The 141,578-nt window shown below is 45.2% G+C and overlaps 4 protein-coding genes and 2 long non-coding RNA genes across 9 annotated transcripts; 1 reads left to right on the top strand and 5 right to left on the bottom strand.

The window, feature by feature from the left end:
• Positions 1-8,823: 8,823 nt before the first annotated feature.
• SUCLG1 (succinate-CoA ligase GDP/ADP-forming subunit alpha) lies at positions 8,824-25,319 on the bottom strand. 2 transcript variants are annotated; one of them, XM_066548771.1, is made up of 10 exons: positions 25,214-25,284; positions 19,395-19,463; positions 16,555-16,658; positions 15,580-15,696; positions 14,876-15,088; positions 14,730-14,787; positions 12,321-12,404; positions 11,555-11,706; positions 10,835-11,023; positions 8,824-9,881 (listed from the first exon to the last, which is right to left on the bottom strand). In XM_066548771.1, exons 1-10 carry the CDS (start codon positions 25,263-25,265, stop codon positions 9,855-9,857), a joined length of 1,065 nt encoding a protein of 354 aa, XP_066404868.1. In that variant the 5' UTR covers positions 25,266-25,284; the 3' UTR covers positions 8,824-9,854. The 2 variants fall into 2 exon arrangements, with proteins under 2 accessions (XP_066404868.1, XP_066404869.1); XM_066548772.1 differs by lacking the exon at positions 19,395-19,463 and having other exon boundaries at positions 25,214-25,319.
• An 18,490-nt stretch (positions 25,320-43,809) lies between these two features.
• RPIA (ribose 5-phosphate isomerase A) lies at positions 43,810-63,893 on the bottom strand. 2 transcript variants are annotated; one of them, XM_066549248.1, is made up of 9 exons: positions 63,653-63,893; positions 58,102-58,162; positions 56,049-56,104; positions 52,169-52,228; positions 51,260-51,324; positions 50,868-50,936; positions 50,218-50,359; positions 49,634-49,733; positions 43,810-45,006 (listed from the first exon to the last, which is right to left on the bottom strand). In XM_066549248.1, exons 1-9 carry the CDS (start codon positions 63,833-63,835, stop codon positions 44,909-44,911), a joined length of 834 nt encoding a protein of 277 aa, XP_066405345.1. In that variant the 5' UTR covers positions 63,836-63,893; the 3' UTR covers positions 43,810-44,908. The 2 variants fall into 2 exon arrangements, with proteins under 2 accessions (XP_066405345.1, XP_066405346.1); XM_066549249.1 differs by lacking the exon at positions 50,868-50,936.
• Positions 63,894-64,732: 839 nt separating this feature from the next.
• On the bottom strand, positions 64,733-66,456 carry LOC136556193 (uncharacterized). The gene is made up of 4 exons (XR_010783584.1): positions 66,390-66,456; positions 65,557-65,614; positions 64,912-65,003; positions 64,733-64,834 (listed from the first exon to the last, which is right to left on the bottom strand). It is a non-coding gene; the product is annotated as an uncharacterized lncRNA (long non-coding RNA).
• A 2,054-nt stretch (positions 66,457-68,510) lies between these two features.
• Positions 68,511-70,092, bottom strand: LOC136556192 (uncharacterized). Its single transcript, XR_010783583.1, has 3 exons — positions 70,012-70,092; positions 69,643-69,798; positions 68,511-69,026 (listed from the first exon to the last, which is right to left on the bottom strand). It is a non-coding gene; the product is annotated as an uncharacterized lncRNA (long non-coding RNA).
• Positions 70,093-70,735: 643 nt separating this feature from the next.
• EIF2AK3 (eukaryotic translation initiation factor 2 alpha kinase 3) lies at positions 70,736-113,851 on the top strand. 2 transcript variants are annotated; one of them, XM_066548768.1, is made up of 17 exons: positions 70,736-70,998; positions 77,682-77,811; positions 92,702-92,896; positions 94,539-94,669; positions 96,672-96,906; positions 97,157-97,319; positions 98,193-98,330; positions 98,872-98,994; positions 99,543-99,763; positions 100,130-100,242; positions 101,315-101,437; positions 102,634-102,783; positions 103,819-104,587; positions 108,531-108,698; positions 109,222-109,323; positions 111,528-111,590; positions 112,644-113,851. In XM_066548768.1, the coding sequence occupies exons 1-17, from the start codon at positions 70,736-70,738 to the stop codon at positions 112,818-112,820; spliced, it is 3,264 nt and encodes a 1,087-aa protein (XP_066404865.1). In that variant the 3' UTR covers positions 112,821-113,851. The 2 variants fall into 2 exon arrangements, with proteins under 2 accessions (XP_066404865.1, XP_066404866.1); XM_066548769.1 differs by lacking the exon at positions 70,736-70,998 and adding an exon at positions 89,108-89,209 and having other exon boundaries at positions 77,776-77,811.
• On the bottom strand, positions 108,890-129,873 carry LOC136555767 (histamine H2 receptor-like). The gene is made up of 7 exons (XM_066548770.1): positions 129,849-129,873; positions 123,206-123,479; positions 119,038-119,214; positions 115,607-117,365; positions 113,030-113,160; positions 110,263-110,336; positions 108,890-109,979 (listed from the first exon to the last, which is right to left on the bottom strand). Exons 2-4 carry the CDS (start codon positions 123,460-123,462, stop codon positions 116,693-116,695), a joined length of 1,107 nt encoding a protein of 368 aa, XP_066404867.1. The 5' UTR covers positions 123,463-123,479; positions 129,849-129,873; the 3' UTR covers positions 108,890-109,979; positions 110,263-110,336; positions 113,030-113,160; positions 115,607-116,692.
• Positions 129,874-141,578: the final 11,705 nt, after the last annotated feature.

Below are 141,578 nucleotides of genomic sequence, written 5' to 3'. Positions count from 1 at the left end.
TTGTCTCCTTGCTCATGCCTTGGCAAAGGTGTCTTGGTTTGAAAAGACAGGTGTCTGCTAAGGAAGGCAGAAGCCTCCCTTGGAATGGAGAATGCAAACCCCCTCCCTCTGAATTACTATAATTTTCAAATTAAGGGGCTCTCAGGAAAAGCTATGGGAGTAGGACTAACAGTTCTTTATCAGGAAAATTAAAAGTACAAATGCAATAGCAAAAAAAAAAAAAAAAAAAAAAACCCAAAACAAAACAAACAAAGCACTGCCAGAGTCAGAGCAGGCCCTGTCCCCCTGTGTGTCAGGGCGGTGGCACAGCCCCATCCCATGGGGGCTCAGCCCTCCTGCAGTGCCAGCTGTGGCTCTGCTGGAGCAGGGATCCTGCACAAGGGGGGAGTTTTCCTCTGCAGCTCCAGGGCTGCTGGAGATGGGCCTGGGCTCCCTCTGGCAATGCAGGGCAGCAGAAGCTGCTCCTCTGGCAATGCACTGGGCAAAGGCTGCTGTGCTGTCCCAAACCTCAGATTGGATCCAGGTAGGAATGCTTGGCTCCTCCCCTGGGCAGAGCCAATGGGATGATGGAATTGGATCAGCCCTGCAGGGACACTCACTGGCCATGGACAGAAGAGAATTAATAATGAACGGCCCATGAACAGCAGAGATCTCCTGGAGGGAGGATTGGCTGTGGGAGAGATAAAGAAAACTGCCCAATGAACAGCAGAGAACTGCCCCAGCTCTGACAGATGGGAACAGAGTACACACCCCAACTACATTTTGTAACCTAAGACAAAAGGAAACCCTTCAAAAGGCCTCTATGGCTGCTCTGTCTCTACTCCAGAGGATGCAGACCTCTCCTCATTTCCATTTCTGAGCTCCCAGCTTGCAGGCAGGTCAGGTATTTCTGCTTTTCTCCACAGCCTTGGGGCACAAGCTCCCAGAGTGTCCCTCCCAATGGAGGCACAGCCCCTGCCGTGGGCTGGCAGCCTCACAGGGACACTTCCAGCCCCTGCAGCTCGGCACTGAGGGAGCAGAACAAAGTTACAAGGCATGCAACAAGAACTTCAGAGTTGGCAGCAGGGCTTTTGGTCTAAACTTTAAGATGAGTTCCTCTAATCCAAACCATCTTCAGGCTTCTGCATGCCTGGCAGAATGAGACCCTTATAGTCAAGGGGAATGAAACAAACCCCAGCTCATTACAACTATCCTCTGAAAAAAAGAAACATGGTTTGAAACTGTAAATCCCAGCACTCTAACAACATAAAAATAATCTATCCAGCAGAAGATGTTCTCCCCATCCTGCAAGCATTATTCACACATTAAATCAGAACTGACAACACAATCTTTTCAGCTGAGCTGTTCTCATCCTTCTTTTCTTATCATGATCAAATAATTCCCCTTTTTAACAACTTCCAAATGTTCCTAGGGATGCGTTATTGAAGACTCTGAGAGGTTGTGTTTGGGGTTTTTTCAAAGCACTGAATAGACAGGATGTTAATGAATTGGAGAAGTATTAAAAATTTGTTTTGCAAAAAGAAATGTCTTTAACTCTATAAAGTGCTGCAAAAAGTATTGATTGTATTTCCATCACAACAAGGCAGGCAGGCAGGGGCTGATTTATGACAGCAACCCACCCTAACTATCTGACCAGATTTAATACAGTTGCCATCCCATGACACAATGATGTATACTTTGGTGGCCATATAGAAAATAATTTGCAAGGAGCAACAGCTCATTCTTTAGGCATCAGCCATAAAGCTGTCACGGGAGGGTCCCCAGCCCTGTCTGTGGGACAATGATGTAGTGAGGATGATTGCAAAGCCTCATGGGCTGGGGGGAGAATGGAGGATCTCAAATTTATGGGTAGGAGCATTTTCAAGAGACTCTGTTTCTTACCGGGTTTATTTAACCATAAACAAAGGTAACAATGTCTCTATAAGAATATGCAGTGTTGGCCAAAGTCTCACTTTTAACTGTCTGACAAAAAATTCAAATGGGCCCTTACTGTATAAGCTCACAATGTGGTGTTTGGTCTGGAGGGAGCTGGCAACAGCTTTCCATCTGGGAAACCAGACAAGGTTAAGGAGAGAAGAGGAGAGTGGTGTTCCTCAAGGAAGAACACCAATGCCCACGGGCTGCTGGGACACCAAACACTGTGCAGGAGATGCCCTGAGATACCTCCATAGCTTTGCAGGTCCAAACACCACCCTCACTCTTGGCTGGCAGGGTTAGAAAGAAGCTCCAAATAGATTGGAAATTAGGAAAAATTTCTTCGCAGAAAAGGGTGGTCAGGTATCAGAACAGGCTGCCCAGGACAGTGGTGGAATCAGCATCCCTGGAAGTGTTCAAAAGCCAGGTAGATGTGGTGCCTAGGGACATGGCTTAGTGGACACCTGGCAGTGCTGGGTTAACAGTTGGAGTTGATGATGTTGGAGGCCTTTTCCAACCTTAATGATTCTGTGATTCCCACTGGAGGAGAAGCCTGTTTTCTCATTAAGTGTTTCACACATGATAATTTCTACCATTTGTCATAAGCAGAGCTAATAAATACCTTGAGAAGTAATTTCTTTTCTGCACTTCAATGCTGGTTAAATGGTTGAGCAGTAAATACAAGCAAGCCCTTTGCCCTCCACCATTCCCCTGCTGCCTGCTCTCTTCTGCCCCTGTCGCTCTCCAACATCCCCATTTTTGGGGTTTGAGGTATTTTCTTTCATTTTTGCCATAGCTGTATCACCCCCATTTAGGGTGCACTGGCTTCCCCACCAAATCTCAAAATCTGATCCTCAGGATCACTGATACCCCCAGAGGTGCTCCAAGCAAACTTCAAGGTGGAAAGCAAAGGGGACAGGAGGACTGCAGGTGCTTCTGTGACTAGCACCACAGCAGGTTTTCCTAGGGAAAAAAAAATCCATGTTTTAAGCTTCTAAGGATGCCTTATTTGCCAGCAGCAAATAAAAAAAAAAAATGAACAAACAACAATAGCCCCTAAAGTTAACCACTGAAGACAGCCCCTGCTGGAAACAAGCTGAGCATATTTTCTTTAGTTGACTAATTCTTGTTTATCCTTTGAAGGCTGATGCCATAAAACTGACAATCCAATTACAATTTCCAGGCTGAAAGGATGGCTTCTAATTATATTGTTTTCCATCATTGTACGAAAGAGTGGATTAATGCTGTATGATTTCGTTCCCTGTACAAAATCAGATCTTGGCATTCTCAAGTGTTTTATAAAAGACACATTAAATAAATTATTAACTGTGTTTTTATAACAGAAATGGGCTGTACCATAAATAGGACAAATTGAAAAATAAGGATCTGCTGCTGTTTCAATGCACAAGGAATGAGGATGACATGTTGCATACTGAGTAAAATGGCACCAATTTAAAAGTGGAAAGAAAGCTCAGGTGACTTTTTGAGGTGTGGGAGTGGCAGCTTGACTTCCAACATGACTTTGGGAAAGTCCCTGGGCCAAGGGGAGGGAGACTGCAGCTCCAGGCAGAGCCAGCCAAGCTGCCCTGCAGGCAGGTGAGGGTGCCCACGTTTGTGCTCTGACCAGGAGAGGTCAGTGATCAAACATGCCTGAAATGTCACCATTTCAGAGGTTCCGCTGTCTCTGCCTTGTTTCTTACATGTTCCCCAAGCTCTGGATTCTACCACATGTCTAAACTTTGGGATGTGGATATGGATCTTGCCCCAGATTCCATGTTTCAGGACAGGGCTGAGCCACAGTCTAGGCTGGCATCTGTGAGTTTGGGTTGGATTTACATCCAAGTCATCTATACTCTGGGGAAGAAAAAAAATTTAGTGTCTGTCTTGAACAAACATAACGGTTGCCAACAGAAAGATAAATAAAATACACTCAGTTAAATGAGTGAAATGATTGGAGGCTCAATCTCCTGCCTATGGCTTCTCCTCCTTGTAGCCAGGGCTCCAGTCAGTAATCAGACTTGCAGTCTGAAAGCAGAACAAGGGAGGAGAGGGTGGCCTTGGGCAAGGCACCATCGCTCAGGGTACAGATCCTTCAGAGACACTTGTACAGGCACCCAGCTGCCTCCACACACACAGCAGCTGTCCCCAGGCACAGCTCCTGGCCCACAAGAGCCCCGGCAGCCTCTTCCATGCAAGGGCTGCCACTTCAGACCTCAAATCAGGGAATCACAGAATGGTTTGGGTGTGGTATTTTCTGGGTCCCCCATCATTGGGAGGAATGATGAATCTGACTCCATGTTCTTAGAGGGCTAATTTATTATTTTATGATCTATGTTATATTAAAGAATGCTATATTAAAACTAGGCTAAAGAAGAGAGAACGGATACAGACAGAAGGTTAAAAGATACTAATGAAAACTCATGACTCCTTCTAGAGTCCTGACACAGCCTGACTGTGATTGGTCATTAAGTTAAAGCAATTCACATGAAACCAATCAAACAACCACCTGTTGCATAAACAATCTCCAATCACATTCCAAAGCAGCAAAACACAGGAGAAGCAATCAGATAATATTGTTTTCCTTTTTCTCTGAGGCTTCTCAGCTTTCTAGGAGAAAAATCCTGGGCAAGGGGATTTTTCCAGAAAATGTGATGGTGACAGTTTGGACTGGAAGGGACCTAGAAGATCATCCTGTCCCACCCCCCCCTGCCTTGGGAAGGGACACTTCCCACAAGACTGGGTTGGTTCCAACTAAACCCAGTTGGCTCTGAGGACACAGCTGACCCATAGCCCTGGAGGACACAGCAGCACAGAGGATGCTTCTCTCCCAAGGAGCAAACAAAGTGGAGAAAAAAAAGTAAAGTCAGAGTTGCTAAGCCCTTGAAGAAACGGTCTGAGCCCTTTCTTGCCCGTTTTAAAAGGAAGGCAGGTATTTCTCTAAGGCAGGTCCCATTTGACTGCCAAAGCCACACAATTCAGACAACATAAAGCAAGAAAAGAAGACATTTCAACATCATGAGTGTAGTGAGAACACCATGAGAAAACCAGGCAGGTTCTTTAACACCTCCCTACAACTCGTACAAACAGATATGATCATAAATCAATCAAACACAGAAAAAGAATAAAGTGGCAGTGGTTTGCTTCCATCTTTTATTTCTCCAGCACACTTTGAGCTGAGTTCAGAGCAGGAGCCAAACCCACGTTTTGGAGTCAAAACCTGCCACCTAGAGAGCACAACAGCAAATGGAAAGGAGCAGGCTGGGAGGCTGGTGGGGTTTTTTAAAGCAACTATCTCATAATGTTACAGGTGTGCTAGAAGCTATAAATTTGCTATGCTGCCTTTTACAGCAACAAAACAGGTTTTAAGAGACCCTCAATGATGTATCTGCACAGCACAGACATCGTTACAGGATACTGCTCCTGCTCCCAGCACCAACACTGCTCTGTGGTTGCTCATTACAGCGCAGAAACACAGGTTTACTCCCAGTCCTAGAAATTTATGTGGCTTTATAAACAGAGAGGCATCTCTTGCCTTTTCTTTTGAGATCATGTCACTGCTGCAGAAATAAAGGCAGATTTAATGAGAGTTTTTGGATGTTCTGAGTGGCAGAGAATTGTCTGGGTCTGAGTCCTGTGAGTGAGCAATGGATGGTCAGCAGGTCCAACAAATGTCAGGAGGGACCTGGAGCTACCAAAAAAAAAAAAAAACCCACAAAAACCCCATTAAAAAAAAAAAAAAACAAACGGAAAACAAACAAACAAAACCCCAAAAAACCCAAACAAGCCCATGCAAAAAAAAAAAAAAAAAAAAAAAAAAAAAAAAAAAAAAACCAAACCAACCACACCATACACACACACACACATCAAACAAACAAACAAACCACAACCGTGGTGCTGCTGTCATCTTATTGCAAAAGTTCCATACCTGCTCAGTGATTTCTCATGGGCATCTCCTCACAACACTAACTCCTTTTTCTTCACAGCACAACCAACAAACTCTAACTCTCCTCACCCAGCTAACCCACTCTTTTATAGCACTCATCCTTATTGGACACAGCTGTGGCCTGTTAAGGGCAGGCCTGTTCCTAATCTTTGGTGATTAGTGCAGCTGCAAATCCTCAGGTGTGAGATTTCCTTCTGCACTATCTTGATTTTCTTACATTCTATCCCTCCACATGGTGCAACTCTGAGCAGTCTCCCTGAGTTTTTTAACTTGAGCAAAACTCTCAGATTCCACTTCTAGGAAAATATCTTGTTTGAACCTCAAGTTCAAGTAGGACAAGCTGACAAATATCCTTAGAAAACTGAGTTGCAGCATTTCTGAGTCAAGAAATTTTCCAAAATTGCTGGCATTGATTTCAGGTCAATTCAATACTAAACCAGATTCACAAAGAGAGCTCTGTGAGGTGTTACTTCAGATGAAGTAACCTCTCCCTAACAATGGAACCTAACAGGCTTTAATTCCTGTATCATAGAATCACCTCCATCACACATTCAGTCACAGGGCTCTGAGGCTCATCATAGACCCCAGGCAGGAAAGGAGGAAGTGGCAGATAATTTCAGGATTGTGCATTATTTATTTACCCTACATTATGAAATACCTTACCCCCACCACTCACCTCAGTCAGCCTCTGTGAAGGGTCCTCAGAGCCTTGGGCTGCACAGAGCAAAGGTTGGATGCAAATCAAACAGCAATTCCCAAATATGCTCTTGCCCGTAGCCTTAATTTAACTGCACCACCCTCTGCTGGGGTATAATCTCTGATAGAGAAATACAGTTTTAACCCCTTATTCAATAACTCAGGAAAAATAATTACTTAGCAATATGGCCAATAGCATAAACCTAATTTAATTGCTACTTGGAGTGCTGCAAGTTGATGGCCAAGACTTTTGGGGGTTTTTTTTGCTGTTAAAATTTCTGTGGAAAACATCCAACCTGTACTCTTCCCTCTTCACCAGCTATTTCTAGTCATCCCAAAGCTAGAGGCTGTCCCAGCACTCCCAGCCTTGCACAGATGCTCCAGGAGGAGCAGCCCACTGTGTACAACACCCAGAACCTGCTACTGCCAGGTATCCACAGCAGCAGCACAGCTCCTTCTGCCACCCTCCAGAATCACCTGCAGGCTCCTCCTGCCCATGGTATCAGACAGACCTTCCCAGGAAAAGCTGTCATCTAATCCTGACCAGCACCAGGCAGTGGGAAAAGGAAGGCAGAGGTAAACTGAGCAAATAGTTATGCTGGAGCACAAGATTTAATTCCACACTTTCAGCAATATTAAGACTTTGGACACCACAAGTTGGGCATTGCCTTGAAACCACCAGCACAGAAGGCAGTCTGAAGTTCTTATTGAAATGTATTTCTCATGGCTCAGATCCTGGCATTTTCTGGCCCAGTTTGCATTGACACCTGGCTGCTACCAGGCACTAGAAAGTGTTAGGGATCATCCAGAACCAAGTATTGTCCAGTAAGAGGAAAAAGCCCAAGGGGCTCTACATCCTTCTCTCTTTGTTGAAGAAAATCAGCATGGCAATAAATTTCCCTGACCAAAATGAACTTACAGAATTCATCTCTCAAAAGTCAAAGTGATTTATGGATTGACACCACTGTCAAGTGTAGATCAAGAAACACAAAAATGACTATTGCACAAAATATGGAAACACCAACATTGGCAGCATTTCTCTTGCACATAAAAACTCCCTGGGTTATACCAGGTTATAGTTATATAGGTTATTCTAACTACTAGGTTATAAAGTAACAACTGCTTTAAGGCTCAACACTAATTTAAGTTTTGCCTTTAAAAAAAGAATAAATAAACAATTTTCCAGATCAGATTACTCAAAATATTTATCCACAAGAACATATGGTACTAAACAGATGTGAACTTTTTCCAAAGAGATGCTGTCATTAATTAGCTGATATTTGTCAAGTGCACATTTTTAGGCAGCAAGAAAAAACTGTGCAAAGCAAACCTTTCTATCAAAGGTCAGGGTCCTTCTCCATTCTGAGGTGACATCAGAGCCAGGTTAGCACAAACTGCTGCCCAGGCTGGAGCAGATCCAGCAGCTGCTGAGGGACAGCCCTGGACACTGCTGCAAACCTCAGAACCAGGGCTGAATTGCTAAACCCAGCCTCAGACCTCAAGACAGAAGGAAACACTTCCTCAGGATACAGCAATCACTGGATTTATATCTCTCTTCTGAAATAGCTGGTGCCTCTAAAGGAGCTTCCAAAGAGCAATCCCTAGCAGGAAACTCCCTCCACCTCAGCTGTCCTGGAAGAGCATCTGTTACAGGGATGGAATTCAGGCAGTTCATCACAGAGCACTGCCCATCCCAAAGGGCAGCAGCACAGCACTGCCATGAGCTACTCAGATTATCAGGCTCATAAGAAGACTGCCTGCAGTTCCCTGACAGTCAGTGCTGAGGAACTGCACTCTTGCACAGACTGAGACAATTTAGCAGTGCTGTGTCTCTAAAGGGCACCCGTCAGTCATTTTGCTCCAGATTAAAACAAGCAACACCAGAAAACTGAGCAGATCTAGTAAAAAAAACCCTTCTCTGCTGTCATAGGCTCTATCTAATGATGTACTGCTCAATGCTGCTTTCAGCTGTCCAGTGACAGGGTGTCAGGCTCATTTCAGTAAATCCTGCCAAGGTGAACAATGCAGCACCTGCTCTCTGTGTCCCAAGGCTGGAGCACCTGGCTGGTGCTAGACCATACATCAAGTGCATGAATACACCTTTAGTGTGCACAGATGAGACCTGTCCCTTATGCACCTCACCAGGGCTTAGCTCTAGGAGCTGCAAATGTCAGAACTGACACACCTGCTTGCTTCAGGAAGAGAAATTCCACAGGGATTTATTTGAGTAGGGAAAACCAAGAACAGTTTTAAATAAGTAACAACACGGGTTTTCGTAACAGCACCTTTATAGGAGACAAGGTTAGCTTTAAACAAGTGCCAGGTTACATGAACTTTCAGTCCCCTACATAAAGCAATCTGGGGTTTAATCCATCCTGATGAAACTTGCAACACTGATAGACACAATACTTGGGCTACATCCACAGTAAAAAAAAGAGGGGTATCCATTACAGTGCTGGAAGTGGTTAACAAGAAAGTTACCTTATTATGTTCTTTTCTAGAGAATAATAATTGTTCTCCACTATGTCCCATTGTTACTTAGATTTCAGAATACAAGCAGTGCAATGCTAGTTAAGATAAAGTGGAAATTAGGGTAAAGTCAGCTAAAGACCAAATCATCTTCATAGTTACAGACAATTTTGAGTACATATTTTGCATGTGAAATTATATTAATTTTTATCAGTAACAATTCCATTTTATACACAACAAACAGAATTCCTTGGCAGTAGAGGACTGCACTGTGCAGGGCTAATCAGCCTTGAAGAGAAAGTCTGGACCTCAGGCATATCCAGCTATGTGGATCAACACCAATCCCTCCAGATCCAGCAGCTTTGGTTTAATGGACGGAAACTTTGGCCTATTGTTCAAAGGTACGGTACTGGCCAGCAACCAACGAGCAGGACTGGACTTCTTAAAAATAAACCAAGATGTGGTATGTGCATAAAGTCAGTGCCTTGATCCTTAAAAGCAGCTCTACAAGCAGCTTCACCTTAAAAAGAGGCAGTGCTTAAGTTACAAAAGATTTTGTTTATGATGACCGAAGAAACGGCTCTGCTTCAGGAATTCAAAGGATGGATCAGATTTAGTAGTAGATTTATTAATTTGCTGTGATTTACAACAGGGTGACAATGTCTGAAACAAGGAGACACCAAAACAGGTTTAGCCAGGAGGTTTATGGCTTCCCAGTCAAATTCATTGACCAATGTCAAGACATTGGGGCAACTGAAGATTAGCAGACATAAGATAAGCGGAGGCCAGGTGCTGCACTGGTGTTTTGGAGAAAGTATTCCAAAGTGTCTTCTTACAGCAATTTCCTTTTCTCAAACTCCTGCAAAGAGCACACAGATGTCACCAGCAGGGAAAACAGAAAATGCTTCTATTATTCTTTTCTATTTCAAATTACTTTGTATGTATCTTAGGAAACGTGATGTTAAGAATTAAAAATTTGTATTAAAAATTAAAATATAAAAAGCATAAAGTGTGCAAGTTAGGGGGAAAGGAAACTGAGCATTCTCCCACCTCACATTAACAAGCCAGCTCTGGAAAGCCAGACTGTAGTCACTGCCAGACTGAAATGCTGTCAAGGAACCATTTGCTCCCAGAAACAGCATAACAGGCTTGAAAAACACCAATTCTGCATCAGAACTGTAGTAGAATCCTTAAAGGACTCAAGCCAGGGAAGCAGCAAAATCAAGATTTTCATTTCAGTAAAGAAAAAGCACAACAAAAGAAGGGAAGAATCCCACAGCAGCCTGTGGAGATGCTGTACTATACAGTCACCACAGGAAACAAAAAATACCTAACAGAGCTGAATTATGCATCTCCTAGCTGTGAAGCAATCCCCTTTTTTGGATATGAATTAAGTAAAACACAAATAATCCCATTCCACACCTCAGTTTATCAGCAGCATATATTCAACCATAACTCTGAATTATATGCCAAGGTTCTCCTTCCTCAAATACCCTATTTAGAAATAATGTTGTCATATTTTACATTAATTCAGGCTCTTGCATCCAGAAAACAATTTCAACAAGTAGCTACGCTTGAAACAGAATGTAATCTCTTCTCTATTTTGCTAATTTACTTTTCTATAAAACAATATTAAATAAAACTGTGTGCACATATCTTTTATGCAGTAATTTTAACTTGTCCAGCCAAGAGAGTTCTTATGTTTAAGCAAGTTCACAGCAGCAGAGTATTTGAGTAAGAGATGGACTCCCAGCTCATATTCCCTCAGAAGTGGCTCCTTGCTCTAGATGAGCCAATGCCAGAGGAACCAACCTTGTAGATGGTGCTGCCCAGCTGGGCAGGGGACATGCTGACCACAACCCCTGCACTCTGGAGGGCTGCAATCTTCTCCTTGGCTCCCCCCTTTCCCCCAGCAATGATGGCTCCAGCGTGGCCCATCCGCCGGCCAGGAGGAGCTGTCAGGCCAGCTATGAAGGACACCACTGGCTTGGCATTGGGGCCCTGGAAGAGATAAATGTGTTATGTGGAAGAGGGTGAGAGGAAAAGCAGTTCCAGGTGGCAAACTGCTCATTTTGTTAATCTTTATTTTGTATATTTTTTATTTAAATTGTTCATTTTTTGTTTAAATATCAACTCGCCAGGCAAAGTTATTAAACAGCTCACACTGGACAAAGAAGTGTGGAGTACCTCCTCTCCTGATAATCATCATAAACCAGAAGCAAACAAACTTTAAATCTTTCTACAGACCATGTATACTACAAAAAAAAAAAATCACTACAAATATTGTCACAGGAATAAAATTCCAAAGTTGACAATGCTCTCCCCTTCACAGAACCACAGAACATGGCTGGAAAGACCTCTAAGATTGAATCCAACCTCAACAACACTCTTAATTTCAACTCTTTTTCTTTAAAAAACCCATGACTGTGTTTTTTGTAAATAGAGATGTGACTGAAATGAGTTTTCCTTGGTGTGGCAAAAGAACCTGGCTAACTATGAAAGTGTCTGGAAGCATGGTGTTTTAAGACTTACAGAATTATTTTCTTTTAAAAATGCTGCTGCATCTTCTTCAGCATTTCCTCCAATCTCCCCAATCAATATGATCCCCTCAGTGTGAGGATCCTTCAGGAAGACATCAAGGCAGTCAATAAAATTAGTTCCATTGAAGGGATCACCTCCAATACCTACAAAAAATATTAAAACCACAAGAGAAGAGTAACTCAGGATAAAGATATTGCACTTACAATTGAAGTTTAGAAGTAAATTTCAGCATGAGGAGTATTCCCACAGGCTCATAACAACAGGCAGCTCTGAAGGCTGTACCCAAGTCAGAGCATGTCAAATTCCTGCTCCAAATACCTCCCCCACAATTCACACAAAGCTTTGATATCTGAGTGTTCATCTTTCAAACCATAAACAAAATGTTATGAACACAGCAGGACCAGATGCCAGCTCCAGAATTTTGGTGTACAAAAACTACATTTACTTAACATACCCAACTAAATGCCTAAGAATGCCCTAATCCTTTAGAACTAAACTTCTTGGGACAGTCTGTTTCCAAATTGACATTGTATTTGCTGTCAGTTCTCTGTTCAAAGCTGGTTTTAAGGCTTTTATTAACCTGATGTAGAAATTAGAGAAGAGCTGTACTCTTCACAGCACACAGGGATCTCACTTCTCAACACAACTGCCATTCAGCAAATTCTACACTTGCAAAATAGGAATTCTTTTGGATGCACACTTGTGAAGGAAAAGCAGATTAGTCTGGGTCCAAGAGGCTGATTCTGAGGGAACCTACCAACACAAAAAGACTGCCCCAACCCAACTTGTGTTGTCTGATGAACAGCTTCGTACGTCAGGGTTCCAGATCTTGACACAATACCTTGAGGAAAGAAAAGAAGATAAACTTACCACTAACACAGCACATAACTAGAGGCAGCTGTTGTTATAGTAATGACAATCACTTCAGTAAACAACATGAGATTCCAGGTTTTCCAGCTGTCCTTGCCAAAACACTCTGTAAGATTATTTCTGTACTCTTTCTTGGTTTTTCCTCTTTTGACACTTAACTGAGAATGGACTAAAGCTGCCCAGAAAATAAATAATATTTTTGTCATGATAAAGCCTTACCAGGAGAGGAAACTGAAAAGCAAATAAAAGAAAATACTTCTTATTTTGTATGTCAGTAGCTGATGCACTGGACTTGAAACAGAGCTGCAGCTGAACAGTTAACAAAATAGTTCTGTATTAATCACATCCCCAGTATGGCCAGGCACACAAATATCTTCCAGAACAGGAAAATGCTGCACAAATGCAAGTTATCACTATTAAGGTATTTGTTGCTTCTCTACAGAACACACCTGGCATTTACATGACAATATCACAAGAGACCCAGTTTTAAATTCAGGGTGGAAGGTAGCACAGAGCTTTGAGCAGGGGCAAAATATTTGCATGGCTTTTTGTTCATTTTTCAAGTCGAGACTTCTGTTAGTACTACAAAAGGAAAGGTTTTCAGGAAAAACAGACACCATCTTCCATCTCTTTCAAGCCATATAACAAGGAATATAATGCATAGATTGCATGAACAGAGGAGGAAATACTCCACTAGATGAAGAACCTTAGTTTTATCAACTATTTACACTGTTGGCCAGCTCAGATGTGTTCTAGCACAGGGTTTTTTCCTTGCTATGTTTGAAAAGGCCTCCCTGTTTACCACTAAGATCAGATTGCCTCAGAGAAGCTACAGATGAAAGTCCAAAGACTGTGGCTATTTTTATACCTTGCATCACAGTATATTCACTTAATTATTGGATGCCTCACAGTAATAGAAAGCTGGAGAACACATCACCATAGGTCACACGTTAGATGAAACTGGGAGGGTGGCAAATCCACATTTTTATTCCTTGATTCTTGGATCGCCATTGAAAACATTTCCAGCAATGGCAGAGCTACTGGATTCAAGATGTTGAATATTCTTTTGCACTCGATGTGCCTTGCATTTAGATTCTAATAACTTGTGCTGCAACACATTTCTTGTATATATTTAGAAAATCAGAACAGAACTTTGATTCAGAAGGGAGTTTAGAGCAACACTGGCTGATGTTCCCTTTTACACTCATAGAGCAATGTCTCAGTGGTTTTTATAAAGGGCATAATTGCAGCCATTTGGTTTTTCAATTCCAGGTTTATGGGTATTGTGAAAGCTGGAGGTGGAACATGAGTGCTAACACATCCTCCAGCATTCCTTAGGTGCAGTCTAGTCTCAAGCCAGAAGTGGTTACATAGCAGAGGGAGCTCCTCATGCCAAAAAAATGCACTGAGTCCCTGTAGTTCAACAGCATTGAACAGGCTTTCCCACAATTAACACATTTTCCATCACAAACAAAGGTAATGCTGCAAAGGGTACTACTGTGCACAAGTGAAACTGGTTACCTTGCTGACAGGCAACAGCAGCACGTGCAATATTTCTGAAGCTCTACCGACATACAAATGGACACTTCAGAAGAAATTTCTCTACAGCTCCTGAACTGCATTATTTGAAAATAAAAAAATCAAGTTGTTATATCTATAGTTTACAACAAGGAGCTGACAGAAGTCAGGACAAGAGACTTGCATGTGTGTAACTCACACACACAGGGTGTGTAACTCATCACACACAGGGGCTGTGACCAACATTGCTTATGAACAAGTCACTGCCCTCCTGCCCTTTACCACACTGCCTGAATATTGGGTATATTTGTCACTTCCACTTGTGATGGTTTCATAGTTGTCTAAATTATGTTATAAACTTGTCTGTAGTCTCTTCTCTTTTGTGTAGTACTGAGATCACTAGAAGAGTAGGATCCCAGTCCCAACCAGCCAAGCTGTTGGAAGGAATAATGTTGGAGAGCTTAGTGCTCTCAAATCCCAAGAAAAATGGAAGTTTCCTCAAGGCTTTCCTTTGAAGATACCAAGTCAATCCCATTACCTACAGGAATTTCCAATTGCTTTGTCTTCACCATCAGCACCCAGTGTCTACTATGGAAGAATTCCAGATTTGGGCCTTCAGGATTGATAATGCTAAAATTCATGTACAAACTGAGGACAGACAAGCTGTCCCACAGTATTCTCAACTCTCTCCAGGGCAGGATGTGCCTTGCCTCACAAGGAAAAACACTAGAGCACCAAACTTGTGTTTTAGATGACGCATAAATATTCAAAAACTCACCAATTCTTCCTTTCTTGTGAATGTGACCAGGCATGATACCAATTTTACATTCTCCAGGCTAAGGAAAGAGTGGGAGAAGTCAGATGGACCATTCAAAGCAGCACTAGGAACAGTTCAGCCTTGGAGCAAAGGCAGAGCTCACTTACATTGATGACCCCGGGGCAGTTGGGGCCCACCAGGCGGGTCTTGTTCTGCCGCAGCAGCCGGTGTTTGACGCGCACCATGTCCTGCTGGGGGATGCCCTCGGTGATGCACACCACCAGGGGCATCTCTGCATCGATGGCCTCGTTGATGGCAGCAGCAGCAAACGGGGGAGGGACGTAGATGACAGTGGCTGAAGCACCCGTTTGTTCTTTGGCCTGCAAGGGGCACGAGAAAAAACACATCGTGCGTTTAGCGGGGCTGAAGAGAAATTGACAACAAGGCATTTAAAATATATCCACTCTCAGGCATGAATTAAGGATGTGTCTGAATTAATTAAAATCTCAGCAAGTGTTAAATTCCCTGAAGATGGGGCACAACCAGGGAACTGAGAACTGACCACTGTCTGGGAAGGATCTGCCCCGTGATCACCATCATGAATACTCTTACATAACAGTTGATAAAAATTCACCATGCACAGCAGAATCAATCAGAAACTAACTGCATTCATAAAGCAAGTGTAGCCAGGCTCTGTGAACTTCACAGTGAAAGCCAAACTGGTGCCTGAGCATCCTGAATGCTCCCTCTTTTACAAGGCTTCTGTTTCACTCTGTGCCCAGTGACATCCACGGCTCAAATATTGTGAGCAATGAAATAAGGAGCCCTTCAGCTTTAAACTCTGTGCCCTCCAGTCACTGCTGCAAATTACCTCCTTCACAGAATTAAACACAGGCAGACCTAGATGAGTTTTTCCCCCTTTCCCTGGAGAAATTCCTCCAACTAGATTGGTGCCATAGTCCAATGCCTGCTGGCTGTGAAAGGTGCCCTATGAGAGACAAAAAAAGTAAAGTTAGAAGGCATGTAATAGCAAATAAACTTAACCAAAAAGTTTGATGTTATCTATAATTCTGAAGGGCAATTTATGTCACTGAAATTTGCAATAAGAAGGGAAGTTTTCACTACACACACACACACACACATATATATATATATATAAAATCAGATATTTTGGAGAGTGCATCCACATGTTTTAAATGCATTTGGAATATGCTAATATGCTCTCTTTGTTTTTCAATCATAGCACTGTAGTTTCACGCTCAAGGGTATTCTGTTGTGTGCTGCTAACACACCTGCAGACACAGTTTCTTTCTCACATTAAGTCTGGCAGATGACAAACACTACAGTGAAATAGAAATTAGCATGCTCATCCACGACTAGCTCATAGTTTTACAAAAGCAGACTTCTCTGCCTGCAAATGTGTAAAAGAGTGAATCTGAGAAAATTATTAAATATCCTGAAATAAGAAGAGAAATTTAGTTTATAGGCACTGATATTGAAATGGATTTGTGAAAGAAGCACTTTGAAAATGGGCAGGTTTTTGCAGTTTTTTTGCAAATAGCCTTTTACAAGGAAACCCCTTCAGCTGTATACAATATAAAAAACAAAAATGAAATACACTATAATAGAGGTGACTCATAATCAACTTTCAAGTTTGTGCACAAGTATTTGGGCCAAAGAATGTCAACTACAGGGCTGAAGGGACCTTCCTGATGGTGAAGGAATTCCAGCTTCCTATCAACACAGAACAAAGGCAATATATAATCCATTTCATATACAACTATATTTTCTGAGCAATTAACTTTCTGACTGAAAGGCTGATAGAAAAAATAACTTCTAGCCATACCTGTTTGCCTGTAAAACCCTGACAGATAACCTTTGTGTTCTTGTTAACATACAGGTTTTTCCTGGATGCTGTGTAGGAGCAGTGTCGGACTCCATTCTGTTGAACTGGAGAGAAAAGAGAAGAGAGCACAAACCATTAATCCACTCCTTTGGTAGAGACTGAGTCAAAAAAGGTCCTACCAAGTAAGTGCATATCAATCAATGCTTGTATCAAAAAATCATGAGCAGCTCATGTTTTCAAAAGCAGCTCTGAAGCCTCATTCAGTGCTTGTCAGGCTAAGACATTAAACACCTGTAGCTCACCCTATTATGCCAATTACTCCATTTACTAGAAATTAGGAGAGGTTTCTCATATTGAGTACTCAATATCAGGATTCCTCCTGAGAGACAGAAATAATTTCTTAAGTACTGCTTTCATTTTCAAACAAACACGTTTTTATCTTCTCAGACACTCTGCAAAGTGACAAAGCAGAGCTAAAATCCTGAGGCTGTTACAGCCCTGGTACTATGTGACACCTCCTGTGAACAGAGCACAGTCCAGAGCAGACAATGAGAGACACTGAGGAGCTCGAGGGTCCCTCAGCCCAGGAAAAACCTGATGCTATGTAAGACAGCAAGGGATCTTTTCCCAACAGAGTCCTAGCTATGGCATCACATTTGGGCTCAAGAGGAAACACAGCTCTCCAGATACTCCACTAGAGTGATTTTCAATTTAGTTCTCACTGCTCTGGTGCTGAGAGAAGAAAACAAGACAACACAATTGTAGAAAAAGAGCAAGGCGTGTGCTGGCAACAAAAATCCAAGGGGAATGACTGCATCTGTGCTGAAGAGAAAGGAATGATGACAGCAAATGCACAGAATGTTACCACAGAAGAAAGCTTGAGATGAGAAAAGGCTTCTGGTATAAATAGGATGCACACCTACATTTATTGCCATATGCTTTTGCACACACCACAGCTTTGAGAGGATCAGAACCAATTTATTCCCTGAAAGTGTTTGACATAGAAACCTTAATTTATACATGGAGTGACCCTGGGAAGGCACAATCCTAACACAGGATCTTCAATGTATAAATCAATATGTTACTATTTACTCCTTTAGCTCTTTTAAAACTTTAGCAAGGAAGTAAATAGTGCAGTTGAAATCAAAAAAACAGATCCTGAATCATGGTCCCCAAAATATTCCATATACATACTCATCTGAACAAGGGAATACTTTTCCCTTTTTCTTTTTTTAGGAAGGGAGTAAAAGCTTTTAAGGAGAAAAAAGAAAAAAAAAAGTATCTTTATGATAATGCACAGAATTTGGTAAGATGCATTATTAAATTATTATAAATACAGAATTTATACAGGCTAGTAAATCTGCAGAAACTTTTTAAGATCCACATACACACACATTTCCATCAGAGCTTCAGGGCTCTCTCCTGCCAACTAAAGTTTAGTGCTACACTGCTTTTATGCTTCAGCTGTATTCAAAGGAGTGAACAGAAAAACCAAACCATGCCAGAAGCAGCCTACACACATCAGTGCTACTGCTAAACCTAAAGTCCTTACTCTGTTCTTAGAAAGTGCTGGCAAACCCAGGGTTTAACTCCAGCCACCTTCTGATGTTCTCTAAGGAGCTGCAGCAAATCCTCAACTTCACACAGACACAAAGTCAAACTCCATACAGAAAGGAACAGACTAGGATGCAGCAAACTTGTGAGGAAAGTGGCAAAAGTGCACTTGAGCTCAGTGACCTGCAGGGTTCCAACCTAAATCACCACAAATACTGCTGCAGAACTCGTTCTGCCAGGAAATACAAAGCAGTAACAGACAAAATCCATGTGAAATCCTTAGGAAAAGCCATAAAAAACCCAATTGTTTCCTAGGCTGCATCCAAAACAGCATGGGCAGGGTTAGGGAGGGGGTTCTGCCCCTCTGCCCCACTCAGGTGAGACCCTACCTGCAGGGCTGTGTCCAGCTCTGGGACCCAGCACAGGAAGGACCTGGAGCTGCTGGAGTCAATCCAGAGGAGGGCAGGAAGCTGATGAGAGGGATGGAGCTATGAGGATGCTATGAGGAAAGACTAAGAGAATTGGGATTGCTCAGCCTAGAAAAGAGAAGCCTTTGGGGTGACTCAATTCCCTTCAGTACCTGAAGGGACCTTAGAGGAAAGATGGAACAAGACTACTGACAAGGGCATGTAATGACAGGACAAGGGGAAATGGCTTCAAAATGAAAGAGAGAACATTTAAACTGGATATTAGGAAAAACCCCTGTACTGTGAGGCTGGTGAGACCCTGGCACAGGTTGTCCAGAGCAGTGGCTGCCCCATCCCTGGAGTGGTTCAGGCCAGGCTGGATGGGGCTTGGAGCAACCTGATCTAGTGGAAGGTGTCCCTGCCCATGGCAGGGGGGTGGAACAAGATGATCTTCAAGGTCACCTTCCAACCCAAAGTATTTTGTGATTCTGTGATTTTATGAGAATATGTCTAAGGTTGAGATTTAATGAACAAGGCTACCAGGCTGGCTGTGGGAGGGGAGAGAGAAGCCACTGCTCCAGAAGACAGCACAGGATGATCTTTGTCCTAGGCTGAGGACTTGGTCTTAGGCAGGGCTGCAAGGCCCTGCACCTGAATCAACTCAAAGGCACATCTGGTGAAGAGCAGCCTGCCTCCAGCAAAGGAGAGGCAAAACAAAACCAGGAACAGCTGGAATGCTGGTCAGGAGAGCAGGGAATTATCTGCCTGAGCCCAGGCACTCGGGCAATCCCTCACTGTCACAAGATGTGCCTGGTGACACCCAACCCTGAGCACAGCAGAGGATGATTCCCCTTGAGAAGGAGCTGTTACAGTCCTTACCACCAGCAAGGCCTTGGGGAGAACACTCCAGGCTTCCAGGAGAATGGCAATGACTGTTTGAAAATGGGCCTGCAAGGGGAAAGAACAAACAGGCAACATAAACTGATCCAGACCTAAGTTTTACAGAGTCTGTGCCCAACCACTGACAAATCCACCTGCCAAGAGAGGGATGCTTGCTGGCCACCTGTCTGTAACTGAGCAATTTCAGTACCTTGGAAAAAATAAAAATCACAGAATGGCTCAGGGATTACAGTGGGTCAGCTGGTCCAACCTCCCTGCTCAAGCAGGGTCATCCTACAGCACGTTGCACAGGATTGTGTCCAGATGGTTCCTGAATATCTCCAGTGAGGGAGACTCCACAGTCTCTTTGTTGCTGACAAACTGACAAATTTATTTCTCTACACCTTACAGCAATTGCACACTCCCAGTTCAACTGTTCATTCCAGATCTATTTTCAGATATTTATAACATTGCACAAAAATGTTTTTGAAAGCTTAAGTTTGCCAATCCTCCATTTTCAGAAGACAGCATTAATATATTTTTCAAGGATAAAAAGCTTTTGAGCATTTTCTAAACTATCAAAAAAAACCCCCAAAACTTTAGGCACTGATATCTAAACAGCAGCTTAAAGTTTAAGCTTTGTATGGATTTACCCTTGAAAACCATGTGCTTCTTACATTACTGTATGGCCTTCCTTCAGAGAAAACACAGCTGGTTCAAAAATCCTGGCTATAGATTTGAGCCCTTTGCTGTCTCCAGAGGCAGGCAGCTTAGCATGGGCAAATAAATGTCTGGAGAGCAATATATTTTTGAAGTGATTTATGGACAAAAACCCTCAAAATCACCTTGCAATCTCTGGGCTGGATGGGTCTGAGTTTCTGGGGTTTTTCAAATGGCTACAGCTCTGTACTTGTGCTCCTGCCCTGCCTGCAGCAGGCAAGGTTTGCCCCAGTTATCAGCAGAGGGGAGCAGCAGGGCCATGGGGCAGGATGAGCTTCTGCTCCACGTGGCACAAACAGCAAGCCCTGGGTGCAAGCAGCTGGCAACTTCAATAGTTAAGACAGATACAAGATGAGAAGGAAACAGGTGGAAAGTGGAAATGGCATGCCCAAGTTCACAGCAGGTATGAGTCAGAAATAGAAGCCAAGTCTCAACTTCCACCCAGGACCTGCTTCATAACTTCCAAATCAGTCCAGACAATTGATTTCCCTAACAAAAGCAAAAATCTGGGTGCTTAGGTGTAAATGCATGCTGCTTCATGAAGACTGGAGGAAAAAAAAAATTTAAAAATGTTCTTCAGCTGTGAACCAGCAAGGCCAAACCCATTGGTGATGCTATTTTAATGCTCACATCTAAATTACAGGCCAAGTTACAAAGGTGAAGGCTCCAGATGAAGTCCTAGAGCATAAGGACAAGTCTTATCAAATCCAACTCAACTCTTCCCAAAAGCACAGGGAAAATGTTACATTTCATCAAGTCAGAGTTCTAAGATAACATTACCATGTCCAACAGAGGCCTGTAACAGACCTTTAGCAAAGTATATTAAAAATAAAATAAGAGAGTGGACAATCTTTCCCAGGCACAGTGTTCATTTCTGCCCCACCCCTGTTCAGTTTGTGGTTTAAAAATAGAGCTATATACAAATAACAAGATTATTTATTTTGGCTTTTCAGTACTTTAACTTCTACTTAGCTAAAAAGTGAGATGTACTGTGGCAAGAGCCTACTTTGGCCCATTGTACAGAAAACCAGTTATGAAAAGAGCTCAAGTACCCAACCCCTGCTGTCTCAGGGGAGATTTGAAAAGCAGTATCTAAATTTAGCAGTGGGGCATTAGCCTGTATATGGAACACCAGCTGTTTTAGAGTCAAGAAACCTTATTAGAAATTAAGGGACAGAGTCCCTCCAACACCACACACTGCTGCTGGCTCCTCTGGTATTTCCAGGCAACGAGGCCCCAGCCAAGAGCAGAACTCACTGCAGTACAAATAACTGAAAAATCCACCTCATTTACCTCTTAGGAAAAACATCTCACAATCCCAAGGCTCAAGCAGGACTTAAAGCTCACTTGTGCATTACAATTAACAAGGCTTTCTAGAAAAATACCCTCTTATTTATCATGGAGTCCAAACAGGAATTTACATGTTAAAAAGAAAACTGATCCATTTACAAGGTATGCTAAAGCACACAGGGTATTTGAATACCATTTACACTGAGCTTTCAGGCCCTCCTTGAGCAGCAACACCTCTCAGGCACAAATGTCATTTAAAACAATGCAACTCAAGCTACATTTCATGCAATCACAGAATGGTTTGGGTTGGAAGGGACCTTTAGAGGCCATCCAGTCCAAGCCCTTCTCTATTTGGGTTGTGCAAAGCAGGTGACAGCACAGATATTAAAGGCTGAATCTCTTCTTCATCCAAACTATACAAAGCTCAAAACTTACTATTATCAGGACTTCATGTAAGATTTCCTATGGACATAAATCCAATCAAAGTGTCTCCTTCTTACCCATATATTCTTACCCCAAACAAAAAAAAAAAAAAAGGAAATTTGGAAGCTGAGGTAGCATCTGAGGCTGCTCATAAAACAAGCCCAGTATAAGAGGAAGGTGAAACAGCAGATTCCTCTCCACAATGACCTGAGCTGACACATTGCCAGAAGACTGAAATTCTTCCTCTACTGCTCCTTGAAATACCCACAGAACTTGGAGATGAAGGAAGATATTCCCTTTCTTTTCTATTACCTATTTAAGGAAAGAAGGGTAAGTGTAATTCTTCCTCTACTGCTCCTTGAAATAGTCACAGAACTTGGAGATGATGGAAGATACTCCTTTTCTTTTCTATAACCTATGTAAGGAAAGAAGAAAGCCTTAGAAATCACATTGGAGCTCCAATATAAGTGAGGAAAATGGAGGCCAGTGCAGGGGAAGCTCAGGGAAGAAAAGAAAAGAAAAGGGAGAAAAGAGAAAGAAAAAAAGAGGGAGAAAAGCACTTTATTTTCCATTGTATGAGGTATGAGGAGTGCTGCTTAAAAGGCTGCATCTTTCTTCCACACACACATCCCAGCCCCCCCTCTTTATCTCTCATCAGTGATGGGCCTTCAGCTTGCTCCTCAGAGCTCCTTTCAATGCTTTCTACAAGTTTAATTTACATTTTTATGACCATCTCTCCTTTCTCTGCCAACAAATGCAAGGCCTGAGGAAGACACAACAGGAACAGCTCTGGGGAGCTCCTGGCAGTGCAGAGGAGCATAACCCCATCCCCAGAGCTCACCCCCGAAGTTATCAGTTACATAAGCAGAGGATGCTCCTTGATGACAAAGAAGCCTTCATGCTATTGAGGGATTGTTCAAAATATCCTTTGTTTAAGAGGATTGTGCACTCCAGGATTCCTGTTTATCAGTGCCCAGGTTCTCTTCTCTCACCCTCCCCCTGCCAAATTCCTGTTAAAACCCAGGTCTGTGACCATCAAATAGGAGTGAGGAATTAAGTAAATTAATCAGGCTGCAAAGGGCAGATGCAATGCCTACATTACACCCACCACATTAAAACAAATCTACAACCAGTGGGAAATGGCATCCAGAAAAATTTCAGTTCTTTCAACACATCTCTCTTTCCTAATCAGTCTCTCCTCAACACAAATCCAGTACCTCCTGCAAGCCAAGCTGCTTTTCCCCAGGTACCCTCCACCAAGAATGTGAGCAGGTAAAGCTTTGTGAGCTGGTAAAGCTTTGTGAGCTTTCCTCCCTCCACACTGTTGATATAAAAACAATTAAGGAATTCTTCAGTTTGGGTTGTTATTTCTGCAGCAATCCTTTGCCAAGGTTACTCACATAATTACTGTAATCTTTTAATCTAAGAGCTCTCCAAAGCCTTCTAACACATCCAGGACATGGAACCCCTAATCCTGACTCTCCAGTCAGTTCAGATGCCTACAAAAACTCCTTAAGGGTATGGACAAGCACAGGTCTCTCCTGATTCTGTCCATACACCAGCCCTGAGCTGACCTTTGAACAGCACTCACCATTTATTGACAGATTTCATACTCCATTTCCACAGCTTCCTGATCTCAACCTTAGGGATACACACCCTGCATGTTTCCTTCAGCAATGCATCAACAAAAACAAAGTTTGCATCTCTTTTGCAACAGAACACACTGGACACTCATGATTTCAAATCACTCAGAGAAGTAGATGTTAACTGTTAGGTGAAAATGTATGTGCAAAGCCCAAATTTAAGTTTTCAGGAATCTTTAAAGGGTAAAGAGTATCAAACAAAAGATTTGCAATGAAGGACTATTTCATCTTGCAGGAGTTTCTGTAAAAGACTTCAGGAAAAGCTGCAAAAAGACACTTCTTGAGCCACTTGGTCTTTTCTTTCACTTTTTCCTTTCTACCCCTCAAAATGACTCTTTTAATAACCATTCCCTGAATCTCTTACTGCTATTAGTAAAGGGAACAATGTGGGGTTTTAACACATAAAACTGCACTCAAGAGTAGCTTTGCTGGGAATATAAATAATACTAAATTGGAAGGTGCTACATTCCCATCTGTTCCCCTCCATCAGAACCAATTCTTATTGGGCCCAGGGGAGCCAATTCAAAAAGCTGAAGTGGCAGAAATTAACAGCATAAATAGTTTTCTATTATCCTGCTTGTGGAGAACAAGAGGCAGGAATGGATACCCACCTGGACAGTAGGTGTGCCACAGGAACTACTCAGACCAGCCTGGGGTTGTAAGATCACATTACCTGACCTGCAAGTCACCATCCCAGCGAGACAAAACACTTTGTGTGCAGTCAAATGAAGTAGGTTTGAGTTTGTTCATTCATTTTCAGCTACAAGAACCACATTAATGCACAAATTTCTCTGTTTACATTCCTAGTGCCTGGGCATACCCACACTGATCTCACAGAGTGGTTTGGGTTGGAAAAGACCTTAAAGCTCATCTCGGTCCACCCCCTTGCCATAGGCAGGGACTCCTTCCACAAGACCAGGCTGCTCCAAGTCCCAACAACCTGGCCTTGAACATGTCCAGGGATGGGGCAGCCACAGCTTCTCTGGGAAACCTGTTCCAGTTTCCTCCCTGCAAAGAATTTCTTCCTAATATCCAATCTAAACTTACTCTCACTTTGAAGCCACTATCCTTTTTCTATCGCTATAAGTCTCCTTTTCAAGAGGATGCAGCCAAAAAAAAAGCACACTGGAAAGGAAAAAAAAAAAAAGGGAGAAAAGCACTTTATTTTCCACTGTGATGTTCAGAACAACGCATATTAAATGTTTCGAAGTACCAGTCTCAGACTGCTCGAATTCTTCAAAAAGGGAAATCTACAACCTTTTTCTTGGCAACAGAAAGAACTTTACCAGGCTGTGCTAAAACCACAGGGTAATTCACGGCTCTCCAGAGGCCTCCAGCCCCAGCTCTAGGAGCTCCCTCCGGCCCTTGCCCTTTGGAGCCTTTCCGGGGCTACAAGGCCGAGAAAACCTCCCACACGTGTGCCCCCACACGTGCGGCCGCCCACCCTGCACGGCAAACTTCCCATCACATTTACAAACAGCACCCTCGCAGCCAGGCGTGCCCCTGCCCCGAGCGGGGCGATCCTGCCCCGCTCCCAGCGCCCAGCGATGCAGGAGCAGCGCCGGGAGCAGCGCCGGTTCCCCCGGGCACAGCCCAGGTCCCGCCCCGCTGCCCGCGGGCCGAGTGCGCCCGGCCGCGCTCCGCCGTGACCTTGCCCGGCCTCTGCCCTGCCCAGCCCGGCCGGGCCCCGGCCCTGCCCGCGGCCCCCGCGGCGGGGCCGGGAGGGTTCGTCCCGGTACTCACGGCGGAGGAAGCGGCCGAGCAGGCGAGCGGCGGCGGGGCTGCAGCGAGACATCGTCCCCTCCGCAATGACGGCGGCGGCGGACCCGAGCTCGGCCCGCCCCGGCGGCGGAAGCGGCTCCGCGGGGCCTTCTGGGTGTTGTAGGCACGGGAGCCATGAGGGTGGGGAAGGGCTCCGGGATCAGCGACTCCAAGCCGCCACCCGGCACCACTACGGACGCGTCAATCTGTCCTAAAACACCGCCAGGGACGGTGACTGCGGGGAGCTTTGGACTCCCTCAAAGGCAGGGAGGCCCTGCAGAGAGACCTCAGCAAATGTGAGCGCTGGGCAATCACCAACCATGTGAGGTTCAACAGGGGAAGTGCCGGATTCTGCACCTGGGATGGAGCAGCCCTGGGTGTACGGACAGCCTGGGGAATGAGGGGCTGGAGAGCAGTGCCAGGGAAAGGCACCTGGGGCTCCTGGGCAGTGGGAAGTTGAAGGTGAGCCAGCAGTGCCCTGGCAGCCAGGAGGGACATCCCTGTGCCGGGGACATCGGGCCCAGCATGGCCAGCCGGGCAAGGGAGGGATTGTCCCGCTCTGCTCGGGGCTGGGGCGGCCTCACCTCGAGTGCTGGGGGCAGCTTTGGGTGCCACAAGATAACAAAAACATGAAACTGTCAGAGAGGGCCCAAAGGAGGGCACGAGGATGGTGAAGGGCCGTGAGGGGAAGCCGTGTGAGGAGAGGCTGAGGGCGCTTGGTCTGTTCAGCCTGGAGGGGACAGAGAGGAGACCTCAGTGCAGTTACAAATTCCTCGTGAGGGGAACAGGAGGGACAGACACTGATCTCTGCTCTCTGGTGACAGGGACAGGAGCCAGGGAATGGCCTGAAGCTGTGTCAGGGGAGGTTTGTGTGGGATATCAGGAAAAGGTTCTGCCCCCAGAGGGTGGCTGGGCACTGAGCAGGCTCCCCAGGGCAGTGGTCACAGCACCAGCCTGGCAGAGCTCAGGGGGTGTCTGGACAATGCTCTGGGGCACAGGGGGTGACTCCTGGGGATGGGGCTGTGCAGGGCCAGCAGCTGGACTGGATGATCCTTGGGAGTCCCCTCTAACTCAGCTTGTTCTGTGATTCCGTGACTCCATCGCCTCACAGGATCACAGGATGGGTCAGGTTGGGAGGAGCCACTGTGTGTTACCTGATTCAAGCCATGCCATCAACTGCCTCGAGAAACATTACTGTAACCAGTACAAATAATTGTGTATTTCTGGGCATAGATGGGGTGGGGAGGGCTATGGGAGTGGTTGAGAAAAGAGACAAAGTATTGCTTCAGAGCAAAAATAAACAAGCAAGTCATACTCTGATTTCTTTCTGATTTATTAATTAATTGTGTCCCTAAAACTGAGGTTGGAAGGAGGCTGTAATGAATGAAGCATCCAATGTTAAGCTTCTCATGAAGTATCTATCCCCTTAGGAGGACACACACACTGATTTTATAAGGAACCCCCTCACTACTAAAAGATTTATACCTGGATCCGTTTCCAAATCAATTTTTCCTTGAGGCTTTCACTAAGAGTCTTGTGGAGATTATAGAATTTGAGTTAGCTGCCGATGTCATTCCGTATACAGGAACATTTCACTTTTTTAGTGTTTTTAATAGGATCATATAAAATGAGGTAGGGGTTGTTGGTTTGATGGCTTGTTTTTTTAAACCTCAGTAGCAGAAACATCTCTTCAGCCCTTTGCATTCAAAACCTTACTGTGTATAGAGTCTTGATTCTGTAATTAACATTAATGCAAGGCATCATCACTCTAACTCTTAAAGTTTCAGGGTATAGAAACAAGCTGTACAATATCTAATTAGCCTGACATACATGGAATTGAGGAAAAGTAAACTTATTTTCAATTTTTTTAATGCAGTGGTTTGGTTCCTGTCAGAGAACACTCTGTCCCAACAACATTAATTTTGCTGATTTATTCAACTGCCTAGAAAGCACCCATTCAGCCCAGGGAGAAACAATACAGCAATTATCAACACTCAGGTAGCAGTGACAGGGGCTGCCTCACAAAGCTCAGGTCTGACCCAGTTCTAGTGGCCCAAGGACTGCTCACTGTCCTGGGACTGCAGCCCTTCATGCCACAAACATTGTGGTGAGCTTCCCACCAGGCAGAAATCCTTTGGGATAATCTTGTTGCCCAAAAAGCTGTGAATTCCCCATCCCTGGAAGTGTTTGAGACTGGACTTGATGGGGTTCTGAGCAGCCTGGCCTAGTGGGAGGTGTCCCCACTTATGGCAGGGGGTTGGACCTAGGGTGGTTTTTAATGTCCCTTCCAACCCAAACCATTCTGTAACTGTGTGGCAGGAGTCACACACTTGATCCATCAATAAACTCAGACTAAAAAACTAAAAGCTCCAGATTAAAAAACTTCAGGTTGTGTTCAGCCTGGCATCTGTACAAACTGCACAGTTGGTACAGCCACAAAATGGACTTTGTGGGCAGGTATTTAACAGCATCAAAAACACCCCTGATTTCCCATTCAGAATCTGAAGCAGGTTTGTCTCCTGCTGTTCCTGGCCAGAGCTAAAAGACATCCCATTGACCAATGCAGGTTCCAATAAGGGAGGGTTTAGCAGGAAGGCCATCCTTGGAGGGGAAACCTGTATTTAGGGAATTGCTAAACCAGGGACAAGTTCTTGAGCTGGTTTAGCCCTTACTCACCTCAGTGATGACTCTGGACCTACCTTTCTGGCATCAGCTGATGTCTGATTGCTGTCTGATGTCTGATCTGATGTCTGATCTTACCCTCAATAAAACAGCCCAGCAGCCTGAAATCCTCATGAGTCTTGTTAGTTGTAGTGGCATCATCACCTCCTATCACTGGAGCCTAGGGATGTGCAAATAAATTGATCATTCCCCACCATCTCCCTGGAATCAAGGCAGGAACCCAAATGTGAAACTAAACTTGGCCTCACGTTCCAGCAGCTAAGGGAAGATGCCCCTTCTAAAAACAGACAAGTTTATGGGTTTCTATAATTTAATTTATAGGCTGTAAGTAAAAACAATCCCAGCATCTCAGCCCTGGGAAAGTGACTGGGAGGAGCTGGACCACTGCTCTCCTTTCCTTTGAAAAGAGCACAGAGAAATTCAGAGCTGAGGATTCCCTCTGGAGGGATTAGCCACACTTGTGCTTTAACCTGCTTTATTTTTAACCTGCAGCCTATGGTTTTCAGTAACAGAGCTATGGCTGAGAGCATCTGCTGAGGAATTAGTTAGAAATTAACTTTGCTGGGACTTCTGTAACTCCAGAGAGCAGAGATAAAGACCAGTGAAGAGTTACAGCAGGGAGGGTGAAGGTGGAGCAAGAAAAGGATCATCCAGCTTGCTCTTTTTCTGTGCAGTCCCCATTATGCTTTCAGCAAACAAATTCTATATTTTGCTTCTGAAAAATCCTGCAAACTTTTGTGCTACTATTGGTATAGTTACTTTGGGGGGCTCAGTATTATTAATGCCAAATGAAAATAAAGAAGCACACAAATACTACCCTTGTCCCCTAAGCTGTGGCTTGCTATTTCTAAAAAGGCTGACATTTCTACAGTGCTTCACAAACAGGAGATCAGATTTCAGCTTGGCACCAACTGTGGTCACAACATCAACATTGGAAACACTGGGAAGTCCCAAGGATGGACACCTGCAGCCTGCCAGCCCCAAAATGATCCTTTCAGGTCCATCATGGCTTGGATTTCTCCTGGAAGGAAGATGCTGCCAAAGACCTGTGGTGATCTTCATCTAAATAGTGGGTTTTTTTATCTTCATCTAAATAGTGGGGTTTTTTATCTTCATCTAAATAGTGTTTTTTTTTTCCTTTGCTCTGTGATTTGAACCAAGTCTGGCTCTGTCACATATCAGGGGTTTATCAGAGCTTACTCATTTTATTCAGTAAATTTTGCCAGAAATGCTTTAGCAGCTCCAGGTCTTAGAGAAAAGCTTGACATTTGATGGGTTTTTGTAGCAGTTCACTGGGCTGCAGCCATTCACCTTCCACTGCCTTTGTCCCTGCTGGAGACAGGGCAGCCAAGCACAGTGATCTGGTTTATTGAAAACAGGGGTGTCAGACCTGGGGCTGCCCCACAGAGCTGGGAAAGGTCACATCCTGCAGAGCTGCACTTCCAGATCATCAGGTTGCACTGCTGGTAACAAGGAGTGAAGCAGACCAGAAGATGGGAGGGGTTCACAAAGGGAAAACAGCAGACTGGGACAAATTCTGTTCTCAGAGACCCTGCATGGGGTTTTCCTGGTGTTGGAGCAGGATACAGGATCCTGCAAAGCCTCTGCCATACTGGAAGAAGCAGGAGCAAAATGGGCTGCAAGTTCCTTGAAATGCATATGCCAGAAAAGCCTCTGGCCATGGCTTGTCCCCCTGCTGTCAGGAATTGAGTTTGGCTGTTAATTATTTCATAGAATCATGGAATGGCTTGAGTTGTAAGGGACCTTGAAGACCATTTCATTCCAATCCTCATTCTTTGCCCTGAAAAAGACTCCATCAAAAACCAATTAATCCCTGTGTGATTCTTCTTCTTCCGCGTGATCCCTTCTTCCCTGGAGGCCCCATTGGTTTTTAAGGTTTCAGGATTGTAGGGTGCATCTCAGCAGGAGTTGAGCTGAAAGCTGATAAAACCCTGACATCTAAGGGCCAGAAGTGCAGCAGTGGAAATCAGAACATTCCTTTTGACCTCAGCATCCCTGAAATGCTGTGGTTCAAGTGTCTGTACATAATTAGTCATGGAGCATTGATTTTTTTTTTTACTCCTGTGGGGTTTAAGAAACAATTCTGAACATCAGCGTCAGAAAATAAAAGAGGGGTGAGGACTGGGAGCACCCAAAAGCCACAGCCAAGAGGAAGGTCTCAACCTGACTAAATGTAGCACAGCCTACAACAGATCAGGTCTGGTCTGGTCTGGTCTGGTCTGGTCTGGTCTGGTCTGGTCTGGTGTGCCCAGAAGTCACAAACACATGGAACAATGTGTTCACCTTCACCAGGGAGAGCAGTAAATCCAGCTCCTTCCCTTTTGCCCTGTTCCCCCATCATTGTCATCAGCTATTTCCTTGGGAGATTGGTTGGGCCACTGCAGGACGACTGGGCTGGGCAGGGCAGGGTTCTGGGGTCCTGCAGCAGGAACTGGTGGCTTTTCTTATCCCCAGGTGACAAACTTGTCCCTCCAGCAGTCTCCTGGGGCTATTCCCTTAGTTCCAGTGATGTTCACCCACCTCTCCTGGAGACACATGCACAAAAGCACAGAGAGAAGCTCAGCTGCAGCTCCCATTTAATTCTGCATCACAGAGCCACAGAATGCTTTGGGTTGGAAGGAACATTTAAAGGCCCTCTAGGCCAATTCCCTGTCATGAGCAGGGATATCTTGCACTAGACCAAGTTTCTCAGAGCTCTGCCCAATCTGAATATATGTTAGCACCTTAAGAAATACTGAGCTGACAAATTACATTTTTACTCCCTTTTTGGATGCCATCAGCTCATTTTCAGTGGTCAGACAGGCCATGTGCAGTCTGGAAATCCCAGAGCTGGCCACAGCAGCTTCACAAACACATCTTTGGAATTTTTTTGCACTAAAATTGCTTTTCTTTTCAGGCACTGTGGGATTGATGAAAAGTAGAAGTTCTCTAAAGTCCACCATTTCTCTGGAGGCTTAACAGCCCAGAATAAAATATGAATATAGGTTTATTCCATGGCAGGATTTATCTTGAACCTAAAGAAAAAAATATATTTGCTCTAATTTCTTGTTACACTGAAGCCAGCTTTGTCCTTGCAAAAGTAACTGACAACATTAAAAGAACCCAGATGTTTTCTAAAGGGAAGACTTTTATTTCAGGTTTTTAATTTTGCAGAAATTGCAGAAATTTTGCTGACACAGCAATGTCAGTGTGCAAAGTTCTGCAGGACCAAGTTAATGTTCCACTGAAATCCTTTGATCAGGACTAGTTCTTGAATGTCTACAAAACGTATACAAATGTCTAAACTAAATCCACAGGGGCTAATCCTCATTTCACATCCTTGCAGTTAAAGTTGGAGCAGCAGTGGTGAAGGCACTGCTGTGGCAGCACTTGAGACCTTTGTGAGATCCCTCTGGCTATATCCTTTAAAGCACAAAATCAGTTTTCACTCAGTATATATATATTTCATTTTAAATATTATTTAATATATATTTTTCATTGGCCAGAGAAGCTGAGGCTGCCCCATCCATAGAATTATTCAAGGACGAGGCCCTGACCAGCCTGGTTTAGTGGAAGGTGTCCCTGCCCTTGGCAGGGGTTAGAACAAGGTGATCTTTAAGGTCCCTTCCAACCCAAACCACTCCACGATGCCCGGATTTTTCCGTGCATTGTAACAGCCACAAACACCACTAGATGTCATAGCTGCTTCACTGTTTGACTGCTCCCTCCTGAGCAGCCTCGGCTGAAGAACAACTTTCGCAGGTTTAACTGAGGAGCAAAATACAAAGACAACTAAGCAAAACCAAGGTTTTGTCCTCAGAAAGTGCAGGGTGATATAGGACACACTTTTCTTGAGGAAAAAAAAAAATCACGTGTTTCTCAAATCCTCTGATTTGGGGCACAAAAAGGCTTTGCAGTTTGTTCAGTATGAAGGAAATTCGTGTGCAGGACCACCCTGACCCTTTGAAATTACAGCAGAAAGCTGTGAAGAAGCTGATGTGGGACACAAACAACTGTGCTGGAGACAGGAAAGCAAAGTGACCACAGGATATTATTTTTGCCTTTATTCTGATAATTTCAGTGCTGGCAGTGACTTTCCTGCTCCTTCCCTGGGTACAGCATATGGCATTTGTGTTGTCACTGTGGCTGATGATGCTTGATGGTCCTGGAACACACAAGCAACCACCCACCTCCTCCTACTGAAATAGTGAAGAAATAGCAAAAACATCAACTGAACTTAATCAGGCCAAACTCAAGGTGTTTTCTGTTGCAGGAGCTAATTTTAGATGCCAAACTGCCACAGAAGCTGGCTCTATCTCTGCCCTATTTTAGCAGCTCATGGCAGAAAGGCAAATGATTGGAAGGTGAAGGAGCAAGCACGGTTGCTTCAGCCCATGTGAAGGTCAGGGAAGAATATTCCTTCTCTGTTCCCAAGGCAATCTGATTTCTGTCTCTGCTGGTGTCATCCATAGGAACCTGTTCATCCTCAGGTCTTGGCACTGAGGTTGCCACAGAACTAAAATACACTGTTTTCAGGGGGGAGGTTCAGACTCATTATCTCCCACAGGCTTTTAGAGAATTTTTCTCCCTCCCCTAAACACACTGTAGTCAGTGCACCAGCCTGTGCCATCATTGTGTGCATGAAAATAATAGCAAAGCTGAAGATAATTAATTCATTTATTCACTCTCTCATGACCAGTAATTGCTCCTGTGGATTTCTTTTTCACTCCAGTGACAACAATTATTGCAAACAAAACCAAAACTGAATTCCTGTGAAATTGCTGTTAAAGCATCCCCTGAGGGTGAAAAAACAAAACAAACAAAAAAACCAAAAAAAAAAAAAAAAAACCAAAAAAAAAACCAAAAAAAAAACCAACAAAAACACCAAACTTAAAACCAATAAAAAAGTAAAAGAAAAAGAAAGCAAAAGTGATTGTCAGAACAACAGCACCTTACTTATAAGAAGCAGTATCTTGGTGGGAGTGTTCTCACTGTGCTGAATTGTGAAAAAACTTTGTGAGGGGAAGAGAAAGGACAGACACTGATCTCTGCTCTGTGGTGACAGTGACAGGAGCCAGGGAATGGCCTGAAGCTGTGTCAGGGGAGGTTTGTGTGGGATATCAGGAAAAGGTTCTGCCCCCAGAGGGTGGCTGGGCACTGAGCAGGCTCCCCAGGGCAGTGGTCACAGCACCAGCCTGGCAGAGCTCAGGGGGTGTCTGGACAATGCTCTGGGGCACAGGGGGTGACTCCTGGGGATGGGGCTGTGCAGGGCCAGCAGCTGGACTGGATGATCCTTGGGAGTCCCTTCCAGCTCAGCTTGTTCTGTGATTCTGTGAAGAACCTAGTTTAACTTCAATCCTAAAATGGACATGAAATGGCAAAGTCCAGGAACTTCAGCTAAATTAGTTCATATCCCAACTGTCCTTCTCTAAAAGCTGAGTGCATTTAATGGAAAAACAGATTTAAAATCCCACAGAAAATCAATGGCACTTTTACCCTGAGTGAGCTTTGAGTCAGACCTGCAGTGGGTTTCAGAGGAACCCACTGGATGTGCTCCCATCTCTCTGGGAGATGTCCCATCACAGGGCTTTGGAAGCACAGGCAGGAGCCTGCTTTTTCTCAGCTCACTGGGGTTTCTGCTTGGCTACACCACTTCAGTGGGTGCCACAGGGGAGTGTTAGCTGTCTGCTCTCACACTCCACTGAAACACCCAGGCACATTCACCCTCAAACTGAAATATTTGCAGTGTTTAAATTCACCGGGACTATTGACAGGTTTAGAATGAGACAAACCCAGGTCCTGTAGGAGACCACAGTGAAGCACCACTCAACACACCTGTGTGTGACAAAATATGATTTTTATTAGATTTACCTGTGAGAAATATTTGAAAGGTGAGGTTTTAAATGGCTGATTCTGGCTGTGCTTCCTCCACATTGGGGTGGACCACAGAGCAGGGGTGGACCATGGGTTAGGACCCACATCTCTCCACTGTAACAGGAACCTAGAGTGGCACAAAGGTGTCTGAACTGCCTCAGGCCTGGGCAGAGGGTTCCCAGCCTCTCTACATTCACCTAATTTGTATGACTTGCCCATCACAAGATTAATTATCACAGTGGCTTTAGTCAAATTCCTCTTCCTCACTTTAAAGCAATGCTTTGTCCATCTTATTCAGATGTAGCCTAAAACCAACTGAGGCCAGTGAGTCTGTTCAAGCTGACAGGCTTTGCTAAATGAACTTCTCTGCTGGACTCAGTGGTGCTTTCTTTTGAGATGACACCAAACCACAGCTCTCCCAAGCCTGGTGCCAACTCCTTTTGTGACTGGAGGGAAGATAAACTTGGCCCACAATTTGCCTGGGAGAAAAGAGGGGAGAAAAGGGTGGTTGAGAATAAATATTTTCAACCACCCCCCATCCTCAATATGTGGCCCAGCTTTTTTTAAATCAATCTAACAAATCCTAGATGAAAACATTAATCATAGCTATAGATATAGATATAGATGATATATAGATATAGAGATAGATATAGATATAGATGATATAGATAGATTAGATGTAGATGTAGATGTAGATGTAGATATAGATATAGATATAGATATAGATATAGATATATATAGCTGATATAGATAGATTAGATGTAGATATAGACTAGATATAGATGTAGATATATAGATATAGATAGATATAGATAGATATGGATATAGATATAGATAGAGAGATATATATAGATATAGATAGATATAGATAGATATAGATGTAGATATAGATAGATAGATAGATAGATATAGATGATAGATATAGATATAGAGATTAGATATAGATATATATATATAGATAGATAGATAGATAGATAGATAGATAGATAGATAGACAGATAGATATAAATAGATATAGCCCCTCCTCTGCCCCATGTCAGCCTGGGAAGCACCCTGTGAGACCCAGGGAGACTTCCTCCCTTTGGTGAACTTCCCAAGCTGTGCCCATTGGACCAGCCCATCCTCAGGGCATGGAGCTGGATCAGAGATGCCCCGTGATCATCCTCAAGACACCAAAGGTTCCTCATGTGTTTTGCCTTGACTGTTTAGGCTGACTTCCCCAAGCATTGCTCATGTTTGTCTGGAGAGGCCTTGCCTTGTTTCCAGAAAAACAGGATGGTTTCAAACCATCTGTTTATCAGCAGGGGTGACAGCTACTATTGCCAGGTGAAAACTGAGATGCTCATCTCTTTTGTCTTCTTGGAACTGTATTGAAAAACAAACAGCCCCATGGCTGGTCAGGTTTGGTCACAGCCCAGAAATTCTCTTTAGCAACCTGGCTGCTAGCACCTGAGTGTGTTAAATCAGACCTCTGTGGGTGCTGAAGGCAATGACAGGGCTGATATTGGATGTAGGGGGTGACTGGCAAACAGCCCCATCCCCAGCACAGCCACTGTCACCATCCCTGTGATGAGGAGATAAACAACATAAATTTGAGTGTTTTGGCTTCATCTCACTCTCCAAAAATCACCTGTTATGTTTCTGCAGTGACCTGGCTGGTTCCCAGAAAGCATCCCCCACTCCCATACATTTCCATGGAATTTTTCAGCACATTAATCTCCATATCCTCCCCCTGATCACACCTCTGCACAGAACAAGCTCAGTGAATGTGTTCCATCAGGGATCCTTCTGTGAAACACCTGGATTTTTAAATCTGCATTTCACTCAATCTTTCAAAACATCTTTCCTCTCCATCTGGGAATCCATCTGCAGCTGACAGTGATTTCTGGTTCATCAGCTCCACCCACTTCACTGGAGCTGTTCCTGCTTGGTGTGGAGGTGAGGAACCCTCACCGTGGGTTGTCACCCTGTGATCAGAAACCTTTAACTAGATCATGTTTTCCTAGCAAGTAAGCAACAGCTTGGGCCAACATGAGGTACTCTGTATGCTTGAGCAGATCTGAAAAAAATCTCTCTACATCCTCCATGAATATTCTGAATCCAGGAAATTCTTGCAGCCATCCTTTCCACTTCTACACAGTCCTCCTAGAATCACATTTTCTGCTCTAAGCAATGCAACACTTTGCTAAAGTGTTAATGTAGTTCTCTGGTGTTGAGAGACTTGTAGGCAGGAGGGGATGTAGGTTGCTTTTGTCTGGGGTGGGCTGCCCCAGGAGGTGAGGGGTTCTGCCTAAAATAGATGGGGTGAATCCATTTTGTTCTTTCCATAAGGCTCCAGGTTTGTCCAAGCTCATGTAGCTTTTGAGTGGGAAGTTATGTGAGATAAATCCTATTACTGATGTGGGAAAAGTAGGAATAAGTTGTTCCTGGTCCTGCTCTATCCATCTATCCATCTGTTTGATCAGCAAAATGGGTGCAGAGATGGATCAATAGACAAATAAAGGAATTATAGCAGACAGCATTTGTCTGTGCTTGGCCAGCCATCTGGCTAAATAGCAATATTGATCCTGTAAATAATGACATCCCTGAAATACCTCACTTACTCCTCAAGCAATAAATACAGGCCTTAGGGCGTGAATTTCTCCAGTGAATTTTTCTTGGGGAAGACAGCTATCCAACACAGAGTAACAGCAACATGTGGATTCTCTCTCTCACACTGGTTTTATCTTATCTATTTCTCTTAAATTAGTCAAATGAAGACTAGAAAGCATCAGGCTTTTTTTCTGCCTCATTTCCTGAATATTTGGTAAAGAAAAAGCACCAGCTTTTTTTTTCTGTCTCATTAACTGAATATTTGGTTTGGAGCTCCGAGTATTATTTATCAATAAAAGTTTGAGTTTTCTAAGCATTCATTGACCAAACAAAGCTTATTTTCCCCTTTGTAACCAAAATGTTCTCAAGCTGGATGACTGAAATAAGCTTCAAGAGCTCACATTAGGCACTTGGTGACTGCACCACTTTTAGGCAGCTGAGTGGGAGAGCTGAGTTAAAACACAGAACACCTCTAGGAATAATCCCCTATGTGAGCTGCCCCCATCAAGGCTTGGAGAGAAAAAAGGCCCAAGGCCAAGTCAGTCCTGATCCAGAGGGATCAGGAGTCCAGAGGGAAGGTCTGGTGGGATCAGACCAGCCAGGGGCTTGGAGGGGAGAGCAGGGCTGTCCTGTGCTGGGCACAGCTAGCTCTGGGGGGTTCTGTGGTTGCTGGGGTGTCCCTTTGTGACAGTGTCCTTTGTGTCCCTTGGTGACAGAGGCATGTTCCAGGGCTCCTTGTGACATAGGGGCCCTGCTGTGCCCAGAGGCCATTGTGACCTCTGGGGGTTTTTTGGGCACAGAGGCCTGGTGTGCCACTGCCCCAGAGCACCTTTCTCAGGAGGCAGCAGCGGCCTGAGAACCTCTGCAGGACAGCATGACAGACACACCCAACCGGGAGAAGGTGAATCCCAAATCCTTGCCCACCCAGGGGCTGCTGAGCCTGAAGAGGTGAAGGATGAGCAGTGGGGCAGGATGGAGAGGCTGGTGGTGGCACAAGGCTGAGCTGGAGCTGTGCCAAGACAGCCCCCTCCACGCCATGCCTCCTCTGTCCCACAGATGAACTTCAGGCGGCCCCAGAACGAGCAGCGCTGCCCAAATGCCCCTCCTGAGGCAGCAGAGGCAGCAGCCCTGGGTGAGCAGGTGTCCTCAGCAGGGGCACAGAGCCACGTCCCACCCCTGCAGAGCCCCTGCTCTCCCCCAGGCCCCTCATCTGCCCAGGGGACAGCCCCGACCCTCAGCGGGCCTGGGTCAGCGCTGGAAGCGCCAGAGCTTGGGGAAGGGTCCTGGTCCAGCGAGGAGGAGCAGAGGGAAATCTGCCATCCCCTCCAGCCGTGCCCAGGGGGAAACTACGTGGAGCGAGAGCTTTCCCAAGGGGAAGTCAGCAGAACCCCCAAGCCATCCCAGGGGGAAAACAACAGCAGCAGAACATCCCCGCAGGAAAACTGGCGCCGGATCACAATCAGGACGGTGTGGGTCAACCCCGACTATCCGGAGCTCCTGCGGGACTCTCTCCAGGAGGAGGGGGCCACTCCTTCTGCCTCCGACGAGCAGCTGCCAGCAGCAGGGACACAGAGCCCCGGCCCGGCCAGCCCCTGCTGCTCTCCCTGCTCCTCCCGGAGCCAGCTGGCAGCCCAGACCCTCGGGGAGCTGCGGGCCGTGCACAGGCAGCCCTCCCGGCGGGCTCTGCAGGCTCTGTGCACCCTGCTCTGGTGCTCCTGCATGGAGCTGCAGCTGGATGATTAGTGCCCACTGCCAGATTCAAATCAGTTCGCTTGGGATACTTCAGTGGTCAATAAATTTTTTTTAATATTTGCAAAGGGCTCTGGAGAATTGTCACTGTCTGTGGGATTCACACCTGAGAGAAGCAGTGAGAGAAGCAGAGAAAAGAATGATCAAAACAATTCTTATCTCATTCGCTGCTCCTGTGTTGTGCCAAAGTGGAATGCAATATGGAGATTGTTTACCCAAAGTGATGGTGTTTTTTTTCCTTGGCCTGTCAGGGCCAAGCACGTGTCCAAGCTGTCAGCAGACAGTCACAAGATTCTGTGCAGTTGAGTTGAGTTGGGTGCTTTGTGCAGATTCAGTTTAGATGTAATGTAATATAGTGTAATATAATGTAGAATAATATAGTATAATAAAGTAATTAATTAGCCTTCTGATAATATGGAGTCCTCCTCATCATTTCTCCCTGCCACGGGGGTCACCTTGTTTACTATAATTGTCCCTGGTTACTGCACAGAGACTCCAAGCACCCAACACCTTCCCTGCAGGAGGACATGCCAATAGAAGATGCTGATTTGCCAGCAGTGCTCAGTGAGCCACCTCAGGACCCAGATGGGTTCCAGCAGCACCAGAGATTTGAAAATCAGTGTTTTCATGGTCGTTGTGGCCAAGACAGCCACCTGTCACCCCCTCACCCACGAGAGCCTCTCTGGGAACAAGCAGGAAAGCACAGAGGGCACCTCTCCACATTACCTCCCTGAGATCCTCTGCCAAGAAGTTCTCATCCAGGTGTCTTGGGGCTCTCCTGGACCTCTCTTTTCCCAGTTAACATCTGCCCAGTGGAATTGCCCCACAAGGACATGGGTGGTTGGGTTGGCAGTGTCCTGAGAGTCCTTAAAGAGTAATTCCAATATGCCATGTCCTGGCTGGAACAATAATGAACAACATCCTCTGACTGGTGTCCAGAATTCTGAGCACTTGAAGTGAAAAAAAAGTCACTTGAGATAAAGGAGCTTGGATGAAATATTCCCTGCTGACCTGGAAAATGGGAGATGTAATCAACTTTACTTTCAGTTCACTGTCTCTAGAACATTCATGATTTTTAAGGCTCAGGTATTAGATTTACTCCAGGGAAAAAAAATCCCAGCTAAGTAACCAGATGGGTTTTCCCCTTCACAACTTGACACAGGCCAAACTCATCTGTGGAGAGGGAACATGGAACTGTGCCTGCCTGGGAGCTTAAAAATATGTCCATCTGATTTTCAGGAAAAAAAAAATCCTACCTTTTTTATCCTTTATACATGAACCAAAAGTGGTTAAGTTGACAAACAGAAAAGGCAAGAAATTGCCCAGGCAGGATGGATGAAATGACACTGAACCTCTGAGTAATGTTTAGATGTGATTATGACTGTCACATGTGGCAAAACCTCCAGCTCTACAATCCAGTGAGCAGAGAAGATTTTTCTAATGATTCTACAGCTGAGGGTGTTCAATCTGCTGCAAGATTTTTGCTGATTTGCTTTAAAAGTGATAAAAGCTCTTGGCCAGCCTTGCTGGTGCTGAGGCCACGATGTTGGTGAGGCAGGGCATCCCAGGAACTGGAAATGAAGCCCACTGGGCATTTGTGGGCATCAGAGATATGAATCACAACAAAGCAACTCCTTGAGCAGCTTCCAAGGATCAGATGAGGAAGCAGCAATGGCCTTGGGCTGCTGGGGAGCCTCTGGAAGGAGGCTGGGAAAGGCTGTTGACAGGCAGGGCTATCACAGCAGCACCTGCACAGGAAAAACACAGAGCCTGAGCAGAAACCCCCAGTGCAGCCCCCAAAGCCCAGCCAGGGTCAGCATGTGCTGCTTGAGCTCTCAAATAAGGATGAAAGAAACGTTTCGTAATTGAAATGAAAAACCATAGCCCACAGCTGACCTGCAGAGAAACCTGCAAGTACCCTTGTCCAGAAAGTGGTGGTCTGTGGCAAAGAGGCTGAGTTTTCCCAAAGTGCTCATATGCAGTGGATCATACCCCAAAAACCCTCTCAGGAGAAAGTGTGATTATCTGCTTGCTCTTCAATTAGACAAGGTTTTGGTGCATTACTTATGAGCTGTTGGATTCGACTCTTCACTCTTCCAATCCTCACTAAATTACCTATAAAAGTCAAGGAAAGAATTATAATCTCCTCTTCAAAAAATAATACTCATTTAAGGGTTAAAGGGAGACAGGACTTTCTTTTTTTTTCCTGCAATAAATTAAGACAGTAAGAAAAGCATCCCAGTGTACCATCTAGATTTACAGCAGGGTTTTTCAATTTCATTTGTCATTGCCAAATACATTACATTGGGATTAAACTGTACAGGTTATTAAATACTGATTACAAGAAGCCAGCATGCTGTGGCAGGCAAATAAAACTTGCAAGTTACTGAAATTAAGGCTTTGAAAATGTTTTAAGGGAATTAATGTTTAATTAGAGATTTTGATCTATAAGGCATTCTAGTAATAGCTTCAGTAGGAGATTACACAAACCTGTGAGACATTTATAAGTAGAAAGGATACTTGATGTAGTATTTTCTTTAATTAATCCTGCACTGGAAGACCACCATGAGGGAATTTAGAGTTTGGTGTACAATAAAAAAGATCATTCCAGTCAGCAGGCACTTCAGCTTCTGTGGGGTTTTTTGCATGATCAAATTCATGTGCACATAATTTTAACAATACAGCATGAGATGAACTTTGAATTTAGTGTGATTAAGAATATTTCTAACTCTACATCCCCAAGGGAACTTGGATATTGACATGTTGGGAGGTTTACAGATCTGAGCTATTTGGCTTCATAGTCACTTTTTTTCTCCTGCTGAATTTCATCTTTCTGTTACTGACTTCCAGAAACAACATAAATCATCAAAAGCATTTTGCTTTCCAACATGATTGATGGTTTTATCTTTCACTCAGACATTCTTGTACAAAGTCTTCTCTTTCCAGTAAAAAAATAGTTTATGTTATTTCCTCTAGTCAAACCCAGTGACTGATCCTTTACTGTTTTGCTCACTACATTTAATGTTGATGGTCTGACATGACTTTCACAAGGCTGGAAGTATCATTAAGGAAGTGTAAGAGGTGTTTGTGTTGGTAGGTGTAAAATTAGAAAAGTCTCATGCTCTGAAAAAAATTCCTGGTCCCAGCTGCCAATGTTATGGAGTTACAGGGATGATAAAACTCCCATTAAAGTTCCTGGAAGGGGAAGTAAATAAACTTCACAAGTTTTCAGTACAAAAACCCAGCCATTTTAGGTCTTTAAGTTCATCTTTAATCTAAAATGCATCACCTTTGTACTGAGTGAAATAAAGCTGCAAAGACATTTTTGAGGATTTAAAAAGCTTGACAAATTGGAAAAATCACTTTGAAAATGAGAACATCTTTCCTTCTCCTCCTCCTTTCCAGGTGCAGCTGGACCACACACAGTGTCATTACACCATTTTTTTGTTAAATTCATACAGTTAAAAAATGGATCAGGCTTTATGTTTAAAATATATTAATACATATTACAGCTTACTAATATTCCTCACAGCTAATTTTTATCACTGGTTATGCTATGCTGATTTTCTCCTCATCACTTTAGCTGTAATTGTTTGGTTTAATACCCAGGGCACACATCCTCTATGCTGCCTAATTAATTATTTTCACCTTTTTGTGTCACATTTCTCAGATCAGTAATTATGTCAGATCATAAACCCCATCCTACACTGACTATAATAACTTGACAAATAGTAATACTTTCTATATAACATGGAATAAGGTGAGTTGTTTAACAAAACACATAATTTCTTTCTAGTTAGTTTAATTAATTTATCTTAATTATTTAACCTATTAACCACAGGTTAATTAAATTGAATCTGATGCACTCTCTTACTATATTTATATTGCTTTTTTTTTTTTGCCTGAATGGGACTAGTGTTTCATTACCTCTGTTGCTCATTAATTTTAGTGCTGCTGTTGCTCTTTCTTGAAACGTTTGTTTCCTCCAGGGCCAAGTTAATCCATAATTCAGAGCTAATGGTAAATCTCCCTGCATTACCCACCATGCACAACCCAAAAGGCAACAGGAGGGGGCTGGATCACATCAGGTAACAGAACCCACTGCAGGAATACACCCTAAATAGCCACCACCAGCCTGCCTTGGGTGTAAAAGGACACCTCCTTCCACCTGCTTTTGATGGCCATTTTTATCCCAATGCCATCTCCTAAAAATATATCCTTGCTTTTCTTCCCAGGGTGCAAGGGAGCAGGGTGGGAGAGAAGTGGCAGCCTGTTTCTAAAGGCTTCTGAAGGCTCTTTTGAGGAGCACCTTGAAAAACCAAAGCCCAGAGCAAATGCCCCAGTGAAACCAGCCAAGGTGGTAAAATCAAATCCAGCAAACTCAGGTGCAGGAGTTCTCAGGAGCAGCTGCACTGCCTCTGCCCAAGGCAGTGACAGGGAGCTGCAGTGCCTGCCCTCAGCTGGAGATCCACCACAGCTTGCTCATCTATGAACTGTTACCTCTCCAAAAACATATGTAATAATGGTGATAGCCTGGAAAAGCAAGGACCAGGGACTAGAAACACCTCTGCTGCCTGTACACTTCACTTTCTTCTAGCAGGCTTGTGGCAAAGCAGCTGAGCATCTGTATAAGCAGGCTGTGCTGGTGACAGGGCAGAGCCAGGACACAAAGCCACCCCAGGAGGGGATGGACTCCTGCACCACACCTGGATGTGCTGGCAGATGAAGATGAGGATGGTCATGACAGATGAGGGAGCCTGGCAGCCTCCAAGGGAAAGGACATGACCATTCCCAAAAGCTCCTTAAGTCAAACCCCATCTACTGACTCTGCAAATGTCAGCTGGGGGAGCTTGCACAAGGATTCAGACACTGAATTTTCCCCAGGGGTTTTAATTCCCCACAGACATTTTAATTCCAGCTGTGTAGTGCCCATAACCCACAGCCCAAGTCCCACCCCAGCAGGAGAATCTGCTGCAAAAGCCCCCACAGGATCCACCCCAGCACCCAGAGCAGCCCAAGAATCAGACCTGCCCATCTCCAGGCTATGGAGCCCCTGCTAAGCACAAAGCTGAATGAGATCACAGCTGGTCCAGGGCCAGAAAGTAATGGTGCAGTAATGAGTTTATTGGCTTTTTGAGAAGGAGCTGTTTGATTTCAGGCAGAGGAGAGTCAACAGCAGCATCCACTCCTGCTAATCTCATTTCCAGCAGCACACTGAGTGAGAAGGCACTTGGGCACAAAGCTGTGCTCGATTGCTCTCTGTTTATCCAGGATTACATTAGGAGCCCAAGAGCATCTGAAAACAGCCCCTAGCCAGAGCTAAGGCTTTGCAAATGGCTTCTGCAGCACCTGGCTTGTGGGAAAAGAAATCCCAGTGTTTCCAGCAAGCTACTGGCAGTTTGCTCAGTACAAGAGCTGGGTTTAGATGCACAGGTTTTAGATGTGCAAATTGAAGACAGTGTCTGTTGAGGAAAGTACTGCAGATAAGAAGTGTTGACCAGAAAATTTGTTTAATTTTAAAGAATTCATTTACCTTAAGCAAAGAGAAATCAAATGCAGAAGGGTGGGTTTGGCCAGGGTGAGGGATTCTTTCAAGGGGGAAGTTAAGAGAAGTTGGTCTGACCATGATCTGCCCCATTATCCACAAAATAACTTACTTTGAGAATAAAATTACCACCAAGTCTGGTATAAGAGCTCTTTATTTCTGTGTCTAAAACACAAAGAAAGGGCTTGCATTTCGACATCAGAACCATGCAAAGCACCTACACACCAAAAATGAGATACTGAACGAGTGTCTCTCTCCTGCTACATGTGGAAAATTTAGGCAGGAAGACTCCATTTTCTTGTGCATTCTGCTCTATCCTTCCACAAATCAACCAGCTCTGAGGGGTGATAATTAACCTTCATTGCAAACCAGATCATTTGCCACTGAACACTATTCCATGCTGCCCTAAGCTGCTAAAATATGCTCCTGTAAGCTTCATCAAGCACCCAGTTCTGGTCTTGGTCTAAAAGGACAAAGTCCCAAACGCCTCCAGCTACAGGACAGACTTTAATCAGAGGTACTGAATTAAATGACAGCAGAGTTTGGCTCAAAGGATGAATGTCTCCTCCATATAGAAGCCCACAAAAGGCCCTTATTAGTTTCCCAGAGAGGGGATGTAGAGACCACCCTAGGCTCAGAGAATTGTCATGTGCACAGAGGACAACCAGACATCCTGAACTATTAAAAAACAGTGGTATAGAAAAATAAAAGGCATAAAATACTGAACCAAAAAGGTTCCAAATAAGGCATCAGCAGGTCCCAACTGGATGTGCTCCTGTTACATACATCACCCTCCCAGCCAGGATAGTTAGGAACAATGCATTAGGATTGTATTTCTGACCTCCATCATTAAGTGCTACGAGCAACCAGAAGGGTTCAAGTTCTCTTAGAAAAAAAGAAAAACAAAAAAAAAAAACCAAACCTCCAAACACAAAACCAGGGAGTAATGTTTTTGGTTAAGTATTTCTTAGAAAAGAAAATAAAAACGTTAAAGCAATTCATTGAAACGACTCATTAAAAAAAGACAACATTCCTGTAAAGTAAAAATATATATATATATAAATAGAATCTATTTTTTGTTTGTTTGTTTTTCTTTAAAAAAAGAGACATTCAGTATCACATCAGCAGATCCTGATGGGCTTTCCCGCGGGTCTCCTGCGACAGCCGCCGCTCCTTAAGGCAAAGGTGGGGTTGGCACGGGGGGGACAGCGGGGTCCCCTGGCAGGCAGGGTCTGTCAGCAGGGCGGCTTCTCCCGCACGCTGACCGAGCCGTCCTCCATCCCAAAGTACACCCGCTGTGCCATGTCGATGAACAGCCCCGTCTCCACCACACCTGGGGAATGAGAGGTCACTGGTTACTGCCACAGGCACCATTCCTGCATCCTGTACCTGTACAGTATTATATCCTGTAGAGTTACTGCCAGAGTCACCATTCCTGCATCCTGTACCTGTACAGTATTATATCCTGTACAGTTACTGCCAGAGTCACCATTCCTGCATCCTGTACCTGTACAGTATTATATCCTGTACAGTTACTGCCACAGGCACCATTCCTGCATCCTGTACCTGTACAGTATTATATCCTGTACAGTTACTGCCAGAGTCACCATTCCTGCATCCTGTACCTGTACAGTATTATATCCTGTACAGTTACTGCCAGAGTCACCATTCCTGCATCCTGTACCTGTACAGTATTATATCCTGTACAGTTACTGCCACAGGCACCATTCCTGCATCCTGTACCTGTACAGTACTTTATATCCTGTACAGTTACTGCCAGAGTCACCATTCCTGCATCCTGTACCTGTACAGTATTATATCCTGTACAGTTACTGCCACAGGCACCATTCCTGCATCCTGTACCTGTACAGTATTATATCCTGTACAGTTACTGCCAGAGTCACCATTCCTGCATCCTGTACCTGTACAGTATTATAACCTGTATAGTTACTGCCAGAGTCACCATTCATGCATCCTGTACCCTGTACAGGACTTTATATCCTGTACAGTTACTGCCAGAGTCACCATTCATGCATCCTGTACCCTGTACAGGACTTTATATCCTGTAGAGTTACTGCCAGAGTCACCATTCCTGCATCCTGTACCTGTACAGTACTTTATATCCTGTACAGTTACTGCCAGAGTCACCATTCCTGCATCCTGTACCTGTACAGTATTATATCCTGTACAGTTACTGCCACAGCCACCATTCCTGCATCCTGTACCTGTACAGTATTATATCCTGTACAGTTACTGCCAGAGTCACCATTCCTGCATCCTGTACCTGTACAGTACTATATCCTGTACAGTTACTGCCACAGCCACCATTCCTGCATCCTGTACCTGTACAGTATTAGATCCTGTACAGTTACTGCCAGAGTCACCATTCCTGCATCCTGTACCTGTACAGTATTATATCCTGTACAGTTACTGCCACAGCCACCATTCCTGCATCCTGTACCTGTACAGTACTTTATATCCTGTACAGTTACTGCCAGAGTCACCATTCCTGCATCCTGTACCTGTACAGTATTTATATCCTGTACAGTTACTGCCAGAGTCACCATTCCTGCATCCTGTACCTGTACAGTACTTTATATCCTGTACAGTTACTGCCACAGGCACCATTCCTGCACTCTGTACCTGTACAGTATTATATACTGTACAGTTACTGCCAGAGTCACCATTCCTGCATCCTGTACCTGTACAGTATTTATATCCTGTACAGTTACTGCCACAGGCACCATTCCTGCACCCTGTACCTGTACAGTATTTATATCCTGTAGAGTTACTGCCACAGGCACCATTCCTGCATCCTGTACCTGTACAGTATTTATATCCTGTACAGTTACTGCCACAGCCACCATTCCTGCATCCTGTACCCTGTACAGTATTTATATCCTGTACAGTTACTGCCAGAGTCACCCTCTGCACTCTGTACCTGTACAGTATTATATCCTGTACAGTTACTGCCAGAGTCACCCCCTGCACTCTGTACCTGTACAGTATTTATATCCTGTACAGTTACTTGTACAGTACTTTATATCCTGTACAGTTACTGCCAGAGGCACCACCCCTGCACTCAGGTACCGTATCTGCAGGGAACCCCCAAGGAGGGGGAGGGAATGATGCATCTTGTCGCTGTCATATTTTCTGAAAAAATCCTCATTACCCAGGATTTTTCTCCTGAGAAGCCTCAGAAAAGAATGAGAACAATAATTATCTGATTGCTTTGGAATGTGGTCTGGAGATTGTTTACCAACAGGTGGATGTTTGATTGGTTCCATGTGAATTGTTTTAACTTAATGACCAATCACAGCCAGCTGTGTCGGACTCTCTAAGAGTTTTCATTCTCATTCTTGTTAAGCCTTTTGTCTGTATCCTTTCTCTGTCTTCTTTAGAATAGCATTAATGTAATATAATGCAATGCAATATAATATAATATAATATCATATCATATCATATATGCAGCCTTCTGAGAACATGGAGTTAGATTCTCATTTCTTCCCTCATCCTGGGGACCCTCACAAAGACCACACTATCTGACTCCATCTTATCAGAAGGCTAATTAATTACTTTATTATACTATCTTATTCTATATTATATTACATTACATCTAAACTGAATCTGCCAAGCACTCAACTCTGCACACAACTGCTCTGACTCTTGTGACTGTCAGCCCACAGTCCCAACACACACACACACACCTGGCCTTGATAGGCCAAGGAAACACAACACCATCACTCTGGGTAAACAATCTCCATATTGCATTCTACTTTTGCACAAACACAGGCACAGCAAATAAGATAAGAATTGTGTTTTCTTTCTCTGAGGTTCAGAGAATGTGAAATCCAGAAATATTCTTGGGAAGAATTGTGCCTTGCTTTCCTCTGTGAAGAGAAATGTGGGGACACTCATGTCCTCAGCTCTGCCCTCTGTGGTTTTGCTCCTTCAAAAGCACCAGTGCCTCCATCAGAGGTTTGGAGAAGTGTCCAACCTGGATCAGCCACACTGGGAGCTTCTGGGAAGTGTTTTTTGTGCAGCCACTTCCAGCAAAAACTCTCCAGAGACTGAGGAACAACTCCCAAAGCTCCCCCAACATTCACACTGCCCCACCACTGTTGCACCAACACAGCCACGAGAAAAGCATTTTCTGCTGTCTGATGACCCATGGGAGCAAGAGGAAGCTGCACACACCCACAGGACTGGGGATCACTCTCTTTGCCTTTAAACTCACCTGAAAGACTGGAAGACTTCCCTGTAAGAGATCACCTGGCTGACACTTGTTCAAATGTTAAAACTCAGCAGCTCTGGTGCTACCTCTGCAATTTGTAGCCCATTTGGAAATGTACTTTTGATTGCATTTAATTATGGGTGCTCTGTCACCCTGTTCTTCTAAGTTCTTCTGATGTTTACATTTTGGTAATGGAGTTTCTCACACACTTTTCATGTAAATAATGATTGTTTTGCATTCCTTTCTGGAGGAGGAGAGAATTGATGGACTGCTGGTTTGACCAGTGTGGTTGGAGAGGTTGCAATTTCATCCTCCAATCCATGGTCACTTTTGAAAGTCTATCAATATTGGAGTTTGGAAGTAAAGTGTCCTCTTTTTATCTTTCACATCCCAGCTTGTGTGTGTCATTCATTTCATGTCCTGTTGTGACAGTGCTCCTAACTTCACAGTGATCACTGACACACAGCCAGAGGCCAGGAAGGTGGACAGAAACAGAGACAAGGGCTACCACAAGCACAGGGTGGCCAAAACCCTTCTACCAGCACTGCATTTAGGCTTTCAGAGCCACACATTTAGGCTCATCTACTTCTGGGGAGGGAAGAAGCTCTTCTTCCCTTAGCAGGTCCATTTCTGAGCAGAAAACAGGTCCCATTATTTACTATTCTTTTCTCAAACAACAAGAAATGCAGGGAGGAGGGTCCTGCTGTGCAGAGCAAGCAAGCACTGTCTGCCTCTTGCACAGACACAGCTCTAATGATACAGAGATTTGTACAGCCATGGGCAGCAACTGGGTTAGGATATGGAGCACTGCACCAGGGCAGCCCAGACCACCAGAGATCCCTTCCAACCCCAACAATTTTGTGATTCTTCTGTGATAAGCACTGCTGGAGGAAGCAAAACCACTGACCAGAGCCTCTGCCTGGCTTGGAGTTTCAGTTGTGGAGCCAGGACAATACATGGCTGCTTTGTGGGGATGTTGGTGTTTGTGCAACAAGATCCCAACCTGTTCCTGCATGTTCTGACAACACACGAGCAGTCAGTGAAGGCAGCTGTGTGAAGGCAGGACTGCAGGGACAGGCTTTGCCAAGATAATCAGAAAGACATCCAGATGCTGCTTCCCTGAAGTTCAGAGAGTGCCAGTGCCCTGGGTAGCTCCAGAGGCAGCTCTTGCCTGGGCAGCAGGTCTCATGCCAGGCAGGGGTCCTTGCAAAGAGGCTGTTTTGTTTGCAAACAGAGCACTCAGCCACTGCTGCTCGAGCCCAGCAGGAGCTTGAGTGCACTTCATCCTCACAGCAAGGCCAGCAGGGAGGGCTTCCCAGTGGAAATGGGATGCAGAGCTGTAAGCAGCTCCTGGAAAATACCACAGCACAGTGCAAACCCTCCCTCCAGAGTGCACTGGTGTTTCCACTGAAGTCCCTCTCTAAATGGGCACAAGGAGAGTAAGGAAGAGGACAGGACTGTTGTGCCTAATGGGAAACAGTGTCAACATCAACCAGCATCACTCCAGGTTTTCACCACTATGTGGGAAAAGCCCCACGGGCACAATTGTACCAATTGAGCTGACTGCTCTCTTGAGTAGAAACAAATGCAGGGACCTGCAGGAGGGCAGCAAATACACACACACACACATTCCCTCACATCCAGGAGACAGCTGCCACAGTCCAGGTTACTTATCACACACCAAGCCTCAGCCAGCTTTTGTGGCTTTTAAAGAATCAGACATCACCTGGTATCATTTTGATAGCGGAGTTCACTTCACGCCACTCGTGAACCTTGTCAAACTTCCAGTCCAGGATGAAGTTCCCATTGTCTGTCACCACAGGGCCCTGGAAGCAAACCCAGTTGTCATGGCATGAGCCCTGTGTCTCCTGATCCCAGCCAGGGACTGTCACAGCCCTCACTGGCACCAGCTGTCCCCACTGCAGTGGCTTAGAGTCATCATTCACAAAAACTGGGGCTGTCCTCACAATAAACCTGTCACCCCCAACCACCACCCCCAGCTTGAGACCCTCTCTGGCAGCTCAGACTGCCCTGCAGCCCCCTAACACCCCCAGACCCAGGCTGGCAATCCCTCTGCTCCCTGCTCCAGGATGCTTCTTTAGGAGTCACAGCCAGATAGGCTTTCAATGAGCAGCCTGAACACATCAATACCCAATCCAGTAACCTAAGTATAATAAAGAGGAATTACACAAGATGTCACTTGTGGGAGTGAAAGCCCAGATGTCACCAGATGAAGGGCCAGACCTCTGGTCCTCCCTTTGTCCACGTTCAGGAGGGTCCCCAGGGAAGCAGGCAGACAGGGACACTCACTGCTTTGTTAACAGCCATCCGCAGCTCCACAACACCGCCAAATTTTTTGGTCAGGGCTTTGGTGACAGGGACATAAGCCATGGGGATGACCTCGATAGGAACTCCCTTCTTCCACTGCTCCCCAAGGCTGTCAGATTTTTTCCTGAGGGCACAGTTTGAGGTGGGATTAGTGCTGGACATTCCACTGCTGACACCATTAACAGCACCCCAAGCCCTTGGCAAACCCCTCAGGCACAAGGCTCAGGAGGACACAGAGTGAGTCCATGTGTGCCCTGTGCAGCCAGAGCCAGTCTAATGCACAATGCTCTATCCACTCAAAAGCCCTGTTTTGACATGCTTTGGACAAACAGAACAGGAGTTGTTTTTTCCACAGCCCCATGGCTGGAAAATTTATCCCATGCTGACAATCACTGAGCTCAGAGAGCAGAACTGCCACTTCCCCACAAGCTCTGCTGACTCCCAAGCAGGCCTGCTGAGTTGAAAATTAAGAAAAAAAGATAAATTGAATTGCTGAAATACTGGGAGCCAGGCTAATTTCTACCCATTCCTGCTCTCCTGTAACCATTGCAATGACAATAATGGCCTAGCACAGCACCATCTGAAACCTCCCATGGAGGAGAGAAAGGTATTATGAACAGTAATATCTTCACCTGTAATCAGCAATAACAATGAAGCACTTTGCAAATCCTGCAACTATCTTCTCCTGTGTCAAGCAGCCACTGCAAGGGGGAAAAAATAAAAAAAAAAACCAGAAAACATCAGACTGCTCCTCACTGTGCCTAATGGCCTTGAAATCCAGTCCCCCCTAATATGTTCTTGCTGGTTTTGGTGCTGCCATTGCCCCACACCTTATCCTCCTGATCCCCACCCCTCACTGTGTGCCCCTTGTCCCTGGCCAGGAGCCATCTCCCACTGTGGGTGCACACAGAGCCCTGCACAGGATCCCCTCCAGCCCAGCCCTGACACCCAGAGCCACACAGGGATGCTCAGAGCCCCCACCACCAGCACTGGGACAGACAGACAGACAGACAGCAAGGCTCACCCGCCACCTTTGATAAGGTTGAGGTCAGAGTCCACCTCATCTGCTCCATCGATGGCAACATCAAGCTGTGGGGAGAGGAGGAAATGGCTGTGGGAACCCTCCTGTGCAGCATCCAGGCCCTGCTCCTGGGGCAGCTCCAGGGCTGGAGTGTCCCAAGCAGCAGTGACAAATGTCACCAGAGGTGGCACCACCTTGGTGCAGCCTGACCAGACACAGGTGTCTGATGGGCCAGCCGAGGACACCCTGAGACCACCCAAGCCCCTCCAACAAACAACCCCAGGCATGTGAGAGGAGGAGAAACCCAAACCAACTGCTGGCCTGCAAGGCACATCTCTTCAGCCTCTGGTGTTCTTTAAGGACCAGCATGCCAGATTTCCCCAGGAAAAATCTTTGACAGTTCAGCAACATTCCTGTCTCAAGCCTCAACTTGGAAGAGATGCCAAGCACCTGGAGGCAACACAACCCAGCAGCCTTCTTGCCACCTAAAGGGACAAGAACTAAGAAAGGACTTGGGGGAAAATTAAACTAAACCTGTTCAAATCATTAAGGTTAGAAAAGACCTTTAAGATCATTGAGTCCAGCCATTCAACAAACCCTGTCAGGTCCCCACTAAACCATGTCCCTAAGCATCAAATCTACATGTTTTTTGAACACTTCCAGGGATGTTGATTCCACCACTGCCCTGTGCAGCCTGTTCCAGTGCTTGACCTTTCAGTGCAGAATTTTTTCCTGATATCCAATCTGAACCTCCTGTGGCACAACTTGAGGCTGTTTCCTGTTGTCCCAACTCAAGTTCTGCTGTGTGGCTGCCCAAACTCAGCCTCAGGGAGGACTAAGGAGCCTGGACACTTTCTGAAGGACCAGGTGAGAGAAGGTCAGCTGAGGTCTCGCCTCTGGGGTCCCACTTACCTCTGGATTTCGGTCCAAGTCACTCAGGGTTAAGCCATTCTGCAGGATCAGCTGACGAGCCTGTGCACCAAGAAGAGAACAAACACCATTTACCAGTGGCAGGAAAGGAAAACAGACTCTTGGTGTCCTACCCTGGCTGCAGCAAGGATGGAGCCTCCCTGGGAGAGCTCCACTGCTCCACTCTGAGCTCGTGGAGAGGCTGCAGCAGGAACACACAGCAAGGAGAAAATGATGTTTCCACACCAGAGCAGTTTAATCAAAAGAAAATCCTGCTTCTGATTTGAACTAAAATGCTCAGGTGGTATAAGAGAACTCCTGGGTTTGGGTGTCTCCATACTAAATAGCAGGAGGCCTCATCAGCTTGGTGGGAATCACTTTTATCTAAGCACTAAAGCAGATTTGGAATTTTTAAATCCTGTGTTGTTTCAGCTTGGACATCATTCTCCCTCACACCCATCCAGCCCTTCTTATCTCCTTCAGTTGAAAAATGGGACCAAGAAAATTAAATATTTACACCACAGCAATGTGGAACTAACAGAGAAAATATTTTTCATTTGGAAATAAGCTAAAAAGTAAATAACAAATGCACAGCTCGTGGGAAAAGCGTGGGAAGCTGCTGAAACAGCTGCTTGGTGGCTCTGATCTGGGTCTCCTGCAGTGGCCATGTGTTTCCCTCTAGTGGCAACACAACACAGGGCACCCGGAGCTGCCCTTGGCTCAGTCCCTCAGCTTGAACAGGCAATCACAGAATTGTTTAGCCAGATTTCCTAACACCAAGTCCAGCCCTTAACCCAGCACTGCCCAGGCCACTGCTAAACCATGTCCCCAAGTGTCACATGCACAAGGCTTTTACATCCCTCCAGGGGTGGTGACTCCACCACTGCCCTGGGCAGCCTGGTCAGTGCTTGACCACCTTCTCAGTGAAGAAACTTTCCCTAATATCCAATCAAAACCTCTCCTGGCACAACTTGGGGCCATTTCCTCTTGTCCTGTTATTTGTCACTTGGGAGAAGAGACCAAGTGGCTGCCCCCTCCTGTCAGGGCATTGTGGAGAGTGAGAAGATTCCTTTTCTCCAGCCCCTCAACTGCTCCTCATCACATCTGTGCTCCAGAGCCCTCCCCAGCTCCACCCCCTCAGTGCCTTCCTTGTCATGAGGCACAAAACTGAACACAGGATCCAGGTGTGGCCTCACCAGTGCCCAGCAGAGAGGGACAATCCCTGCCCTGGCCCTGCTGCCACTATTGCTGACACAGGCCAGGTGCCCCTGGCCTCCTTGGCCACCTGGGCACACGATGGCTCAGGTTCCCAGCACCCCAGGGCCTTTTCTGCTGGGCCACTTTCCACCCACTCTGCCCAGCCTGGAGTTCTGCAGGAGGTTGTTGTGGCCAAAATGCAGACCCAGCAGCTGGCCTTGCTGAATGAAGCTCAGACCTTTGGCCTTGGTCCATCCATCCATCCATCCATCCATCCATCCATCCATCCATCCATCCATCCATCCATCCATCCATCCATCCATCCATCCATCCTGTCCAGATCCCCTGCAGAGCCTTCCTGCCCTCCTGCAGATCAACACTCCCACCCAGCTTGGTGGCATCTGCAGAATCTCTAACTGGTTGAATTTTCCACGTTACAAATCATCATTCAATTGAGATTCCCTCCTTGCACAGACTCTGCTCAGTCTGAACTTGCTACCATGCTGCAGCTAGACCAAGAAACCCCAGTGCAATAGCCTGGATCAGCTGATTCCCCTGAATTCTACCCACTAAGACTAACAAAGTGCATCAGTCACAGGTACTGGCATCCCAGAAACATTAGAATTAGCAGGTGGCACTCCTGGTAATGAGATAAGATTTGAATAGTTTATCATGGCATTTCATAGCATGCAGTTTTAACACCCATGGGCTGTGGGGCCCTAAGGACTCACAAAATGATAGGAATAAAAACCAGTGGGTTGGCATTCATCACATGGTGTCCACAAAAGGAGATTTCAGGGATCTGGAAACCCAAAGCATTGAGAAACACTGTGCTGCACATGCAGGCCAGACCCTGAACAGGCTGAGTCAGCAGTGTGGCAACGAGGTGGCTTGGCTCTCTCCAGGCTCTGCTTGCAAGGCAAGGGGAGCAGTGGGAATCAGAAGCAGAGCTCCCATCACTGAGGGAGGGAGGAGTGGTGGTAACTGCACAGCACTGGACAGGAGCAGGCCCACTCCGTGCTCCCGGCACACGTCCCGGTGAGAGGAGACAACGCAAGCACCAGGGACAGATACTTACCCTGCTCTAGCTTTACTGGTGGAGATGGATTAATGCCCTGACAACAGGGAAGGGAGGAGTATAAAAGCCCACTGAAACCAACTCTTCCTTGCCAGTGACCTCAGGCAGCCATCTACACCTGTACACAGTGAAAATAAAATGCTGTTTTGCTGACCTGGGAATGCTCCACTCGGAATTGGTTGAGGTCTAAGGGACTGCAAGAGATTCAAGGCAGCCCCACGTTGGGAATTTTGGCTCCTGCAGGTGTACAATCCCTCTCTTCCCTTTAACAGCAACTTTTTGTTTTACTGGTAAGAAACTCCATGGTGTTAAATGAACTATGACAACATTTCAAGGCAGGACAGGCTCCAGCCCACACTCACTACAAGAGCTTCATCAATATTTTCTTTAAGAACTAATGACTGGACTCAGAGCACTTCTCCTAACTTCCAAGGGGACATGGCATTTCAGGGTGGGAATCATTAGAGACAGATCAAAGACACACTCTCACTACAGTCTATATAATCAACAGAAGTACCAATATAGGTTTGGGGTTTTTTTTGTCACTTTCTGGCCTTTGCAGCACCTTGCACCATACCCCAGTCACCTGCAACAGGTGACTGAAGAGAAGCCCTGTCACCTCCACACCTAAACAGCTGCAGGGTAAGAGGATGTTAGGTTTTCCTAAGATTTTAGGATAATTCAGGTTGGTCTCTATCCCTCCAACCTCCAGGTCAAAGCAGGGTCAGCATCCAGGTTGCTCAGGGCTGTATCCACCCAGTCCCTGAACACCTCACAGCACAGGCTCTGCCCTGCCTGCCACACTGTCTGACTGCCCTCACGGTGACAAGAGTGTGACAAAAGTACAGTCCCCAGGACCATGAGAAGGACACATGCCCAATACCTTGGGGTATTGCCACCCAGCCTTGAAAACCCTTCAGGTGGTGGTTCCCACTGTGTCACCTCTGCCTGCCCAAAAGGAGGTTCCCACCTCAGGGAGCAGAGGCAAAGAGACCAAAACCAGTTGCCAAAGGCATGGGAGATGCTCAGAAGCTTTCCCAGCAGATCTGTATTCCTCCACCAAGGCAAGCTCTCCTTCTCCCTCCAGCCCTCTCAACATCCAGCTTGGTATGAACCAATTCCTGCAAAGGCTGCCCAGCAAACAAGAGGTTAAGCCAATTTCTCTTCTGCAATTTATCAAATCCAGCTGATGCATTTGAAGTTCCTGCTGAAAACACAAGAGCTTACTATTATTCTTTACAGCTGTCAGGGCTGATCCAGACTCAAAGGAGACAAAGTGTCTCCAGTGAGCTTTGCACTATGGGTCTGGCTCACCACTAAGCAGCATTTTCCTGCAAGTGGGATCCAGAGGAAGCCACACACCAACCCTGACACAGCCAGCCTTACCACACTGGCTCCAAATACACCTCCCAGCCCGAGCTCAGGTCAGAGTAACACAGCACCATCACCTTCTTTCTGTAGGCTGCACCACGACTGCTCTCACTGGTGCTTTTGGTTCATTCACACCACTGTGACCCAGAGAGGGGCAGGGTGGCCTCCCACAGCCCAGGGGGAGATGCCCTGCAGGAATTTTTGGACTGGCAGGAAGCAAAGGAGGAAAGCACTCACCTGAAAGGATGTAGGGATGCAGACAATGGTCAGGTTCTCCTCCTTAACTCGCTCAGCTGCAGGCAAAAAGCAGAAGCCTTGGTTAGTTCATTGCACAAGGCAAAACCACAGCAACTTTCTCTTTAAGAAACCTCAGTTTTCAGCCCCCCTGATTCACTGCAATTACTTGCTTGGCTTGCAAATAACTCAGTCACGCTCAAAATGCAAACAGGTGCCCCCTCCATAGGCTGAGGCTCAGTTTCAACACAAATGTTTCAACACCTACTCTGACCCAGCCCAAGCCACCATGAACCATTAACCTTTACGTCTCCAGCAGCAGAGGAACCCCAGCAGCAAATCCTCACCTGGGAAAGGAGCCCCATCCCCTCTCTCACTCCATTAGACAGGTTTTTGCTGCTCTCCATGTAAACACAGAGCTCCAGCAGCTGTCTGAAAGGTTTGCTGGCTTGTTGCCCTGGGGACATCACATTAATTTATTATAGAACATTTAAATATATAGCAGAGAAAGAACTAATAAAGTACAGTATTCCATTAAATGGAAGGAAATATTTCCTCCCCCAGGCTAACCTCAAATGACTAAAATCTATTACTAAGATATCATTATGGATAAAATGTTATTTTAGTAATTACAATACCCAGGCACAAGAGCCAGCAAGAGCTTGTGCACCAGAGCAAGCACATGAGCTACATGCTCCAAGGTAATGCTGCTGCTGGAAGGATTGAACATGCAGTACATGAGGTTGGATGTTCTTACAAGCCACATCCCAGTTCTAAAGCAATCAGGGACATGAAAAGCCAGAATGAGCAGCCTGGAACAGCCACTCCTCTTCAAATACAATAGCCATTTATTTAGAGGCTGATTCTGTGCTCAAGGAGGGAGTGGTTGCAGTACTGAGCCAAGCCCAGAGGGCTGAACAGCAGCTCCCAGACAATGAAGTGCATCACACACAGAGTGGGGAAATGGGTGACAAGGGGCAGCCCCAGCCCTGCTGTGCCCCTGTGCTCAGAGCTCAGCCTGCTCTGGGCTGCAGGACAGCTCTGCCCAAGGGAGCTGGAGGTCACCAGGGGACTCCCCAGACAGGCAGAGCCACCCAGGTGGGACAAACTGAACTGTGCTGCCCAGGGAAGTGGTGGAATCTTCACACCTGGAAGCGTGGATTTAACACTTGGGAGTATGGTTTGATGGTGAACATAGTGGTGCTGTGTGGGATTTGAGGATCTTGAAGGTGTTTTCCAACCTTAATGATTCTCTGATTCCCCCTCTGTACCCAAGCAAGACCCCCAAGAACAACAGGGCTGATCCTGCACTCCCAACCCACCATGGCCCCCACAGCTGCTCTGCTCTGCTTCCAAGGACATCCAAAGTTCAGCACCTCCACAAGCAGGGCTGAGACTGCCCTGCAAAGGAACTCTGAACCTCTGCACCCTCTGTAATGAGCCATGAGAGTAATTACACTCACTCTGCAAAGCTGCATTTGCCTCACTTGAATATTTTGCTGAAATTCTCTGAATCGCTCCGTGAGCAAAGCCCTGCACCTGGAGCAAGCAGGTAAACCTGGCTGCAGGGTACATTAATAAAATGCAGAGGATTTCACATTCCTCCTTTTCATTACACCTCAGCAGGGCCCTCAATGTGAATCCCATGGATGTGGGGAACAAAATGAGCCAAAGGCAAATGGGTTAAAGGAAGCAGAGCAGCTGCATGGCCCCGAGCCACACAGCAAGCCAGCACTGGGCAGAGCTGGCAAAGCTGGAACCAGACCAAGGAGTTCAGCTCCAGTTTGTGGTGGCTGCCAGTGGAGAGCTTTTCCTGGCTGTCAGGAACAGGTGGCAAATCATTACCTCCTCAGGACTCTCTCTCAGGCTATAAATTTGGAGCCCAAGGCCCAGTTTTAACCTTCAGCTTCAAGCAGGACACAGCAGCCAGTGAACAGACCCAAGGCATCAGCTCTAAGTCAGCACACAGGTGATTTTAGGGTGTTTTTCAAGTAGTTGGGGCAGATGGAAAAGGAGACTTTTTGTGGTGGGAGGGACAGGAAGGGGAGCATCCTACCTAGTCTTTGCACCGCGTGTACAATCGTAGATCCGCTTCCGATCCCAAGAACTTGATTGTTCTGCAAATCAAAGAGAGACAGAGGAATGCTGTCACTGGAGGCTCCAGACTCCACCTTCCCAGTAAAACTGGCATCATGAACACATGCAAGAAGAGCCTTGTCCAGGGATGCACGTGGACACAGCATCTCAGCACTCTGCAGGCAAGGGAGGGAACACGCTGTGCCAGCGAGGGCACGGCCGTGCTCTGCGGCCAAGGGATTTTAATCAACTCTGCCTCTCATTAAAGGACATGTGCTTGCTAATTACCAGCACAGTCCGATCTCAGGGTGTTCAATGCACACTCACTGGTGGTTGCTGGCATTCCATGAAAGCTCTCCTGCCGGAAAGCTGTGAATTTCAGACAATACCACAGAGGAAGAAGGGGAAACAACCTCAAGATAAAAATCTTCCCAAGGAAGCCACACAGTAAAAGGCTGCATTAGCTGCCAACCATATCATTAGTAAACAGCACAGATGCACCAGCAGCCAAAGCAGAGAGCACAGCAGCTGTTCCTGTGAATAATAAAGAATATTTTCCAAAACAGAGTGTAAAGCTGCCTATAGGAGAGTCCAGCAAAACTTGGAATGTGGGTGAGCCTGGCAGCATGTGCTGAAGAGGATGGAATTTTAACCACAGCTCCATCCTGGCCTTTCTCTGCGTATTGCCTGATTAAAGAAGGATCACTGCCTGTCACCTGTAACACAGATACACTAAAAGGTGCACACAGCACCTAAAAGGTGCTGCAGGCTGAGGGGGGATGGGTGCACTTGTGTTACTTCTGCAAGACATGTTCTCTGCCACGTCAGTCTCTGTTTATCATCAACTCAGTTTCCCATCCCCTGTAAGTGACCTGCAGCCTTCTGCACTTCCCATTTTCAGTGTATTTCATTTTCTTTGGATGGGATCCAAAGCTTAAATTGACTTAAAGAGGCCCAGTATCACCACAGAGACTTCAGATGAGGAACATATGAAGACAACCAGAGATGCAGGCACAGAGCTGTTGTGCATTATCTCTTGGGCATTAGACAGATCTGGAGCTGGGAGCAAATCCAGAGTTGGGCAGCTGTGGAAAAAGCCACACCTGCAGCACTTCAACCAGCTAAAATCTTGCTGTCACTCAAGTTTACCTGGATAGGTGGAGTTCAAGACAGGTCACACTCCCCTAGGATTAGTCATTTCTCTTGCTTCTGCAATTTAAAAGCTCAAAGAAAACAGAAGTTCTCTAAAACCAGAGGCTCAGCTTCCATCCCAGCCCTCACTGTGACTCTGCAGAAGCTGGGCACAGCAACAGGTCCCAGCTGCACACCTGCAGCATGGCCAGCAGACACCAACAGCTCCTGAGGCTCCTGTGTCACCCACCCAGCAGGCAGAGCCAAGCAAGGCCAGCCAAGGCCAGGGCAAGCAAAGCTGTGCAGAGGCTGGCAGGACATGGGCAGTACCAGTGTTCCCAAAAGACATGTTCTGACCCGGGGAGAGGCAGTTTCTTCTCTTTGCCCTCATTTCTGTAGGGTGGGACAGCTTCTTGGAGCAGCTGGGTACCCTAAAGGGATGGGGAAAGCTTCAGCATGGGCAACTCCACTGTAATGAGGCAGGAAGAGCTCACAAGGGTCCCAGTCCATGCATTTATCAGTGATTAGAGGTGAAGCAGCACTTTTATCAGCCTAAACTGGTGCTGTCCCAGCCCCTGCCTAACCATGACTCCCACTTCTCCCTCCTCAGCTCCAATCCCAGCCAGACCAGGGGCAAAACCAACCACAAAACATTTTAAAAACAGGGGCAGGGCAAACATTGGTGAGAAGCAGAGCACTGAGGAGCAGCACCTCATGCAAAAAAAAAATTACATTTCAAGTTGTTTACCATAAACCCTCCAAACAAAACCCAGGCACTGAGCCACAGCACAGCTGAGGACTCTTTTGGGTGAAGTGGGCAGTGACCACAGCATTTTCTCAGCCAACCCAAGGGCCTAAAGACACTGCCCAGCACCACAGAAGCCAGCAAGGCAACACACATGGAGCAGCACCAGCAGCACACAGGCACTGGCCAGTCCCACCTAAGTTTCCAAGGTCAGAGAACAAAGAGCTCTATCTAAAAGCAGTAGATAAATACAGAGCAAAGCCCAAAGTTTGCTCAGTACTCTCTGGGGCAGTAGGACATAGGGCAGTAGCTGTATTTGCATTTCCAACAGAGGTGCTCACAGGGCCTGCCCTCAGAGGTGTTGTATAAACTCAAAGCCAGCTCTCCCCAAGCAGCTTACAGCTCTAAAGCCCCAGCCCTGTGCCAGCCCCACTCCCCCAAGCTGTCAGAGCCCCACAGCCCATGGCCTCTGAGGCTGGGCAGCTCAGTGTCCACTCCAGAGCTGGGGAACTCTGCTCCTGCAGCTGCCCAGGGACAAGGGCTGTGGGTAAACACATGGATCTGGATTTAATTAAAAAAAAAAAAAAAAGAAAGAAAATAAAACCAGAAAAGTTATCCTGTTCTAATCCCCCCTCCCACACCCAGGTTTACATGTGGCACACAAGGAGCTGCTGTCCTGGCAAGACAGGGATGGGTGTGAAGGTGGATGGCAAGGGAGGAGCCTCATTCCAGTACCAGTCCCAAGCCCCCAGTGCCACAGATTTATGGCACAGTTAAGCAAGGGAGATTTGTCCAGCAGAACCAAACCCTGGTGTCTCCCACACATCCCTGCTGTGCAAGGGAAGCCTCAGCTTTGCTTTCAGAGGTAGCCCTGCCCCCCGTGAGAGCTCTAACAAGCAAACACAAAGGTATCCATTGCTAACAGGAGCTGCCCCTTGCCAGTGCAAACTGACAGCTGAGACCATCCAGCTCCTGGGCAGCGACTCTGAGCCCCTTCTCCACTACTTCCTGAAGCCAGCCTGCACAAGCATTGATTGGGGTGTTACCTCAGACACTGCCTAATTTACTTAACCAGCATCGCAAGCTGGACATTGAACTTTAATTAGCTGGGACACAGACAGAAACATTATCCTGAATTTGCCTGGCCATAAAACAGTACAAAGGCCATCGATTTCACTATTAAAAGTCCAAAAGTACTGGTTTAACCCAAACCAAAGGAGCCCCCATTTATGATACCTCACAGCAACAGTGGTGCCTTGGCTCCACACTTTGTGAGATGAGCCCTTCCTCCCATGATCCCTCAACGCACAATTTTGGGTTTGCCTTGGATAAGAAAGGGGATTTTTATGCAATTGCCAGAGCTCCCAGCTCCCCCATCTCACAGACTGATCACTTTTGACGGTGTTGGCCCGGCAGGGGCTGGGTCTCACACACATGTGGTTGTGCTCTCAGGCAGGTACAGACTGCTCAGAGGAATGGGGCTGCAGAACAAGCAGAACTTTCGTGGGACACAAGGGAAGCCATCAGCAACTGAAGCTCAAAACTCTAACCCAGCGAGGGGGGAGCAGGAAGGAAAAGGGACTTTTTTTTTCTCCCCTAACTGCTAATATCTACATTCTTAGCAGGAACTCCTCACCCCGATTTCAGCACTGCTATTGCGAAAGGGCTGGCACAGAACCGATAAAGCCCTGCGTGACTGGAACCGTTGCTCGCTGAGCTTCCCAACCAGGCGGTGCCAAACCCCAGGCAGCTCCAGCCCTATCTGACATTCATGGGGCTGACTCCAGCCCCTGGCTGCACTGCCCTCCCTGCAGAGGACACAGAGAATCCTCTGGTCAGGGACTGTTGCTCCTTGCTTGGGTGCTCAGAAATGGGGTGTAGCAGCAGTGCATCCTGGATTTGGAGAAAGGAGCAGTACCTGGCATTAGCGTGAACTCCCACCACAGCCCAGCTTGCAGGAGGGTGTACAGAGAAAGTTTGGAAGTGCAAGACGAAAATTACCCCAAATTAGGCATAGACAGTACTGAGCTGGATCAGGCATGAAGCTGCAGCTGGGGAGGCACACACTGGGGAAGGAAAAGCTGTTTTCTTCCTTCACCTCACCTAAAGGGAGTGAAGTCCAAAGCACAGGGTCCCTCTTTGCACCCAGGACTGTTCATGCTCCAAGGAGTGGGGGTGGGGGGGTATTCTCAGTGCCCCCCACTGCATCCATGTACCTCGGGGCTGCTCTGTGCGCTGCAGGAGTCCATGCCTATCCATGCCCTGCGAAGCTGAGTACATTCCATAGCCATTCCATACACTGGGGAGTCCCAGCACTGCACAGCCTGTGCCTGCACCTGGAGCTGCCTCACACAGCCCTGGGTCTGGCCGTGCACTGGAAGGCTCCGTGCACACCTATGTTTTGTGGCCGCTCTGTGTTTTGTGTGGTCCCGGCACCCCAGAGTTGCACGGTCCATCCATGCACCAGAGATTCTGTGTACTCCACGGCTCCTCTGTGCATTGCGGGGTCCCAGCACCCCAAAGCCTATCCCTGAACCCGGACCCACTCCATGAACCCAGGGCTATCCGCGCTCGGGGAGAGTCCGTGGCTGCTCTGTGCTTTGGGGTGTTCCTGCACCCCAGAATCGCTCCATGCGTCCCAAGGTCCGTCCATGCACCGGGGGACTCTGCACTCCCTGCGGCCGCTTCGTGCTTTGGGGAGTGCCGGCACCCCAGAGCCACTCTGTGTGCTGGGGCATCCGTGCATCCCGCAGCCCGTCCATGCACTGGGAAGCTCCGTGCACTTCACTGCCACTCCGTGTACCGGGGGATCCCGGCACCCCACAGCCTGTCCCTGCAATCCAGAGCCGCTCCATGCGCTGCGAAAATCCGCACACCCCGCGGCCGCTCTGTGCTTTGTGGAGCCCTGACACCCCGCACTTGCTCCGTGCAACTCACGGCCCCTTCGTGCATTCAGAGCCCCTGCACCCCAGAGCCTGTCCCCGCTCCCGGAGCCGCTCCACGCAGCCCGGGACCCGTCCGTGCCTCTGGAGACTCCGTGCACCATGCGGCCGCTCCGTGCATTAGGGGGTCTCTGCACCCCGGAGTCGCTCCGTGCACCCCGAGCTCCGTCCGTGCACTGGGAGCCTCCACGCACCCCGTGGCCCCTCGTGCATTGGGGGGTCCCGGCGCCCCGCAGCCTGTCCCTGCACTCGGGGATCTCTCAGTGTACTGGGGGCTCCGTGCACCCCAGAGCCTCTCCATGCGCTGAGAAGCTCCGTGCACCCCATGGCCGCTCAGTGCACTGAGGGGTCCCGGCACAGCAGATCGTGTCCCGGGACCCTGGAGCCGCTCCGTGTACTGGGGGTCCTGGCAGCCCGGAGTTTGTTCCGTCACCCTGAAGCCGCTCCATGTACTCCATGGCCACTGCATGCATTGGGGGAGCCCAGCACCCTGCAGCCACTCTGTGCTTTGGGGAGTCCCTGCAGCCACTCTGTGCTTTGGGGGGTCCCTGCAGCCCGGAGCCCCTCGATGCACTGCGGGTCCGTCCGTGCTCCCGGAGGCTCCGCGCACCCTGCGGCCGCCCCGCGCTCCGGGCGCTCCGCGCACCCCGCGGCCGCTCCGCGCCCCGGGGCTCCGAGCCCCCCGCGCCCCGCAGCACCCAGGGCTGCCTCACCTGGACGTGCTTGTCCACGGCGGCGAAGGCGGCCCGTTTCTTGGCCTCCTCTGCCATGGTGCCGCCGAGCCGCCCGCGGGAGAAGCCGCGCCGCGCCGCCGCCCGCCCCGTTCGGACCCTCCCTGGCGGCCGGGCAGCCAGGGGCGTGCTCCGGAGCAGGGCGAGCCGGCCGGGGAGCCGCATGCCGGCGCGGCCCGCCCCCGGGGGGCTCTTCCTCACGGGCTGCAGGCCTGGGCCGTGCCGGCTCCTCTCCTCCTCCGCCTCCACCTCCTCCTCCTCTTTCTCCTCCGCCGGGAGGCTGGGACTTGTAGTGCAGCGAGCGGCAAACTACAGCTCCCACAATGCCCGACAGTCCCCGAAGCCACTTGTTGCATCGATGTGTAAGTACCGAGTACTTGCTAAGTACAGAGAGACCCATTTCCAGAGGCTGGAAAGGTTCGAGCATTTCCACAAAGAGCAGAGGGATGCGGGGTGTGTCACCGGGAAGTGCTGGGGAGGAGGAAGGATGGTGGCGGGAGTCCTCGCAGGAGGCCAGGCAATGCACTGAGCTCAGGGAGTTACTGGAACTCTGGCCGCGCTGCCACAGGTTTTGAGGAAGAGCCTTTCTTGGACTTAAACTTTACAACGATCCCCCCCGAAAGTAGCAACATGGACATGAAAAATGCCAGGGGTCCTCTGGGCACATGGTATCAAACAGCACTTAGTCCCTACCCCACCCTGCAGGAGTGGGGTAACAACACCCCACGGAGATCTCCTGTCCTGAAGCACACAGAACCGTTTTTTATTTGCCATTTTTCCCTCTACCCTGGGTTGACCTCTGATGAAATTGTTTCTGAAACATACTAGAGAAGCACAGCAACCTTGAAGTCCCTCTACAGCAGCATTTTCACTCCTGTGAGCCACATTAGGACCATTCACAAGCACCTCAGTTTCTCTGCAGCTGCAATCCCACAAAGAGGGATGAGAATTGCAGGTATTTACCTCTTTACTACTCACTCCAAGGTCAGGCCACAATTCGTAGAGAATAATCTTTTTATTTGCTCAACAGAAAAGCTGCCGCTGACTTCTCTTTTTTAATTCTGTGTATGACTGGCTTGCTTTTGCTGCCAACCTCTGATTCTGCTGTGATTTTCAAGGACTAGAAACATTTCCTTTTGTTCTCCCTGGTCCGGCACATCAGCCCTTGAACAATGGGGTGGGATTTCAACAAAGACTCTATTATCATTGCCCGGGTTTATCTCATCTCGGTGAGGCCTTACCTTTCTGTACAGAGCAGGTGACTCGATTTTAAGAGCAGCACGTGGTTCTATGCAGTGGTTCAGTGTTTTCTGCCAGCTGGCAACGATTTTTCCTGCAAGTTGCCCATTTGAAAGGGTAAATACACACATCTAGTGGGATATATATTCAGAGGGAATCAGACCCAAGCACTGCTCTCTTCCATGATGCAAGAAGGGTAAAACTGAAGGAGCAGCTGACTGAGTTTTGGGAGACATTACAAGAGCAGGTAGTGACAGGAAAAGGGAGAATGGTTTTAAACTGAGGAGGTTTAGATTAAATATTAGGGGAAAAAAATTTACTGTGAGGGTGGTGAAGCACTGGAACAGGTTGCCCAGAGAAGCAGTGGCTGCCCCGGTGTTTAAAGCCAGATTGGAAGGAGCTCTGGGCAATTTAGTGTAGTGGAAGGTGTCTGCCCACAGCAGGGGGCTGAAACGGGATGATCTTCAAGGTGTTTTCCAACCCAGGCCACTCCTTGATTCTATGATATTCTGTTCCATATCCTAAGTATTTGACTGAAATGAAGAACAGTCACTAGGGTTTTATGTTGACTCAGGAAGTCCATCCTGGGCTTCTCTCAAATCCCATTGTTGTGAGGAGTGTTAGTGCAGAAGTGTGGGGTGACAAACCTGTTGTACCCTCAGAACAATGGCTGATGGCTTTGGCTTGAAAAACATCTTGCAGTGCCTGGGGAAACACAAACATTTCCACTTCTAGATAATGACCTTTCTATTAGCAATTTATCTGAATCTTTTGGTGAGTTACAGCTCCAGTGAAAGCAGAAAATCTTTCATTTATGCTGTGCTGAGCCTTGCCTGTGCACTAAAAACTGGTATTGGGCATTTTAGAAACAGATCTTCTGTGAATTTCAGCAACAACCAGCTCTGTTTGCAAACAGCTCAAAGTCCTTTTGTACAAGCCTGGTTTTGTCCCATGTCAAAGCTTCTCTGGGAGCCAGCTCTCACCCTGTGTGCTTCAGTGCCAGGAGGTGTTTGAACCTGCTTTGAACAGACATTCCACCTGTCAAACAGCAACTAAGAGGCGTTAACCCCGACAAAAGCCACGCTGAGGAATGGAGCAGCTCAGCCCTTTCAGGCTGTCAGGGCGACTGCGTGACTCCGGGCGCTGAATTCTGCATCTGAGGCTGAAATTACACGGTAGGAAAATTACATGGTAGCTGAGATAACAGCTTGCTGTTGACAAAAAGGGAAGAGCCTGCTCCTCACTGCCTTCAGTCACCATCCACACGCAGCCTGGCTACAGCTGATGCTGGTGCTGGCATTCCCATCACCCTGTGCTGATTCACCTTGCCATGAAGGCAAGAAAAGGCAGCTGCTTCTTGCCAGGTGAGTGAGGTTGAACTGGGTCAGCCACACTTAATATATCTCTCTGAAAGGGAGTTTTGTAACTGTCTTAAGCTGCCCTGGTCTAAGACAGAAAAAAAAAAAAGGAGCATTCCCACCTTATGGTCCATCACTTGCTGAGTTTTCCTGCTACTTCCATGTGTTGGCAGAGAGCTGATCTTTCTGAAAGGTAAAGCAACCAAAAAAATCAAGGTGAGTTTTCCTTGACTTTTCCTGAGGAAGGCAGCAAGATTGATCAGTTGGGAGAGGGAAGGCTGTGGGACCATCTTCCATGGCAGGCTTAACCCAGCCTAAAGCAGCTGGAAAAGTGCATTCTAACCCGAGTGAAAATCTGGTGAAGGCACAGCCCCTCTGGGTGGCAGATGTGTTGATCCAATTAACTACTCCTCTCTCACTGATTAGGCATGAAACAGCTAAAATCCAAGACCCATGACAGTAAAACTTCACCAACACACTGGTGAAACCAAGTGGAAGATGGAGATTTCCCAGACAAACTCTCTTTCTGGTTGGTAGCAGCACTCCAAGCCCGTCACATCCCTGCAATTTACATTCCTGCAACCTTTTTTTATCCTGCAAACTCCAGTTCAGTGACATTTCCTCTGAATAACACCTGCCTCCCTTCTCGTCTCTGGTTTGATCTGTCGGGGGAAGAATTACTCGGTTTTATTCTGCGTGTGAGAAGGCATCGGCAGCGGTACCGGTATGCTAATTGCCACACATGCAGATTTAGGGAACTCTGGATTCTCCTGGAAAAGGGAGGCGCTAGGAACGGCCCTGGGCACAGGGCAGCCACGAGGTGGCACGCTGGGCTTTCACTGCCGCGCCCGGCTCTTCCAGGAGCAAGTTAATCGGGAAAAGCAGGCAGATCTTCAGTGGAGTTATGTAAAACACCATTCCTGTTAACATCCATCCATCCTGCAAGAACAGGCTTTGATTTCCACATAAGTGGCTAGTTAGATTCAAAGTTATTGTCATATGACTGAAATAGATCTCTTATGTCAGTCAAAACAGAATGGAGGATGTGAGTCATGCTTTGCAAAAAGCAGGAAGTTTGGTTTTGTTGGCAAAAATTTTTAATACAGAGAGAAAATTATAGGGCTGCATTGCCATGTTTGCCATAAGGATTCGAGAATAACGTTGTCCGTCCCTTGGAGAAATGTTTCCAAAACAAGAAAAATAAGAGCTTTTTTGCATTCTGATTATTATTCATTATTCCTCGGTGCCACGGAATCTAGGAGGAGTCTAGAAAGAAACGCGTGCTCGGGTGAGAAGTGCCAGATCCTCCCCAAAATAAAAGACTGCGATTGGGAGGCTGCCGCTCTGGGGTGGGGGTGGGAGGGAACGCAAGGGAATGAGGTCATGCTCATGGCGTGAGAGGGACCTGCACGGGGTGGTTGTTGTTCTGCCCGAAGTGTGATAAACCTTCGTGACCCAGCACAAAGGTACACATGCAAATCTAGTCGTGACGTATCCCAATATTCTGGAAGTTTCTGGGGTCTGTGGTTATGTCTCTGTGTCCCTCAAATGACTGGTGGGACAAGAGATAAGTTACTGTAAAAAGCATGGCAAGGAATCAGCTTTTCTTCATTTTCTTCATTGTCCAGGAATATGATGGAGTTTAAAATTTAACTAAATTTACCCTTCAACGTGACTGTTCAAAACATAACCATGCAAAAAAAAAAAAAAAAATTAAAATGGAGACAGGTGCAGGGGAGAGCAAGTCAGAGCAGAGAGCCAAATGTGTAAGAGAAGAATAAAAGCCTTTGGCTTGGTTTGCCTAGAGAAACAAGGAATTTGATTACTCTTTATAAACATATGAACGGGTAGACACTCAAGAGAGAGGAGTTATCTAAATAAAGAAAATAGTAGCACAAGAACATATGGGTGCAATAATAAAATGTCATTTAAGTTACTAAAAATGACATGTGCCATTTGGCAGGTGGCACAGGGTAAATTCTTTTGGACTTTGTTATAATGAGGGAAGTAAAAAAACCCAAACAAAGATCCCTGGATTGCAATTGAGTGGTTGGCTGGGGAGCAGTGTTTGTGACCTGGGTTTCCATGCACCTGGTACTCTAAAAGAGCTGTATTTCCAAATCATCAGAAAATAAGAGTGCAAGCAGAAAGAAAAAAATTAGGTATGAGTCTAAAAATGAGACGTATGAGCTCTTTTTAAAGAACTCATTGGGCAATCAAAGAGGCACAACTTCAAGAGAGAAAAAACATTGCCAACTCTTGTTTTATTAATGGACTGGAGATTGTGAGTAAAATTAAAAAAGAAATAGCCAAAATGGAGAAAGCAGGAAATAAGGAAGTGTTGGTATAAATGAGAAGCTGTGAGAAGCAGAGTAGTTATTGGAAGTGAAGCACATCAAAGGAAATCCATAGCTGGCAAGGCTAAATCCCAGAAAACGTAGAAGTGAATGGTACAGGCCCATTACTAGATGGACATGATTAAAATGTCAATAACAATGCAGAAGTGTTCATTGAACATTTATGATCTATGTTTGTAAAGAAGCAGGAAGATACATGCCTGACAGTGATGGGATTCATTTCAGTGCATTAGTGATGAGTGGAGCTCTTGTTTTCCAGGGATAACTGTGACCCAGGAGGTTGGAAACAGCTGACTGCAGACTTGTGTGTTGACATTCCTCTTGAGTGAGCCTTGATTGACCAGGGCAATTCTAGGAGGCTGAAAAAGTGCCAGGCTGTTGCCTGTCTTCAGGAGAGGAAGGCTGCATGATATGGAGTAAATGTAGATTTAATAACATCAGATCTGTGGATAATGTTTGGATAAACACCAAAAAAGGGTGTTATGTCACTCATTAAAGAATTAGTAATGCCAGTCAGAGTCTAATAGAAATCTCATTTCATGCTTCTAAAAGACAACAAATAATTCCATTTCCTCCAAAAGGAAGGAGAGCTGTAATAAACTTTTAAAAGCATTTTTACTTAGAACTGCACAACATTTTAATTAAACAGGGTAATAAAGCATCAGTGAAGAATACATTAAACACTGGTCACAGAGATTATTTTTTTATAAGTGGTTATAAATCACTATTGAAAAAGGCTATGTCTAATAGGACCTTCCAGGATCATATGTGCTGTACTACACACATACGTAATCAATATTTTCATTAGTCATTTGGAAGTAAATACAAAATCAGCCCTAATCCAATTTGCAGATGACATCCTCATCAGTCGGGTGGTACCATCAGGATGACAAAAGGACTGTTTTTCAAAATATGGTAAACTGGGTCTGGAAAAAAATGGGGGAAAACTAACCCTGAAGGGGGCAATTACATATCATATATATCATTTATATCAAGTATACAATGAACAGAGACTCACAGAATGACTGGGGTTGGAAGGGACCTCAAAGACCATCTCGTTCCAGCCCCTGCCATGTGCAGGGACACCTTCCACTAGCCCGGGTTCCTCTGAGCCCCATCCAGCCTGGCCTGGAATACTTCCAGCGACGGGCCTTCACAATTTCCCAGGACACATCTGCGAACACGTGGAGGGAACAGGACTTTAAAGTACCTCAGAGGCTTTCTGGGGCTACTACCACACCTGGCCGAAGTGCTGGGGCTGCCGGTCCTGGGGCTGTGTGTGCTGGGGTGGGGGGGGCACAGAAAGCCCTCACAAAGGTGGGGTCACCTGGGGTGAGATCACCTGGGGTCAGCACAGGGCTCATTTCGGTACCAGGGTTAGGGTTACCTGTACCGCCCAAACAGCCGGGGGGGGCACCACCGAATGACAGAATCAATTCGGCTGGACAAGACCTGTAAGCAGACCGAGTCCCAGGTCTGTCCCACGGCCCTCAGCGCCGTGTCCGCTCTGCCCTGGCCACCCCCGGGCGGTCCCTCCCTCCCTCCCTCCCGGCCCGCTTTCCGCCCGACGGTTCCATTCCCCTCCGGCCTGGGGGGAGGCGCTTTCGCGCGCTCCCCCCGCGCCGGGTGGTGCGCGCCGCTGGCCCCGCCCTGCCGGCGCCGAGGAACAGCCACGTCTCCAGCCCGGCCGAGGAAGGGGCGGGGCCGCGCCGCCCGCGCGCCAGCCGGCAGCCAATCGGCGAGCGGGCCGGTGAATCATGCGCTCGGCGATTGGCCGGCGCGGCGGTAGAGGAGGGGGAGAGAGCGGCGTGGCTCTGATTGGCCCGGCGGGCTCTGTTGACAAACACCCAGCTCCTCCCCGCCTCCCGCCGCCGGGCGCGCCAATCAGAAGGAAGCGGCGGGCTGAGCGGCGTGGCGGCCGACCAATGGAGTGCGTGTCCGCCTCGCAGGGGCGGGTGCGCGCGGGGTGCCGGTACGTGGCGGGCGGGCGTGGCGCGGCGGGCAGGGCTGCGCGCGCGGCGGGCGCCCATTCTGTGGCGGTGACAGCGGCGACAGCGACAGCGGCGTTCATGTCCTAACGGGTGGCGGCGGCGGGCGAGCCGGGCCCCTCCATGCGGGGGCCGCGGGGCCGCAGCGCTCTGGCCGCCTTCGCGTTGCTGGTGCTGCTCGGGGTAGCGGCGGGCGGCCCGGAGCCGCCGCCGAGCGATGCCGCGGCTGTGGAGGCCGCGTTCGGGCTGGGGGCGGCCGCCGCTCCCGCCGCTCTGCCCGCTGGTTCCGCGGACGTGACAGTGGAGGACGATGAGGGTGGTGTGGCCCCTGCAGGACCCGGAGAGCCGGACGCTGAGGGCAGCGGAGAGGCCCGGACCGGCAGCAGGTGAGCGGGGGAGGGCGGTGACTGAGGTGGGGAGCAGTGCCTGGGGCTGAGGGGGGTGTTGAGTGTCCGGGTAAGAGTGCGGGGTCGCTGTCTGAGGTGAGGGTCATGCCTGGGGCTGGCTGGGGAAGGTGTCGGTGCCTGGGATGGCTGTCGGGGGCTGGGGTTCCTGAGGGGGGTCGGTGGCTGGCTGGGGGTCAGTGACTGGATGGGGGTCGGTGCGGGGCGGCTGAGGGGGGGTCAGTGCCTGGGGAGGCTGAGGAGTGTCGGGAATCAGTGCCTGGGTCTGGTTAGGGGGAGTATCCGTGGATGCAGGGATGGGGGTCAGCGTCGGGACTGTTGAAGGGTGTCTGTGACTGGGGTGGGGGTCAGTGGTCCCAGCGGGGAGGTGCTGGGGAGGGGCTCGGCTCCGGTGTGGGGATGCTGGGCGGGGGTGAGCGCCTCAGAGGACAAAGGTGCCGTGTCCAGGGGGGACACGATTGTGTCTGGGCTAGGAATCAGCAGCTGGGGGTGTTGGGGAGGGGGCAGTGCTTGGGAAAAAGGCTGCAGCGTCCCAGGGGTCGTGTGTGGGGAAGGGCCCATGCAGGAGTGGCCTTGGACGGGAATAGCGCTGGGATGTGTCGGCAGTGTTGGAGCGGGAAGAGGGGAGGGGGCAGAGTTGTGCTTGTAGGGTTATCGTAGATGGAACGGTGCTGAGGAGAGGGGTGAAATAAGGGTGTCGCAGGCTGGTGCGTGGGGCTGGACTGTGGGACACGCAGGGAAGTGTCCCAGGGCCGGCGGGGAGAAGGGGTGGAAGGGATGAGTCCCGTGCTGGGGCTGCAGGAGCGCTGCAGGGATGGGCAGGCTGGACCGAGGGGGAGGCGGTGACAATGAGGAAAATGAACTTAGGGACCTCACCAGCGCTGAGGTGCTTGTTCTTTACGCCGTTGTTAGCAAGGAGAAAGGGTGTCTTAGTTCTTAGACAAACAAGCTGCCGGATGTCACGCTATGTGACATCTGGCCCGTCTGCTTACCCTGATAATACCACGTCTCGATCCCTTCCTTGCCTTGCTCCCAGTTCTGTGCCTGCGGGAAGGAGACCCTAAAGCATCTGGAGTCGAAACTCTTCCCAATGCCCGCTGTTCAGAGCACGCTGTCCTTTTCTGTCATCGTTTTGTTTTAAAGAAAATGCAGTTCCCCCTGAGTACTTAATTGTCTGTTCAGCACAGCCACTGGGGTGTGCCTGAGGGGAAGCCAAACATGCTAGGCAAATTGATGAACAAGTTTCAGAATGTAAGAAAGGGAAATAAAATCCCTAATAACTGCGTGTGGCAAGAAGCTCCGGCGAAAGAAATACTTCGATGAATGACTCAAGTGCAGAAATGTGAGTGAGCTGATTCCAGTCTGTTTCTGAATTGGTTGTTAACGAAGAGATGACAAGCCAGAGCCAGAGTTTAAAGGAAGAACAGCATGACTAAATGCCTGCTGTATTTGAAAACATGAAAATGAATAGCCCAAAGCTTGTTCTTAGTATGCCCAAGCATTCACTTAAAACAAGAAACGGGCTGATAACTTGCCGCCCTGTTTTCTTGGAAGACAGTCTCACCAGTTAGCAACACGATCATTCTTTTGTGTATCAGGTGATCAAAATAGCACCTGGTTTATTGCAATTCTGCTGTATTCAGTTTTTGATAGGACCTTTGTTTGTTTAGCCTAGGAAAATTTTAAAAATATATTTTCTGCTTGTCTTCCAGAGCTAAGTAGAATACACTAAAGATGTTCAATGTAGTAAATTAAGCCTGAGATTAAATGTAGCTGCTCTGTAATTGATTAGCATGTAGGAACAGATTTGCTGTCATCAAATAAAAATAGAATGGCTGCCTGGCCATAGTGTTTGTGTGCATTTATTTTTTAATCTGTGTTTCTGAGATTTCCACTCATCTCAGCTAATTGTTCTTCAGCAATACACAGGCAATATAGAGGTCAATATAATCTGGAAAAAAAAAAGAACAAAATCAAAACCCCAACTGTCTCTGCTGTAGTCAGATGAATATAATCATCTTTGAATGCTTGAATATTTCTTTTGTTTTTCTAAAAGAAAATAGGAGGATTAGTGATTTACTGTGCTTTTTACATACAGACATGCAGGGTTTGCTGTTGGAATAGCTGCTTAGAGTTCAAGTTAAACTAACAGCCATATTTGCAATGTCCCAATGGACTTTTGAGGGTTTGATGATTCTTTTAAACTGAAACAGGAACAGTGGTAAATGTACCACGATGACAATGAGTTCTGCTTTGTTTTTCTAACCAAAACAACTTACTTGAATAAATGCAAAGTTTGGTGCAGTGAAAGGGTGTGGGTAAACTAAAGAACCGTTCCTCCTCTGTCCTGTTTACAACTCCCCTTGCAATCCCCTTTTGTTTGTGGGTAAATCATACCTTCACTTCTTTGAGGTAGAGCAGCACTGTGCTCAGGCCTCCTGATCTCCCAAAGTGGGCTGTGATCACTGTGGGGTACTAAGAGAGGTTTCAAGGCCCAGGACTGGCCTTTTGTCAGTGTCTGTGGAAGTTTGCAGTAGATATTTTGCATAATTTAAAGGGGGGGGGCATTATCACTGCCCTGGAGTAACAAGTTCCTGTCTGTGAGCAAAAGAGGATAGGAATTGGTAAGAAAACATTTTCATTCAGCCACAGAGGCTGTTTTTAGGTGGTTGGGGTCAGGGAAGTGTGTCCAGATGTGCTTTCATAGTGACAAAGTGCACATAAAGTCTCACTGCACAACATTGGCTTGTTCTCTGCCAGCTGCTCCAATTACTGATATCTCTGTGTGCTGCACAAACTGACCCCTTGCTTTAGTCCTGCTGTTGGCCATCTGTAAGGGCCCAGAAGGGACTTTCTTCCCCTCCATCACAATATATTCTGGACCAGCAGCTCAAGGCAAGGAGAAGTACAGGTTTTCATTTCACTGATGTTTATTTTTCAGGTGAGGCATCCTGGGATTTAAGTGACTGCCTCATTTTGAGTAATATCTTTTTGTATCTCTTTTGTTCTGGTCCAGGCTTGTGGAGACTATTGAAATATAATTTTGGTATTGGTCATAGTTTGGGTTTTTTTTCCCTTTCTTTCTTTTGTATCCCTGTGATGTGATTAACTCCCTGATGTAGTCTGAGATTTACAGTCAACAAGTATTGACCCAGCCTTGATGCTGTCTGTCTCTATCCTCCTCACTTCCTTGGTGATAAGTTGTGATTTTTGACCTTAAGCTGGGTAATATTTTCTGTTTTCCCTTCTCAGAAGGGAACCTGGTTTGGCAGTGTTCTCAGAAAACCTGTGTGTTCCTGGAAGAGGGCGTCTTTGGTCAAGGCAGTCTTTCAGCTTTACCCCAGTCAGGAAGTGATGTAAATAAAGCCAGCAATAAGGTGCTGTTTTTCAGAGAATAAAAGAGTTTATCAGGCCTAACCAAAATACAAACTGAGTCAGGAGTTCCTTTTGCTTTCCATTTGTCAATCAGTTCGCCCAAAGACACATCAAAATATGCTTTTTCAGTTTGATGTAAGGGAATTACAGGAATTGCAGCCCTGACATCTTGAGCCAACAAAGGCTGGCAAACAGGTGGCTGAAAGGACTCTGTTCTGGAACTGTGGCTTCATTCTTCTTGTGTTTCTAAGATTTTGATGTAAGAATTGCCATAATACACTGCAGTAAGCCCACAGTGGCACTGTGGGGTGACAAAAAGCAAGTCACCTGCCTGTTTTTAAGCTCTGAAATATTTTCTTGAAGTAGTTGCCTAAATTGCTTTTATCATAATGTGTTAATTTAGTGCTTGACTAGACTACCTGAGCAACAGAAAGATCTCTTGTCACCACTTCATGCTCCCAGTACACAAAGCTGCAAGCGCTGGAAGCTCACAGAGAAAGGGAAGGGAAAATCTGACAGGGAGAAAGTGTAACACTAAGAGAGTGTTGGGCACAAATTTCAGCTCTTACCCCAAACAGAGTTCAAGTGATGGGGTTTTAACTTACTGGAGTCCATCAGAGAAGAGGAAAACAGGTATTGAGATTTTAACTCAGACAAATAGAGTAAGGAATGAAGGATTTTATCAGAAGAGTAAGGAGTTCTAGCTCTTTTTTCCTGGTATGTGGTATAGCTGAAGAGCAAGATGAAGTTGGAACCAGAAATGTGGCTATTTGGTTGAAAAGGAATAATTTATTTAAAAAGCAGAGAGAAATGGATGTTTTTCTTAAACCTAGTTCCAGTTCTAAAGGCAGCCACACCTAAGATTTAGATAAAGCTGGGCTGGTTCTGTTCCTCTGTCTCATGGAAGTGTGTGCTCAGTAGGTGAAACAAAGTCCATTCTCCTGCTGGGGACTAACCCTGAGTGCCACTGCACCCAAGAAAAGCCAGGATTTTCACAGTGTGCAGAAGTGGTCGGTTAAACCAGTTCCTCCAAGTGTGTGCTGCTGGCACAAAGGTTCCCCACGCTCCTCTGCTCTTTCCTAATCAGCTAAAGTTAAAACTGAAGTGTGGTTACAGCACCCTTTGGGTGGCTGGAGGCCAGGGTGCAGGTACAGATTCCAAAACCACTGGCTTGAGTGGTGGTGGAGAGCCTTAAACAGTGAGGTAACTCCTAGGGAAGGCTGAGGTTTGCATCTGGTGGGGGAAGATAATAGAGAAATGTGAGATACAAAGGCATGAAACATTTGTTACTTGAGGGAGAAGTCAAAGAGGAAGAATTAGATAAAGGAAAACAATGGGAGCACATGGGAAGAAAACATTTCACAGTGTGATTTTAGGATTTGTCTTCTCTGCAGTGTGGCTGCCAAAATTCCCTTCACTCTAGCTGCATTTCTACCTCTTTTTATAACCTAGTTGTCAGGAGGATCAACATAAAATTTAAGTAGACCCACTTGGAATAATATTTTCTTATGCAATGCTAGAGGGTTTCAGATAAATTGCTTTACCATAAAGCAAACAGATTGTGTTAAATATGTGTCCAAGGCCTTTAGTGTGTGAGCACTTGTTTACAGTACTTGAAAATAGTCAATCTCCTGCAATCTGGTTTATTATTAACCCAGTCTACGCTTTGGAAAAAGCGTTTGTGATCAGCTCATAAAAACTTATGTCTTCTACTGTGCAAATATTTGCACAAATGGTATTTTTCTAACAGTCTCTTAAACTTAGCTTTTTGAGGAATGTGATGCTTGGCCACCTTCAGAAGTAAGAGCTGCTATGGCATTTTTGGAACAGGTTAAAAATCTCTTTGTTTTTCTCTTTATTAGTAGTGTTATAAGCATTATTAGTAGTGCTGTAAGCATTATAAAATCCTATAAATTGTGTGGGTTACTTTAACATGTAAAACAGCCATGTTTTACATGACCTTTGCTGGAGGTGATGTCATGAACCACTCTCCCTGAACATGTTTTTAGATCATGATTTCAGTTTTTCCCTCCTTAAAGCAAACTAAAAACCCCCATCATTCCTTCCCTAAATTCCATGTTACTACACCATTAACTTTGGACAAGTGAATATATTTGGCCAGAGCTCTACACAATAATTTATTGTCCCTTATTGTTTAAAGTAAAGGTTAATATACATGTCTGTGTGTGCACTACCAGCCCCCTGCCCTTTCACCCTCACCTGAAACTGGTTAATCTCCCCATCACTTTATTTGCACAGTTTCCTATTCTTATTGAAATCAGTGACTATAAAGGTCCCTTCTGGGTCACTGGATCCAGCCCCCCTCAGTGCAAGCAGCTGTAAAGTGACCAAGTTCTACTCCCTCTGCCTTTGAAGATTGGTGAGCTGCTGCAAGCCAAACTGACAACACAATCTCAGCTTTTTCAGGTCAGAGAGAAACAATCTTCAAGGAAAAAAAAAAAGCCTTTCAGAAATGCCTTGTCAGTGCTTTGTCTCTGATGTGTTGTTTATTTTGTTTGTTTGTTTATTTTAATGCTGGAGCTCTAGCCCAACCAGAAATGCTTATTCTAATAGTATAGCTCTGTAAGAAACAAGACTTACTGAAACTGAGGAGCTTCAGGCACTGTAGAAATCAGCAGCCAGCCTGCCATGGCCCTGTATCCCAGACATCAGGCTGCTTAAAGCCCAAGCTGCAAAACCCAGTTTCATTTCTTCATGGTCTGCAGGTCTTGGAAGTGTTTTGTAGTGCCCTGTGTGTGCCTTTGGAGGCACTTTTTTTATTCAGAGACTTACAAAATGTCCCAGATATTTGATGTTTAATCCAAAATCATTGAAAACTTAGTTGCAACTTAATATTTCTTAGGTCCTGGTTGGTTGGATTCATAGTTTTGGGTTTAGGTTGCTTTGAAAGGATGTGTTAAAGCTCAGTTTGGAAGGGACTGGAAGAAGTGAGATCCATACTGTTTGTATAAATATCTCCAAAAAGATGATCTCATGCAGTATTTTAGTGGTAGTATCTGCATGCAGGAGCAAAAAGTCAACTGCCTTCCCCTGAATGTGAGCTCTGAAAGTGTCTTACAACATGGAAATTAGTGTATGACACCCAGCCAGAGACTTCAGCTCTTCCACTCTGTTGTTGGTCTGGGTAGCCTACGCAGTTGAATTGCTTTTCTGCAGAATACAGAGACTTAACTTAAGGGTTGGAGTTGGATTTTACTGAGCATAAAAGGCAGCTAATAGGGGAAGTCCATGCTGCTGTAGTTCTGAGTGTGAATGTTTCCATCTTGCAGATCTCTAGTAATTATCAGCACTTTGGATGGACGAATTGCTGCACTGGATCCAGAAAACAGTGGGAGAAAACAGTGGGATCTGGATGTGGGATCAGGTTCTCTTGTGTCATCCAGCCTCAGTAAACCAGAGGTAAGGCTTAATTTCTTTCTTGACTAAATAATTAAAAATAGAGTTGTCTGTAATATAAAGAATGCAGCTTCCTCTTTGTTTGGTAGATGTTAAATAATGGAACAAACACTTACAAAACTTTGTCAGTATTATTCTCAAACTTTTTTTGTTTGAGTGCTTACATCATGTTGCCATTTCAAACTGGAGTGTGTCAGCGTTTCAGCCTTGGGATTGATGTATTTGATAACTACCAAACTAGATGATGTAACTGAGTTGGGGAATTGTGTGTAATTGCTGATTGAAAACAAGTTACTTGTAATTTCAAGCAAATGAAAGGATCATCTGCCTTGTAGTACTAGACTATGTCTTGGCAAGTACTGGCTTTTTTTTCCCTCAAGAAAAGCAAAAGTCCTTGTGACTTAATAAATGAACAAAGGATTGTTTTGGGTGTTTTATACTAGATAAGCAGGCTGCCTGTGAAATAGAATGTGTTAGCAATTAAACAGAGTGCTGAAGGTCACCCTGAAGTACTGAGTGCTAGAGGGTTGCATCACTTCTTTCTGATGAACTGTAAGTAGAAAATCTAGAGTTCAGTTTCTTGTTTGGTGCTATTGGCCACCATCAGTTTCAATAAACTAGGCTAAAAATTAGAAGGTTGTTTTTTTTCCTTTTTTTCCTCTTCCTGCACTGGGAAGATCTCTGATTCATTCTCCCCTAGAATTAGGAGGAACAAAAACCCCCACAAAGAGGTAATTTGGGATGATAACACACCACAGAAGTACACAGTCCCTCCCTGTCAGGGATGGTTGGGTTTGATGACCAGTCCTGTATCATCCTTTGCACAATGAGCATCAGAGAATGAAAGTTGAGTTCAGGATTATTCAGACTGCCTGACTTTGCTGCTTGTGGTTCTTTGTTGCTGTCTGTGGCCATGACCTCTGTTTTGGTGTGAAGAAGGCAAAGGAAAGATGTGGGCTGTTGGTGTGGTATTGTGAGAGCTGCTGATCAGTATCTCAGGTTGCAGAAGAAATATGAATTATTACTCACATTCCTTTGTTTCTGAGAGAGAATTTTATTTATGGGTGCAGCTTTGTGAGATTTGTTCAGGTGTGTTTTGTGGTTTAGAAAAAACACTGTAGGAAAGAAGAATTTTCCCCCCAAAATCTGTTTAAGAGCATTGAATTGTTTAAGAGAATTGAAAAGAATACAGGAAAACTGTAAAGAGCTCTGTGAGGTGGAAGATATCAGTGATTGTGTATCCTTCACAAATGTTCTCAGCAGTAGATACATGAAATACTGGCCTGTTACCTGTTGCTGCAAATAGTTTCTGATGAGCACATGAAAATAGAACCAGTGGTCATGAAAAGCACACATTTGAAATCTGTACAAATATAAACTTTGTTTTTTCACTGCAAGTTAAGTCACAAGCCCATGTTTTTAAAGATTTTGGGAGTGCAAACATTTCTAATGATAGAAGTGTTTTTGCAAATAGAGATTCTGTCACTCAACTGTCTGTCCAGGGTTTTGATATTTTTCCAACATGGTATGGCTGTAGAAATCAAAGGTTGGGGTTTAGACAACAAAAAAATGTTGTTTGCCCATGTGATGTTTAATTCCCTTGTGTGATTACAAGTCAGTAGGTTGTGGCAGTCATAAAAACACATTTTTAAAGAGCACTTGTAATGGATAGAGGAAGTTGGACTTTCAGATGAGCTTTCAAATAGTTTCATTTCTACAGCTGTGGCCAAAGACACTGAGGGATTTTGACAGTTAAGATGCACAGCCTATGAGAGAACTAATTTTGGAAGGAAAAGGTCATTTTGGCCTTCTAGAAGCTGTTAAGTGTTATGAATATGGGCCTTTTTAGACTTCCTACTGTCATGTAAACAAATGCTGTTAAGACAGAATTTTACAAGAAACATGATGAAAAGTGATGAATACTCTGAATAAACTGCATTTAAATATTTAAATATTTAATCTGCTGTCAGTAATCAGCTGAAAGACTTCATGCAGTGAATCTAGATACTTACTTAAGTGAGTAATTCACCTCACTAAAATTGCTGTGAAAATTCTGGTTTGGGTCAAAATACTGACGTGGCATGTGAGCTGTTGAGTTTTAGTCTCTCAAACTGAGTCTTGAGACTTTTCCTTCCTCTTCCAGCATTTTTGAAGTAACAAAGGTTTTTGTGCTAGCAACCAGAGTCTTCATCATAAAGCAGTAACATTATGTAAGCTGTTAAATTACATCTTCTTGCAAGAAATGGCAGATGAGAAATTCTGTGTTACACTTGCAGAGACAAAGATTTGTGTTCTTTCAGAGCAAGGAAAGTGTGATGCTGGCTCTTAATTGTTTTGATGAGGGTTTTTTTAACTATCTCAAGTGTGACTACAATGAACTGTAGTTCCAAGTCCTGGTGCAAAAGCATGAATTTAATTCCCAAGTGCCTTTTAAGAATAGACCTTGGATCTTTAAAGTTTCAGTGTTTAACAGAACTGTAGTTAACTTCCTTTACCTAACTGTAAAATGTCAACCTGGCTGTCTGGAGCTCGTGTGTTAATTAGGAAAGTGAGGCAGTGAAATTTCAAATGTTCCAGCAGCTCTGTCAAACACTTCAGATCTTGAAACTACTGCTTAAGACACTGACAAGTGAGATGTTCATCATTTGTCATATGAACCAGATCAATTAGAAAGGAAAGGCTGCTGAAGTATTAATTGGGTGTCTGGGTAACTAAAATGCTAAAATTCTTCCCTTGGCTCTAAGCTCCAACATCAACAAATCATGGTCAGGGTGCCAATGCTGAAAAGTTGACTCTGCAGTTCAGGTTTGTGTGTGAGAATTTAAAAACTGTTTCCCTATCCATTGTTTTAAAATGGAAAACCTTTCTCTTTAAAAGCCTGGTTACAAGTCCAAGTTTTCCTGTTACCTGCACGCAAAGATTGCCTGATTAAATTCACAGTAAAGTCATTGAATCACAACTTTTCTAAAAGGGAGCTTAATTTTAATAAAAACACTTTGCTCTTTAAGATTTGGGTTTGTAATTAATACACTGTCCATACTTAGACTAGAATACTTTGGGGAGAAGCAGCGTGTTGAAATAATGATGGTTAATTATAGTGAAAGAGAGAACTGCTTCAGAAGCAGTGGGAAAGGTTCATAGCACAGGGTTTGTTGATGAGGATGATTAATTCTTTTACCTGCAAGCTTTATCCTAAATCACTTAATGAGCACCAATCAGAGTTGTTTCAGTGCTCTGGGCAGAGGCTACACTGGGATGGACTCAATAATCAAGTACCTGGTAGGCTTGGGCTGTTACAGACTAATCCCTAAGTAAGCATCTTACTTCCTTATTTGAGACATAGAAGATCATGGGACAAAATCAGTTTCAGCTCACAAGGCTGACATTTATAGCAGAGTAAACATACCACTGTATCCTGGAAAAATGGAATAATTTGATTATGCCATGTCACCAAATCTGTCAACATCCTTATTCCAATAAAGACTCTCGTGACCTTTGTATTTCATTATGTGTATGCATGTACATAGAGATAAACAAACATAAATATATCTTTTTATTATGATAGCCACATAAAACCAACTTTTCTACAAACCTAGACATCTGTATCATCTTTTTTGGACATAGAAGTGTCATATTTTTATGGAATAGACTAGTATTATGGTTTTTTTCTCCAGAGAAATATGGAGAGGTGAAGAAGTTTTATACTGAAGTCATCTGAAAACTCACTGCATTGTTGATGAAGTGAACCCACAGAGACTTTGAGCAGATTGTTCCTTTTTTGCTTAGAGCAGTGGGTTGGAAAAGAATTTTGAAATCTCACAAAACTCCACTAGTGACTGCATTTAATGTACAGCATGAGTGTGTATCTTCTTTCTTTTTCCCTCCCTTTATCTGCATCATTAACCCTTCCCAATTTTCAGTGCTTTGGTTTCCTAAAAGAAATACAGAATTCTGCTGTGAGGTGTTCAGACACCTGGGATTCACTCTGAGGTACTGACTTGCCTGCACATTGCTGCACTTTGGGTAAGGCAGCCTCTGTGCCCAGACAAGCCAGAGAAGAGCCCAGATCTGTCTTGGGTTGCTTTGGGAACACAAGAGGAAACTCAGCAATTCCCATCCTTTGACCTCTTACACTCTGGAATAGAAGAAAATGCAAAATCCACATTGAAATGGGTCAGGGCAAGGCAAGAGGTCAAAATGCCCTCTGAGGGGCTTGAATTGTGAATTCTGTTATGTGCCCTCCCAGAGGGTCAGGGAGAGTAAATAATTTAACAGTGTCTTTGAAAGAATTAGGAAAGTTTCACCAACCACTTACAGCAGTATTTTATTAGTTTGAATAAAACTTATGTGTTTGTTTGGCTCATGGCTTTCTATTATAGTTATTTTTCAGTTGAGTCACTGTCTGTAAATACCATCCAAGGAAAAGCTGATAGTGTTTGTCTTGGATATGGGTGGGGAACACTTAAGACTGTCAGACACTTGAGTGTTTTCACTGAAGAGGTTATTATAGCAGCTGTTAAATGCAGTGATGAATATAAGGAATTTATATAAATCCTGCATAAAATTGTTCTGACTCTGCTAACATTCACTGGCCAAACAAAAAGGAGATGCTTTTCAAACTACACAGACGTTCTGAGAAAATGCCTTTGTTCTGAATTCTGCTTAAAAAGAATGCCTCTATCTAGTTCACTGTTAGTAATTTTAACTCTTAATCTCGGGTGCATCTTAAAACATCTGGAATGGAACACACCAGCAACAGAAACAATCTTTCCTGCTTAGCACTTGGAAGAGTCTCTGTGCACCATCCAGGCAGCTCAGAGGAGAGTCAGAGTTTCATATACGTAGAATAGCTAGCTGGGTCTCTGAGGTGTTTGAGTGGGTACAAAAGGTTTTTAAAGGACAGTTTTACACCAGAAAGAATAAAAATTTTTAAATAGATATTTGTGCTGTAAAATGACTTTCTGGCTGTAATACATTCTGAGCAGATGTAAAGCACTGAATCGCCACTCTTCTCAAGCAGGCAGAGTGTAAATCAGTGGGCTGGTTATTGAGGGGACTAAAATGGGGAAAATGCATTTCCTTGTAGGTAAACTGGTATCATTTTAGTTGTCTGGAAGAGCATTCTAGTGTCCTGTAGTGACCTTTATTTCTGTGTACTGCTGAGACCTGTAGAACCACCAGATGCTTAGATAGTTGGAGCTGTCATTCCTGCAGGGAAAGGCTGGCACTTCAGCTGGCTCTCAGTCATACAGGTTTTCTATAACAGACATGAAATTAAACTGTGCTAAATGAAATACAAGATGTGGGGATTGATAACAGTCGTTTTGTTGTTGAAGGTTGGAGGTGACCAGTTTAAACCTGAGAAAACTGTGCACTAAGATATCCCGTGACAGGGAATCAGCTGCCATCTCCATTCCTCTGCAGGGGAAGGAAATGTGATTCCCTGTTGCCTGCGGGTAGAGAGAGACAGATTAGTGTCTTAAATGGTCCTGGAAAAGCTCATAATGAATAAGAAGTGAGTGTCCAGAATTGTACTTCAAAGGAAGATAAATTCTAATTGCAATTGAGGCAGACAAGGTTTCGAGCCATCAAGGGGAGTGGAGCCTGTGTTTTGCTGGATGAGAATGGATGTGACTGCTCTTTAACTGCATGGATGTATTAGCATTCCTGATGGCACGAGTGGTTCTTTTCAGTTCTGTTGCTGGAAACACACACATATGTGTGCATGAAGAGGTGACAGGCTTGGGAAACTTCACTAGAGAGACTTTTTGTTGCTTTCTTGTTGAAACTTAAAACGTAATTTACAATTCTCCTGAAAATAAACTTCTAATGCTGTTTAGTGGACAAAAAGTCATCTGCAAAAGACTAATTGTTTAAAGTACCCCAATAGCAGGAAGCTGTGCTTTTATAGGAAGCACAACCAACTTTTTTTAGTAAGAAATGGTAAACCTGAGGAAAAGGGGAATTGCTGACAGCTGCCTGAGGTGAGCTGGTGGTCAGTGTGATGCAGCACCATCATACCATTATCACAAGTAGGGCTGTTGCTTAGGCAAGTGATGTTATGTATTTATCCAAGCTGCACATCTTCAGTCCTCTTTGTTTGGTGTCCTGCTCAGTTAAAAATCCAAAAGCCTTCCTGTAGCTGCAGCTTGGTGGCTGCCTTGCTGACACTTGGAGTTAACACTGACCAAGCCCTGAGGAAGTGCTGACTCGTGTCCTTTCACTCTCTAAGGACCCTTTGGAGGATGACACCTTCCCTTAGGGGACACATGAGCAGCTACAGAGCAGGATGTTGTGGCTTGTGTGATACCAAAGCTCTGAGAACAGTCCTCAGGTGATGCTCTGCCTTGAGCAAAGCCAGGAAAGTTCCTCAGAGTTGCTCTGTGTACAACCAGCTTTCATCTCACGCTCACAGCCATAGTCAAAATGCTCCATATATTGGAAAGGATTTTTACCAACCCCATTGTCTCTGGTTTTTTATTCTCTTTATAGTAGAATAACAGAATGGTTTAGGTTGGGATACACCTCTAAGATTACAGAATTACAGAGTCCAAGTGTTAACCCTGCAATGCTGAGGTCACCACTAAACCATATCCTTAAGTGGCACATCCACAAGGCTTTTACATCTCCCCAGGGATGGTGACTCCACCACTGCCCTGGGCAGCCTGTTCCAATGCTTAACCATCCCTTCAGTGAAGAAAGTTTTCCTTACAGCAAATCCAAACCTTCCCTGATAGAACTTGAGCCCATTCCTTCTTGTCCTATTATTAGTTTCTTGGGAAAAGAGCATGACCCCTCTCATCTGGCTAAAACTGTTCAGGGAGTTATAGGCAGGAATAAGGTCTTCCCCGAGCCTCCTTTTTTTTTCCAGGCTAACTAACTGCAGCTCCCTCAGCCATTTCTTGCAAATCTTGTGGTCTGGACCCTTCACCTCCTGGGTCTAGATAAAGGCAGGAAGAGAGCTTGTAATTCAGTTGCATATGGCCCACTGCATGTTTTGTACTGGCTGTTTAACAGTTCTGCTGTTTACAGATAATAAAATGGATCAACTCTAGTACCTAGACAAATATCAGTTTCAGGTAATGGATAACTTAGTTGGAATTCAGCTGCCCAATACACAAAAAAGTAATTTATTCTGCCCTAGGGCCTATTTTAACTTTCAGGCTATATCTTTATCTATATAAAGAAGGGCCCATTTTGAGGGTTAAGCGATTTAGACAGTTTAGCAAATCATTCCTCTAGCAGCACAGCCACTGACATCTCATTTCCTAATTTCTTCTGGACTTTGTGCTTCATAAGGAGGTAACTATTAATCTTTGTCAGACTCGCTGCATGTTTCGTGCACTCATTCTTCACATCCTTGAAAGAGGAGACTGTGATTTGCCATGTTCTGTTCTCCTCCTGTATTGGGCTCTTTTCCTGTAGGAGTTCCTCTGTGACTTAGTTTCTCACATGGACTCTGTGTCCTTATCTGCAAAACCATCCTGTCTGAGCAGGGCCAGGGGAAGAAACACACAGGGTCCAGCAGAGATCACTTTGAATCCTGGTCTCCTTAAGTGCCACAAGAAGCTTCTGCTATTGCCCCTGCATGGATGCCAGGTGCCCACCAAAGCCACTCTGTCACTTCCTTCCTCAGCTGGACAGGGGAGAGAAAAATCTGTTGGAAAGGCTCATGGGTCAAGATCAGGGCAGGGAGAGGTCATTCACCAGGCACCATCATGGACAAAGCAAACTTGACTCAGGAAAACCAGTTTTATTCCCAATAAAACCAGAGTAGGATAAGGAGAAATAAAACCAAATCTGAAGAACACCTTCCCCCACCCCATCCCAGGCTTAACTTGACCCTGATTTTCTCTCCCTCCACCCCAGAGTGGTGCAGGGGGATGGGGTGTGGAGGCTGCAGTAAGTTCATCACACCTTGTCTCTTGTCTCTGCCACTTCGTCCTCCTCAGGGCAGGACCCCTCACATTTTTCCCCTGCTCCAGCGTGGGGGTTCTTCTCCCCCCTGTAGCCCCCACCACCAAAGCCTTGCCTTGCAAACCACATATAGGTACCAGTTCTGCTGTGGTGGCTGATGGACTGTGCAGGGCCTGTTTCTGCAAAGGCAAGGCTTTGGGTAATGTTTTTTTGCACGAATCCACTCCCTTAGATGCTGTTAGTTTCGAGGAGCTCAGTGATGGGCTCGGTAGCAGCAGCACCAGTTTCTCAGTGTCTCAGAAAGCACTGCTCTTAAGTTTCAGAAGACTTGCAGTCTTATTAATAAAACTTGCCATGTAAAAGAGGGGGATGGAATAATGTCAAAATAAAGTCTTTCTTAAAGCACTGTGCAGTTGGGGTTTTTTTATTATTATTAAGGAGAACAGTTTTTAAAAGTCTGTTACCATGGCAGCAGAGCAGGCTGGCATCTCTGTATCTCAAAACCCCAAGTCTTGTTTGACTGTGTAACTGTGATAATTCAGTTTGCTTGTCTTCAGAGGAAGGGTCTGTGTGACTGCACAGCAAACAGTATTGGGTTCCTGATCTCTTTTGAAGCTGGGGTGGTCTAGTTAGCACACTGCAGTTCCTCAGATTTCCTTTATGGCCCTTCAGGGGAGGGCAGAGCAGCAATAATTCTTTTAAGGGCAAACTCAAGCTGAACAAGGTAGTGTGCCCCTGGCATTGGAAAGGAGAGTATAAGTCTCAAGCTGCTGTGCTGCTGTCATCTGTTGCTTTTTAATCTGTTTGTGTAAAAGACAGTTTTGTTGGGACCCTGGTGCTTACACCTGATCAGATTTTAAGATTTGAAATGTAGAATCATGACAGAGATACCAGCTCTAGTCTTTAATAAAAGTTGTCGGGAGGATGTTGCAGGTGTTGCTTTGAAGAGAGAGAAGAAAGGAGTTTTGAAATGAGTTCTCTAGTACTCATCCAGGCACAAGGTTACAGCATCACTTCACACACTCATCATACAGAAAGTACAGGCCCACAAAAGTTGAATTTATTACTCTTTTCCATGTATTCATGAAAAATGAAACTACCAGCTTTGGAGTATGGGGGGGTGATGGAAGGAGAAGAAAGACAGTAACAGATATAAACTTGTGTCATAAGGTACTTAATGCAGGCAGGAGTCAGGGACAAGGTTTTGTCACTTGATAGATGCTGTGAACTGTTGCTGGGTGAGCTGTACAGCCTGATGGTTAAAATCAGCCTGAGCTGTGAGAAACATCTCTGCTCACTGTTGCTGTGCAGACCTGGTGTGCTCTTTCAGGCTGTCACAGCCCAGCTGAGATGAAACCTATTTCCATGGCTTCTCTGATGTGCCGCCTCTCAGCTCTGCAGGGGAGGAAGGCCACCTAACCCCACCTCTGTAAACAGCTCAATAAAATACTGATTATCTGATGTCCAGGTGCAGCCTTTCTCACAGTCCTGAGCTCAGAGATGGTTTGGGCATGTTCAGTGCTTAACAGGCACAGGAGGTGGTCAGGACAGGCATGCACTTCATAAACAAGTGTAGTGCTGAGATCAGAAGTAATGGTATCACAAGAAGGAAAAATTCTCCAGACAAGCCACAACCTGTTGGTATTTCCTGCCTCAGCTTCCTCATTGCCCTTGAACATGTCTTAGGTTGTTTTACTGATCTAAATCATAGACTTCCTTTCGCAGTCAGTTTTCTTTTTCCTGGCTGGTTGAACAGTCAATGTTTTGAAGAATACTTTGCTCTCTTACCAGTGCTTTAGGCAGTGGAATCTTCTCAAAAGATTGTGCTTGTGTCTGGCTCTTTGTTCTCTTAAGGAAGTGGGAATGTTGTGGACCTTGCAGAAGTTGGAAGACTCTGGCTGGCCCCTTCATCCCAGTATGCTGCTGTTGGATTAGGGTTTGCCTGTTAGTAAGAGTACACTGTCATCCTTGTAGTGCCCTGTGCTTCAGGATTTCTGCAGGTTGCTGGAGGCAAAACAGATGAATCAGCATCCTGAAATCTGAGGTGAAGAGAAGAAATAACCTCTTCTATTGGAAGTTATAAGCCCATGTCTCTGTGCAGATAACCTTCCTGCATGCATAGCAAATAAAGAGCAGACAATAAATCAGTTCCAGACTAGCCCAAACTAGGGAAAACTCAAAAATTGTGTGTATGTATATCTCAATATATATCTATATCACCTGAATAATCTGTAAACAGTTAGTAAGAATACCTATGTTACTGTCTATGGGTTTGTGGTTTTAATTTGTTTGTTTGTTTTTTTAATGTGGAGCATACCAGCTTGCTTTCACTTTCCCAGATTTCTTTGTGCAGACTCTTGTTTCTACCCTTCAGAATAAAGCTGCCATATGTGACTTTTAATATGTTGCCTAGATTAAAGAGGCTTAAAAGACATAGTTCTCAGTGAGAAGTAGCTTTCTTAAGACCATGCTGGATGTTGGCTTTGATCCTGTTTGTTACTGTGATCCTATTGTAGGGATAATCATAGACGGGGAAAAAACTGGTACCTTTATCACTTAAGATCATGTAGGTTGATCTTAGTTAATTAGTAATTGGAATGAAGCTCTTGCAGTTTATAGTAACAGCAAGATTTGAAAACTACAAGCAGAAGTGTTAGAAAAACATAAAGACATCAAATCCTATTTTAAGGAGAATATTTCACTTGTGCGTGGTTATTTCCTTGGAGTCAGTAGATAGTCCAGCCCATCTGTAAACAATAATAATATTGACTGCTTTGGCACCAGACTTGGCTCAGATGCGTCTGCACGTGAGCAGGCTTGATTTTTGTTTCAGACGATAAAGAGCGTTAGGAAGGGGGTAGAATGTCACGCTTGCTGTTAAACAGCTCCTGGAAGCTTTAGTACTTCAGCTTGTTTTGATCTCTGTTTACACAATTTTTCCTTTTCTTTCTTTTTCTCTTCTCTGCACCGCTGTAAATCAGCGGCTCCCTGCACCGACCAACCTGCCGTGGCACCTGGCGTACGGTGCCCTCCTTTCCAGTAAAGAGTCTAGACAGCAAATTCCCTGGAAGCGTGTGCCACTCCGGATCGTTATGGCTTTTTGCTTTTTTGTGGAGGCTTTTTAGAAACTGCATTACCTCACCCGTCGGCCTGGAGATTGCGCAGCCCGCGCCGCTGATAGGGCTGCAGAGCCCCGCGCAGAGCCAATGGAGAACTTGGGCTGCAAACTCTTAATGAGCAAAAGAGCAGCGGCTCGTTTAGAGCTCCGTACTTAATGTGGGGGCTTTTTTTTAAGTGTTACTTCTGAAAGACGAGCCACTTAACAATTATGTGCCATATTGCTGACCAGTGAAGCTGAACAAATAGCTATTTACATTGACAGATCAGAGGAATGTGTAAGTGCATCGTGGTAACCTACATTTTCTGTGCCAAGAGATTTGCAGCTGACTGCCTGGGTGACTCACTCCTTGGATTAGGAGATGAGGTAATGCTTTTGAGATACAGGGTGATGTCATTCCTTTACCTGAGCTGCATGCCGATGCTAGTTGCTAGTACTTTCAAGGAAAGTCCCTTTTCTGCTTCTCATGTACTAGAGAATGAGCTGCATAATTCAGATAGTTGTTGTTATTAATGTCCTTCCGAAGCCTCTGGCTGAACTGCTCTTTTGAAAACGGATGTCACCACAAGTGGCGACAAATGCCTTTTGTTACACATGTATGTGGGCACCTGCAAGTGGCACATTTGCATACCTGTCCCATTCTTCAAATAAAGCTATTTTGTTAAAAGAAGACTTTCTTCGTAATCAGGTGCTACCTCTTGTCAGCACTGTGCCATGTAATCCATTTATAAATAAAGTCATTTTAAAAAAAGGTGATTTTTCCCCCCTGTTCTGTTTCTGTAGTGAAATAGCTCATTTGTGATGGTAAGTAACCCAAATGTCTCACTTGCACTTAGGGTCAGATTAACCTTATCCACTCCTACTCTAGCCCTGTCCTTCACTGCAGCAGCTCTTCCTGCTGCCCCTGCTCCCTTTGCTCATGTGTTCATGGACAGCAGCTGTGATTTTCTCAGCTTTTCCCTCCCAGTGTCACCCAGGACTTGCTGCTCCTGTGGATGCCCTCAAGGTTGGGAGCACGGACAGGTGATCAGCAGAGCTGCCCAACGGTGTCAGCTGCCCTCTGCAGCTTATGGGGACTGAGCTTTCAACACTTGAGCAGAGAGCAGAGGCAGAGAGCCACTGTCAGGGAATTTTCAAAGCCATAACCTGATTTGGTCCATATTTTGGGAGTATACAGGTGTGTGCTGCTGAGTCAGCTTCATGCATCTTGGAGATTTGGGTGTGGTTCCTAAAATGGCCAATGTGTCTGTGTTGTTTGCTGGGGGAAAATTTCCTACTCAGGCCCTGGAGTGAGAGCTTTGGGACAGGGCAGGCACTTAAGGTGACATGGGTCACACTGTCCCCAGGGCTTGCAGCTGCCCACAGACAGTCTTCCTTGCTCAGCAGCAATTCCTGGGCAGTTTACAGCACTGTCTCCATTGTTCACAAACCATGGCATGGTCTCCAGCCCCTGGAGCAGAGTATCTCATGCTGGCTGGGCTTTCAGACTACTTGCATGTGTATGGATCATGTGCAGATCCATTCAGAGGATTTGTTAATGCAAAGTAACAGCTGCACAGGCTAAAAGTTGTCATCAGAATTATTATGGGCTTCTGAAAGAATATATTACAGAAACCTTTTGTGGCGTTACTCCTCTGTGTTGAATGTTTTAACAAGGTACTTCGAGCATGGTTACAGCTGCAATTTTGACATTGGCATTTTGGTTTTAAAAATATGTTTTCCAAATCTTCTCAGTCTCTCGTTTCTCAAGACTACAAGATTGCTCTTGAATATGAATGTTTATATAAACCTTGTTTGCTTTATTTGTCCACCAGTCAGGTGATCTCTACAAATGACATGCCCCACTCTTCACAGAATATTTCCTTTTTTGTTGGTTTATTTCTGTGTGTGTGTGTATATAGGGCTGTGTGTGTTTACTTTTCCTCCCCAATGGTAGACCATAATGCAACATTTGTGTGTCACACGCAGTGTCTTTTCCAGGACGTTTGGCCTTTATTGCCATAAGGTAAATCTCTGAGAGGGAAAGAACACACCTAGTTTTGCTTTGTAAGAGCTTCACAGCTAATCTCAGGAGCTTATTTTTACCATCTCTTCAATTACACATTGTGCTCCTGAGAGGAGTTTTAATTTCAATTGTCTCTCATCATGAGGCTTTTCAAAGCTGGAAAGCATTGCTCTTGGATCCTTTAGGGACCTGAAATACCAGCAGTGTGGGGTAACTCACCTGAATTTTCTCTGTAAATGAGGTGTGTTGAACAGTGTGTGAGGAGATACTAGTCATGACATACACACATCTACAACATCTGTCTTTCCCTCCTTGTTCAGGTGAATCCCAACTTTGCTTCATGCTGTTTGCTTGACTCTGACCCAGTTAGAGGAATAAAAATTCCATGTTACATGGAACTTGAATCATGCAGAAGATGTGGTTTCAGATCCTCACAGTAGCTCCAGAAATAATAACAAGAAGAAACCTTCCTGCATGTTTTGTACCACTTTGTAATACACATCTGTGCCTTGGAGTCTGAGCAGGAATATTTTTTTCCAAGTGACTAATACACATGTACCAGAAGCAGTCTTTAATTCCTAATGTGTCAAGTATCCAAATTTAATGTAATTATGTTGTAGGATATTGCCCAAATGGACAGAGGTTCTGAAAAGGCAGTAAAACCTCCCATGTTAATCCATATCCTCAGAAGCTAAGATTACGTGGATTACAGTTTCTCAGTGTTCTTGATGGGCACAGCCACTGTGGCTCCACAGCATTAGTTATGGTCCATCATGCTGATAATGAGTTTCTTAATAAGTCCCTCAGTACTCACTGACAATGACTCATACTTCTGAACTAGGATCTCCTTGAAAATCTCTGTGTAATGGGTGAAATATTGTATCCCAGTGAAGATTTTTTTCCTTACTTGTGTGTTTAGGGAAAAGCCAGGCAGTTTTTAAAGGAACGGTGTGCTTAAAGATAGGAAATTCCAAGGAGAAGTTAGATTTAACTGTCTGGAGAGGCAAAGGTGAAAATGTGAGCTCTGATCTCAGTGATAATTGCTCTCTCTGTGCTTTACAGAAAGTTGGATATTCTGAAATAGACATTAATCATGAAAACAGCCTCAGTTGTACTTTCAAAATGACTCTGTTTTGAAACTATCCCAAATAATCTGCAAAACTTTGCACTTTAACCAGTGCCTGTCTCTTGGAGAATGCTTCAACCCACATCTTATTTTCTGCAGTTTTTGATGAAACATGTCAACTCATCGAGCTTTCAAATGTTTTGAAGAAGTGTCACGCACTGAACTGTTTTTAAACTAAGAATAGAGAAACATGGGTTTGATTTGAATGCCTGAAAGTTTTCTGTCTTCAGTATAACTTTGAAAAATGGGATGCTGAGATATAAAACCAATAGGACTGAGATACAAAACCATTGGGACACAGGAGCATAACGCACTGGCCTTGCTTATACAGCATTTCTGTTGCCATTTGTGGTCTGTGTGCTTTTAAATTATGGTCATAAATAATTAAAATTATGGTTAAATCATAGCTAACTGTTTCTGTAGGACATGAAATAAAACGATGTGGACATGCAGCTTTTTAAGGTAAAAAAGAGGATGTTTAATTTCTGACTCTAATATTTATAGATTTTTAAAAGTGACAGTGGGTTGGAGGATGACAGTGCTACTTCTCCAGTGACACTGAACAATCCAATAGTTCATCAAATTTTTCTTCTTTAAAAAAATACAAAACATTAAGTTATTTACATAAAGTGCATAAGAAACTTCCTTATAAGAATGTAAACATCAGAAGACTTCGAAAAACTTTAAAAAACAAAGCAACAGCTAACCTTGAATTCAATTACTTCAGGTGTTTGGAAACAAGATCATTATCCCTTCCTTGGATGGGGACCTCTTCCAGTGGGATCGGGATCGGGGGAGTATGGAGGCCGTTCCCTTCACGGTTGAGTCTCTGCTCGAGTCATCCTACAAATTTGGCGAGGACGTTGTCTTGGTTGGGGGAAAGTCTTTGACCACCTATGGCCTGAGCTCCTATTCAGGGAAGGTAAGAGCCTCAAAAGGTGTTTTGTGGCTGTTTCGAGCTCTGCCTCGCAAACAGGTAACTGCTGAGCTTTAAACTGTGCTGCAGCTCAGGAGTTTAAATGCAGGGCACAAAAGGGGAGAACCTGAGCCTCGTGGGCTGCAGCAGGTGGCATGGCCCTGCAATCTCCTCCTGCCTGGAGCTCCTGCTCTGCTCCTGTGCTGGCTTTAACCCTTGTCTCACCGTTTGCTAACCCAGCAGTGCACTGTTCACTTTTTACTGGATTCATTTTGTGCTGGGTTAGCTGTAGCAGGGGATCAGGGAGCACCAGAGCCAGCACAAGGGAAGGGACAGGAGCTTTGTCACCAATAGTGAGAGGATAAGAGGGATGACCCCTTTCTCTGGGAGGACTTCATCTTTATCATCTGGCTCTGTTTGAAGGAGACTTTACAGTTCAGCTCACTGTATATCAATTAATGCTTTAGGTGACACCTTTTTTTAAACTAATTTCAGATTTTCAAAACTGATTTTTTTTTTAACACCTGCAAAAGTTAAGGACTTTTAGTTGTTGTCAGCGTGCTTACTATCAGAAGTTCTCCTTATATTTTAAAGTCATATTTAAAAGTTAAGTTGAATGTCAGATGTCATTAAAATGCTTGTAAATACTTTGTGTAGTGAAGAACAGACATTTGATAATTCAGAAACATTTCATTTTAAAACTAATTAAAAATAGATTCAGTTAAAAAAAATAAAGTTCCTAGTGTTTGTTTTCAACAAAATCAGGGTGGTTTTTTGGTTGGTTTGTTTTTTTTTTCATTTTCACCATACATTTTAATGTGGAACAGTCCTTTGGTGTGGTGTGGAATCATCACTAATGATACAGAGCACAGACCCCAAACCAGAGTTCATGAATTCCTTTTTTAGTTTCCTCACTGGTAGTGGAGGGCTCTCTGCTCCAACAGGTTCTTCCTCCTCCTCCAGTGCTCAGAAGAGGAAATTTTCATTTCTGTTTTCATTCCTGGCTTGTGCTCACAGTAGCAAAGCTGCCTCTTAGAGGAAATAGTGCCTGACTCTTCCTTCCTAAGAGTTTGGGAAGTTTGATCTCTCTGGCCTTGCCCATATAATGCAAATTCTGTTTGAGATTGGGACTGTTGGAAACTGTGACTGTGAGAGTTTATTAAGGTTTTCTTTTCCTTTTGATAACTGACAAGGCAAAGGGGGAAGGCTTTGTGGTATTTTATATAAATCAATAGTACTTCATTTGAAGCTGATAGAGTTATGCTGAGAGTTATGCTGAGATAAATATGACATGAAAGCAGAATTATGCTGTGGGTCTTGCAGGAATGTTCTTTTGATGTCCACAGAAATAGTGGAGAAAGAGAGAGCTCAGATTTCTTTTTGTTAGAAGTACATGCAAAATACAGTCAAATGGTAGTCAAAATACCACAGACTGTAAACTTTCTAGAATGCTTTGAAAGTTTTTGTTCTGAAAAGCTGTTATCTCTTAAACCAGGCTTTTCAACATCCCTCCAGCCAAACATCTGAAGGCATGGAGTTCCAAATTGCCTGCCAGCCAAGAGCAGGCTGGAAGGGCTGTTAGCTCTGAATCTTGCTGTTGATGGTATTTGTTGTGAAGTCTCACGTGTGAGCCTGCCTTGTCCCTCAGGTGAAGTACATCTGCTCAGCTGTGGGCTGCCGCCGCTGGGACGATGAGGAGAGCGAGCAGGAGGAGACGCTGCTGCTGCACCGCACCCAGAAAACCGTCCGGGCTGTGGGGCCGCGCAGTGGCAACGAGAAGTGAGTCTGACCTGCTCACAGCAGTCCTGTAGAGGTGGTGAGGCAGAAAAGATGGCAATCAGGTCACATTGCTTCCCTCGTCCTTGCTCACCTCTGTCGCAGTAGGACACAGAATGAGCGACACTCGTGCTCTGAGATGTTTAAGGCAAAAAAGAGCCTTTGTTTGTTTTTCGACTCTGATATCTATAGAATTCCAAAGGTGACCATGGACTGGAGGATGAAATTGCCACCTCTCCAACCACGCTGGTCAAACCAACAGTCCATTAATTCTCTCTTCCTCCAAAAAGGACTGCAAAGCAATCATTATTGACATGAGAAGTGTGTGAGAAAATCCATTACAAAAATGTAAACATCAGAAGGATTAGAAAAACTTTAGAAGAACAGGGTGACACACCTCAGAAAAGTTTGTCACTGCTCTACTGCACAGGGCAAATGTCACTATAATGTTTGTTCTAACTGCTGCTTTTGTACAAGAGGAGACAGTTTAAAAGTCTTCTTAAAATCTACTCCCTTTAAGGTTCTTTTTGTACAAATGGTAACTGTCACTGGGGGAGGGAGGTTATACATGATGTCTTAAATTTTCATTTTAAGTTGATATTTTAAACCATTCTTAAATTTATGTTGTTCATTCCATAATGTAGGTGGTTTGTTCTTTCTAAGCTGTAGAAACTGATTCAATCTGTGATTTTTCTAACGCTGTCATATTGAAGTTTTAATACATCAAGATTTCTGTAAAATTACAGACACATATTTTCTGGAAAAAAAAAACCCAAACCCACTTCATAAAACACAGACTTAAAAAGATGGGTTCTGTACATAGATACAAGTAACTGCCCAGCAACATAGTGGAGCATCAGTCATTCCCTGTTCCCCTGCTCCCTCTTCTGTTTGCAGCAGGATGTGACAAGTTGTGAATTTGTAGCCTATCAGAGAGAACCTAATGAGAACTCAGTAACAGATCAGATGTCTGAGAGGATAAATCTTGGTTTCTGTGTTTCTTGGAGACAGATATTAGCCAGGAGAGGTATGTCAAAACCATAGTATTTAGTCTTGTGTCCAAGAACCCTCCTTTTTGTGGTGAGAAACAGAGGTGCTTTCCTGGTGACATGGAATGGGTAGGAAACATCTGGGGTTTTAATCCAGAGGAAAAAAAGTTTTGTCTTTAATAAATAGACTGAGTGTATAAAATATGCCAAATTCTTACCATAAGGGTGTAAACTCTTTAAAGAGCCACTTGGGGTTCCTGGTGGTTGCCAGACTGATAAGAAGCTTTAGGCAACCAAATTTACTGTTCAAGAAATGTTTACCCTTTCATGCTGTCCAAACATGCCACGCTTTTCCTGTCTGTATCTTTGTAGGTTTACAACAATTTAAGATTTTTTTGCTGTGCAAGAAAACTGCTCCTTACACATTTCATTATACATTTGTCTTTTTTTGGTGTTAACCTATGAGACATGAGCAGTCCTGGTTTCATGAAGTACCTGTCAAGGGATCTGTGTTAGGTTGTATGTGGGGTTGAACAAAAAAATCATAGTCCCTTTCCCAGTTTGAAAAATCTTATGTTTCCAGTTAAATCCACTTAATTAGTGAAGAGGAAAATGTTTTTTTAGAATGCTGCTTCCTAACAGCTTTGTAGTTGCTGCTTTCTTCAGCTACAGAATGTTTTCTTACTAGGCAGACTCAGCTCTAGTACTTAATGATTTTAGTTTTCCCCTTCATACACTAAACCTTTAGTGCCATTGGCCCCTACTTTACCAGTTTTTTTCTCAGTTCACTCATCATGTTGGACAACATTTCTCAAAAAAAAAATCTTGTTTGATTTGTGTTCTGGATTAGCACTCCCCTCCTGGTACAGTTTTGTTTATTTGACAGTCTAAGAGTTTACTGTGAAAATATGGGCCAAATTCAGGTAATTCAGTTTAGAAATTTTCTGCACAGAGGACTTGGGACTTCCTTGGAATATAAAAGCTGTTACTACAAAGGTTTTCTCTTTTTCTTTGAGGTGGAATTTCAGTGTTGGTCACTTTGAGCTGCGCTATGTCCCAGATATTGAAACTAGAGCAGGATACATTGAGAGCGATTTTAAATCAACTATGAATAAAGAAGAAACAAAAATTATTTCAGAGGTGGATGAGCAGGAAGCTATGATGAAAGACACAGTGATAAAGGTCTCTGTGGCTGACTGGAAGGTGATGGCTTTTAACAGACGAGGAGGACATCTGGAATGGGAATACCAGGTAGGGGGAAAGACAGAATATTAAATATCACAAAAGTAGATGTTTTGAAGATGTCTTTCATCTTTGGTTTCAGGCACTGTCTTTGTAAAGGAGCACACATCTGCTTGTAATTTTTTAACTGAAGTTCTGACTTTGAGCTGCTGCATCTGTTACAAAATTTAAACAAGAAATTTAAGCACTTTGTTTTTTATTCTTATTTAATAGCTCATTAATACAACATTCATTTTCCAATTACCTCTCTCCTCTTCAGTTTTGCACTCCAATTGCTTCTGCATGGCTGCTTAAGGATGGCAAAGTAATTCCAATCAGTCTGTTTGATGACACAAGTTACACAGCAAATAACGAGGTACCGGAGGATGAAGAAGATCTTGTGGAAGCTGCCAGAGGGGCCACAGAATCCAGTGTCTATTTGGGTGAGACACCAACTACAGCATTTTCTGTAGTAAACATCATTAATTTCTCTGTTGAGGTTGTAGTAAAGCAAATCTTTTTGTACTGGTAGATTTCAAACCCATAAATCTTTTCCATCTTGATTCTGAAATGTTCATTGCTTTGTAGAGTCAGTACATTGGAGATGACTAAAAGTCTTGAAACTTTATAAGACAGGTTGGCAGCTAATAAAACAGCCTTATTGCCCATTAATTTGTACACTGATTGCAGTAACATACTGTGAAGAAAATTCAGATGAGATTTTACATGGCTTAGTTTTCATTCAGCTGTCAGGATCCATTGGATTCGGTTTGTGACAATTTGAAATAGAGTGGCTGGAGATCCTCCTCCTCAGCTGTCTGTCTCTGGGAGGTAAATGTGCTTTAGTTTCCTAAGACTTGGTTTGCCTTAAGCCTTTTTCTCTAAGTCTTTGCACCTTGTAGCTTTTCAGTTAATGGTTAGAATAACAGATAAAGAATAACACTTGGAAGAAGTTACAGCCTTCCTGGTAATGGCTGTTTTGTGCAGCATTAACAAGGGTAGGAAGTTTGAATGAGGTCTTACTTCTGCAAATCCCAGACTCCCTTATAGCTCTTAAGAATTGCTGGCATTTTCCTGTAGCACTAGCTTTCCAGCAGTAAAATGAGATGTTCTGAACTCTTGCTTTCCTAGAACAGAGGGAAGATATTACTTGAATTCATCCAGTTTAGCAATCGGAGTCAGTATCTCAGGTTCTCAGAATAAGAAGGAATATTTTCAGAAATGTTGTTAACCATGTGTTTTGACTAGGTAGTTTTATTCCAGGGGTAAAGAGAACCAAATCTAAATACTAATACACGTCCTTGTTTATTACTTAGGTATGTTCAGGGGCCAGTTGTATCTTCAATCATCAATCAGAATTTATGAGAAATTCCCAACCAATCCAAAGGCTCTGGAATCCAGGAATGATAATGCAATTATTCCTCTTCCCAAAATCAAATGGAAACCTTTAATCCGTAAGTAACAATTCAGAGTTGAATTTTTTTCCTTAGCTCAGAAAAGACAGGGCATCTTTCTGGTTTCCAGTATGTTTCAAACTAGTCTGATGTTTCCAACTGTGAACTACTTCAGAAATATATTTGTGCTTTATTAAGTGTTTATTTTTTTCTAATCAAATATTTAATGTCTGTTTTCTTTTACTGTGGGTTTGACAGGGTCTTTGTTAATAATTAAATGTTGGGTCTTCTTAATCAAAATTTTCAACAAAAAGAGGAAGAAGTTTTTTGCAGTGATGTGAATATGAGTGAATTGACTTGTCAAGGGGGAGAATTATTAAGTAACTGTTACCTTAAAGTACCTTTCTTAATGTTTCCTTCTATGAAATTTACTTCCCATTACCTGATTCAAGAGGCATTTTGTAAAATTAAGCAATTGGAGTTCCCTTTAAATTAATGTGAGAACAGAATTTTACAAGCAATTGACATTTTATATACTCTGCAGAATAAGCAGTCTGTACTTGAAATAAAGCTCAGAGAATTTTGTCTTTTCTGTGCTTAGAGTCCCCTTCCAGGACTCCAGTGTTGGTGGGCTCTGATGAGTTTGACAAGTGTCTCAGCAATGACAAGTATTCTCATGAGGAATACAGCAATGGAGCACTCTCAGTTCTGCAGTACCCATATGGTAGGTGAAGTTCCAGACTTTGAAGTGTTTCAGATACCCAGCTTTTATTATCTGGGAATTTCAATAAATAACCATTTGTTAGACCTTAAATATGTGTATTTTTTAAAATATTTAATGAATTAGGAAATTATTGCCCAAACTAGTATTTTCAGACTGCAATGTAAGTACAATTAATGCCACATAAAGCACAGCAAAGTGCCAGGAATTGCCACTGAAGAGCTGTTGTGTGTGCTGCTGTTGCCACTGAGAGTTGTTTGGAGTGGAAAAATCTTGGGAATTATTTTTTCCAGAATTTACTGACAGTACTGGAGACTCAGGATGGTTGTCACAAGTTTTCCATATGGAAGATATTCTGATTTAAAGCTAGAGAGACCTAGTTACTGTCCACATCCTTAATTAACTGAATTTGCTTATGTGCTATTTAAAATAATGGAAATTAAAACCACTCCGTGTCATGTCTGTTGAGGAGACCTATTAATGAGAAGGCAGAGTTGTTTTGTAGGTCCCTGCAGGTAAATCTGTGTTCTCTTTGTGTGCTTTATACACAGATAATGGTTATTACTTACCCTACTACAAGAGGGAGAGAAACAAGCGCAGCAACCAGATCACGGTTCGATTTTTTGACGACACGAGTTACAAGAACATCCGCAAAAAGGATCCTGTTCTGCTGCTGCACTGGTGGAAGGAGATTGTTGGCACCATTTTGTTCTGTATCGTGGCCACCACCTTCATTGTGCGCAAACTCTTCCACCCCCACCCTTACAGCAGAGTAAGTGTTTGCAGAATCAGAGGAATTTTCAGAGTCAGAGCAATTTTTTTCACAATCCCAAATACAGAAGGAATTATTTTAGCTGTTTCTTTCAGTTTGGGCTCTGCAATGAGTAATATTAATAAGTTAATAAGTAATGAGATAACCAAATCAAAAGCCTAAATTTATTGTTTAATCTGTGTGTGAAGGCTGCCAGCTGCCACATACAATTTGCTTAACTGCATCAGCAAGCAGATTAGACTGCTTCTGACGTATCTGGAGATATTTATTTAATGCCATATCTAGGGTACAAACCAGGCTCAGGCACTCAAGGAGTTGATTTTGTTTGTTTGTTTGTTTTGTTCTTGTTTTGGAAATCCTTGTTAGCTGCGGAAGGAGTCTGAAACACAGTGTCAGACTGATTGTAAGTATGAGCCCACTTGTGGAGACATTAAAGACAACAGCTGGAGTGATGCCAAGAACTCTGGATATGTGTCAAGGTGAGGTCTGTTCAACACAACATAAACAGGGTGTTTAATCAGTGTGGCTACTAATGCTGTCTGGAGATAGAAAGAGTAGGTGTTCACCTGTTCTTACCTAGGAACTCCCAGTCCTCTGACTTCCCAGGATAATCAGCAACTGGCACAAAGGACTCTGTGACCCCATTACTTGTGGGAGATTGCAGTTATGATTAGTCTCATAAATTCCAGAGAGTCAACAGGTTACATGTGATCAGAAGTATTGCTCTCATACTTCTTGCTGATAAGCAAAATGGGAGATTGATCCTTGTAGGTCTTAAGCAGTGTTTACTCCATCTGTTCCTGTGTTTATGGTGTAAGGCAGAGAAAGGCAGTTGCAGATGGAAGCAGATGACATCTTATATACTCTGCAGAGTAAACAGTCTAAACTTGAAATAAAACCTTTATTGGTTTTACAAAGGAGTTGGTTAAGACAGAAGGCTTAATAGGGGCATGCCATTATGCTCCAGAGCAGATGTGACCATTTCCTGTACATTTGTAACTCAATGAAAGTAAGAACTGTAGTGTTTAAAATGAAGAAGAGTACAAAAAGTAGTGATATATAAGAACAGTGATGTTTTGGATGGGTTGTTGTGCTGGTTTTGCATTAATTGATTTGTGGTGAGGAGGGAAAAATGTCAGGACTAGAAGGACTAATTGCAGAAGCAGTTACTTGGGGTAGGGTTAAAGGCAAATCATGATTTAGAAAATACTCAGCTATAGGAACATGGGCTATATACTCAGGATCCAGTAGGCATGCAGCCTGGTATTCTGAAAAACCTCTCCAGTTTGTCCAGTGCATGCAGAATGGATCCTGCTGGCCTGTGATAGGCTCTGCATAAATACACATTTAGCAACTGTCCATTTCATAGATAGGGAATTGCTCACAGTGGGTGAGCAGGGAAAAAGAAGAAATTCTGCACATGTTTTGCCTGTACAAAACTACTTCTGTTGTGGTCATAAATGACTTTATTTTTCTATCTGTACTAATGCATTTTTCTCCTCTATCCTCCCTCCCTTCTTCTGTCCCTTCCTCACACCCCTCTCTTCCCAGATACCTGACAGATTTTGAACCAATCCAGTGTCTGGGTCGTGGAGGTTTTGGAGTGGTTTTTGAAGCCAGAAATAAAGTAGATGACTGCAACTATGCCATCAAGAGGATCCGATTGCCCAACAGGTACTGAATGGATTTGTTGGGAATAACGAATGAATGGTGGGATCCCATCCTACCAGAGCCATCTGCTCCTGACCTGATTGCCCAGATATTTCATTAGGGTGAATGACACACTTTGAACGGGGGGCTGTCTCAGTGTTGGCACAGAGAATTTGGCATGTGCACTGCCAGCAGAGCTGACCTGCTTGGCTCAAACACTTGTATTGCAGATTCCTTTGTGGAGATGCTGCTCCACAGGGATTTCCTTGGTGAATGGAGCCTTTGCTAACAGGATCAGTAATTGCTGTTAATGTGCTTCTCTCCTTCCTCTCCTTACCTTTCCTACTCCACCTCCTCTTTATTTTCTCTCTTCCTCACCTCCTTTTTTGACTCCATTTGCCCATTTGTTTCATTTTCTGGTCCCACAACCCCTACCTTTTCTCTCAGTCATAGGTGGTCAAGCCATGCTGCTGGATTACCCTACCCAGACCTTGCAGCACTTCTTTTAGTGGGAGATGGGAGACACTGCTGCTGAAAATCTCAAGTTAGAACAGCAAGAGGGAGGGGGTAAAGCTATGAAATCTAGAATTACTATTTTTTTGAATGTGTTAAATAAGCATAACTATTTAAGATTAAAGGTTTTGTTCAGAAACTTAAGGTAGCCTAAATTCGTCTTTTCCAAGAATATTCAAAGCTATTAAATAAAACCATCAGACTTTATCTGATCCAGTTATGAAGAGAGATAAATTCCTTCAGTAAGACAGGAGGCTGCCTGCTTTCCTGTCCACAGAACAGAAATAGTCCTTATGCAACCTCCTTACCTATTGCCAGTTAAAAAACAAATACTAAGGTATTGCTGTCTGTCTTGTCTGTCAGTGTCTTCTACATCCCTGTAGAATTTTGCTGTTTAAAATCTTTTTTTCTATCCTTGAGAACAGTTAAGAGGAAGATGAATTTCTTCTTGTTTTTCCTGCCTGTAATTATGTGAAAAGGGAAGACTAAATATTGAGTCATTATGAGCACATTCTGCTCCTGCACACTTCTAAGCTAAAGGAGTTACTCTCGGGAATTTAAGACATATTTTTGTTTTCATGTGAAAAGCAATGCTGCTGGCCTGGTGTACACTGGGGCAGCTTTGATTAAATTCCTTTGCAGAAATGTTTGTGCTGTGCTGTTGCTTTTGGTGACCATGTCTCTTTTTCCCCTCACCCAAACCCCAGGGAGCTGGCTCGTGAGAAGGTGATGAGGGAGGTCAAGGCACTGGCTAAGCTCGAGCATCCAGGGATTGTTCGGTATTTCAATGCATGGCTGGAAGCTCCCCCTGAGAGATGGCAGGAAAAGATGGATGAGCAGTGGCTAAAAGATGAAAGGTAACTCATGGGGCTCTTTTTAACAATTGAATTCGAGATTGTATGTCAGGAGAACTAGAAAACTGGTAGAGGATCCAGGAAGATGGAGAGACTGTCTAGGAGAGAGATGGTTGTTAACTTAGCCTGCCAACTTTTCAATTCAACAGATACAAATATATCACACTTCTGCATAAAGTTCTTGATTTATGGGTCCTCTCTTGTGTTAAGGTCCTACTTTCAGCTTAGGAAACATAATGTGGTTCTTAATTGAACTTGTGTGGCTGAACCTTGCAGTGATTGGAAGGTTGGAGCATTGCTGCTGTGATTCAGTTGCAAACTTTGGCATCTCTGCCTTCTTTGTTCCTTTCTACTGCTTTCTTCCTCTTCATTATCTTGAGTGAGATGGACCTGATACAGTACTCCAAGAATCCAATGAATTTATTTCACTAGAAATACATGCGGGATAATCAGACTGAGGATTTGTGAAGCTTGGTAGAAGTAGGTTAAAAATGGAAAATTAGATAAAGGAGAGAACACGAAGAGAGGAAAAAGTGGGTGTATGCTGGCATTTACAGAATGAGGCCTAATACAAGACTGCTGGCTGGTTTCATAATAACAACTTAACATGCCTCACAATTTTTAGAATACGGCAACCTTTATATTTCAGGCATCAAATTAACATTTCACAGCTGTAATTCTTCCAAGGCACTTTAAATAGTCCTTGCAGTGCGTGTTCCAAAGGGATGGATTTTTTCAAACTGAAGATGAGCCTGATTGCACATTAGGAATCTAGGCAGTAGAGCTTGTTAAATATTCCTTTATCAACACTTTTGTCTCAATGAGAAAACATTGTCCTTGCTAAGACACAGATGCTAAATGCTGGTTATTGGTGATTCCCACACTTGGGTAGTCACTCCTTGTTGCAGTATGACCCTGCAGTATGACAGGTGTCAGGGGTAGCAGTTGTTAAAATCTGGGCTTTCAGAAGTGCATTTCTAGTAGAATGATTGGAATCTACTACAATTTCTCTAGTATTGACCTCTCTTTGTCTTCCAGCACTGACTGGCCACTCAGTTCTCCCAGCCCAATGGATGTCCCATCATTTAAGATCACAACAGAGCCATTTTCAACAGAGGAACACATTGAAGTTACTGCAGCTTCATCAGAGAGGGTGAGGTCTGTGGGGATACCCTGTGGTCAGTCAGATTCATCTGGAAGCCAGTTTTCTCCTCTGGAATTTTCTGACACAGACAACAAGGACTTGCAGCACTCAGAAGATCCACTATTAAACCTTCAGGATAGTGTCCTTACAGGCTGTGATGTAGAAGACAGTACTATCAACAGTAATGAGCTGGGACACTCCTTGGAAATTTGTCCTTCAGCTGTTCCTGTTGTACATCTGAAGGAAGGGACCTCCTCCTCTATTGTGTTTGAGGATTCTGGCTGTGGAAATGCCTCTAGTAAGGAAGATAAAATTGATGTTTCACATAATGAGAGTCCTTCTGAGGATAAAGGGAAAAGTGCAAAGGAATCTGATAACAAGAAATCTGCTTCAGGAAGTCCCCTCTCTGTTTCTCCTCCAAGACCAACGAGTTTAAGCCTGGACCTTTCTAAAAACACTGCAGAAAAAGTGAAGCCCACCTCTCCAAAGGTGTATCTGTACATCCAGATGCAGCTCTGCCGGAAAGAGAACCTCAAAGACTGGATGAGCAGAAGATGCACCATAGAGGAGAGGGAAAGGACAGAGTGTCTGCAGATCTTTCTGCAGATTGCTGAAGCTGTTGACTTTCTGCACAGCAAAGGATTAATGCACAGGGATCTCAAGGTTTGTATCCATAGGTTGCTGTATGTGGGAGGAATGTGGCTCTGCAGACAAAGCCTGCCAAAATAGCTGACTCCTCTCAGTGACCTCAGCATGGGTGTTAAAAAAGCTGAATTAATGTCTGTGCAATAATCTGGAGTGCAGTGCTCCAGGAAATAAATATTCATCACTTGTTACTGCAATTAAAGTCTTTCTTACAACAAGACTTCTTGTACCTGGCACAGATCAGTGGCATTTGTCCTATGGTATTTTGAATTCATGTTCTTTGTACAGGGTTGTTCAGGGCTGAGCTCTATGACAAAGCTATTTTGGATCCTGTTCTACTATTTCAAGTGAAGCAGATAATTGGCAATGTGGAGCTTGCAGTTGGACTTGATCTTAAAAGTCTTTTCCAACCTAAATAATTCTGTGATTCTAATTCTGGTATTTTCCTTCTTTCTATAGCAGTACAGCCTAAAAGGAGCAGTGTAACTCTTAAAGAGTTAGAGAAAGTAAAAATTAAGCAATACTTCTCTGGGATTGAAATGTAAACTGTCCTGGAGCAGAATTGTGAGCCAGTGCCAGCTATCACAGTGAAGCTTTCTGAAGGATTCACAGGATTTTTAATGTCTCATAGCGTCCAGACAGGGAAGACTGGGAAAGGTGGTTTGCAGCTCTGGTGTTTAGCGCAGCTGAAGTCAGGAGTAATTTGCACCTTTTCTTTCATTTTGTTCATGATCCTCCCATGCTAGTGCCTGACTTTGCTCTAACGTACAGCACTGGAAGTGTCAGTATGTGTTACCAAATAAATAAATTTAATTGAAGAGCCCAGCCAAAGTTAGTTTTATTAGGCCTAGCTCTGAGAAATTGATCCCTTTTGCCAAATGTGGACACTTGTGTTTCCCTTTGCTTGTTTGAGGAGGCATTAGTAGCCTACCTCAGTGGAGTAATTACTGAAATGATTGTGGCTTCTCAGATGGTAATTTGGCATCAGCAGAAGCAAAAGCTAAAAAATTCCATGTCAGATGTGGCAGTAAAAGGAGGTTCAAATTAAATAATCCTCAAAGGATATGTCAGAGTTAGAAAAACTCTAACAGCCCTTCCAGGTATTTTCTTTTCCCATCAGCATTAGGCAATTACCTTGAACCAGTTATCTGACAAATCTTTAGTGCTTGAGAAACTGACCATAAAAGTAATTAAATCCCTGTACTAATATGTTGCTAGACATGTTAATTAATAACCTTTCTCAACAATACTGTCAGGTGTAGCCCTCTGCAGTCTTCACTGAGCTCACTGTTCAGTAAACCTTACGGAGATCTTCTCTTAAAGCTGTATTAGTCTTAATCAGGTGTGGAGTGTTTTGTTGGAACATCTTAAAAGTTCAGTGCTGGCAGCAGTTTGAACAAGAGATTTAATTTTGTTTACTTGGTATAACCAACTTGGAAACAATCTCCCTGGATGAGCACCTTCCTTCTTCAGGAAACTTTCTATGCTTGTATAGATGTTATTCTTGGATCCCAAAGTTTATTTGTCTGTTATGTGTTAATTTGGTCAAAACAACAGCCAGTTTATTTAATTATTTTCTCTACTTTTCAGAAGCTCCTAGGAAGAGATCTCATCTAATTTTGTAATTTGTCCAAGAGGTTGGTCATGCAGCCCTGAGTTGGTGCCAGCACTAACAACTGAATAACCTGCAAAGCTGCTTTGGCTTGGCTGCAGGCAGAGTTCAATGATAGCAGAGGCTAATTCTTGCTCTCATTGGCACCTACAAAAGCTGGTAGATCTGTGTGAAAATAAATTTCTATATGGGCATATTGAAAGATCCAAGAAGTAATCTAAATATTTAAATTAACAGTGCACATTAAAATGCATTAATTAGGCTCCTGCTAATCAGGGATACTGCAATGACAAGATGGTTAGGAATTCATGTGGGGAAGTGAAGAGGTCAGAGTTCAAATTCTTTTGAAGAAAATGAAGTGCAGAAACAAAAGTCTGCCTGTCAAGTGAATTTACTGTTATTCCTAGGATAAGCTGTCGGTCATGCTTGGCAGCTCAAAAGAAATTATCAGTTTCACAGAACTGCAAGAACAGTCTTGGGATACATTTTGCAGCATTAATTGAATTAAACAGAGTATTCCAGATGTATGAGAAGCTTATTCATGTGGAAAAATGAGAATTCTTATTCTGACTGAAGAATATGGAGAGAAATTTCTTTGTGCAGGTGGCAAGATAACTAAACTAGAGGGTGGTTATATTTGATTGTACTCTGCTGATGATTTAAATCAAAACTGAGTGCTTCTGCCTTAGGCTTTTTATTCTCCCAAATGTGATCTTGATGGTTTCTTTTTGCTGGTATTTTGCAATAGCAGAGTGTCCATTCCCCTTATTTGTAGAAACTATGTGCCAGCCTGTTCAGAGACAGTCAGTGTCCAGCCAGAGAAGTAATAAAATAAACTTTGTTCTGAGGAGTTTTTCCTCCAGGAAGAAGACAAATCTTGCCTTGTATGTTTGTAGGAGGAGAATGGAGATCAAGGCAATGGGATACAAACTCCTAATGGAGATGTTTGTTCCATGAGCATTAAAATTCTCATATCAAGACTTTTGACCATGTGGGTGTGCACTGAGGGGTGAGTGCTCTGCAAATGCTTCAGCCAGAGCCTGGAGACACTGTGGGTTTACTGGGCAGTGGCTTTTGTGCCCTGAAGGCACTGTGACTCCCAAGGGCTGGACACTCTTTACAGGGAAATACAGTGGGGGATAAGACCTGGCTAAGAAGGCAGTGTCAGAGGCAGGATGTGGGCACTGTGGAACTGTTTCTCTAGGGCTTCCCTCAGAGCTGGCCATTGCCAAAAAAAACCCAAAAACCCAAGAATCCTTTTTTCTGTCCTGTTTCTTGTTCACACAGTGGGTTTGTCTTTAACTGAGGAAGTCAGATGGACTTTGAAATATGGTCCTTTATCTTGTGGGAAAATATTGCCTTCTGTCTGTCTGCCTGCTCCTGCTGCAGGGCTGATGCCAGCAGAGCATAGCCCAGGTTCTCCCAGCCTCGAGGGCCCAGGAGCTCTGAGAGGAGCTTGCCCAGCACCACCTGCTCTTCACAGCTTGGCCCTGTGCAGCATCCTGCTGCTTCCTCCCCCTTGCAGGATCAGTCTGTTCTTCCCCCCAAACTCTGTATTTGTAACCCAGCTGGAGTGGTTTTATTTCAAGGGAATAAATCATTCTTTTGGTGGGTGCTGTTCTATCAGCCAGGAAGCAAATCTCTTGAAAAACTGTCTTGGATGTGCACCACTGGCCAAGGGACAGCTCTGTTCCAGTCTCTTGTAGCAGTAGGCTAAGCCAAGGATGGAGGTGTTGGCAAACAAGCTAAAGGAGAGTTAAGACAGATCATCAGTGTTGCTGCCTTTATGAATTGCAAAGTTCTTAGGCTTCTGTCAAAAATAAACTTTTAATTCTGTTATGCAAACAGCTGTTCTATGTTAAACTGCAGAGTTACACTGAAAAGCAGACCTTGTTCCCACTGTATCTGTAATTTAACACTGGGATGATGTGCTGTGGGCTGGTTAGTAATACAGCAAACTACTCTAGCACTTAGGGATTAAAATACAAAAGGCCAGGAGATGGAGCTGCAGCATGTGGTGTGAAAGTGTCATGTGGTGGTGATCACTTACCTGTGCTGTTCCCAGCAGTGTTGACTCTGTGTGTGTTCCTCAGCAGAGCTGTGTGCTGCTGGTAAAGCTCTGCTGAATGACAAGAAATGAGCAGTCTGAGCTTCAGGAAGAGACAGTGGTTAATGCAGGAGAAATGCCTTTTTCCTGAATAGTTACAATTCTTAACTGCTATTCTTCAGCACTTTAATGAGTGGTTTTAACCTTGACAGCTTCTGAGTTAGAACCAAGTGTTATAACTGCTGAAACACAGACATCTGTTTGTTACTTACTTTTTCCTTTTCACCTCTCTGTTTTCTCAGCCTTCCAATATATTTTTCACAATGGATGACATAGTAAAGGTTGGGGATTTTGGACTGGTGACTGCTATGGACCAAGATGAGGAGGAAGAATCAGTTCTGACCCCAATGCCAGCTTATGCCAGGCACACAGGACAAGTAGGGACCAAACTCTACATGAGCCCAGAACAGGTTTGTGCTCTTTTCTCTCAAGCTGTGTTTGGCAGTGCCCAGAAGAGTCCTGAATTTTTGGGAGCTCTTAGATCAGGCATTCCTAGTAAACCATTGCAATCAAGTCACTTAAATTCTTTCTCATCAAAATACTTTTGAGGTAAATTGAATTCCAAAATGCATATTTAAATGTATATAGCAAAAACAGTGGCTAATTATTCAGACTGAATGCATTTATTTTTCTTGCTTTTAATGCAGTATAGGAAGGTAACTGTAAAAGATTCCACTTAATTGAGGAAGAACACACTCTTGTGCATGAGATTAAGTAAGGTGAAACATTTTGCTTTGCAGCACAGAGGAGCTGAGGATCAGAACCTTGCTCCCTGCTGCTCATGGCTGAAGTTCACCAACGTTCCTGTGCTGCTGCTTCCAGCTCTGCACAGGGCTGGTGACTTGCACAGGTGAACTTGCAGGGGTGATGTTTAATTTGTAGATAATTGCATGCAGTACCTTGATTGCCCTGACTCTGACTTTGCCTTCTCAGATCTGTGGCAACACCTATTCACACAAGGTGGATATCTTCTCTCTGGGACTGATTCTCTTTGAGCTGCTCTACCCCTTCAGCACACAGATGGAGAGGGTCAAGGTATGTGTGGTGTGTTGGGTTATCTTCAGTTTGAGCATTTGTGTAAAACAGCTGTTCACTTGGTGAAATGCTGGCGAGAGGTTCCTGTCCTGTTTTCTTTGGAGAAAAGCCTTGCAGCCAGGAGCACAGCTTCTTTATCAGCCTTGTACAGACCCCCTGAATCACTGAAAATAAACTGCAGTCTTCCTAATGTGTGTGATTGAGTTGAGGCTTTAATTTCTTTACAAAGCTCCTCTGTTGTGAAGCCAAGGAAGAGAAACTATTGAACTACAATATCCAAGAACTCAAGTAATAAATATAGCTTGTGACTTTAAGCCTGCCAGCTTGGTTTTCATTCAAGAATTGGAGCCACGCTGTGCATTTTGATTATTTCTTCCTTCATTTGCATCTGCAGTGCTTTTTCACCCAGAGCACTTGGTGAAAAATGGCTGTTCCTTTTCTTCCAGTGAGTCTTAGCTGTGAGTCTCACTCAGCTTCAAGCACAATCTTCCCATAACTGCTGCCATTCATTGCAGCAGATGTGAATTTGGGATCTTTGATGGTGCATTACAGCTCTTGCTTGCTGTTAAAATGTGAGCTCCATCTTGCTCAGGAGCAAGTTCATGGAGAACAGGGGCTACAGCCAGAAAGGTCTCTCCTCTCTGACAACCAGTGACCTGTTTAGGAAAGAAAGAGTCATTAAAACTTGTATTTATCACTTGAATGTGCTTGGGGGTGTTACATTCTCAGGTGAAGATGGAGTGAGTTTAGCAGAGAGTAAGAAACAGCTTGAACAGCAGCCTGACCAAGTGCTTCATCTGTTGATTCTCTTGATTAAGATGCTCTGGCTTAAAATGGCACAGCCAGTACAGTGTAGAGGAGGACTTGGTGTTTAATTTGAACCTCTGGCACTGATATCAGTTTCAATTTCTCTAAATCAGTTTTACTGAAACACAATACCTGGGGAAGAGCCATCCTGGATTCTCAGATCTCTTGCAGCAGTGATTACAGGCTTTACCCTTCCAGTTTCTCTCCTAAGAATAGAAGCAAAGCAAATAATCAGAATGAACCCTAAATTCCATCTAATTCAAATTTTTTACTTGAAGAGAGTGTTAAAAGAGTGCCCTGACTTTCCAGGATTTTCACTGACATTTCACTCCTTTTGCTGAAAAGGAAATGCCTGCCATTTCATTGCTGGATTCTGGAGTTTCACTGCTTCAGTAGCTATTTCTGAGTTCTTACACTGAGGTTTTCATTGGCCTCAGCCAAGCATTAGCACTGCTTGCTGAAGCAAAACATGCTCTGCCTGACCAAGTAACCCAGCAAATTCTAGGAATTTGTGACAACTGGCTGGAAAAATCCCCAGAGGTAGAGCGTGAGAGCTGCCTGTGTCTCAAGCTGTGAGCAGTTAGTCAGTAGCAGTGCAATTTATTTCCAAGTGACATGCTGGAAACAGATCACTAAATGCAGGCTGAGCTGACAGAAAAGGGGAAAAGTTTTCTGAAGCATTTTAATGTCATCAAACTCAGTTCTCTTGAAAAGGAGTTTGGCTGTTGCCCATCACTATTAACTGGTCACTTTATATTTCCAGTGGAGTAATAGTGAAATGAATTTTGATTTAACTTTAGAACTCTTGTATTTTGTGCTCAAACTTTTGTAAAAGCAGATCCTTCCAAGAAAATTGAAGTGCTAAATACTGCACATGGGAAAAACACCGTCACTAGATGGAGCCAGTGGCCTTTGTATGAAAGGAGCACAGAAATACCCAACTCAACTGCTTTCCAAACTGCTGATAAATCTTCTCATTCCTCCTTAAAAGTTAAACAAAGACAGGTGCTTACATTGGTAATGCAGAGACAATAATTTCATGTGTCTTAATACTGGTGTAGGCCATCCTGGAGTTATGGGTGGTGCACAGATTTGTTGGTTTTGTTCAGCTGAAGTGAGGAAGTTCAGGTTCATGTATCTGACTGATTTAAAACTGCAGAGATCACAATTCTTGTAGCACAACTCCTTCTGTTGCAGGCTCAATACCTAGGGAAGCAGCAACTCACCTGTTCAACTAGGTTGTGATTTTTAACCACTAAAGCAACACTTAAAAATAAATAGTTTTCTTTCCAGCAGGCTCATTTCTTTGCATAATTTGCATATTTTGAAGGGTAGGTTAATATTACTAAGGAATGATATTTTGGAAAAGTTACATGTCATTCTTCATATTTTTGCAGACTTTAAGTGATGTTCGAAATTTGAATTTTCCACCACTGTTCACTCAGAAATATGCACAAGAGGTAGGTACAGCTGATGTATTAATTATAGCCTTTTCATTAATAACTGTAGCTTTTTTTTCTTTGCTTTCCAGTTGCTTTGTAGGTGAAAATGGAGAAACCAGGTAGCTTTCATGTTATTAAGATGCATTTCCCTATCCCAGTACTTCTCCACATTTCAAAGCTATAACATTGCAATAATGGGCACAATGACACATCTGTCACAGTGTTCCTCCAGGAATACTTTTTTACCTGGCTTCCCTTTGTCACTTACAGCCATTCATTTCACATACATCCTGTCATGATTTCCTGCAACAAATCCATATTCCCAAATAGAAAATGCAAAGATTCAGACAGGTAAAGGAGAGGCTCTAAGTAGCACCATGGCTGTATGGGATCCCCTCCAGAGCTGGACCTCCCAAGAGGGAAATCACATGAGCAAATTATGCTGTGTTCTCATTAGTCAGGTCTGTAAAGTGATGTGGTGGCAGGTAAAAGAGGAGGTGATGTCCAAAACCTCCCCAGAAAAAAGCTGAGTTGCTTTCAGGTGTTCAGGGTAGCTTCAGACCAGTGGCCAAATGAGACCAGCCTTTCCTGCTTTACAGCTGAAAGCTGCCTGGGAGAAGGGGCTGTGCTGTGCTCAGCTGGAGTAGAACACTAATTCTGATTAAATTTGAAACAAATATTCCAACTACTTGTACATTTAAAGGAAAAATTCTAATTTGGCAGGAGAGAAATTCAGTGTGGTTGAATACGTGATGGCTAAACATGAATCTAAAAATTACATATAAATTATGTATCATATATTTAACTTTGATTGCAAATAATGTGAAGTTTTTTATAACCCTATTAAACCTTGAATCCAATGACAGTAAAGACACTTTTAACAGATGAACAGTGATACATTTTAAAATATTTAGTGCACATCTAACTACTGAGCCAAATAACACCCAAATAACTCAGAAAGCAGCTGGGGTTATTTCCCACTACTTCACACAGCCACAGCTGAAGCCAGGACATGAAATGAGGAAGAGTTTATGGATTGGTTCATGTAATATGTGTTGTCTTTTCTTTCAGTACACCATGGTGAAGGACATGCTCTCTCCAAGTCCCACTGAACGACCAGAGGCTGCAGCAATCATAGAAAATCCTGTCTTTGAAGACTTGGAGCTCCCACCCAAGCCCGTGCTCAGGCAGAGGTCACGGACAATGAGCCTATCAGGAAATAAACATTCCAGACAACCAAGCAAATAACTATCCTCAGGATCACTTCTTCCACTTGGCAGGTTTCACAGGGATTGTTCAGCAGAAGGATCCTATGATGCAGAATGTTTATCTTGGGAATAGTTTACTTCAGCTTTTTTTGCCATGTTTAATGTATAAGACATGTTGGACAGATTTCTGTTTACTTTGACAGCCAAGGAAGCCCAGTAACCAAACCTTTGACATTCCATTTTCCTTACCTTTGCTCTCCTAAGTGGACAGGTCCAGCTGCTGTGCTTGCCAATATTGTGCTCCATTATCTTTTTTTGGGGGGGGTTTCTTGGGTTTTTTTGAAGCTTGTAAATGTCAGCTTGCTGGGTGAGTGAGAGATCTGTAACATGTAAATAGAATTAAAATACTGTATTTTTATAGAGCAAATTACAGTCTCTAAGCCTAGTGAGTGTCTATCCGGGTCACTTGCTCTTTGGTGAAATGAAGATGATTTTGAAATTAACTTTGACTCCATTTTTTTCCCTGGTGGGTAAACTGGGAATCTGCACTATTTTTAAAGCAAAAAAGTACCACAGTTGTACATATTTTCACTGTCCATAGCCTGTCTTTAGAGGAAATAATTTCATACTTCTGCACTACAGTAGATCTTAGGGAATGCATCTTACACGGATGAAGCTGTAGAGAAGGAAAAGGAGCTTTTTGCCATTAAATGGGGGGTTTTATAGGCAGTGGTTGGAAGAGCCATAGTCAAAATTATGTACAAAAATGTTGTGATTCTGAAAATTTAAACCTAATGAAGTCATACATGTCGTATGTAATCTTGTAGATTTGTACTTTTAAAAAAAAATCAACTGGTAGGCATTTGTGTAATCTGCTAATTTAACTGCCTAATGACATGCTTTTATTTCTCACTGTAAATATGTTAATTTTTATTTATAAAATACAGAATCAATCCATTTGGGTTGGTGGTGTACAGGATGCACTTGTTGTAATTGTTGAGTGCATTGAATTACTGTGACTTCTTTCAAGTCTAAATGATTTAATAAACTTTTTTTATTTATAAGACAAAATAGTAGTTGCTTCTGTTGGAAGCCTGCATCCCTGTGTGCTGCAGATGGCAGCCCTGTGCAGTGGGAACAGGATGGGCTCTGCATTCCTGAAACTTCTTTGCTTCCCTGTCTCACACTGGCCACAGCGTGTGTGATGACGCAAAACCCAATGTGCTGCTTGGAAGTGAGACAGGATCTGGAGAAAGAAGGGAATTGAGCTCTAAACTGGGTGGATTATGGATGCAATTGCTCACCAGAGAGGGGAGAAGGGATAATTCTTATGCTGTTACAGCTGTTCTTGTATAATTTTATTTTTCTCTTTTACAGATTTAAATTTGTTAAAGTGTCTGAGATCAGTTTCCTAAAAGGATACTGGACTCAGATCCTTCTGGGGATTACTCTGCTGTGGTGTGACACTGTGACAGCAATCAAACCAACTGACACCCTGCAGCTTTGTGATAAGGCAGAAGTAGATTACAGTGATTGTCTTCCACATCCTCTTGGATAACTCTCCCAGATACTGGCTTGTCCAGGTGAAACCAGAATGCTGCAGTGAGTGTCTGATCAGGAACAGAACTTGTGTTTAGCTGGGTTAAAGCAGGAGAGTTAAGTGTGTCCTCACACACAGAATTGTGTTTGGCCAAAGCTATCAAAAGATCCTTCAGCCTTGCTTTGACTTTCACACAGAATTTCTAGGTTGGAAGAGACCTTTAAGATCATTGCGTCCAACCCATGTTCTAACACCTCAGCTAGATCATGGCACCAAGTGCCACATCCAGTCTTTTTTTAAACACATCGAGGGATGGTGACTCCACCACCTCCCTGGGTAGATGATTCCAGTATTTGACCACTCTTTCTGTGAAAAACTTCCTCCTTCATTCTAGCCTGTATCTCCCTTGGCGCAGTTTGAGACTGTGTCCTCTTGTTCTGTCTGTTGTTGCCTGGAGAAAGAGACCGAGCCCCAGCTCACCACAGTCACCCTTCAGGAAGTTGAAGAGAGTGATAAGGTCACCTCTGAGTCTCCTTCTCTCCAGGCTGAACAACCCCAGCTCCCTTCCTTGGATGTCCCTGTTTGCATCAGCTGCACAGTGAAATGGCCTCGTGGGGAGCCTCTGCCTTCCCTGCCAGCCCAGTGATTACAGGTGGAGCACAGGAAATGAGGATTAAGGTATTTTTAACTTGCTGTGTATCTGGATGTGGGTAACTGCCTATTCCAAGGGCCCTGCAGCATTTCAGTACCAGAACTGGCATATGTGTTCACACCAGGTGTGTCTGCATATTCTGGGATGTTACATTTGCCCTCAAAGGGGTGGATGAGTCCTCCCCTGTGGGGTCCCTGCCCAGCCACAAAAGCATCTGGCCTTGCTCAGCTCTGAACTGCCTGGTCAGTCCTTGGTTCTCTCAGCACTGGAGTGTGTTGTCCCTGTCTCTGTCCCTTATTGCTGCAGGGTTTGACAGAGAAAGGCTCTTCTCTAACCTGGGAGGTTTTCCTCTGAGCGATGTGCACTTTCCTGCCAGCTGTTTCGTGGAAGAACACCCAAACTGGGATAGCCCTGCAGAAGAGGCTTTGGGCTGGGGTTCTGCTGTGCTGTCCCATTCTTTCACAGGATATTGCCTATCCCTCAGCTCCTTTCCCTCCCCCATAGCTCTTGGGAATGAAACCCCATTCTTTGTCCTATTCTGTCAAAATGAGCTGGGTGGCAGGAGCAGGATTTCTGCCCTGTCCACCTTTGTGCCCACAGGATGCTTCCCCCAGAAGAAGGTGTAGGTAGTTACCACTTCCATGTTGTTGCTGGAGTTGTAGGGTCTGGAACATCTCACCCTCTCCATGGAGAGTCATTTCACAGGAGAACCACTGTTGAACCCCGGGTCAGGGCTGGTTTTTCTACCAGGCTCTTGAGACAGGACTCCTGACCCTTGTGCTGGCATCTTCAGTAGCTCAGCTGCTCCAGGCAGGTCCTACTGCATTTTGCTACCTCTGAGGACAGTCCCCTGCTAACTTTTCAGAGTAACCCTTCAGTGAGGCACTTGTGGCTTTCCTGCAGGGAGCCAGTGCTGTTGGAAGTCCAGACGAGCACTTGGGAGTAGTAAAAATAATCATTTCCATGTATCATTATTTTTTCATGTCTCTGGTAGATACCACAGTGTACACACAACAATTCCTGTTCACATCCCATCTTCAGCCACCTATAGCTTTGAAACTGCAGCGCTCCTGCTGTTACAGCAAGTGTTTGTCATCTCCTGGGGTCTGCCACAGGGAATGTCCCCTTCCAGAATTAATAAGGAAACCCCCAGATAATTCACAGAAGGCCGTGGAAAGTTCTGAATATCCAGATGTTGCAGAAGCCAGTGAGCTGAACCTTAAGCAACAGCCCAGGCTGCAGAGTGGTGCCTCTTTAGGAAGTGAGCACATCCCTCCTCTAATTCCCATACACAGACTGGCACAGGTGGAGTTATTAAAACTGGTCCAATCTGTAATGAAACTTCGAGGTGAAAAGCTACAGTGGCTTGATAAGAAACACTGTCCCACCTGACATAAATCACCAAGATGTACACAAATGTAAGGTCACATTGTATCATACTGGTTTGGTTTTTTTTAACCCAAATGAAGGCTGAATTTGTCTTAGAAAATGCTCATTAGAAAAAATAATTATCCAGGAATGAATTAGTTCCATTAATATACAACAAATTGCCTCTAAAATATCTGAGTTCTTCATGCGGAAGGTGAAGAAATGCATCTTTGTTGTATTGTCCCCAGCTGTAATATTCCAGCCCCTGCTTCCCCTCTTTTCCTACCCTTTGTTTTTCCACTGGGACGTGCTCCAGCACTTTCTGTATCACCGCCTCCAGCGACTGCTCCTCCTATGACTTGGGTTTGCCCTTGGGGGCACCGTTGGGCACCGCGGCGCTGTATTCCAGCTCTGGAGCGGTCTTGGAAAACGTGGCTATGGAGACCATGTCTTCCCCAACGTCCACCTGAGACCTGCGCCTGCACAGGAGCAGCTTCTTGAGGGCGTGCTGGAAGTCCCTGTTGAGGAAGGCGTAGAGCAGGGGGTTGATGGTGGAGTTGCAGTAGCCCAGCCAGGTGATGATCTTGAAGGTGCCCAGCAGCACGGTGCTGGTGGAGTCGCTGCCTCTGGCCGCCAGCCAGACGTTCAGCACGAAGTAGGGCAGCCAGCACAGCACAAACACGGAGATGATGATGCTGATGGTCCTGGTGGCCTTGTTCTCCAGCTGCAGGTGGTTCTGCCTCTTGCTGTTGGGGTGGTAGTGGATCTCCAGCGTCTGGGACATGATGCGCGTGGCCTTGAGGCGGGAGGCTCGGTAGATGAAGAAGTACATGCTGCACATGACCATGAAGGGAAGGAAAAAGGCCAGGGCAGAAGCCACAATGGCAAAAACCCAGTTGGTGACAAAGATGCATTCCCTGCCCGCATCGAAGTCCACCCCAGGGATCTCATTCCAGCCTTGCATGACGGGAAGGAAGGAAATGAGGGAGGAATATACCCAGACCGTGCAGGTCATCACGATGCATCTGCAAAAGGAAAGAGATGCAGAAAGGAGGGAGGGTCTGAGTAATTTTGGGCTGAGAACATCCAGTACATTTCAATCCCCATGGTAACCTGTGTGGGATATCGTTGCTGAGCAGTCCAGCAGGGCGTGGAGAAGGGAAAAAGCTGGACTATAACCAGTCCAGACTTGCATATCTCTAACAATTGGGTAATTGGTCTGTAGTCGACAGAATTGGGGTCAGCTCAAGGAGTGCTCAGAGCTGGCTGAGAAAAGATGAGGAAAGGTTTTACAGAAGATGTCTGTTAGTATTTGAAACAACAGCATGTAGATATTTTTGCTTTCAGCTTTAGTATCTGGCCATTATCTCACCCTCTGGGGCCTGATGAGGATGGAGCTGATGGACACCAGATGGCAGAATCTGCAAGTGGGGCCACAGAGCCCCCTCCTCTCTTTGCCTGTGATCCACAAATCACACACAGCAAGAGTCACAGTGGGAAAAACATGCCTGAACCCACCCTGTAAAGCACTCCACTGCTGCAGTGTCCTCTCTGCCCACCCTCAGATGAGTTTCCCCACCCTGCAGTCCTCATTTCAGCCTTTCACGTGAAACCTTCATGGGAGCTCAGGAGCTCTCCTTGTTTTCCTTGAATATCACTTCAGAAAAGATGGTGAGTTTAAGAGGGAGGACTACTGCTACATGCATCCTTCTGGGTCTCCTTTCACCTAGTCCTTAGAAGTCCTTCCCCATCTCTGAAAATGTTTAAGGCCAAGGCTTGAGCAACCTGGTCTAGTGGAAGGTGTCCCTGCTCATAGCAGGGGGATGCAACAAGGTCATCTTTAAGGTCCCTTTCAACCCAAGCCATTCTGTCATTCTATGAAATTCCTGTGAAATGACTGCACAGGGAAAAACCTGTAGGTCCAACCCAGCCCATATCACTGGTTTCTACCCCGTTTTGCAACCCTTCTTTAGCTCAAAAAATGTTCTCCCAGGAGCACCATCCAACCCCCTCAGCTGCATCCTCCTTGTCCTCTCCTGCAACACATTAAGCATTTTCTGCAGTTTTAAATGGTGAAAGTTCCTTTCCCCACATCACTCTGCTTCTGGGCAGCACCTGAATGATCTGAGCTCATCCAGCCTCAGATCAGTGTAGGCCACTGTGGTATTTTCGGGGTTCCCCAGACAGAGGAGGAATTGAGAATGACTCCAGGTTCTTATGTTCTTAGAAGGCTAATGTATTATTATATTATATTATATTATATTATATTATATTATATTATATTAATTATAGTTATTATAGTTATTATATTTGTTATATTAAAGAATACTATACTAAAACTATACTAAAGAATAGAGAAATGATTCAGACAGAAGGCTAAAAGATAATAATGAAAAACTTGTAACTCCTTCCAGAGTCCTGACACAGCCTGACTGTGGTTGGTCATTAAGTCAAAACAATTCACATGAAACCAATCAAACAATGACCAGTTGGTAAACAATGTCCAAACCACACTCCAAAGCAGCAAAACACAGGAGAAGCAGATCAGATAATTATTGTTTTCCTTTTTCTCTGAGGCTTCTCAGCTTCCCAGGAGAAGCAATCCTGGTGAAGGGATTTTTCAGAAAATATGACAGTGACAGGCCATGTCCAAGTGACAGCCTGGAGGGAGCCAAAAGGAGGAGCAGCTGCACTCACCTGCCCCGGGACATCCTCCTGGAGTAGTGGTAGGGGGTGACCACGGAGCAGTACCTGTCCAGGCTGATGAAGCACAGCGTGACAATGGACGCGGTGCAGAACATGACATCGAAGGAGATCCAGACTTTGCAGAACAGCTTCCCAAAGAGCCACATCCCTGTCACCTCGTAAATGATGCTGGGAGAGAAAACAGGTGGAAATCAGAGCTGGAGGGGCTCTTTGTGCAGTCCCTGCAGGTGTATGAGGCCAGGCTGGATGAGCAACCTGGTCTAGAGACAGGTGTTCCTGGCCAGGGCTGGAACAAAATGATCATTAAGGTTCCTTCCAACCCAAACCATTCTGCTTCTATTTCCTTGTGACTGAGGTAATGCTGTATTTTATCACACAGGCACTAAAGGTGGGCATACATCTCAGACAGCAGGGATTCATCCTCCAAGCACAACCCAAAAAAGGGGCACCCTGTGGTATTTTCAGGGTCTCCACGATGAAGGAGGAATTGAGAATCTGATTCCATGTACTTAGAAGGCTAATTTATTATTATTATATTATATTATATTATATTATATTATATTATATTATATTATATTATAGAATGCTATACTAAAACTATACTAAAGAATAGAGAAAGGATACAGACAGAAGGTTACAAAGAATGATAATGAAAACTTGTGACTGCTTCCAGAGTCCTGACACAGCTGGCTGTGATTGGTCATTAAGTTAAAACAATTCCCATGAAACAATCAAACATCCACCTGTTGGATAAACACTCTCCAATCACATTCCAAAGCAGCAAAACAGGGAGAAGCAATCAGATAATATTGTTTTCCTTTTTCTCTGAGACTTCTCAGCTTCCCAGGAGAAAAATCCTGGGCAAGGGGATTTTTCCAGAAAATATGACAGTGACAGCACCCCATATCTAGAGCATGACTGAACAAGAGCAAACCTGTGCTTCTTGCAGCCTAAGTACCTTGAGAGAGGTGCTTTACCCCACAAATCTCCCTAAATTTACATCTGCACAGCTTTGTTTAGACAGCATTTTCCCAGTGCCTGGCACAGCACAGGCTTTTATGATTTCTCCCCAGTTCCTGGGGCGTGGGACATCTCCAAGAAACTCACTTCACACCCAATCAAATGCTTCCAAACCAAAAAGGATTTCCACTCTTGGTTAAAAAGAAACAAAACAACAACATCCTAGGAGGAAGCCCATGCAGACTGTACATTATGTGGCTCATAAATGCTTCAGCAAGGTAAACACACCAGCAAAAACAGACACAGTACCAAAAATATTTCTAACAAAGTCAAGAGGGGCCTGTGAGAAGTGAGCAGTAAAGGAAGGAACATATGGCAGCTGTAGGAAGGCTGATGCATGTTTCTCTAGCATTCACTGAGATGCCATTTGCTTCTTTCTTTCTCCAGCTCTCTGCAGCTCCCGAGGTGCTGCTGAAATCACCATTGTCAGTGAATTTGATGAGTAACTCCCTAGTCCTGCAAAGCTTTAATTATCTGTAACTTCCCAGCTTGCTGGTAAAATGCAGTGAGCCCAGGGCTGCTGAGCTGCTGTGCTCAGGTGTCCAGCAAGGAGGAAAGATCCAACCTGACATCAGAAAACAATGCCTGATCTACATCTCATCACGCCAGTTCACGAAATGACTTGTGAAGGCTGTTCCAGAGCACAGCAACTGCTGTAGGTGGGGACAGTGCTGCTGAAGGGTCCCAGCCCTCAGCAGCTCTTTGTCATGTGGGATTCCATGCAAAAATCCAAGCAAGGTACAGCAGAGCCTGTCCCTACACCATGGGCAGCATGGAGGATGCACAGCACACTCATGGACAGGTTTCATGGCTCTTTTACAGAGGGAAATGAGGAATGAGAATTGGAGCATGGGTTCAGCACTGGACTTGGGTGCTGTTCTGCCATTGCTCAGAGCCCTCCTTACCCCCAGAGATGCTGCAGAGGCTGTGGTGTGCCCTGGCCTCCCAGAAGGAGATGTGCTGCTGTGGGGACAGCCTTGCACACAGATCCCAGGTGAGCAGGTGCCCAGTTCTCACCTGCACACACCTGACCTGCAGGCATCCTCACAGCATGGGGAGATGGACACCTGACCCCTTTTCTCTGAGGTAAAAAGCCTCTGCAGCTTGGAAATGCTGCTGGAGAAGAAGGAGTAGTAAAAGCCAAAAAAGCCCACACAATGAAGTCACCCCTGCCTTGCCCTTTTGCTTGCAGAGGAAAAGAATAGCTGGAAATATTCAGCCTGGAAATGACAGACTGCCTGGAGTACTCAGACAACGAGCTAAGCTCACTCCTGCAAACCAGTCAAGACAGGAACAAAAGAAAAATCTTACTCTTATGAAATTAAGACACCAAGAACAAATTTGTTTTTCCCTTCTGCCACATTTTCCTGAGCCAAACTGCCTCCTAAGATCATTTCTTTTCCTTCCCTTTGGCACATAACAACCTGCCAACTGAGGAGCAAACTGAAATCCAAAAGAGCAGCACAGATGTGAAGCCAAACCAGTGGGAAAGTGTGGAACAGCAGGCAGGGCTGGCCAAGGCTGATGGAGCCAGGAGTGTCCATTCCTCAGCACGGGCCCACCAGGAGCTGGCAGCTCCCACCAGGCAGCACCAGGACATTCAGGAGGGGCACAAAGCACCAGCCATGCTCTCATCTTTGCTCCCCCTTGTGTTTTTGTTCTTTAAGTAAAACATCACTAAAAGTAGATTCAAAATAGATAGGAGGAAGAAATTTCTTACAGTGAGGATGCCCAGAGAAGCTGTGACTTCCCCATCCCTGGAAGTGTTGCAAGCCAGGTTGGATGGAGCTCTGAACAACCTGCTCCAGTTGCCTGTGTCCCTGCTCAGTGCAGGGGTTGGGTTAAATGACCCCTAAAGCTCCCTGCCAACCCAAACCACACTATGGTTCTATGATTTCAGAACCTGAACTTTAAATTCATTGAGCATAGAATTTAGGTTAGCAGTAGTATTTTATAAAAGAACACCATTAACTGCATTTTTGTTACCTGATACCATGAACTTTTAACTCAGTTTGTAATTGCTTGTTAGGACAATATTTTTCAGTGCCAAATTCAAAGGAATAGGCAGCCCAATGAGAACTCAAGCATAGAAAATGGAAATAATTCAGCTTCCTCATATTGCCCCATGAACTCAGGGTGCAGCTCCCTGACTTACACAAACCTCTGGCTGCTTTGCAGGACAAGACAGCCAGGACCACAAGCCAGCTGCTTTCTGCTTTTGTTTCACTTGTTTTATCCAGGTAGTGAAGCTCCCATAAATATAAACCTCATGCAGGGACACCTGCCCTCTCCAGAGCCTCTTCCTCCATGAAATGTAGGGGCAGCCTAAATTACCCAGCTCATCCTGAATAAATTCCTTACATCCCATATGCAGGGCTAGTCCTGGAAGAGGGAGCAACGACTGGAGCTCCACATACAGAGCTGGAAATCAAGTTCAGGTCAGCAGCCAGGGTCCCTGTGTGGCCAGCAGGAAAAATACCCTTGGGAATTGTGTCTGCATGCATGATAAGGGGATTATAACATGGAGCACAGCCAGGGAAGCACACACAGCCACCAGCCCGCAGCTCAGCCCTTTGGAGAGCCCAGCCCTGAGCCCAGCAGGTGAATCCCAGCCCTGCTCCGTGGTGTTTGTGAGGGTCTCCAGGACGAGGGAAGAGATGGATCTGACTCCATGTTCCCAGAAGGCTGATATATTTATATATTATATTATATTATATTATATTATATTATATTATATTATATTATATTATATTATATTATATTATATTATATTATATTATATTATATTATACTATACTAAAACTCTACTAAACCTTAGAGAGAGGATACATCAGAAGGCTTAACAAGAATGAATAATAAAAACCTGTGACTCCTTCCAGAGTCTGACACAGCTGGCTGTGATTGGCCATTAAGTTAAAACAATTCACATGGAACCAACCAAACATGCACCTGTTGGTAAACAATGTCCAAGCCACATTCCAAAGCAGCAAACACAGGAGCAGCAATCAGGTAATTATTGTTTTCATTCCTCTCTGAGGCTTCTCAGCTTCCCAGGAGGAAATCCTGGGCAAAGAGGATTTTTCAGAAAATACCTGGGAGAAAGGATATTTGTCCTCCTCTGCTCCCAGCCCCTCCTCACCTGAAGGGCATCACCAGGCAGGCCACCAGGAAATCAGCCATGGCCAGGGACATGATGAACATGTAGGTGACCGTGCGCAGCCTCTTCTCCACCACGGGGCACAGGAACACCACCGTGTTTCCCAGCAGTGTCACCAGGTCGATGAGGGTGAGGACAAGGCCCACCAGCACCTCCTGGAGCCCAACCCCTCCCCTTGCAAAGGAGGAGGCAGCAGAGGAGAAATTGGAGAGCCAGGATTCGTTCCTGTCCGTCAGCATCTTCCCGCTGTTAAAATCTGGACGAGACAAAAGGAGAGAAGCAGAATTACCTCAATGATGATTTGTAGGTGTGAGAAGGGGAGGATGGAAATAATATTTTTGCTTCATTTTTCTCCAGGAAAAATCCACACACCCTGCTGTGGCTGTGTCCTGGGTTAGCAGCCCATTAGAAGTGTCTGAAATCCTGAGGGTGAGATAAATGTGAAGCATTGACTGAAGTCCTTCACAGCAATTAAAAGCCCTCCTGTGAATGAAAATGCATCATCAGATGAAACATGAGACCAGGAAAAAAAAATAGAAATGTACTGAGAGCAGAGAGAGGGAAAGAAAACAACTGAAATCAAAAATTAAAGCAGCTGGGCTGGGCTAAATCCCACTGAACAGCATGCCAAGTCCACATAATGTGGGGGCTGGAACTAGATGATCTTTAAGGTCCTTTCCAACCTAAACCATTCTGTGGCTCTCTATGCTCCATACCATCTTTGCCACCCCCAGAGCAGCTGGGGCTGCTTGCCCAGGCTGGCTGTTCCACAGCCCCACTGTTCAGTGTGTGCTATGCCCTGGGTTGTCCTGGTGCTTTTTCAGACTCTGAAGTTTAGGGGGCAGCTCCATCCTCCAGCCTGAATGGCCAAGCAGGGCTGCCAGCAGCTCCACAGGGAGCAGAATTGTGGAATCCCAGAATGATTTGGGCTGGAGGATCATCACATTGAGGTGTCCCAGGTGCAGCCCTGACTCCCTGACTCATGTTCCCTCTGTGCCCAGATGCTCCCAGCTCCTGAATTGGGGATTTTTCTGCTGGGGAAATCCACATGCTTGTGTCCACAGCTCAGTTCCCAGACTTTACAAAGTGGTGTCACAGGTAGGTGGGAACGATGCCCTGCAAAAACTCCAGCAGTTCAAAGCTCACTCGTGTAGCTGAGGGAGCACAAAGACAAAACTTGTGGGGAAAAGAGAGTTGTAGAAATGTTTCCCAACGAGAATTTGTTATATTTAAATATCATCACTTCTCCTGTGACCAGGATCTGCTTCCACAGGACCCTCAGGTGAATCTCACATCTCCAGGGCACCCTTCTGAGTGCAGTGTGAGGGTGGGCCTGATAACATCCCTGTAGCCCAACTTGCTTCATCTCACAGGGGCCAAACTTTGGCTTAGGATGGGTGTAAGAACAAGGCAGTAAAATGTTCCCAACTTCTCTTTGTCCTTCCTGCAGCCTTTGGTCCAGAATTACCTCTTGAGGTGTTATCAATGATTTCTGAATCATGAAACTGTCCTGCTTCCCCTCTGGCCCAGCAAACTTTTAGCATCCATCACCTCCTACAGCAACAACTTCCACAGCTCAGCTCTGCACCCTGCAAAGAAAGACCTCTTTGTGTGGGAATCCATAAAATCAGAGGGGTTTGGGAAACCTGCAAAAGGCAGCCCCAGAGAGAGCAGAACTGTGATTAGAGCTAAGCAGCAGCCATGAGATTTGTCAGCAAAAAAATTGTGTAAGAAGTAGAAAAGTGAGGACAAATAGAACAATGGTTTGTGTGTTAATGCTTATCTAGAATAACTCCCTAAGCTGCAGAGAAGTTTATCTAGTGAGATATTAGGAAGTTCTAAGCTTGATAATGGAGCTCTGTGCATTGTGTTTGAAGGCTCACAAGCAGGTATTGTATTCCAAATAAGCAGGCATTGTTTAACCAAAGGTACCTGTGCTTATAGTGGTTGGACAGAACTACTGTCAATGTGCTTTTGCTGTGTGGGATTGGCCATAAAGCTTTTAAAGTGAGTTGTAACATTGAGTTCTTGGTCTGCTGCCTGGGATGTGAGCTGCTGGCATCTTCCCATTGCCATAACCATGGAATGAGGCTGATGCTGGAAAATCAAACAGCACAGGGCACGTTCCCAGCAGTCCTGTCCCATTTGTGGTTTGTACCCAGCCCCAGCCAGTGAAACTTTGTGCTCTGACACTTTGTGCTTGTCCTGAGCCTGCCACCAGCTCCATTGTGTGCCTCTGGTCCTGGCCTTGCCAGAGACATCACACAGCCCATCCCCACCCACCCCTCAGTGCCACTCTGGGCTCTGCAGCCTCTGTCACACCCCACAGCTCCCTCCCATCTGCCAGCCTGCTCATTCCTCACAGGAGCAGCAGAGGATTCCTGCCCATCCCTCCCGCTCCTCTGAGCCTCTGAGAGGGACCAGAGCTCCAAATAAGCTCCAAGGGGTAGATGCTCTGTGGATTTGCCTAAGGGAATGATCTCTGCTCTGTCCTACTCCCCTTTCACCACCATCCTGACACGATTTGCTGATTTGAGTGGCACTGAGCTGCCCTTTCCACTGGGCTGTGGCCATCCAAAGGTCTTGTTCCTGCTCAGAGTCCACTGCTTTAGATGGGAAAATAGCAGGAAATTAGGAAATTAGGTTCTCTCCATCTTTTCAAAACCACCTCACTTCACAGTTGAATGCTTTCCTCCACTGTAATGCTCAATGAGTCTCACAAAAACTTTTTTTCACTTAGTGAAGTCAGACATTATCCTTCATGCCCTGGTTAAACTTTCTTTAGCCTGTAAATGTCACCACTTCATGATCCAGATCTCTAGAATCTCAGATATCCCAACCCCTATCCCTGTAAAGAGCATCCCTGACCTCTCTGTGACTCACCATGCACTTACCCCTCCTGCATGTCACCTTTCAGACAAGTGTTTTAATGTGGGAAATGCATTTGGAGATCTCTAAAAATCCATTTCCCACATTTTTTTTTTCACACAGGGAACTTCCTTCTTAACTCAGGGCTATTACATTTCCTTAAAAGCCCCCACCATGAGGGACTATGTTGAAAACCTTTCAGAATTCCAGGCAGCCTACACCACCCGGGTGTTTCTTTTCCACCTGCTGACCTCTTCCAAGCATTCCTACACAACTGTGAGGCTGGGCTGCATTTTCTGAAAGCAACAGTGCCCTTGTCCTTGGATGCAATCATGTGCTCATGCACCTACTCATCCTTCAAAATCCTCAGCTCCATGCCCTGACTTCTGTTTGTTAGCTGGATTTAGTGCTTTTCTTTCTTTAAGTAAAAACAAAAAAAAAAAAACCCAAAAAAAACCCCAAAAAACCCAAACCAAAATTAAGGGAAGATTCAAGCTGTCTAGAAAAGAAAACATAAAGAAGGAAAGCTCTTCCTCACTGGAGCTGGGAGCCACTGGCTGAGACCTGAAGCTCTCCTGCTCCTCCAGCACTGAGAACAATCAGGTTTTTTTGAACATCATCTCAGGCAGCCCCCTGGGCCAGCACTGCTAAAAGACTGCAGGATATCTTGAGTACCTCAGTCCTAATGAAAATATTCCTTGGACAACATTCCACATCCTGGGAACACCCCATAAAAATAAAATAAAATAAAAAATCCAGTCTCCAGCTCTCCCATAATTGCCAGGAAAGAGGATAATGTGTGCCATTCTTCCTAACAGCTCCACTGAGGGTGTCATCAGGCTGGAGGAGCTCCTGTGGAACAGTTGGGTTTCAATGCAGCCACATTTCCTGGCAGAAGGAATTGTTCAGGCTGTTCTCCCTCCTGTGTGTTCCACACAGACAGCTCAGGGACAGCGGGGTGGGAAATCCACATGGAGAGGGATGGGAAATCAACAGGGACAGGGGTGGGAAATCAACAGGGACAGGGGTGGGAAATCCACAGGGACAGGGGTGAGATATCCACATGGAGAGGGATGGGAAATCAACAGGGACAGGGGTGGGAAATCCACAGGGACAGCGGGGTGGGAAATCCACAGGGACAGGGGTGAGAAATCCACAGGGACAGGGGTGAGATATCCAGATGGACACAGGTGAGAAATCCACAGGGACAGAGATGGGAAATCCACATGGACACAGCTGGGAAATCCACAGGGACAGGGGTGGGAGATCCACATGGAGAGGGATGGGAAATCAATAGGGACAGAGATGGGAAATCCACATGGACACTGGTGAGAAATCCACAGGGACAGAGGTGAGAAATCCACAGGGACAGAGGTGAGAAATCCACTGGGACACTGGTGAGAAATCCACAGGGACACAGGTGAGAAATCCACATGGACAGAGATGGGAAAGCCACAGGGACAGGGGTGGGAGATCCACATGGACAGGGGTGGGAAATCCACAGGGAAATGGGTGGGAAATCCACATGGACACAGGTGAGAAATCCACATGGACACAGCACATGGCCAGACGGGAGCCAGGCTCCAGAACCTTCCTCTGCAAGGGCCATTTCCTGCTCCACAGCCCTCTTCTTTCTCATCTCCCACACCTGCTGGTGTCCTCACACCTCTGGTACCTCTGCAAGATCTGGAAAACGCCCTCTGACCCCACCTCGAGCTGACCTCTAACCAGTTCAAACACTTGAGCAACACCCAGTGAACCCCAGGGTCTCCCAGGAGAGCATGCACCATTAGGATAGGAGATGTGAACAGCAAAAAATCAGGTTTGATGAAAAATCAGTGTTTAAAAAAAACCAAAAAAATCTATGTCAAAAATTAAAGTTTAAAACATTCGGTCTTCAAGTTTTTAAAAATCACTGTAAAATTCTGATTCATGGGTAGATGAGAATGATAGATGAGAATTCTGGATTAATTATTTGGGGTTTTTTAGAGGTAACACTGAGACAAGAAGGTTTTGAAGAAGAAGGTTTTGAAGAATTCCTGTTCCCACACGGTCATTAAGCTTGTATCAGCCTTAGAACGACTCTAATTAAAGCACATCATTACTCACACTGCTCTGTGAGCACACTCCACTCTCAAACTTTGAGCAGAATAAGGACACGGTTATTAGAACTCCTCCTTGCCAGCTCTTTGTGCTCCTCAAGTACCATCTCAGGCACCAGCCTGGGTTAAAGGTCTCCTCCAGTGAAAAACTCACAGCAGCATTGTCCTTAATGCAGGACACATGCAGGAGTATGACAGTGCACAAAACCAGACAGATGTGCCCACATTCACAAAACACCGGAGAAATACTCTTTTGTCATATTTTTTTTTCCTTTTTATCAACACAAAGGCTGAGGGGCTGGAAATAAGGCTGTCTTTATTTGACACCTACGTCTCCAACTATAAAACCAAGAGATGATGGATTCTTGAAACTTCATGTTTGAACCTTGAACTCTAATTCAGGGTGCAGACAACAGGATCCTGCTGCTCCTGATCCCTCTTAAAAATCCCCAGGCAGAGTCCCTGGAATCTCATCCACAGTCCCTGTCAGAGCCAAGCTGCCCAAGGTGGGTGTCTGGATCCTTTTGCCTCTGACTGAGAAGCCTACCTTTATCCAAAGTGTGCTAAATGAAATAAGTTAACTAAGAAGTGCTGCTCTCAAACTGCCTGGAGAATTGTCATCACAGGGAACCAGGGGATGATACCATCTTAACCTCTCTGTGGAAATTATTGGGAGAAATCAGGATATGCCATCTTTCCCCGCTTCCTCAGCTTAAAATACTGGAGCTTTTAAATACTCCTGCATGCTTAAATAGCTGCAGCAGCCCATGTGGTTACACTGCTGAGATAGCCCAGACTCTTTCTACAACATCAGTCATTCAGACTTTCCTGTTGGAGAAACCTTAAACCAAAGGGATACATGCCCAGTTGTACCATGATGTGGGATCTTCCCAGGTTTCCTGGGGATCTCAGATGCTTTAGAGTTTGCACTGGGGTTTTTTTGGATATTATGGTTTTACTTCCTTTCAAAAAACTGATGGCTTGGATTCTGCTCTGAGGCTGCCTAAGCAAAGCAACTCCTCCATTTCTGTTCCCCTTCAATATCCAGAAAGTTTCACCTAATGTATTCAGCAGACAAATCCCAAGCTAAAGGTTAATTTCATCAGTGAAAGGCATATTTTGATGGCAAGGGAAGGAAAAAAAAAAAAAAAAAGCTCTGCAATCTCAAGGCTGACTGCACTTTAAAATCTTAGAGGAATGATGAAAACTGGAAATACATTACTGGGAATTATTTGCTGCCAGGCTCTGCTGCTCTGCTGAATCAGGCACAAACCAGCAGGGAGCAATGCCTGCCCCAGGACCTCACACACCTTTCCCTCCTCCTCCCCATGGGAAAACTGCAGCACTCGGTGATTGCTGAGCAGTGCGAGCGATCCGTCCAACAGTGGAAGGCTGTGGGTGGTGATAAAGGAGGGGGAGAGCGCCTGGGGATGCTCCCACCGGTGCAACACGCACTCGAAGCAGGGACTGAGCCTCTGCACTGACTCTCCCTCCCTCTATCCAACTTTCCCCTTGGAAGGACAGCGTTTCCCAGGGCACGATTTCTTTCCACCCCCAATCCCGCACTCCTACAGCCTCTCGGAGAGCCGCGGGGTTGGGAGCACAATAAAACACAACAAAACACAACAAAACACAATAAACCACAATATTCTTACCTTAGCAAGTGTCGGCCGAAGCAGCCCAGCAGTGTCCCCAGCCCGGAGCGCGTTGTCCCAGCTGCGGGGTACCCGGGGCTCGGGCCAGCCCGGATCCCTCCCCACGGAGCGGCTCCCAGCCCGGCTGCCTGGGGATGGATGGTGGCTCCTGCCCCGGAGCGGGATAAAATCCTCATCCACAGCCGGCACAGCGTTTGGGATCAGTCCCCGGCACACGGGAACGCTCCTGCACAGCCACAGCGGGTCTGGCAGCCTCTGCCTGCCCCGGGGAGAGACGAGAGACAGGGGCGACATCGCAGCAATAAAACTCGAGGCGAGGTCAAACCCGCGCTGCAAACACGGGGGTGCTCACCGGCATCGGGAACTGAGCCGGGGTGCCAAAACCCAAACCCTGGGGAGGCAAAACCCAAACCCTGGGTTGCCAAAGCCCCAAACCCTGGGGACGCAAAACCCTCACCCTCAGGGGAGCAAAACCCCCAACTCCCGGAGTGTAAAAAGCCCAATCCCTTAGGTGCAAAACCTCCCAACCCCCGGGGTGCAAAAGCCCCAAACCCTTGAATACAAAGACACTACTGCCGGGGTGCAAATCCACAGCCCCGGGGTGCCAAACCCACCCTTCCTGGAGTCAAAACTCTTGGGGCAAAACCCCCAACCCCCAGGGCAGCAAAACCCCCGGCCCCAGGTAGGGCAAAAGCCGAGGATGCTGCGGATCATCAGCCCGGGGAGGGGCTGGGGACCTGCCCGCGGGGAGGATCTGTGGTGGGGGAGAAGAGGAGGGAACCCTTGCCGAGGGGGAGACCGTGTTTGGAGGGGTGTCCTTCGGGCAGAGGGCTCAGGACATGCCTGGGGTAGCCACAATAGAGGGGATCCCACCCGGAGCGGGGAGTGGCAGCGGCAGCCCTGGACGGGGAAGGGTGTCAGGATCTGCCCGGGGATGAGGATGAGGACGGGGATGAGGATGAGGATGGGGATTCCGCCGGCAGCACTTACCGAGGCAGGCGGAGGAGCCGCCCCCTCTCTCCTCCGCCCCGCAGCGCCCGCTCCTCCCGTTCCAGCCGGGAATCCTTCCTTCCTTCCCTCCGGGAAACGGGGGCTCCAGCCGGGAATCCTTCCTTCCTTCCTTCCTTCCTTCCTTCCCCTCGGGAGACGGGGGCTCCAGCCGGGAATCCTTCCTTCCCTCCCTCCGGGAAACGCTGCTCTCTGCTCTCCCGCTTCCAAACCAGCCCTTCCCACTCCCCCTCGGCAGCCGCGGGTGACCCGATGCATGAAAACAACAATACTAAAAAAGAAGAGGCGTTCCGTGGGTTTGGCTCCCCTGTTGCCAAACAGAGCGGTTTGTTCATAAACTAAACGGGAAAAATCCGAAAAATCCCGGGCTGGGAAAAGAACCTGTGGCATGAGGTTGGTGAGATGTCACCTGGCCATCCCCGCTGTGCCTTGTCCCCGAGGATGGGAGGGTTGGGATGGATTTTGGGAGGGCTGGGATGGATTTTGGGAGGGATGGGAGGGCTGGGATGGATTTTGGGAGGGCTGGGATGGATTTTGGGAGGGCTGGGATGGATTTTGGGGGGGTTGGGAGGGCTGGGATGGATTTTGGGAGCTGGGCAGAGAGTTCTTTAGGCAGAGGTGGCCTGGGCAGGACCAGTCCCGGTCCCGGTCCCGGTGCGGGCTCAGGGAGCGGCCGGCGCCTCTCGGGCTCCTCGGGGAGCTAAGGGGCAGAAAATGAGCTCGGCAAGAAGAGGTGAAAAATTCGGGTTCTTTGAGTGCTGGGGGAATGTCACACACCAAGGAGTGCGGGTGTAACCCTCGGCCATAGCTCCTGTCCTAAAACAGCCCCCAAATCCCGCTCTAAGGCATCGGCTCGGCACTCTGAATTGCTGCCATCGGCATGTCGGGCTCCTTTTCCATTGGTTTTCCAGACTGGTGCAAAGGTTTTGAAAGCTGGCTTCACCCACCACCAAAAATGACACTGGAGAATTTTTTCATTGGGTTTTTTCAATGGATTTCCTTTTTTTCAAAAGGAAATCTCTTGATCAGTGTTGGTGGAAAGTAAAGAAACTCAGATTTATTGTCCTCTCCCTGGAATAGCTCAGCTCCTGGATGGCAATTGGCCTCTCAGGTTTCAGGCTTGTCTGTGATATCAACACCCAAACTGTGATGGAAGAGCATGTTTGGGTCATTTTGTGTCATATTTATTGCTTCAGAAATAGCCCTTTGAACATGATAAAATATTTAATTTAAAATACTTTAAATAATGGATTTTCTCAAGAGGAAAGGGGTAGGGGAAGGGGAAAGGAAAGGGAAAGGGAAAGGAAAGGATGAGAGAAAAGAAGAAAAAAGAAAAGAAAAGAAAAGAAAAGAAAAGAAAAGAAAAGAAAAGAAAAGAAAAGAAAAGAAAAGAAAAGAAAAGAAAAGAAAAGAAAAGAAAAGAAAAGAAAAGAAAAATTGCGTTACAGCCAAACACACCCTCATCCCTGTATTTTCCATTAATAAGAACAAAATATGTTCTATAAAGCAGGAAAAATAAGTAATGTGTGAACTAGAATTTTCAGTGACGTTAGATTGATTCCATTACTTCTGTCAAAATAACCTTCCGTGTGTTTCTGAAAAAATCAGCTTTGACCACTTTGATGTAAATATTTTAAATTATTGTGTTTAAAGTTATCTTCTAATTTACATTTAATTTTAAGAAGTTTTAATGAAACTTGAAATCTGAGCAAAATATTTTATTTCTGATCAAAAAGAACAATTTTCAAACCTGAAGGAAAGGTTCCCCAGCCTCTTTGAAAGCTGAGCTCTTAAGGTCACTTTCTGATCTCCAGTCCTTTAATGCCACTGAACCAAACAGGAGTATCTGACCCAGGGAAGATAAGCAAAGAGGTAGAAATTTTACTTAAAAGCTTATACCATGGTCTTTTATTTCTCCATTTGCTGACCAACTAACATCAACAAATAGAATTAAAGTATATATATATATTATATACACATTTAAATCAATTATATTTTGTATCATATTAATATATTAAAAGCAGAATAAATATATTAAATTGCAGAAACAAGAAGAAACTTGTGGTTTTTAATAATATCTAGTTTATGGTGGGTTTTGTTTTTGGTGTTTTGTTGTTTGTTTTTTTTTTGACAGAACCTTCCTACAACCTACTTTGTCATAGGCCCATAGAATCAGAGAATGGACCTTTCAAAGTCATGTAGTTCCAATCCCCCTGAGGTGGACAGGGACCCCAAATCCTTTTTGTCAGGGCTGCTCCTGGTCTGTTCATCCCCCAGCCTGGACTGACAATGGGGCTGCATCCACCCAGGTTCAGCACCAGCACCTGGCCTTGCCAAAACCCCCTTCTCTTCCCCTATTTCCCTTGAATTCAGAGTAAAAAACTAAAAAAAAACCCAAAGGAAGCTGCTTCTTTCCATAATTATCATTAATCACCCACTCCTGGGGTCTGGGAGGGGTCTGTGGTGCCAGAGGGTGGCACAGCTGGGTCCTGGCTTTCCTCTGTCTGGGCCCTGCTTTGTCCTCCTGGATTCCAGGCAGGCTGTCAGGCTCCAGTAATTGAGTTTTTATAGAGTAGAGAATAATAGCAAAGAACTGCAGCTCTTCCAAAGCACCAATCTCAAAAGAAATGACAAAGGAGAGAGAAAACAGCAAGAAGTGGTCTGGACAGAGTGCTGCAAATGCTGTGTCAGCCACTTGTACTAATGTGATCCATTCACCTGCCAGCATGTCACAAACCATCAGAAAAAAACATAACAAAATCTAGCATTTACTGGAAATTCAAGGATATTGTCAAGCAGGGATTCTGGGATGTCATTTCATGGGTTCTGGTTTTACATTATATTTTCTTTATATTTACATTATATTTACAATACTACCTGGAAAGGGAGGAATGAGGGAAAATGGAGTTTATTTAGCTTTCCGACCTTTACAACAAGGATGGTAAGAGGAAATGTACATTTTGGATCCTTTTGCATATCAAAAGCAAAAGCATATCTTAAAAACTTTAAGTAGTAAAGCTGTTTATGCAGACACTGGGGTGCAACTCCTTAAACTGGCAAATAAGGTGGTGCAGGGCTGGATTACTCAGGTGTGAGAAACAGATTTGTTGAGAGTTCTTAGGACTTGACAAAAGGCTCTATAGTTTTGTCTTAGCTCAGAAATGGGGGTGTGTATTCTATCTCCATCTGTCAGAGGTGGGGCAGTTCTCTTCTGTTCATTGGGCAGTTTTCTTTATCTCTTCCACAGCCAATCCTCCCTCCAGGAGATCTCTGCTGTTCATGGGCCATTCATTATTAATTATCTTCTGTCCATGGCCAGTGAGTGTCCCTGCATGGCTGATCCAATTCCATCATCCCATGGGGAGATGCTCTGCCCAGGGGAGGAGCCAAGCATTCCTACCTGGATCCAATCTGAGGTTTGGGACAGCACAGCAGCCTTTGCCCAGTGCATTGCCAGAGGAGCAGCTTCTGCTGCCCTGCATGGCCAGAGGGAGCCCAGGCCCATCTCCAGCAGCCCTGGAGCTGCAGAGGAAAACTCCCCCCTTGTGCAGGATCCCTGCTCCAGCAGAGCCACAGCTGGCACTGCAGGAGGGCTGAGCCCCCATGGGATGGGGCTGTGCCACCACCCTGACACACAGGGGACAGGGCCTGCTCTGACTCTGGCAGTGGTTTGTTTTCTGGGGTTTTTTTGTACTATTGCATTTGTATTTTTTGATTTTCTTAGTAAAAAACTGTTATTCCTACTCCCATAGCTTTGCCTGAGAGCCCCTTAATTTCAAAATTATAATAATTCAGAGGGAGGGGGTTTGCATTTTCCATTTCAAGGGAGGCTCCTGCCTTCCTTAGCAGACACCTGTTCAAACACCTCAGTGTCTGCATGTCTTGGATTGAACAATTACTGTCTACTGTCTGTTCAAACCAAGACATGCAGACACTGAGGTGCAGCTCCTTAAACTGGCAAATGAGGTTGTGCAGGCTGCTCTGGCACTGGGGCTGTGCCCTGTGCCAGGCTGCTCTGGGGTTGTGCCCTGTGCCAGGCTGCACTGGGGCTGTGCCCTGTGCCAGGCTGCTCTGGCCCTCTGCACTGGGGCTGTGCCCTGTGCCAGGCTGCTCTGGCCCTCTGCACTCAGGCTGTGCCCTGTGCCAGGCTGCACTGGGGCTGTGCCCTGTGCCAGGCTGCTCTGGCACTCTGCACTGGGGCTGTGCCCTGTGCCAGGCTGCTCTGGCACTCTGCACTCAGGCTGTGCCCTGTGCCAGGCTGCACTGGGGCTGTGCCCTGTGCCAGGCTGCTCTGGCACTCTCACTTCATCCCTGTTGAAGTGCTTGGGTCTCCAGCCAGGCAGGGAAGTTCCTTGGGCACACCATCCCTGCTGTGCTCCCTGGTTGTGCTTTGCCAGTATCTCATGTGCTGCAGTGTCTGAGGCACTCCTTGTGCTTGATGAATTCTACCTGACAAATTCTCTCTCTCTTTCTTCCTTCATCAGGCCCCATATATTTATATTTTCTTTTTCAGGTGAGATTTGTAATCTTCCTACTTTGACATAATCACTCCTAAAATGATATCTAGGGGGTATACACTCCTAACTTTTTCTGTCTTAACACTATGCAATTGATATTCTGGACATAAATAATACAACTATTCCCACCACTTTCCTACAATGTTTATGCTGATACACTTATAACCCAGTTTTAACCTCCATGTCTCTGGTTGTGCCTCAGCTGACCTGCAGCCTGTGTCACCCTGCTGAAAAATCAGGATCCTTGCCATTGTCAAGGGAAGTAGAGAGACCCAAAACATTCTTGGTGAAATCCATGGGAATTACTGGAGGTTGAGATAGTTTATTAGGCATTTATTATCATCACACCCATTAATTCGAGGCAGTAAGATGGATATGCAGTTATAGAATTATAGAAAAAAAAAATAAAATCAATCCTCAAAATACTGGCCAATCAATCCAAACAACCATCACCAGAATCCAATTAACAAATCACTCTTGGTAAACAATCTCCATAACACATTCTACACATGCCAAACAACAGGAGCAGCAAGTAGAAATAAGAATTGTTTCCTCCTCTATCTCTGAGCTTCTCACTGCCTTCCCCAGGAAAAATCCTGGGAGAGAGAATTATGTTTCTCTCTGTTCAAAGAGTAGGTGAATACCACACTTGATGATGAAAATGAGCTCCAAAATCTTGTTTTCTGTCACTCCCCATGAGTTTCCCACTGGTGCAAAGCAGCCCTGTGTGTTTTCCAGAGGGACCTCTGGTCGCTGTCCCCAGAACTCTGCTGACAGGTAGGTACTGAACTGAGTTAATCAGACTGTGAAGTTTTGTGTCCAAATTCTGCTCTGTCATGGATTTTCCCTTGAGCTAGAGAAGAGTTTGAGGCTCATAAGCTCTAAAAGCACATCCAGACAAAGAAATGGCCCAGCTCTGCCTCCTGACTTGCAACAGCAACAGCTCCTGAGTGCTCTTGAATGTCTGAGCTGTTCTTTGCAGCTTCACTTCAGCCACACTCTGGTGTCACTCCACACAGGAGTGAGCAATTCCAGCTGAACCCTCTCCACTGCTTGGGGAGACCTTGGGCATTTCATCCCAGAGAGGGATAATGGATCTGATACTGCCAGATCACCCTTTTCTCACACCAGCTCAGAATCCAGCACAGGTAAAGGCTGGCAGGGAGCTGTCCCTGAGTTTACCTGAAAGCAATAATGATTTTTACAGCTGTTAGACATCAGGAGACTCTCTGGGAGCTCTGGATAGCTTGCACTGCAGTGTGCACACATCTGCTAGGCATTCCCATGGAATTGCTTGCTCACATCTCTGAAGGGGCTTGTTTATCTCCCTGTAGCTGTTGGGCAGATGACTTTTATTTGTGTGGGAGATCTCCCCAGAAATTTGATAGCACTTCTAAGCAAAGTGTTTTTCCCTGCACAGGGCATGTCCCAGGCATCAGAGAGTCAGGGTTTCACCATGGTCATGCTCCTTGCCATGTTCACGCCACCACAGCATTTTCACCTGAGGCTTGCCATGTTGTGCAAACAGAAACCCTTTGTCCAGAAGGAACCTTGGTATTTTTATCCTTAAACTAAAACCCAGTGAGAAACATTCCCCAAAGTGCTCTCTAATTATGGGCTCCTCCATTCCTAAGCATCCAGATTGGGTTGGGCTTGCAGCAGGAGTGTACAACTGAGCGTGGTGTGTGCTTTGAGCTCCACAAAATTCAAAGACCACCAGAAAATTCAAGCCCAAGAGGTATGAAAATGCTCAAACTGAGTCATCAGAAATGACTGGACATTTTTTAAGCCTTCACTGCCTGCCAAAAGCTGCACAATGACTCAACATCATGGTCTGAGGCAAACCCTGGTGCTGCGTGTTACCTATTAGACCGTGTCAGATGTGAGGGATAGAGAAAATTATAAATCCAGTCAGAAATTCCACTGAGGAGACACCAGAGATCTGCTGCACAGACCACCAAGGGGAGTTGCAAGGGCTTTTGTTGATCTTGGAAGAAAAGACAGCACTGATACACAAAACAGTGTCCTGAGAGAGAGGAGAGCACTAAACACCCACAGACAAAACCACTGGAGGAGAAAACTCAGGATATCCTACATGCTGTATCAGGACACAGAATCTATTTGAATAGCTGCCATATTTTAATTGCTTCCAACAGTCCTGGTTCTTGGCTCTGTTGTGTATTTCTAGCAACAGTGCTGAAATTATTGTATAACTGAGGAAAAAAAAAGAGAAACTTATCATTGGAACCACTTGTCAGGCCGAAAAAGGTTGCCAAAGAAAATTTTCTTTTTCCTTTTTATTGTTCTCCAGACAAGCTGGACAGGGGCTCTTTTCTGTCATGCTGAAAAATCTAATTATATACATACATAAAAAAATAGATAGCACTAACCATTTGTCTCGCATGACTCACCACTGTCTGCAAATGTCATAAATGCTGGCAAGCAAACTGCAATCACAGAACACATTAGTGCCTCACAAGGCTGCCTGCCTTGATTACAGGCTGGCAAGGATTAGGCTGAGTAATTGGGAGAAGATGGGAGGAAGATTTCACTGGACATCTGGGATTATTGTGTGCAGGAAGCATGGCAGGAGACAAACACTAAAGGACAATCCAGTGCCTTCAATGGCAATCCCTGCTGCAGGTTGATACCATCTGTACAACCCAGAAGAGATGAAGAAACAGAGCCTGTAATTTAAATAAATGGCTGTGAAACCCTTTGTTCATTAACCACTTGAGCCTCCTGTTTTAAAGAAAAAAAGGGGATCCCTGTCTGGAATAAATCTTCATGGCCACCTCCTGTGCAGGAGCAAGGCTGGGAAGCCCTGCCCTGCACCAGGTGGTAGGAGGAGAGCTCCTGCTTCACCACAGTGGGACCCTGGACACCCCCACCAGGTGCACAGCAAATGCATTTCACTGCCTCACCAGCCCCACTGGAATACCAGGGTCCCTCTGGATCCTTCTGGGTTCCACAGCACCTCTTCCTCTCTGCCCTGGGGTTACACCAGGTCCTGAGACCTCACCTGCTGTGCTGTGTCCAGCTCTGGCACCTCCAGCAGGACCTGGAGCTGCTGGAGCCAGTCCAGAGGAGGCCAGGAAGATGCTCAGAGGGCTGGAGCACCTCTGCTGTGGGGACAGGCTGGGAGAGCTGGGCGTGTTCACCTGGAGAGGAGAAGGCTCTGGTGTCTCAATAGGACACGAAATGAACCACACGCACAAACTGAGATGTTTAAGGTAAAAAGATGGCAGTTTATTTCTGAACACCAGTATTTATAGACTTTGAAAAGTGATTATGGATTGGAGGATGAAATTGCTACTTCTCTAGTTACACTGGTTAAACTAACAGTCTATTAATTCTTTCTTCTTCGAGAAAGGAATGCAAAACAATCATTATTTACGTGAAAAGTGTGTGAAAAACTCCATTACAAAAATGTAAACATTAGAAGGCTTAGAAGAACTTAGAAGAACAGGGTGACACTCTGGGAAGACCTTAGAACCTCTTTCAGTGCATAAAGGGCTAAAAAAGAGCTGGAGAAGGAGTTTTGACAAGACATGGAGTGACAGAACAAGGGGGAATGGCTTCAAACTGAGAGAAGGCAGGGTTAGATTGGATGTTAGGAGGAAACTCTTTACTGTGAGGGCAGTGAGACCCTGGCACAGGTTTACTGGAGATGTTGTGCCTGTCCCAACCCTGGAAGTGTCCAAGGCCAGGTTGGATGATGCGCTGAGCACTCTGTTTTAGTGGAAGGTGTCTCTGCCCATGGCAGGGGTGTTGAATCTGGCTGATTTTAAGGTCCCTTCCAACCAAACCATTTTATGGTTCTGTGATTCTCTGCATCTCAGGGCAGACCAGAGCCACAGAGGAGCACCCTGGGCTGAGCAGAAGATGAGATCACAGGAGTAAATCTCAGTCTCAGAACACCAGACATGATGGATCTGTTACAGATAGGCTTTAATAAGTAGGCAGCTGTTCTAGATTACAAGCAATGTGTGTTCTATTCCCATCTGTCAGAGGTGGGGCTGTTATCCTCTGTCCATTGGGCAGTTTTCTTTATCTCTTCCACACCCAATCCTCCCTCCAGGAGATCTCTGCTGTTCATGGGCCATTAATTATTAATTCTCTTCTGTCCATGGCCAGTGAGTGTCCCTGCATGGCTGACCCAATTCCATCATCCCATGGGGAGATGCTCCGCCCAGGGGAGGAGCCAAGCATTCCTACCTGGATCCAATCTGAGGTTTGGGACAGCCCAGCAGCCTTTGCCCAGTGCATTGCCAGAGGAGCAGCTTCTGCTGCCCTGCATTGCCAGAGGGAGCCCAGGCCCATCTCCAGCAGCCCTGGAGCTGCAGAGGAAAACTCCCCCCTTGTGCAGGATCCCTGCTCCAGCAGAGCCACAGCTGGCACTGCAGGAGGGCTGAGCCCCCATGGGATGGGGCTGTGCCACCCCCCTGACACACAGGGGGACAGGGCCTGCGCTGACTCTGCAGTGTTGTTTTGAATTACTGCATTTTTTATTTTATTTTTATTTTCTTCCCTACTGAAGAACTGTTATTCCTACTCCCATAGCTTTGCCTGAGAGCCTCTTAATTTCAAAATTATAATAATTCAGAGGGAGGGGGTTTACATTTTCCATTTCAAGAGAGGCTCCTGCCTTCCTTAGCACACACCTGTCTTTTCAGACCAAGATAACAACTCTTTTAAAAAACAAAGCTACTTCTGAAACCTGGAGAACTCTGAAGAAACTCATCCTTTCACAGTGAGGTGGGCAGTGAACTTCTGAAACACAGGGTTTCTCAAATGCTCTTCCTCAACTTCCATAGCACTGATGCCAGGACCTGTCCTGACAAGAGCCAGTCTCATTTCAATTTTCCAGTCCTGTTTGAAAATGTATCCCCTTGCTGTTTAATTTTTGAAGTTTAATCCCTTGATTAAACCCTTGTTTAGTCCCTGAAGCGCTGCACTCAGTCCCATTCACATGCTCAGCATTTCCTGGGCCAGGGACAGCTCCTGAGCTGTGAAATATGTTTGAAATGTGTGAAATGTGTGAAATGAACTGTGTGCATTCCCCAGCTCCTTCAGTGTGCCTGGAGCACAGATTTTATCTTGCTGGATGACACCAGGGCAGTGATGCCTGATTTTTTGAGAAGTTTCACAGTAAAAAATGACAAATCAGGAGGAAATACTCATGTGGACAGGGAGGTTTTGGACAGGAAAAGAGCCATGCTCTGACTGTTTAAATCTGAGGCCATCCTATGCTGCATTGGGAAATTGTTCTCTACAAAATGCTCTCTACAAATCTTCTCTACAAAAAGCTGTGTTGTGCTTTTTTTTTTGTTTGACAATTAGATCTGTGGTTTATTTTTAGCTTTAATTAGGTATTCTTTCAAATGTTATCACTGCCCACCCAGAGCAAGTGGAGTGGCATAAATACAGACACGATGTAGAGTATCTTATGCTGAAGAGCACAGCAACAGCAAATTAATAATCTTTTCTTTTTCCCAGGCATTTCATCTTGAATCCAGGAGAGGACTTGTTTACTGATCTGGTTCATTAGTTGAAGAATGAAATATTGTCTGGCAATGTTAATATTTCACATTTTATTATGGCTTTTCACTTGAGGATCTAAAAAATATTTACAAGACTCAAAGCTGGAACTATAAACTTTTTTTTTGCAACAAATTGGGGATGCCCTTTCCCTGGCAGTACTGAAGGCCAGGTTGGATGGGGCTTTGTGCAACCTGTCTAGTGGAAGAAGTTTGGTTTGGTTTTTTTTTAGAAGATGATTTCCCTTCCTTCATACCCCCCATTACTTAACCTATCAAAAATTTTACATATAAAATCATAATTAGAGTTACAAAATACTTCAGAGCTGTATAACAAAACATCCCTTGCCGCTATACTTTTACTAAGTTCAGCAACGTGCATTTGCATGTAAAAACCATCTCACTGCTTGTCTTTTTAAGCTTAACTAAAGCTGCAAAATACCTCACAGCTCCATGGGTGGAAAGCTGATCAGAGCAGCCAAAGGCTCCCTGTTCCAGCGGGAATGGTGGGATAATTGCCCGCGGTTGTGCTGAGAGCACACACCTGACCTGAATGCCTGTGGAGGAGTTTGTGGAAACGAGGATGTGCCTGGAGCAGCAGGAGGAGGAGCGTGCAGCTCCTCTGCGATGGGAAATCACTCTCTGGAAACCCTGCTTTGCTCTGG

Source organism: Molothrus aeneus, chromosome 4, assembly GCF_037042795.1.
Source record: "Molothrus aeneus isolate 106 chromosome 4, BPBGC_Maene_1.0, whole genome shotgun sequence".
Lineage (NCBI taxonomy): Eukaryota > Metazoa > Chordata > Aves > Passeriformes > Icteridae > Molothrus > Molothrus aeneus.
Note: the sequence above shows the minus strand (reverse complement) of the source record. Positions and strands in the feature narration are given on the sequence as shown.

Bases quoted from the DNA above. Each gene is read 5' to 3' on its own strand.
- SUCLG1 (XM_066548771.1), bottom strand. From the start codon at position 25,265: ATGTCTCGCTGCAGCCCCGCCGCCGCTCGCCTGCTCGGCCGCTTCCTC. The intron at 11,707-12,320 runs GTAGGTTCCCTC...TATTTTTTGTAG, and splicing joins GGGGCAGTCTTTTTGTGTTG to GTATTGGAGGTGATCCCTTC. The intron at 9,882-10,834 runs GTTGGTTCCTCT...TGCTCTTTGCAG, and splicing joins TGGGCAGCACCATCTACAAG to GAGTTTGAGAAAAGGAAATT.
- EIF2AK3 (XM_066548768.1), top strand. From the start codon at position 70,736: ATGCGGGGGCCGCGGGGCCGCAGCGCTCTGGCCGCCTTCGCGTTGCTG. The intron at 92,897-94,538 runs GTAAGAGCCTCA...CTTGTCCCTCAG, and splicing joins TGAGCTCCTATTCAGGGAAG to GTGAAGTACATCTGCTCAGC. The intron at 101,438-102,633 runs GTACTGAATGGA...CCCAAACCCCAG, and splicing joins AGGATCCGATTGCCCAACAG to GGAGCTGGCTCGTGAGAAGG.
- LOC136555767 (XM_066548770.1), bottom strand. From the start codon at position 123,462: ATGCTGACGGACAGGAACGAATCCTGGCTCTCCAATTTCTCCTCTGCT. The intron at 119,215-123,205 runs GTGAGGAGGGGC...TTTCTCTCCCAG, and splicing joins TGCCTGGTGATGCCCTTCAG to CATCATTTACGAGGTGACAG. The intron at 117,366-119,037 runs GTGAGTGCAGCT...TTCCTTTTGCAG, and splicing joins AGGAGGATGTCCCGGGGCAG to ATGCATCGTGATGACCTGCA.
- RPIA (XM_066549248.1), bottom strand. From the start codon at position 63,835: ATGCGGCTCCCCGGCCGGCTCGCCCTGCTCCGGAGCACGCCCCTGGCT. The intron at 50,937-51,259 runs GTGAGCCTTGCT...TCCCCCTTGCAG, and splicing joins AACCTTATCAAAGGTGGCGG to TGGCTGCTTGACACAGGAGA. The intron at 49,734-50,217 runs GTGAGTGTCCCT...GTTTGCTTCCAG, and splicing joins GGATGGCTGTTAACAAAGCA to GGCCCTGTGGTGACAGACAA.